Raw genomic sequence first — 113,406 nt, forward strand, 5'->3', positions numbered from 1 at the left:
AAACTCTCGTGGAGACACTGGGCAATCTGCTGCTGCAGGTTCCTCGGCAGAGCTGCTTTGTTTCTTGCCCCATTAATGGTAACTTCTCCGTGCCACTTTGCTGTGATGGGTGGGGGGACCATTGCTGTACACAGGCTAGCTGCATAGGGGCCAGGGCGGAAGCCACAGACTTGGAGAGGACCCTCCCTTGATTCCCTGCTCACCCTCAGCAGCAAGATATCTTGCATAATGATCACCTCGTGTGGAAAGTGTGGGGACAGGAATGATTATCAGGCCCACCCCACAGTGCTGGCTCTCCCCAAGTGTCCAAGAGCCATGTGCCCAGTGTACAGCAGGGTTCGGGAACAGTGATTTACCCTGCCCCTGCAGCTACTCACCATTTGGGGGTCTTGTGGCTCATGTATGCTTGCCTGGGGTCAGCCAGTTAGTGATAGGTGTGTGAGTACTGGCTGTGTTTTAAAGCACTGAAACAGTGTTGTCTGTTGCGAACAATACTGCGTCTGTAAAATGTTGCATTTAAACTTCACAGAGATGACCTTGGGAGGCCAGCCTCCCTTCTCGGCGGCCGAACAGCTGTGCAGAATTAGAAAGCATCCAAGAAGAACTAAGGAGGACTTTATGCATGAGGCTATGATGCACTCCACCACTGAGAAAAAAGAACTGAAGGAGTGGCGGGACAGCAAGAAGAGGGACTGAAAGGAGAACGCGGCACACCAGAAAGAAGCCACGGAGCGGCTCCTAACAGTTATGGAGAGCCAAGGAGACACGCTCCAGGCGATACTAGCTCTTCAAACCGAGCAGTTCTGCGCCCGCCCTTCCCTGCAGCCTCTGTCGCAAAACTCTTTCCCATGCCCCTCCCCCCCCAACACACTGTTATCAACCTCCTGGCTCCACTCTCTACCTGCAGCATTCCACTCCTCCCTCCTCAAAGTCCAGCAGTGTGGACGCCCACTACCCACTGCACTCAACACTAGGGTGACCAGACAGCAAGTGTGAAAAATTGGGATGGGGCTGGGGGGTAATAGGTATCTATATAAGACAAAGCCCCAAATATCTGGACTGTCCCTATAAAATCGGGACATCCGGTCACCCTATTCAACACCCGTCCCTCTGCAGTTTGGCCCTGCTGAAGTCCAGCACCTGCAGCATCGTACTCCAAAGGAGAAAGTTGGGTACGATCCCTGGACATACACAAATCTGTAGCCGTCCCGGGACCCCTCCTCCCCTTGAGACCTTCCCTTCCCCCATCCCCCATCCCCCTCCCTGCTGATGATTTTTTTCGTTTGACTCTCTCCTCTGGTTGTTGTCTTTCAATAAAAGAATTGTGTTTCTTTGGAAGCAATCTTTATTCTAAAAAGAGCACTGCAAAGCAACATACAATTATATTAAGGTCCCTTCTTGCATCATGTGCACCAATCACCTCCTAGCATTAACAAGCACTGCAATCCTGAGCATAGCAACAAATATTAGTGGCTTTCAGATTCAAATTGCTGCCTCAAAGCATCCCTGATCCTTATGGCCCTGTGCTGTGCCCCTCTAATAGCCCTGGTCTCTGGCTGTTCAGATTCAGTCTCCAGGCACTGAGCCTCTGTGGTCCAGCTCGGAATGAAGCTTTCACCCTTCCCGTCACAAATATTATGGAGCGTACAGCACACGGCTATAAGCATAAGAATATTGTCATCGGCCATGTCCAGCTTCCCATATAGACATCGCCAGCAGGCTTTTAAACGGCCAAATGCACACTCCACAGTCATTCTGCACTTGCTCAGCCTGTTGTTGAACCGCTCCTTGCTGCTGTCAAGTTGCCCCGTGTATGGCTTCATGAGCCACGGACTTAAGGGGTAGGCAGGGTCTCCCAGGATCACAATGGTCATTTCAACTTCCCCTACGGTGATCTTTGGCTCTGGGAAGAAAGTCCCTGCTTGCCGCTTCTTGAACAGGCCAGTGTTCCGAAAGATGCGTGCTTCATGCACCTTTTCGGACCAGCCTGTGTTAATGTCTGTGAAAAGCCCACGGTGATCCACAAGCACCTGGAGAACCATTGAGAAATACCTCTTGCAATCAATGTACTCGGTGGCTAGGTGGCCTGGTGCCAGAATTGGAATGTGTGTGTCATTGATCGCCCCTCAGCAGTTAGGGAAGCTCATTTGTGGAAAGCATCCGCAATGTCATGCACGTTGCCCAGAGTCACAGTCTTTCGGAGCAGGATGCCATTAATGGCCCTGAACACTAGCATCAACACGACTCCAGCGGTCGACTTTCCCACTCCAAACTGGTTAGTGACTGATAGGTAGCAGTCTGGAGTAGCCAGCTTCCACAGTGCAATCGCCACACGCGTCTCCAACAGCAGGGCAGCTCTCATTCTCATGTCCTTGTGCCGCAGGGCTGAGGCGAGCTCATCACACCGTCCCATGAATGTGGCTTTCCTCATGCGAAAGTTCTGCAGCCACTGCTCGTCATCCCAGATGTGCAACATGATGTGATCCCACCACTCAGTGCTTGTTTCCCGAGCCCAAAAGCAGCGTTCCACTGTGGTCAGCACTCTGTGAATGTCACAGTCAATCTCGTGTTGTAGCTACTACACGTGGCGAGATCAACGTCGCACTACTCTTGACTTCGTAGTTTAAGGAATAACTCCACTGCCACTTGTGATGTGTTGGTCAGTGCGAGCAGCATACTGGTCAACAGCTTGGGATCTATTCCTGCAGCCTGAAGAGGCAGGGCAGGACGCGCAGTACACAAAGCATTGAAAGATAGTGCCAAATGCAGATGGGAGCACAGGGATTGCTGGAATGCGAAGCAATGCATCACGGGGCATGGGGACTGGACCCAGGATGCCCTGCAACCCCTTCCGCCTTCCCACAAGTCTTAGCGGCAGAAGAGGAAGAGATGCTCTGTGGGATAGCTGCCCAGAGTGAACTGCTCCGAATAGCACCACAAGTGTGAACACGCTATTGCACAGCCAGCTGTCAGTGTGAACACAACAGCAGTTTTCCTTGGGTGCTCTCTGAGCGGCGCTGTACCTGCCGGCACTGTAACTTTGCCAGTGTAGATGTGCCCTTAGTCTATCATAGGGTTTTATATTGCCACCCATCACTGCTTTAACAGAGATATGGTGACTTACGTCACCTGAGGATATGGCCCTTTCTGCACAGGTGTAAGTGACCAGGCAAGTTCGGGGAGAATTAGGCCTTCTGTTATATTTTTACAGTAAATAACCAATAGCTAGGGCCCTTTGTTTTCAGTTTTTATTTTATTTATTTTTTCCGGGGAATTTATCAGTGTTTATTACCACAACAACATAAACAGGTGAAAATCAGTGTAAAAGTATTAATAATTTTTCTGGGTAAATATCAGGGTATGTTTTGGTGGATGGAAAGACGGGGGAAAGTATTGACTAGATTAATGCTTTGAATTCCATTCATTTTTGTGATTTGCTGCAGAACTAAAACAGAACTCAAAACACAATGCCACCTCTGTTTTGTTTAAGAAACATTAAGAAAACATTTAAGAAAACAATATATCCCTAATCCCCAAATAAAACTTTTAATTTGAATGACCAGTTTACTGTTGTAGACTTAGAACTATTAGCCTATAAATATTACATTTAATAATTGGGCCTCACCATTTGCAGCATAAACACTCAACTTCATCCTTTTCTCCTGGTTTTGTTTTTTTAAACTTTTGAATACTTCCTTGTGTTCTGAAATGTAGTCTGAGGCAGATTTTTGTTTTCTTCCCATTTTAGTGTGTCAAAACCGTTATCTGCTAACAGCTTGAAATGTGTACGTGGTGGGCGTGAGATTCATCGGCACGTTCAGATGTGCACACACTTCAGAGCTTGCATGCCTGCCTGTTTGTTTAGTGTGTGTATCTTCTAGAAGACCAAGGGTTCTCAAACTGGGGGTCAGGACCCCTCAGACGGTCAAGAGGTTATTACGTGGGGGGTCGCGAGCTGCCAGCCTCCACCCCAAACCCTGCTTTGCCTCCAACATTTATAATGGTGTTAAATATATAAACAAGTGTTTTTAATTTATAAGGGAGGTCGCACTCAGAGGCTTGCTATGTGAAAGGGGTCACCAGTACAATAGTCTGAGAACCACTGTTATAGACTAATATATAGCCTTACTTCAACAGGCAGCTTTGCATATTCACAGAGACTAATGTATTATTGTAATACCTATAGCTCATGTAATGTATTGTATTTTCCTAACAAAACACGTTATTTTTATATATTTGAATGACACAAAAGTAGGGTGAAAATCAGAAAAAAAAATGAATAATACTTTTTGTAAAACCTGGGAATTTTTGGGTGAAAACAAAGAGGCTTACCAATAGCCTAATATGGTGTGTACTTTATTATTAATGACAGCGTCCAGTTCTGTGGAGGCACCATTTATTCCGAAGGGGGCGATGGGTCCCGTACAGACTGCACAAGCCCTCTGTAGGACACTAGCAGCCCCACAAGCTCTCTTCTGTTTCTAGGTTTGCATTCATCATGTTCCAAAATACTTTCCTTTCTGGCCCCTCGCCACTCCCATCACAAAGTGCTACTGCCAGCAGCTCCCTGTTCAGTTTAGTTACAATGCGTCAAAGTGACAAAGCACCGCCCAGTGGGCTGATGGCAGCTCTCACTATAAGCTGAAGCTCCAGCATGGGTCCCTTCGCTCTTCAGATACTGAACCTTTTCACTACTGCGCCCCCTTGTGGCAACTGCGGTGCTGCCACTGTGGGATGGTTTAGTGGCCCATGTGGCAAGCAGAAAATACCAAACTTTGTTGGCACTATAGAGTCCAATTCCAGCAGGATCAGTTCTGCCTTTCATCCCTCTTGGACAGATGAATTGAATTCCAAGCACTTCATTATGTCTGGACCTTTGGAATGGGTCCTTAAAAAAAAAAGCCATGGAGTCCTGTCTGCTTGGCCTGGATGTTAAAGATCCCATGTCACCTGAAAGAGTCAAGGATTACACAGGGGTTCGTGGTCAAAATTATCCTCATTCCACTGCTCTGTACCTGTGTGACACTGGCAGACCTCAGGCTAAGGGCCAGGGCCTCACTGAACACTGACAAAGGCATAGCTGGAACCAGTCTGGCTCACCTGTGGGTTAGTACAGTTACAATAGATAATTAGCATTATAAGCATGTGTTTAGACTTTATGGACTGCTTGTAGGATGCTGCATGTATTAATCCTACTTACAATATCTGTATCCCGTGGTATAAAGCAGTGGCTTTCAAATCTTTCCAGACTATTGTACCCCTTTCAGGATTCTGATTTGTCTTTCATTCCCCCAAGTTTCACCTCATTTAAAAACTACTTGCTTACAAAATCAGACATAAAACCACAAAAGTGTCACAGCACACTATTGCTGAAAAATTGCTGCCTTTCTTATTTTTACCATATAATTATAAAATAATTGGAGTATAAATATTGTACTTACATTTCAGTGTATAATATATAGAGCAGTATGCACAAGTCACTGTCCGTATGAAATTTTAGTTTGTACTGAATTCGCTAGTGCTTTTCATGTAAAACTAGGCAAATATTAAGATGAGTTGATGTACCTCCTCGAAGACCTCTGTGTACCCCCAGAGATACATGTACCCCTGGTTGAGAACCACTGGTATAAAGTTATATTGAGTGTTTGCATTGTAAACCTCTGTAATTGTATAACTCACACACATGATGAGCCATTGTGTTAAGGAAAAGTTAGCACATGTGACTCCATTTTGGTTTGGGGCCCACCATTGTCTAAAAGCAAGCACATCATGCACCAGGAGGAGTGTTCCTTAGATACTGCATTCCTGTGAAAATCTTCCTCCTTGTCTCCAGCCTGCCTTGATTCCCGGTATCTGTTCTTTGTCTGTCTCTAACTCCCTATCTCCTGGCCTTCGATGTGAGGCCTCCCATCCTGATAATAAAAGTTACTGATGCATCGCTTGAGGACCATGCTGTGTAATTAACATACTAGTTTAGCACGAGGAATGCACCAAGCAGGGATAGGTGGTAAATAAGAAAAGGGTTTGTTTATTGGCTAAGGTTTCCGATGCATGAGGGCAACATGCTTTGCTAAGAGGTATATAACCTTTGTATAATCTGTATTCGGGGTCCCCTCCTGGCTAGCAGGGGGGCACCACGCTCGAGCGTAATAAACTTGGTGTTTTTTGGGAACGCTGCAGTTGTGGACTTTGTTTATGTGCCTCAGCCTAGATTTGAACTGTGTGTAACCTATCAGGTGTAATTCGTAGCACTTGTGTGCGTGTCCTACCAAGTGTAATTCGTAGCATTTGTGTGCGTGTCCTACCAGGTATAATTCGCAGCAGTTGTGTGCGTGTCCTATCAGGTATAATTCGTAACAATTGAAGGCAAATGAGGTATTGTGTAGCATCAAAGGACAGAGAGACCTTGTTGGTTGCATTCCTAATTCCCTCCAGGAAGGGGAGACCTATGCATAAACTCATCCTATCATCTTGGATTCTGGGTTGACAGGAATAAAAATCCTTGACAATGAGAAACTGGGTCTTTTTATGCTGTCTGGACTCTGAGGGGCAAAGATTCCCGTGTTGCTTGGTGTGGGTCAGCCCTAAAGGACATATAGAGCTGCTTATTACAGAACCTTATATTACCTTTTCAAATCTAAGACTGTAACTCATTTGTGTGTATATGTTTCCTGTTTCAACTTTGTTAATAATTCTCACTCATTTCTTTTTCTTCGTTAATAAACCTTTAGTTAGTTTATTACAGGATTGGCTACAAGTGTTGTTTTGGTTTGAAATCTGAGTACAATTAACCTGGGGTAAGTGACTGGTCCTTTGGGACTGGGAGTAACCTGAATATTGTCATAATTTTTAGTGTAAAGGACCATCTATCACCAAGTCTAGCTTACCTGGATGGCAAGACAGACTGAAATGCTCAAGGGGACTGTATGTGACTCCAAGGTGAGATTTTTATAGTGTGTTAGGAGTTCACCCTTTTGCTGGGGTTGGTGAAATCTAATTCTAGAACATACAACCAGTTTGGGGTGTCTGCCCTGCTTTTTGACAGTCTGCCGTGAGGCTGGCACTCATGGTCGTGAGCCACTTCAGACAGCGTGACACGGCCCGTTTCTTGCCATGCTCCACCCCAGAGATTGCTGCATTTCTCAGTAGGGCTTGTAAACTGCATGAAGATGAAACGCACAATGTTATTCCACTGATGGTGCACAGAAACCCACACCGCTCAGTCCACTGAGACCCCATATCATCTAGTTTCTATGCCCCTGCATGGAACCAGAACTCCCTCTATACTCAATCCTCAGGGCGTTCCTTTCGCCCTTCTAGACCTCTCTAGTGCAAGCACCAGTCTCCCTTGCACTGTCACAGCTTTCAGCTCCCCATTTGCTCTGGCTGAACGTGTTCCAAAGAGCTGGTGCTTCTCCTCGGGGCACTAGCGTTCCCTCTCCAAGTCTAGTGAGATGGAAAAGGAAAACCAAGGAAAGTAATGGATCGGTTTTGTGCCAAAAGTAATTTAATGGTCACTAGATGGCGCTGTTCGCTGTAGTGTGTTCACTGCAGTGCTTAATTTGTAGTGAAAGAGATGCCGGGGCTCAAGCAATTTTTTACTTTCATAACTGATGTGGCAAACCCAGGGGTGCTGGGGCTATGAACTGCCAAGCCTAGAGGTGCCGGGGCTCAGCCCTGGCGAAAATTAACCATTGGTTTGCTGCAAGGTATTGGCTGGTCTTTGAGAGCTCTATGCCTTACATCTGAATCCTGGGCTGCAGGGGTTGAGGGGAAAAGGGATGCTTCCCCCTAAACTGCACTCACCCAGAAACAGAGCAGTGAACTAACCTGCCCTGAGGGCCCCCTATTTGACCAGCCTTTTAGCCATGCGGTAAGAGTGTAACTGTACAATCAACTGGTCGATTCCAGTGTCAAGTAAGCTCCTCTCAGAAGTGTTGCCTTGCTGTGTGGCACCCTATTGCTTGCAGTGATGAGGGGTGTCCCATACTGTTTGTGCCATAAGCAATCTGCCGTGTGCAGATTTCAGGGGCACCACCTCCTGTGCATCACTAGCCCCCATCCTCCTTCTCCAATCCCGCTTCATTAGGACACACTTTCTCCTACACCTCAGACCAGATGCTGGCCCTGACTCCATCCCCTTTGCAGCTCCAGAGCTTCACAAAGAAGATATCTAGGAATTGCTCTGGTGTAGGCACAACCATGTCTATGCTACCCACTCCCCATTTCAGGTGTACGGAGCCTATTGGGGATGATCCCTAGCAGGTGTCAGCATAATTTAGAGCAGCCAGCAAGGCTGCTCTGAATTATGCAGGGACTGCTTTAGCCCCTGAACAGCTGCAGGATCAGGGGAGCAGACAGCTCACTTAGTTTCTCCCTCCCCTGGGTCCTGTGCTGACATCAGCTCAGCCAGACCTGGGGATCTGGCCCTACATGTTTATTACTTACCATTAATATGGCAGTACTGCCTAGAGGCCTCAACCAGCGTGGAGTGCTGTACAAACAACAGTCCCTGCCCCCACAGAGCTTAGAATGTAAAAGACAAGCCAGGGCCGGTGAATGAGACAAAACAAGCAGACAGGGAGAAAGGAGAGAGCAACAAAAGTAACAAGTTGTTTAGCGCTGAATGCAGGGGTAGCAGGAACCCATTGTGCTGGCATGTCGAACTCCAGTTAGCTGGAACAATCACGATCCCCTAGTGGCTGTTTGGTGGCTTATGTTCGCAGTTCGACTTCTAGTGGCGAGGTGTCCCACCACCCACAAACTAGCAGCACAGCCCTCACCTCCAAGGCCATAGGGACTCAACTCCCTTCTCCCAGGTCTGGATGAGGAAGCTCAAAGCACTGCTGCTGCCCTGGCTCTTCTGCAGATTCACAGAAGACTCCAGGCCCCAGGGCAGCCTGGGCACAAGCCTTCTCTAGTTCTTAAATATCTAAAAGTAATGACAATGTTTTAAAAAGGAACTGATTCTTGCTGTTCAGAGCTTGAATTCTCTGGAGACTCCATTTGACTTGTATAATTCAGGGCTCTGGCCCACCAACTCATATTCTATAGAAACTCTTCTAGCTTTTGTTTTGTTTTGTTCTTGGCAAGGTAGACTGGTAAAGAAATTGAAAACAGATTATTGGGGAGAAAACTACTTCAATTTTTAGACAACTGTCTCTTACGCAGCTGGCTCCATTCCTGACCATTCCCCAGCTATGATGCAAGTCTGGGCTATAATAAGCTCTTCCCCAGTGGCAACTGGACGGTTCTGCTTTAAAAAAGGGTAAATATCTGGGAACAATGCTGGGCAAATAATGCAAATATTCATTGGAATCTGTACGTGAATCCACATTCGTCGTGTTCACACTCCCAGGCACATCCAAGGGCGAGAATTTTACTGGCAAACCTCGTCACAGAAGGTGAATTGCAGTCACCCGCATATGGATGCATGGGAACCGGATGCTAAATTTGCCTGGATAATTGACTATGTTTGGGCTGAGAACAGGACTTAAGCCCAGGACCTTAAGAGCTAAAAGCACGAGTCTCTACCACTTAAAATAAGAGTCTGTCTATACTGCATTCAGAGGTGATTGCAGCTCAGGTAGGCATATCTACACTAGCTTTTATCTAGATAGCACAGCTAAAAATTGCAGTGAAGCAGCAGCTGCATGGGCATCGGTGTGGGCTAGCAATGTCGAAGGGTGCCCAGGGGACTGTGCTGACTTGTGCTGATGCGTGTGCCACCAGATCTTCATTGCTATTTCAGCTGTGCTAGCTCAGTTAAAGCTAGCAGGGTGTTCCTACCCACACTGCAGTCACATCTCCGACTGCAGTGCAGACATACCCTAAGTCCTGTACAAGACTCGGACTCCTCTTGCATGCACCAACCACTAGAGGAAGACAGAGGCCCACACACTCTAGTGGTTAGGTGCTCATCCAACCAAGGAACAGGAAACAACCCCAAGTGGTTTAACTGACCAGCCTCAATCTTAGAAGTAGCACTGCCTGAATTTCAGTTGTTCCTTCTCATTGATCAGTCTATAGAGCTAAAAATATGAGAAGATACACATCTGGATAGTTCTCATGATAAATAAAATTGGAGGAAACTGCAATCCACTTAATGTTCCACAAACAGAAAAATTCACCAGAGCAGTTATTTATTGTAGTTTATTCACTTCACTCTACTTTGGCGTACTTTCATTCGACTCTCCTTCCTGGCCCAGCTAGCCTCTTGGAGAAAGGAAGGTTGGAATGGATTATGCTAATTAGGTCTAACACTCTTTCTGAATGGCTATTTTCTCCTTCAGCTGCAGTTTGCGTGAGACATGCAAGAGGCTGGCTTGTGTTTCCCATTCACAAATTCATCAGAAGTGAATGGCTGGGAGACTGGATGTCTTGTGGAGTCAGCAGTGGTCCAGAAATTATAGTATAATCCTTCCTTTGGGGAAGGACCGTAAAAGAGTTCTACTGGGATATTGTGAGGGGTCTGCTATAAACCCCCACGGTCAGACTCAGGTATGGATAGAAATCTCTTTAATACTATTACAGATAAATACTTTTGGAATTGTGTCATAACAGAAGACCAATTCCTGCACACAGAAATGCTCCTAATGCTGATAGGGCCCACTTATTCCTGGATGTGATAGATGACATATATGGCAGTTTTCTTAATCAAACTGTGACCAAACTAACGAGAGGTGATGCAGTGTTACACCTGGTTTTGGTAAGTAATAAGGATGTCTTAGAACAGCTGGTCATAGGAAGTAAGTTTGGACCGAGTGGTCACTGGATTGAGTGATTCAGTTTAAATTGCATGGAAGAACAATCAAAACCAGATAATCAACTATGATTTTTTATTTCAAAAAGGCAGACCTTGAGAAGTTAAGGGAATTAAAGAAGTCAAGTAGACTGAAGAGGTCAAGAATTTAAAATGTGGAGAACATGTGGAATTTCTTTAAATCACCTATACAAAAACTACCTGAAATTTGCATCCCAAGCAAGGGGAAAACTTGTAGAGGACGGCTTCAGACCCAGCAGGCTGAACTACCTCAGAAAGGCTATTAGGAGTAAGCAGAGAGCCTCTAGGAAATGGAAAAGGAAAGCTACATCATGCAAATAAAGCTACATCATGGAGGTTAGAAAATGAAGGAATAAACTGAGAATTGCGAAAAGCCAAGCTGGATTAGCTCTTGCCAAGGAAATTCAAATAAGAGGTTTCTTAGTTATATAAATAAAAAGAGAATAAGGAAGGATGAGGTTGGGCTGCTATGCAGTGTGGATGGGAAGAAGATTAAACATAATCTAGGTATGGCCCCAAACCTAAATAAGTACTTTGCCTCAGTTTTCAATAATATGGAACATGTGAGTGAAGGCAGTGTGGCTGATGGAAATGAGTGTCTAGAAATGGAAATGACCACATCTGAGGTGAAAGAAAAACTGAAAGATCTTAACACACTCAAATCAGGGGGATGGGAGGACCCAATAACTTCCATCCCAGAGTACTGAAAGAACTGGCACATGAGATTGCTAGTCTGGTAGCAAAGATTTTTAATAAATCTGTTTTTTCGGGGGTAGCAGCATATGATTGGAGATGAGCAAAGGTTATAAACTACATTTAAGAAAGAGGGGGAAAAGTGATCCAGGAAATTAGACCTGTTAGTCTGACCTGAGTAGTATACAAGGCTTTAGAACAAATTGTGAAGGAAAGAATCATTAAATTCATGGAGTAAATGGTAAAGGGGCTGCAATGCACCAAAGGTTTACCAAAAGTAGATCATGCCAGACTAACCTGATTTCCTTCTTTGAGAAAATAACCATTTTTTTATATAAGGGAAGTGCAGTACTTGGAGTTCAGTAAAGCAAGTGAGATGTTACCACATGGGAAATTATTAGTTACATTAGAGAAGATGGGGATCAGTACAAGAATTGTAAGATGGATAAGGAACTGGCTAAAATGGAGAAGCAACAGGTTGTGCTGAAAGGTGGATTATTGAACTGGAGGGAAGTTACTAGTAGATTTCCTCAAGGATTGATCTTGGGACCAATCTTATTCAATATTTTTCTTAATGACCTTGACACAAAACAGCAGGGTGCTAGTAACATTTGCTGATGAAACAAAGGTGGGAGGCATTGCCAACACAGAGGAGAATCAGAATATTATACAGGGAGATCTGGATGACCTTGAAGACTGGAGTAAGAGAAATGGGATGAAACTCAATAGTACAGAGTGCAAGGACATGCACTTAGGGTCTAATAATAGGAATTTCTGCTACAGAGGAAATGGGTGTGGGGGGTTGATCAAAGGATGACTATGAGCTACCAACGTAATGTGAAAAAAGGCAAATGCAATCCTAGGATGTATCAAGTGAGGCACTTTCAGTTGAGACAGAGAAGTATTAATGACGTTGTACCAGGCACTGGTAAGAACTCAGTGGGAATACTGTGTACAGTTCTCCTCATTCATGTTCAAGAAAGAGGAATTTAAATCAGAACTGGGGCAAAGAAGAATGAGCAGGGAAATGGAGGGCCTGTCTTATGACAGGATGCGGGAACAGCTTGGCTTGTTTAGTCTAGCACAAAAGCAGCTAAGAGGGAATAGGAGTTGTGGGAGCTGTGATGGAGTTCACACACTGTTGGAGCACTTCCATGCGGCTAGGTCTGGGGATTAGCTTCACTCAGGTCTGATGCCCCCTTTTTGCACTATGGCCTCTCTCTCTCCAGGACTGGGGAGCTCCCTCCTCATGAATCAGCCCTCCAGCCAGGTCACTATAGTCCTCCCCTTATGGGCTATCAAAGTCTCACTGGGTCAGCTGTCCAACTGCTATTCCAGACAATCTTCCAGTCCAGGCCAAGTCCTGTGCCACTTCCCCAGGTAGGAGAACATAGGACTACCCACTACTCCGGGTTCCAGACCAGGGACCCTTTGTCTAGCAACTCTGGTCTGCTTGCTCCCAGACCTGGTCACTAACTCACTGCATTGCTTCCCATTTCCCTGCTCTATCCTCTGCCCCCTGGGTTTACGGGCCCTAATGCCATCCTCCCAAGAAACAGCTGTAGACTACTCCTTTCTTTGGCTTTTTGCCAAACTCTGCAGCCCCAAATACCTCTCCCTTCTCAGAGGGAGTGACTGCAGACTGCTCCCCTGGCAGCCCTCTTCTGTTCTCAGCTCCCTTTATACAGACCCAACCTGTTCCTTCCCCGCTGGGCTCCATCTTCACTTAGTGCTGGTCCTTCAAGCCTAAATCTTCTCCCAGGTGCAGCCTACTAGGTTAGCTGACCTAATTTAACCTGCTCTGCTTGTGGGTATGGACACCCCATGACTGGGGCAAACAACTGAATTGTTTTTAAGAGAGAGATGGACAAATGTATGACTGTGATTGTATGACAGGGCTGCTTGTGATGGTAGGAACAGGGCTTAACAGGCCTGGGGCTCACTTCTGGTTTATGTTTTATGTTCCTAAAAACTCTTGCTTTCAGCATTTCAGCCGGCCTCGTGCAGGGGTCAGAAAGAGACTCCCCTCCACCCCCATCAGTTTTGGATTTTTTTAACTCCTTCCTCTGAAGCATCAGGGATGGCTACAGCTGGAGATGGGACATTGGACAGGGCGGACCAGGGCTCTGAGGCATCAAGTATTCTTTTTCTCAGGTGCTTGGCTGGCTGGTTCTTGTTCACATGCTCAGGGTCTAACTGATCATCATATTTGGGGTCAGGAAGGAATTTTCCTCCAGATCAGACTGGCAGTGACCTTGGGAGTTTTTCACCTTCCTCTGTAGCATGTGGGCACAGGTCACTTGTCAGGATTATCTGGTTATGTCTCATTTAATCATTTCCCTGCCATTTCAGGGGTCTCAGGCACTGGTGCAGCTCGGTTCCTCCTATCCTCTGCCTGTTGCACATAACAGTTTAGTCTCCAGAGGGCTGTAATACTTTGGTCTCATTTCCATTGTTGGATTTAGTGTGCAGGTCCTGGGTGGCGTTGGTGGTGGGGTGTGATACACAGGAGGTCAGACTAGAATAGATCTGGTGACCCCTTGTGGCCTTAAACTCTCTGACCCTGTGAGAGCTTTTCATCTGTAGGTAACTGGTTCCACTTCAGCTGGGGTTAATAGTGACCAAGAGCCACTGCTGTCTGAAAACTAGTGACCTATGGTGGGAAAGGAGTCCAGTCCCCGTGTGATATGGACACTTGTTCAATGTCATTGCAATGCGGGCCAAATGTCTTTGTGGGAGCAGCTCTGCCTTATGCTTAGGTGGGGTCCTTCTAGGTCACTGTGGGGACAGCTTGATCTTCTGCTTTGTGGCTTTAGAGAGAACTTGACTATGCAGCGCTGCCAGCCAGCCCCATTCATCAGTGTGAAAATCACTTTAAAAAGAACTGGGAGGGGAGAGGAATGCAAATCAGGATGGATTGTTCTGCCATACTCTGAATTCCCCAGCATCGGAGCGGTTGAGTCGTGCCTATAACATTACTACAGGACAGGGTTTTGTTTAATGCAATCCATACGTACACACACTTGCGTCTCATCATGTGCCAGGACTTAATCTTTGGAAGTACCCAGAGCCAAGTACATAATAAATCAGGCACCAGCCTCCATCCAAGACACGTTCAGCCGGCATATTCTTCTGAGAAATGAGCATGGAGCTTTTAATCTGTACACCTGCAGTATGCAAGAAAACCACATGGATCAGGGACAGGGTGTTGTCTCGCAAATGAAAGGTATGCTGCTATTTCCACATCATTTCCTTAGGCATTTCTCTGCAGCCCCTCATTAATCTTTCACCTGCTCTGGAGAGTGGGGGAAGAGCAGACTCGTGTGCCCTGTTCTCTCAAGCTCTGTGTATATTTGAGCCCAAATTCACTGGCTAACAAAATACACCCAGGTCCATTGGCATCAGTGTATTTGCACCCATTTCTGTCAGCATTGAATATGGCCCCGCCTCTCCAAATAGCCAGTGTGAGGTCTTTGCTCCCAGTGACCTGCAGAATCTCTTCCCCACACCAGTGCACCAAATGTGGAGAAGAGGGTGGTGATATGTGTTCACGTCTTCCTTTAATGCCCACCATCCCCATGGATATGTGGGCAACAGAGCCTCTCCACTCAGGAAAGACTTCCTTAATCGCAGAGATTACTTGCAGCAGCAGCAGGCCCCTGGTGTTTTGTGAACAGCCCCTCCCCTCAGTGCATGAGTTGGGTCTCTGCACGTGCGTGGCACAGCTCGCCAGGTGCACTGGGGTATTTGCATACAGGCGTGTCAGAAGTGTGCACACCGTTTGGAAATCTGGACTCTGCCTCCACGTGTATGCAACAGTGCAGGATCATTTGCACAAACACAGAGACCACGACGGGACCGTCTCCACTCAGAATGTAAACCCTTCATTTAATCTTCCCATCCCCACCTCGTTCCTACGCTGGCCTGATTGTTATTTCACCTGCACGGAAGCTTGCTTCAGCCAAGGAACATCGTGAACAGCTTGACCCAGAATAAAACCAATTCCATGGTGCATGGTCTTCCAAGTCAGCTGGGTCTGACACTCCAGCCTCTCCCTCCATTCATCCAAAGTACCCACCTGACTCCTGGTCTCAGCTCATGACAAACCCAAGAGAATGGGGCTGAAGCAGAAGGGGGAAAGCAGGATGCTGGGAATGTCCTTGAGAAGCGGTAGGGGAGGATTCGCTGAACTGCCTCTTGTGTTCTGGTGCTGTATCCCAGGGCAGCAACAGGACTGCTTAGCCAATGGGTCTCAGCCCCAACCTAGAGGGAGTTGGGAGTTCTGTCTCCATGATCCATTCTGTTCTTGGCTTCTGCTGAGATTCCCGACAAGGGGGCCCATTCGTGCCAGCTGTGAGGATGGTTTGTGTGACCCAGACACCTGACCATAGGAACTGGACTGAGTGAAATGACCGAACTCATTTCGCACAAGGGAGCACCAAGCAGCCATCAGCTGGAAACGCCTCTGACTATTAACTTGGCCTGGATTTGAACTGACACCCAGTTCCCTGGACCAGCTTGGTCTCCCTGGTCTGGGTATTGTCTACTCTTTGTAACTGCACTTAACACAAAGCAGCTCATGAGATCAGCAGCAGATGAAACAAAACAAACCTTCTCCTTTTAATGTAGAAGCATGGACTGAAAGTGCAGTGCCAGGTGAGCCACCTGGCGGAGCTGGGGTGGGCAGTGGGAATGCAGATGCCCCAAAATTACAAGGCGAAGGCATTGTCCTCCAGGAGGAAGAGGGGTGTGCAGAAAGAACCACCTTTGCTAACACTGACCCTGTTCTTTCATACCTCTGGTAAGTATTCAGCATCTGCCAGGCAGCTGTCCCACATGGCCTAGGAGCTCCTGGCTGGAGCAGTGAGCCAGAAAGGAACCTGTGCCTTCGGCATGAGCAACGGGAATTTGGGGATTTCACGGTTTCAAGCTGGAGCTTCACAACTGATGGTTCAGCTCAGCAGAACTACACTGGAGCAGTCCGTGCTGCCCAGTTAGCTGTGGAGACACACTAGAAAAGGCCAGCACTACTGCCAGGAGCTGATGTGCTGTGCTGCGGGGTCAGGGGAAGCCAGTGCAGTCACCCAGAGACAGGACGTAACATCCACAGACACACACAGGGCCACAAAGACATGCAGAGACAGACATGCAGAGACAGCCGCCAAGACACAAAGTCGTAGAGACATGCAGAGATAGGAAAAGCTAGAGACAGGTAGAGATTTAGGAAATGAAGAATACCTCAAGTAGAGCTTCCGAGAGTGAGACAAGGGAGAAAAGCAGAGACCCCATGAAATCCACTAGGGACTTAGTAATACAGATCTCATTTCCCTGGGAAGCATTTAGATACGAAAGTGATGGATGCAGCAGAAGCCCCTAACGTAGTTAGACAGAGACAGGCACAGAACCATGGAGCGCTAGAAGTACACAGACATAAGGCATGGAGACAGGCAGGGGAGACCCAGGCATGTGCAGCTACAGGCAGAGACACACAGAACAAGGGGGAGGTAATTTTGTAGCTGAGTACTTTCTGTTTTTCACATGTTCCCCCTGCCCCATGAGTCCCCACCCCCAGGTCTCCTCTATGGTACCCCATCCCAGGGCTGCGAGCTGAGGCTGTGTCTAAGCTTTGCCTCCCCCCCCTCGTACCCTCTTTCAGTTGTGCTGCAAATGTGATATAGTTTTCACTAGTGCAAGCCCTCTTGTGCCAAAGTCCTGTTTCAGGAGGTCAGGAATAGGGCCAGGTTTGAATGCAGGGACAGGCAGGAAAGTGTGAGCTTGAAGCAAACAGGAAAAAGGCAGGTTCCCTGGACTGCTATTTTTAACTACTCAAACAGCTTTAGTGTCACAATGTTTAGAAATAAAAACCCAGCGTTTCCTGCCTTCCTGTTCAACACTGTCAGCTATTTCCTGGCAGATGTTGCCAGGGTCCTGTGCTTGGAGGCAGGAGGCGAGACCGTGGGCAAAGGAAGGGAACCTGTGCTTTCTCCTTCTAGACAGGCACGTCCCTGGAAAGGGCATATCTCTCACCAGGGTGTCAAAGAGAACGTGGCCCAAGAGCAGGGGCCTACCAGCCCAGCACTCTGATGATAATGACTATCAGCTGGTGAGGCTCCCCCCTGCGCCAGGCAAAAGCCACACACTGCTGTAGAGAGTCACCCCCTCCTTAGGCATGGTTATATTAACACAAAGGTAGTTCAAACACTCCCCGAATCTCAGCCTAGGCTTGGCTGCTCTGCGGAGGGGCATGTGGGTTGGTTATCTGCCTGTGATCCTAGTTTCCTCTCCTATATTCAAGGTGGGGTCTAATGAGCCACACCTGCCCCAGGGAATCCGTAGTAATGAACCTGCCTCTCCTTCCAGGATTCCAATACCTGTTCATCAGGTGGGGCAACCAGAGGCTCCTATTCCTGACCATAGTCCTATGGCAATACCAAACGTACATGGCCCATTACAGACCCCTGACCCCTGCAGCTTGCAGTCAAACACAGAGAAAACAACAACTGGGGCAACAGCAGGGATTTCCCAAGTCCGTGAAGACAATGCTGCCTAAGCCATCAGTGTCAGGGGATCCACAGCTGCAGTGAGGCAGAGGATGATTGGAGCAGGCAGAGTAGGAGGTTGGTCTAAGCGCGGCAGATAGCATCAAAGAAGGCACAAAGCTGAGCACAGGAGAAGGAGACCGGGGGAGCAGTGTGGCTAGCACCACAGCCTTCATTAGTGATGACAACAAATATGTAGGGCATGGGCTACATTTCATCAGCCTAAATAACATTGTCTATAACTTCCAGCTCCAGATTTTGCTTTTCCTGGTGTTGATAATATGCAGAAATGGAACTGAGAACCCCCAAAATGGAGGTAGGATAGCAACAAATTTGGACTCGAAATGTAAAGATGATGGCTGACAGTTATGTGAATGAGACAAGGTAGGTGAAGATCTTTTATTGGACCAACTTCTGTTGCTGTAAAGTAAAAGCTTTTGAACTACACTGAGCTCTTCTTCAGCTCTAGGTAAGGAAGCAGGGTGTCTGAGCTAAATACAAATTGGGACAGATAGTTAAGCAGAATATGTAAGGCATGGTGGAGGTGGCCTGGATACCTGTGTGGGTGAAATCACACAAAACATGGTGCTCTTGAATGAACTCCCACAGAAAAATGATAAAAGACAAAACCACACTATCACCCATGGGCGAACACTTTTCTCACAGTGATCACTCCATATCTGATCTTTCAATACTTGTCCTCAAAGGAAACCCAGCACAACATCTTCAAAAGCCAAGCCTAGGAACTTAAGTCTGCTAGACACCTAGAACCATGAACTTAACAGGGACACTGGTTTTATGGCTCATTACAACAATTTGTACCACATCACACTTCCTGCTACCCTTAAATGTCCACTTCAAACCTTTTTGTGCATAACAATCTAACCCCCAAATGCCCACTTCATTTCAAGTGACTACCTCCACTTGAGTTGGTCCCGTAAAAGATGTTACCACACCTACTTGTCTCTCTCATATCCTGGGATCAACACAGCTAAAACAGAACTGCAAAAATGTTATAAAAATGATAAATATGGATGTGACCAGATTTTCAGGAATGTTCAATTACACACACAAAAATGTGCTTGCATTTGTGTACCTACCTTTGTGTACCTACATGTAATTACCAAGCTTATGCTTGCAATTGTAGCAATTGTGCAGAGAACTGACCCATTGCACTTCTAACCATCTGCACGTGCAACTACCAAGACTGTGGGGTTTTGCATGCACAATGGTGAAAAATCCCTTCCTCTGCTTATAAGGTTACTTCACAAATATTGATTCCTAGCCCTGAAACATACGAAGGCTCAAGGCTGCGAGCACATGCAGACAGGCTTCATCGACAGGATACAGGCTCAGGACCTTGGGCTCTGACAGCATGTTTTCCTGGACACCAGATCAATGGAGTACTGCATTAACACAGGCCGTAGAAAGAGCTGCTGTATCTCAACTGGACTGGGAGAAGTGAAGAATGCCAGTGGTTTGACTAGGGTCAGCTGATGATTATAGTGGTCACTGGTAACCTGTGCCACTGTTTCTCTTTGCCAGCAGGCCCAGTCCACACCTTCTAAGGCCTGGTCTACACTAGGGGGGATCGATCTAAGATACACAACTTCAGCTATGAGAATAGCGTAGCTGAAGTCAACGTATCTTAGATCGACTTAGAATCACTTATTTCGCATCCTTGCGGCGCGGGATCGATGGCTGGTGCTTGCCCGTCGGCTCCGCTTCTGCCTCTCGCCCTGGTGGAGTTCCAGAGTTGACAGCAGAGCGATCGGGGATTGATTTATCGTGGTCTACACTAGACACGATAAATTGGTCTCCGATAGATCGATCACTACCCACCGATCCAGCGGGTAGTGTAGACGTGGCCTGTCAAGGTTCCTTCCCGACTCTGTACTCTAGGGTACAGATGTGGGGACCTGCATGAAAACCGCCTAAGCTTACTTTTACCAGGTTAGGTTAAAACTTCCCCAAGGTACAAACTATTTTACCCTTTGCCCTTGGACTTCCACTGCCAGCACCAAACGTTTATCTGGGTTTATTTTTATTAGGAAAGCGTTGTTTGAAAACGTCCTTCCCCCCAAAATCTTCCCAAACCTTGCACCCCACTTCCTGGGGAAGGTTTGGTAAAAATCCTCACCAATTTGTATAGGTGACCACAGACCCAAACCCTTGGATTTAAGAGCAATGAAAAAGCATTCAGTTTCTGAAAAGAAGGATTTTAATAGAAGTAAAAAGTCAAAAAGAATCACCTCTGTAAAATCAGGATGGTAAATACCTTACAGGGTAATTAGATTCAAAACATAGAGAATCCCTCTAGGCAAAACCTTAAGTTACAAAAAGACACACAGACAGGAATATCCATTCTATTCAGCACAGCTTAATTTCTCAGTCATTTAAAGAAATCATAATCTAACACATATCTAGCTAGATTACTTACTAAGTTCTAAGACTCCATTCCTGTTCTGTCCCCAGCAAAAGCATCACACAGACAGACTCAGACCCCTTGTTTTTGTCCCTCCTCCCAGCTTTTGAAAGTATCTTATCTCCTCACTGGTCATTTTGGTCAGGTGCCAGCAAGGTTATCCTAGGTTCTTAACCCTTTACAGGTGAAAGGATTTTTCCTCTGGCCAGGAGGGATTTTAAAGATGTTTACCCTTCCCTTTATATTTATGACATGGCCTAAGTGTGGTTTCCAGCAAAGCCATATCATGGGGAAACCATGGTTTACACCTGGCCAGAGCAATTCTGGGTTGCTCCAAAGCGTCGGGCATGTCCCAGGAAATGCTCTAGTGTGGCCAAGGCTGTGAGGTAGGTTTTTACAGCTCTTTCATTTGAATGGATCTTCTTTTCAAACTGTGACTGAGACACACACAGGCAGGAAGAAGAAGAGATTAATACTGCAACTACAAGCACCTTATCTTTTGTGGCATGTGTAACATCAAGCATTGGTCATCAGCAGGGTTTGTACTTAGGACCTTCATATCCACAGCACAGATCTGTATGTAGTAGGCTGTTACCCTTTACTGGGCCAGCCTGTAATGGGGAATGCGATACGTACTTTGCCAGTGTATTGCCTGTGCAAATCCTTTGGGTGCTCAAATCACAATCTGGAGTCTGGGATGTGAGAGGAGCAGCCTTGTGAGAAGACCCTTTGATGCGCTTTCCTAGTGAGAGGGGGGAAAGAAGGGTGCATCCTTCTTCATTTCAAGCAGCTGCTTCACTAGGATAACTTGCACCTTTTAGTACAGCTGGTGATAAGTGCCTCTGCTTATCCCCAGATCAGGTATAGCACAGGTAGCAACAAGGCAAAACTCTCTACAACGCCCTGCTAGTGTGCTTTGTCCCTGATCTGGAAAGCTCACCTCTAGAGGAGTCTAGCGTCCATGCTCCCTTCACCGTCATGCCTCAGTCCTCTCCTCCATTTCCAGGATTGGCATTTCACACTGTTTCTTAAAAGGGGTTGTGGAAGGACAGAATGTAACATCCTCTGAACTGGGTGAGTGCAGGGTGATTTGGATTTGGGCCAGTCCCATAATCTAGCCACTCGCATCTTTTTCTGGCATCACCCGGCAGGCAGAAGCAAATTCCTCAGGGTCTTGCTGCCCCTTCTCCTGAGGGGTAGTGGGGTGAGGGTGCATTCCAATCCCTAAATAAAGCCCAGGCTGTGTTTATGTGATACTAGGGCCAGTGTGCTTAGTGAAGAAGCTACTTGCTGCAGTTCCATTCCATCTCCACTGGGAGCCAAGTTGCTGGTCCTGTTCCCAGGTTTGAAGGAAATTGTTACAGAAGGAAGTGTTGCTCTGTTGATCCCCAGCAGGGGCTCCTGCTATTTTTGCTCTGTGTCACAGGAATCTGGGCTGTCTTCAGTATAATAACAGATTTCACCATACAGGCCAGATTCCCACTCAGAGATGAATGTTAAAGTGGCCCTCAAGGCCTCTTCTCAATCCACAGGCCTGCAGCTCTCCACAGGCCACCTCTCACATTTTAGGCTGGGCAGGAGTCTTTATCTGCTTAAGCTTTTTAAAGGGAGAGTCAAAAGCAACCTCTTTACTGGTGACCAGTTTGCCCAGGTGGTTCGAGTGAAGGAATTCCAGAGTGCAACACTACCAACAGAACAGGCTGAATTAAGCAAGGAGAAATGACAAGCCATAAATTCATGGCATACGGGACACAAATCAGAATTAGCAGGCACTAATTCAGACCACGACACATCTCACTGAGCCAGGCATGGGCTTTTTTTTTTTTTTTGCTTTGTTTTAAATAAATAATTATAAAATGCTTCAGAAATCATCAGCAGAAAATCTAGAAGTCCCAGCAAGTTCTAACAGCTCACAAAGCTGTGTGCTTCTGCAGCAGGGAGTCAGCAGGGCAGGTTTATGCAGTGAAAGGCTTGGGGATTTGGCTGGGCATATTTCCACTTTGTAGCCAATGAGATTCCCTTGAAAGGGAGCAGTACAAGCATGGCGGAAAGCCTACGGGTTTCAATTAAATGAGTGCCGGATGATTTTGCTGACATACCCTGGAAAGCTAAATCAGCATCTACTACACAGCCCCTTTCCTTGCAGTGTGGCAGGGAGAGTGATGGTATTGTGAAAAGAAAAGGAGTATTTGTGGCACCTTTGCTGCAAACACTCATCCCTGTTCCATGCTCAGTCAATATGGGTGGATGGGGATAAATTCCAGCCCAGCAGCCAACCAATCCAGATTTTATATTTCTAGACCTCTCCCATTCTGGGGCTCAGGGGCTCCATCCTGAGAAAAAACCAGGCAGAGGGAGGTGTTCATATTTTGCCTCAATGTTGGGTTTTTCCATTCTCTCTGTTTTATCAGGTTTCTATTAAGCCAGTACAAATATTATTAGCTAACTCGGAGCCAGTCTCTGCCAGCTGATTAACTGAAACACAGAGAAAGGAATAACAGGGGACTCCATCTACACAAACTGAGAAAAAGGTACACCCACTCATTTTCCTGTTCCTCACTGTATCAGGAAAGTTCCTCAGTTTGAGGTTCAGTTCATCCCTGTTGGGATCTCTTCATATTTTATATTTTAAGATCCAGGCCTTGGAAACTTCAGCTGCACAATTCATGAGGAAATCTCCTGCATCCCCAAGGCATTGCCAGGGACTGACCCCATCACAGCCTGCAACACCTGAGGATTTCCCACGGCAGGTTTTTCCTCTGGTCCCACTTCACTGTGATCCCCGGAGATCAGTGATAGGACAATATCTCGAAGGGCTCAATGTTGTCTTGACAGCCCAGGAACAGCGTGCAGTAGAGCTGGGTGAAATTCTTGGACGAAAAATGCAGATTTGGTGACACTGAAACATTATGCAAATTTGTGAGGGCTTTGCCAAATTGTGTCAGCCAGGAAAAAACAATTCTGACATAGTCAAAATATTTGGTTTCCATCATTTTGACTTTTCCAGTCAAAATTACTTTATTTTGTAATTTTCTTCTATTTAATTTTTTTAAAGTGCCAAAACATTAACCCCTCCCTCCCATCAAAACAAAACATTTCATTTGACCCCAAACTTTTTTTTCCCCTTTTTGAATCTCCAAAACGTCAAAAAACAACAACATTGTTTCCGGGTCAACCCAAATCGATTCCTGTTTCTTTTTCGGAACAGTCAGAGAACAGAAAGTTCACACCTGAGCCCCTGAATCAGGCATGTGATTGCAGCAGCTGTCAGAGAGTAAAACTACGGCTCACCCTTCCAGGGCCATGGAGTGTCCATCACCCTGAGCCGGGCTGGCAATGCTGGCCAGCTGGAGGGCCTGCGGGGCCAAGGCACTTTCTTTTCCTGCGCTCTTTGTGGTGGCCAGCATTTCTAGGGGCGCTGATCAGCAGCAGGCCCTGCAAGCTGGGGAACAGACTGCAGTTGTGCCTGGTCTCTACACTGCGGCATGGACGGTGCAGGCTCCCTGAAACCTCCCCGACTTGGTGAGCGAGAGCAGAGTCTGGCCCTGTTGTAGAGGGCACTCTGGTGCCAGCTGAGTTGTGCTGGAATACAAAATAATCCTAGCCAAACAGTCCGTATGCTTTTAATTAGGTCCTAGACCCGAGCAAAGCAGCTGCCTATCCTCATGTGCCTGAAGGCGCTGTGGATTTTCCCTAAGGGATGGGAGGGCAGAGAGCAGTTTTTAGCTCTCAAGCCGCCTCCGTCCCCCCTCCACAAGAGTGGGTCTCCCTGCCCCACAGTTAGCATTACAACTGAGCTAGAACTCCAAGGCAAACACCTTTCACAAATCATTGTGCATAGTTTGCATTCCAGGCCATTTTAAGGGCATTTCAGCTCCTCATATTGATCAGGGCTGGAGCCGAAGTAATTACGTTAATCAGAAATAATTTCCACGGATTAGTCATATTTGAGCGGGTGCCCACCTCCTCCCCTAACGCCCCCTGATACAGGGAGTTCTCTTTGCTCTCCGGTACATATTTTCCAGGCGACATCGTTGCTTTCATAACCGTATGGAGACGGAGAGGTTTGTTTTTCTCAACTGGATCCCACACACACACACACCAAGGTTTCAGTCGCCTCTTTATTGACTTGGCTTGGGATGCTGACAAGAGGAGCAGCTTACGCTGGTTTATATGATCTCTGTGTGTGAGAGAGACGCCTCCAGATGTCTCCAGCACGGAGGGTGGGTGGACAGATGTGGATGGAGCCATGGCTGCAACATCCCCAGCAGCAGGATTCTAATCCTGTAGGTTGCCACTGGAAATTGCTCAGCAGATGGGGAGTTTGTAGAGAAAGCCTGGCTCTGGCTTTGCCAGCAGCTCCGGTGTAAGGAGCTCGTCCCCGCGTTCAGGCAGGAAGCTGAACTCCCACCCGAAGCACTGCAGAGAACTGAGGGCTGTGGCTGTTGAACAGAAGCAGGTGTCACAGCTAAGCTCCTGTTTGGCTGCAGTTTGTTCTCTTTAAATATTGGGTGTGAATCAAGTGCTAGTGAAAGATGCTGAATTGACAACTCTGGAGACTGAAGTCCTGCACTCTCCCCCAGAACAGGCCCTAGGGCTTCCCCACGTAGCCCTGCTAATTTGCCTCATGTCTGACCCAGCAGGGCCCCTCTCTATGGATGAGAAGAGAATTCAGTCTCACCAAACAAGGATGCCAACAAGTGCTAGCTGTAATGGTCTTTATTTGGGACAGGGACACCTTCTGCTGGGAAATGGACTCCTTCTCATCATCATCCAGGCCAATCTCAAAGGGCCGTGGCCTCCGTGCAGATGGAGCACTGGTTAGATTGGTCTCCGTCTAGGTCTTTAAGATGGCATGGCTGGATGTTCTTTGTCTATCGTTGCCAATCTTATCATGACCACTAAACACATGGTCACCAGTGGTGCACTCGCTGCCATGAAACATGCTTTGTGCTTCATTGGTCTTCCATCCGAATAGACTGTCCTTACCGTGATGCTGGTAACCCAAGTGCCAGCTCTGGCAAAGGCCTAGGTGTCAGCTGAGATCTGACAAACTCACGGCTGGAAGCCAGACCAGCTCACTTGTGTGGTAGTATAATTCAAAGTTAAAATGTATAAGAATGTGTTTAGTGTTTAGTAAATTTCATGAAGACTTGGAGGATGTTACATGCATTGTTGCCACTTATCCGTACCCTGTTATAACGGAATAGCAAACATTTGCATTGTGCATACCCCTGTAACTAAGTAACCCATCAAACAAGAAAGAAGCCTCGTAGAATGAAAATGAAAACTCTAACAGGAAAGTGCTAATTCCTGGGCATGGCAAGCAACTGGTCGTTGTGTGTGAGAGCAAACATCAAAGACTTTGTTAAGTGCATTGCCCTCCCCTTCATGAAGAAGGGCCCTACGTGGGAACTCTTGCAGTCAGCTTGGTTTCTGTGAGAAGAAGCTATAAATATGGACACAAGAAAAATTCTTCATCTCTGGACAGTTTGGATTCTAACAGAGCACTGCTGCAGACTCACCTGTAGAATCATAGACTCAGAGACTTTAAGGTCAGAAGGGACCATTATGATCATCTAGTCTGACCTCCTGCACAACTCAGGTCATGGAATCTCACCCACCAACTCCTGTAACAAACCCCTAACTCATGTCTGAGCTACTGAAGTCCTCAACTCGTGGTTTAAAGACTTCAAGGTGCAGAGAATCCTCCAGCAAGTGACCCGTGCCCCACGCTGCAGATGAAGGCGAAAAAACCCCAGGGCCTCTGCCAATCTGCCCTGGGGAAAAATTCCTTCCCGATCCCAAATATGGCAATCAGCTAAACCCTGAGCATGTGGGCAAGACTCACTGACCAGACATCCAGGAAAGAATTCTCTGTAGTAACTCAGATCCCACCCCATCCAACATCCATCACAGGCCACTGGGCATATCTACCGCTAATTGTCAAAGATCAATTAATTGTCAAAATTAGGCTATCCCATCATATCATCTCCTCCATAAACTTATCAAGCTTTGTCTAGAAGCCAGATATGTCATTTGCCCCCACTGCTTCCCTTGGAAGGCTGTTCCAGAACTTCACTCCTCTGATGGTTAGGAACCTTCGTCTAATTTCAAGTCTAAACTTCCTGATGGCCAGTTTATATCCATTTATTCTTGTGTCCACATTGGTACTGAGCTTAAATAATTCTTCTCCCTCCACAATATTTATCCCTCTGATATATTTTTAGAGAGCAATCGTATCTCCTCTCAGCCTTCTTTTGGTTAGGCTAAACAAGCCAAGCTCATTGAGTCTCCTTTCATAAGACAGGTTTTCCATTCCTCGGATCATCCTAGTAGCCCTTCGCTGTACCTGTTCCAGTTTGAATTCATCCTTCTTAAACATGGGAGACCAGAACTGCACACAGTATTCCAGATGAGGTCTCACCAGTGCCTTGTATAACGGTACTAACACCTCCTTATCTCTACTGGAAATACCTCGCCTGATCCATCCCAAGACCGCATTAGCTTTTTTGACAGCCATATCACATTGGCGGCTCATAGTCATCCTGTGATCAACCAATACTCCGAGGTCCTTCTCCTCCTCTGTTACTTCCAACTGATGTGTTCCCAGCTTATAACAAAAATTCTTGTTATTAATCCCTAAATGCATGACCTGCTTTAGCCTCTCAATAACTCTCTTTCCTTTTTCTTAGCTAATAAACCTTTAGTTAGTTTACTTTAGAATTGGCTACCTGCTTTATCTTTGGTCATACTGTGACATCTAGGATGCTAATTGACCTGGGTGAGCGAATGGTCTCTTGGGACTGGGTGTAACCTGAATATTTTGTGATTTTTTGTGTGTGTGTGTGTGCAAGTGACATTTATTACATAGTCCAGCTTGCCTGGGTGGCAAGATAGACTGCAGTGTCTAAGGGGACTGTCTAGGACTTCGTTATGAGACTATTGTAGTACGTTGAGAGTTCACCTGTGGTAGTGGGTTAGTGAAATCTAATTACAGAATGTACCCCCAGTTGGGGTGTCTGCCCTGAGGTAGGCACTCACGGTCATGAGCCACTCCAGACAGCATGACATATACCAAGCAACCTGGTGAAACTAGACCATTGCTGATGAAGGTGGTTGCTGGGTTCAGCTACAAGTACCCCGATGGCTAATCTTGTCCTGGGAAACAGACTAAGGCCATGTCTACACTACAGGCTAAATAGCCACTGCTGCGATCGATGCAGTGGTGTCAATTTAGCAGGTCTGGTGTAGATGCGCTAAGTCAATGGGACAGCGCTCTCCAGTCAACGTCTGTACTCCACCTCCCCAAGAGGCGGAAGCACTCTCCCATTGACATACAGCCGTGTCTACACTGCACTAAGTCATCTTAAGTTATGTCGACTTCAGTTACGTAACTTACATAACTGAACTAGCATAACTTAGATCGACCTACAGCGTTAGTGTAGACCAGCTCTAAGACCCACTAATTCATTTACATGGAAGCCACCAAACAGCCATCAGATAACATAGCTCTCACTCCCTAGGAAGCTAGGTTAGATTTTTGCCACTGCCTCACAGAGGAAGATGCTTCACCTCCTATTCGCTCTCCTTTAGGCCACACAGCCCCCACATAGCTGGGTTCTCCTTTGAAATACAGGTTTGTGGAAAGCCACACTCAGCACAGTGGCTATTTGCTGAAGAAGAGAACAAGCAGCAGAAATACCATGTAGTCCCCATTCTCCTAAGGGTTTTGCAGTAAAATGTCACTCCCCCATCCCGACAAATCCCTTTTCTCTTTGGGGTCTGTCCTGCCTTTGGGGTCTGGTCCCTCTGAGAAAAACAGTAGCACTCAGAGGGACCACTCTGCAATCTTCCCTTCAGGCTTGCACTGGATGGATAAAAAGACAAGTGGGAACTTGCAGCGAGCTCAGGGGGCGGAGAGCAGCCATCGCGTGAGCTTGGAGAGCCTCATTCTCCTGAGCTGGCCCAAGAACAATAAAGCTTCTGCAGCTGGAGCCAAGGACAGGAAAATAAAACCTCTTCTACAAGTGGCTGACTTTCCAACACCACCCCATGCATATCTCTTGTTCTCCTCTTTCCCTTTCCCACCCCTACTCTGAAAAGCCTCCTGTCACAGGGTCCTGCCAGGGAGAGCTGCCTGCGCTCTCTCCAGAATCCACCAATGCCACTGTGCAATCCAGACCTGACTTTACACGTCATTTTCTTTTTAACATCTTCACTAGGCGGCGTACCACACCAGAAGCTAGGACCGCAAACTGCAAGGAGGTAACTGGATTGATTCACCTTTGTCAACTAAGACCTCTTTGATTACTTGTTTGTGTTCCAGGCCCTGCTGATGGAGGCTAAACAAGCCCTATGTGCTGGTTTAGCTCTGAATTACGTACATTGAGAATGTTAGGCTAGTCCTGAACATAAGGCAAACAGCCCAAAAAAAGAGAGAAAAAAATCTTACGTTAATAGACATACGCCATGTATCTACCTCTCACCCCAAAGCTCTTTACCATGTAGTCATCTGGAGTGCACCTACCTCTGGGATGGGACACTGCAGCTGTCCACAGTAACGCAACATGCTAGATTATGACAGGAAGTGAAGAAAAATACCCTACGTAGTTGAAACTGTAGGGAGAATCACAGCAGGCAGAAGGAACAGCAATTTGATCAGGAGACCTGAGTTAACAATGCAACTCCTGCGAAGGTTACCATGGGCTCTTCTGTCACCACACAAGGCCAGGACCTTCGTTTTACATCTCAGCTGAAAGACAAAACATATATTAAGATTTTTTTAAAGGCACTTATGTTTGATGATGTTTGGTAACAAAAATAAACTCTCAGAAAACTATAGTGTTTGAGATTTGAAGATTCCTGACATTGCTTACCAAACAATAGTGAAAAAGGCTCCTCTGAGTGAAGTCTATGGGCACAAAAGCTTTGTAATACAAATTCCTATTCTTTGGATTATCTGAATATTGAATTTATGGTGACAATTATAAATTATTTTTGTCTGGCTTCGAGCGAAAATCACACAGAATTCCTGCCAGGATGAAATGTCTACTCAAAACATTTTTATTATCCTTTCACAATGGTTGATCTATGGTTGGCTACACTGTAGCAATAATAACAATAACCCCCCCTGGGTTTGAATTATGAAATTTCTCCATGTATTTGGCTAAGCGAACTATTTTTTCAGTTTGCATTATTGAATTTTTTTCCCCGGTACAATCTCTTGGCTTCTTCTCCCTGGACATTTTAGAATTTGACAACAGACAATTGGAGCATGAGTACAGAGAGCCATTTTTAATATTTTTTTAATGGTGTTAGTCTAGTGCCCCTGACAGATGATGAACAGACAGCACTGAGAAGAAAACCCCTCTCCACAGAATAGGGAGATTATGAGCACTGGCAGGGCAAGCTAACCCTCCCACTGTCCCACCTACATGCCTCAAACCTGACTTGCAGGGACCATCTTTGGGTAGGCGGGGATAATTCATTGTCATTGCACACTCACTCCTGGGCCTCTGCTAACATAGAGGGGGTCAATTGGTCCCAGATGAGCTTGTGGTTTTATGATGTGGTCACCTGACCATTAGAAACTGGACTAAGGCCTACATTCTTTTCTCACAAGTCATTTCAACAGTCACCAGATGGTAAATACTTTCAGCCTCTACTAGTTTGGGCCTGGATTGGAACCAGTGAACCAAAGGTAAAAGACTCCACATCCCATTCCCAAGCCCCTGGACTAGCCAGTGCTCCAACCCCAGACTTTATTTTTTAAGTGATGGCGAAAGAACTGGAAGAAGCAGAGTAAAGTTTCCAGCCCTGGATGGAGATTCCTGTTATCATGGCTAGCCTTTGCAATGCAAAATAGAACAGGATGCCCTGTTCGAGCTACAGGACATAACAGCTTTAAACAAATGAAAGGTATTAGGGGAAAATGTGCTATATTAATCACAGATGTATGTGATTTCAGTGGAGTACAATGCACTGAAAATATATGTGATGTTATCAATGATGGTATGTTAAATGGCTTTGACGTGAAGAATAGCTGCATAAAATGTAAATTCATTGTGTCCGTTTCTTTATTTCTATAGCAACAGCAAAACCTGCCAATGTGTTTCAAAGGAGTTTTATTCAGATCTGTGTATCAACTATTTTCTTGCACAACTGACCACAAGAAGAGGCGCCAACTGTTTAATACCACGGAAAGTGCAGAGCATAACATATGGATTTCATTACAAATGATGAAATCACATGCATGGTACAGAACACATATGGGGCACATGCTCCAATGGGGAAATGTTACAAGGACTTTTAAACCAAACCACCAATCTCCTTGTCTTGTGCTGCTGGAGGTCCCTTTGTGTATCAGCGTCTGAGCATGGCCCATGTCATTGTCATGGGGATGAAGATCCCCCTCATTCTCTCTCTTAGACCCTTTACTCAGATGCCGCTGGTGGTCCAAGCTCCAGTTGCAGGCAGCAAAAGAACACCCAGCTTCGCCCAAGGCTACCATGACTGACAGTCTAGGAATCAGACAGCAGAGACCTGAGTGTGTCACTCATGAGAAATGCCAGACATCTCAAGGCTACCCCCAATTGGCAGGCACAGAGTCAGCGTGGACTTTACAGGTACTGGAAGCAGTTCAGCTTGGGGCAGTTTAGCCATCAGCAGAAAATATTTTTACCCATGAAAAACAAATTTTTCCTTCCTAAGTCTGCAGTTGCGTGTCCCACTGGAAGTGAAGGGGGGGGCTGGGCTGGAATGCAGGCTTGTCCCGTTCACACACTAGGATTCCACTTCTGCAACTCAGGACACTCATTTAGTGCTTAGAAAAAACTGATTGCCCTTTGCAGAGCCAGGAACAGTACTATCTTCTAGTCTAGAGGCTGGTGCACCTCCCTGGAGCCGCTAAACAACTAGTCCTAGCCCCATCTCCAACAAGCATTACCAGCCAGTTGGACTTCCTCCTTCCATGCACAGGCCGGTATCAGTCAGTTCAGTTGTAACAAGAGCCCTGCTTGGATCACCTGTAGGGATTGAAGCCAGGACCTCTGAAGCTGTAAGCATACGTCACTGCTGTTTGAGCTAAAGGGCCTAGTCCATTAGCACAGAGGCAGTAGCAAAGTCATAAACCTCTGTAAGTGGTGTAGCCTCTGAAAGACAACAGAAAGCCACCTGGTGTTAGCATGGGTGACGTAGGTATTTTAGCCAAGTTTGCAGCTAACACCCAGATTCATGATGTAGCCTGTTTTCCCTTTGACTGTGCACATTAGGTAGTTGCTCCAGTGTGCTATATAGCATCCAGTAACTGGCCCAGTTGTGTAATATGGTCAGCAGCGATGGGCACATATCTTATTAAAGTGTCTGATCACCTAGCTGCTCACTACCCAAATCTTCTCCTTCCCCAGTACTTAGCTTCCCTGACATCTTTAGCGCAGAAGCAGGTGTGATTCAGTTATTCAGTACCCAGCAACCACTGCAGCCTAAAACAGTGAAATAATCAGACATTAGTGACTCTACGAAGAACCTCAGTCGAACTTCTCTGCCTGCCAATGTTCTCTTGGTGTTTTGAGTTTCTCATTCCATCTTACTCAGGGACAGATGCATATCCCACTGAAGTCAAAGCAAAGACTCTCGACTTCAGTGGGCTTTGGATCAGCTCAAGAGGTTTCTGAGCCAGTGTAGTAAACTAAAAGCTAGACTAATGTAAGTGTGTCTCCAACTGCCTAACTCCCCATCCCATGTGCCAATCGCCTTTCCTTTGCAGGCCTTATTGCTTCAGGCACTTCTCTAGTTGGCAGGACTCTCCATGAGTGGGTGTTGAAGCATGTGGGTAAGATCCCCAGACCCAGATACGGAGGCATACGCCTTTATGGATATTAATAAAATGCTGCCTCCCTTCATTTTTCAGTTTTGTTAGGTAATTCCTGTGTTAATGAGTGGTGCCAGGCTGCTGGTGCTGGACTCTGAGTTAGACGCAGAACAGTTACAACACGCAGCTGAGGGTAATGGCAGTGCAGGCTTTCCCTACCTGCCCAGTGTCTCTCAGCCCAGCCCTGGAGAAGCCTCCTGTGCATGCAGGAGGGGAGTTCAATTTCCATGGATCATTCCTTGCTTGGCCTCTCTGTGAGGCTGCCAGTAGGTGAGCGCCAAAGGTGAAGGGACATTTGTTGCATTGGCACTCTCTCTGTAGAAGATTCTGGATTTTTAAAAATCATTTTCATTTTTGGGAGGAAATGACTCAGCTATGATCAGCTGGACCACTACATTCCTGCCCTTCACACTCCACCCTGATTACAGGGGGATCGCCTCCAAGCGAGGAAACAGGACACCAAGGGCTAATCCTCGGCTACCAGTATATCTCTCCTACTTTTCAGTGCATGTGGCAAGGGGGCACAGTGTTTTGGAGGATCATTCATCATGGCCTCCTAGGTAATCACAGGAGTGGGTGGCTCTCCCGGTGCTATAGCAGGGCTGGAGTTGGTCCGTAGCATGTGCTCCTTGGGAGCCCGTGATGAGGCTCCCAGGCCACGCCATTGTACGCACTGCAGGAATCTCACTGCCTTTCATCTGAGCCTTTCGTTCTCACTGACAATCCGCTCTAATGCTCTTCTGAGCAGGAACCATAGGCATCGACCCCATGGGTGCTCTCGGCCTTGCAGCACCCATGGGAAAAAAATAGTGGGTGCTCAGCACCCACCAGCCACCCACCGATCAGCTGCTCAATGGAAGGCAGGAGGTACTGGAGGAGGGGACAGGTGTGCGAAGAGGCGGGACGGGCCTCGGGGACGGGGCAGAGTGGAAAGAGGTGGAGCAAGGGTTGGGCCTTGGGGGAAGGGGCAGAGCAGGGGGCAGGACCTCGGGGTGGAGCACCCGGAAGAAGAAAGTCAGCACCTGTGGCAGGAACCCACCACAGATCAGGGCCAGACGAGCAGAAACCTGCCACGCCAGTAGATGTGGTGTTTTCTCATCGTCGTCCTCTGGTAGCACAGAACATCTTCTGTGGGGAATGTCGGACAGTCCTGCAAAGCATGGGCAAGTGCGGCCTGTGCCTGTCACTAGGGCGCATGTGGGAGAAAACGCCAGCAGATGCTAAAGGTGGGGCAGGGGGCAGGAGAGAGAATGGCATGCCCAGGGGTTTGCAGAGTTGTCAAAGGGAAAAGTACTGAGGCTACTGATGGGGGATGGCGGCGAGGCCAGGAGTTCATCCAGGTGCTGGGGTGGAGGAGTGGGAAGGTGACAGGAGAGGAGGGTTGAAGCAAACTGGGTCAAAGGGAAAATGGCATCATCGTCGAGGGGGAGATGCAAGGAACTTCAAAGCCAGATGCACCCACCCTGTTATGTGCTGATCTGATCTGACCAGGCCCATAGAGCAGAAGGTGATGGGAGCTGCTTAGTCACATCGCTCTCTCTCAGAGAGACGTGCACCGTTTACACTAACTCCGTCCACTCCACACTCCCACATGGGCCTGAGGAGAGGAAGGCAGGCTGCATGCTCGCTCACCCCTCCTCCCCCTGGCAGAATGGCACCAGGCAGATGGCAGCCTCTGTACCACCTGTGTGCCTGCAGGGTCCCTTCTGCAGAGCTGAGCATGGAGCAGCAAGGCCTCCTCTAGTGGCATTTCACCGGTAACCAATCCAGCACCTTGTCTCCACCAGCTCACCTTCCTCCTCACAGACACCTTGGGTGGAAGTTAACAGCATGTATCCCACTCCTCTGTCAGCTCATAAGCATCCCAGCCAGTGTGGCAGCCTCCTTAAGGACCGGAGCCAGTGGGATTGTGAGTAAGAAGCCCAGTCCCTGGACTGGTTCCCTCCGAGCAGCCAGGAAATCTAATGAGGTTGGAGTGGATCCCTCTGCGGATACTTGTTCAGTAAACAGCCATGATAAAATCCTAAGTATGGGCAGTTGGCTGTGCTCGGATTTGTGGTTTTGGCCTCCTTCATCCCTTGCTATTTTCTTTAACGCTGCAGCTTCCTCTCGCTGCCTGAGCTCAGCTGGGTTCCTAGTGACATCACTTGTTATGGCAATTTCAAACTCTCCCTCCTCCTTGAAGGGCTCTCTTCACAAGTTACTTTGCGAACCAGCTCAGAGAGAAAGCCCAGCCTGCAGGGGAAACTGCCATCCACTGGGCATTATTTCCCTATATCCACCAGCGACAGATGACCCAGGAGCCTCACAAGCAGGGTTTGCAGTTCAGTTCACTGTATATGTCATTAGTCTTGAGAGGGAGATGATCATAAAGAGAACAGAAGCCACTGTGTCTTGGAGTCAGGCATTCACTAGTGAACATGTCCTGATCTTGAGTGCCAGGCATGGTAAGGTGTGGTCACGTGGCTAGAGCAGGGGGCCTGGGAGCCAGGACTCTTATTCCAGGTTCTGCTAGTATCAATGATTTGTATTGCTGTAGCACAGGGGTGGCCAGCCTGAGCTTGAGAAGGAGCCAGAATTTGCGAATTTACATTGCCAAAGAGCCACAATAATACATCAGCAACCCCCTACCAGCTCCCCACCCCCAGCTCCCAGAGCCTCCCGCCCACTGGTATCCCTGCCGATCAGTGCCTCCCCCTTCCTCCCCACACCTCCCGATCAGCTGTTTCGTGGAGTGCAGGAGGCTTGGGAGGGCGGGGGGGAGGGCACGGCAGGCTCAGGGGAGGGGGTGGGAAGGGGTGGAGTGAGGGCAGGGCCTGGGGCAGAGCCAGGGGTTGAGCAGTGAGCACCCCTGGCACATTGGAAAGCTGGCACCTGTAGCTCCAGCCCTGGAGTCACTGCCTATACAAGGAGATGCATATGGCTCCGGAGCCACAGGTTGGCCACCCCTGCTGTAGCACCTACAGCCCTACTGTGCTAAGCGCTATGCACACATGTAGTAGGGAACAGACCTGATCCCCCCAGGCTTACTAGGGAAGCCAGACAAAGAATTGAGAAATTAAGCTTCCGTATCCTCATTTAACTGATGGATACCTGAGATTAAGTGACTTGCCTGCAATAACACCAAGAGTCTGGTGCAGAGCCAGGAACTGAACCTAGCTCTCAGGAGCCCCAGTCCTGTGCCCAAACCACAAGCCCATACCATGTTGCCAGGTCTCCCACTCACTCGGACAAGCCTCCTTGCTTGTCTGTGCCTCCCTTCCCCGCTTTGTAGCAACAACGCCCTACCCCAGGCAGGCAGCAATGATCACTAACGTCCAGCATGTGCTTGGAGGTGCTTGGCTCGCAGGGCTGTATTCCTGGCAGCAGCTCACCTGTGCCCAGTGCAGCTATTTCCTCATTAACAGCAATACACGGAATGTGGGCTGACTTTTATGAGGTGGGACATGCTTGATCCAGGAAAGGATCGTAAATCTACCACAGATAAGGGAAGGCTCCTCCTCATAGCGAGGCTACACTCTATGGCACGGTGAAGATGGGTGGAGGGGGGCTTCACTGGCGCCCCAGCCTTTTCCATGCGCCTCTACTCCAGCATACAGTGGCTGGAGCACTCTTTAGCCCTGTCAGAAACCCAGAGGCCTTGGGCAGATTGCTAATTGATTCATTGTAAGGAGTTGCTCTTGAAGCTGCTAATTGAAGAGAGCAGAGCGCGTACTGCAGAGATCGCATTTCCATGAACGCAGTGCCAGCATAATTTCTACATTGCAGCTGGACATGTTGCCAGTTATCAGCCTCCCCTAACAACGAACAGAGAGACGGGAATAATTAATTAACTCACTGCACCTGAGCCAGGCGCAGACCAACCTTTCGGCAACTCTCAAGGAGTAATTGACGTGGGGTTCGTCTTCTGCTGCCATTTCCAGCGGCCTGCCTGGGGCCTTGTGACGCTCAGTGCAGCGTAGCTTCCAACACAGCATATTGTTTTCCTGGAAGCTTTTGAGGCTTCACCAGAACTGCTCCCTCCAGACAGCTAGAAACAGAAGACAAGGTGGAACGCTCAACTTGGCTAAAGCCTTTTTACTGCAGGTTTCGACTGAAGGGTGCTTGTCGAGCAGCTTCCTTGCTCCACCAAGGAACATGGCTGCTTGTAAGGAGATAAAGAATAACTGGAACAAGTGCAGCCCAAGCCTCTACTGGACCCTACACGGTCTTCAACCCAGCCTGCCCAGTCCACTTGAAAAACGCGTCTCTGAGTGATAACAGATTTGAGAAAGAGACCCTGATTGTCTGACACAGCCTCTCCTGAAGTGGGGAGACTATCGGTTTTGCCCAGAATAATGGGAATTCCTTCCCTCTGTTCTGTACGATTTTACAGCAGCCTTTGGAAGGTGGGGTTATAGCTGCACAGAGGACAAGGTCTCATTAACACATTCCTTACAATTAATGCTTTGCTGAGCTAGAACATTGAACTCCCACAGACAGATGGGTAATAAGGAGGTGGAGAATCAAGTTGGTAACTGAAAATGTCCAAGTATTTTCTTGATCCACTCTTTCCATTTCTGGTCTAAGTTTTAAGAACAGATATGTTCCTGGTAGCGTATTCTTTGTAGCATCTGCTTTCTTTCTTTCTTTGCGTATTCTTTGTAGCATCTGCTTTCAAGTACCAAGCAATGCAGAAGGCTTATACAGCAAAAAGACAGGAGCAGAGATCTAAGACTGATGTTACAGTGACAAAAGTTTCTTTTATTTTTTTCTTCCCTTTCAGGCAATCTCAGTGACACGAGGGCTTTGACAGTTTGCACCCAGGAAAAAAGAGAAAAATGTCTTTTCCTGCTAATTGTCATTTTAGCCCTTTACTTCACTTTAGAGTAAACACTGATACAAAGACATACAAATAAAGGTTCCAGTGGTTTCCATCAGGCACAGAGCTAGGGGAAATCTCACCAGCTCCATACCATGACTGGCATACAGGTCATCGCTAGAAGTAGTTAACACATGCAGTCCACATTGGAATTAGAGTCACAGATCTTGAGGCCAGAAGGGACGACCAGATCATCCAGTATTACAGGACCCCAACACCACCCAGCACCTGCCCACTAAACCCAACAACCAAAATTAGACCAAAATATCACAGACCTCAGAAGAATAGGAGGGACCAAGGTGCACTAGTGTCCAATGCCTGTGCAATGGCAGGGAATTTATTAGATCAAATGCACCCAGATAATTCTGGCAATTGACCCGCACCCCATACTGCAGAAGAAACTGAAACCCCTCCAAGCTCACTGCCAGTCTGACCTGGGTGGAAAATTCCTTCCCTGCCCCACATACGGTAGTCAGTTAGACTCTGAGCACGTGAGCAAGAACCAGCCAGCCAGCACCTGAGAGAGAGAATTCTCTGTACCACTTCAGAGCACCGGCCAACCCCATCCAGTGTCTCATCTCCAGCTGTGGCCATCTGTGGTGCTTCAGAGGAAGGAGATAACAAAACAAAACCCCAGAATACAACGGGGGAGAATCCTTTCTTGACCCCTGCTGTACCAGTGTTCCTCAAAGGTAGGATACAGACCTTAGGAGATGTCCCCTACCAGCAGTAGTACCAGACTGAGGGCAATATGTGACCCCTGGATGGTCCTCAGTGGGGTCAATGGGGCGGGAGTGGAACCATGGGGTTAGAGCTACAAGGGACTCAGTGTCATGGTATATCTATTGCAGATTGCCTTAATCCAGCCGTGGTACCGTGCCCTCCCCTTTGGATTGTGGAGATCATGCCCATCCCTCTATGCAAGGTCCTGTTAGAAGTGGCAAATGGCAACATCGTCCCCCCGCCCCAGTGTTACCAACTCTCATGATTTTATCCCAAGTCTCGAGATAGTTGGTATTTTTCTTAAAGCCCCACCTCCTGCACTCATGAATTTCTGCTTTCTTTTCTTTTCTTTTCTTTTCTTTTCTTTTCTTTTCTTTTCTTTTTTTTAAAGTAAGTTTCTAGCTGTTTTGGTTTTGGAGAAAACCTGGAGACTGTGACCCCCACCGCCCAAATGGTTTAACACCAGAAGGCAAATAAAAAGCACCCAAAATTTTGGCTTAAAAATCTCATGATTTTTTAGGGCCTGCCTCATCATTTTTCAACACTAGGGATTGGCAACTGTGCTCTAAGGGCCAGATTTTAGGCCCTCAGATGCCCCTTGTACCTGCCCTTTGCAGACACCAACACCCCTGCATGTAGTAAAAACTGAACACACCCTTTAAATAATCGCTCTCAGCAACAGAAGCTCTGTGCAACAGGCTGGTGAGCCACTGCAACAAATCAGAAAAGGAGTACTTGTGGCACCTTAGAGACTAACCAATTTATCTGAGCATGAGCTTTCGTGAGCTACAGCTCACTTCATCAGATGTATACCGTGGAAACTGCAGCAGACTTTATATATACACAGAGAATATGAAACAATACCTCCTCCCACCCCACTGTCCTGCTGGTAATAGCTTATTTAAAGTGATCATCAGGTGGGCCATTTCCAGCATAAATCCAGGTTTTCTCACCCTCCACCCCCCCACACAAATTCACTCTCCTGCTGGTGCTAGCCCATCCAAAGTGACAACTCTTTACATAATCAAGTCGGGCTATTTCCTGCACAAATCCAGGTTTTCTCACATCCCCCCCACCCCCATACACACACAAACTCACTCTCCTGCTTGTAATAGCTCATGTAAACTGACCACTCTCCAAGTTTAAATCCAAGTTAAACCAGAACATCGGGGTGGGGGGTAGGAAAAAACAAGAGGAAACAGGCTACCTTGCATAATGACTTAGCCACTCCCAGTCTCTATTTAAGCCTAAATTAATAGTATCCAATTTGCAAATGAATTCCAATTCAGCAGTTTCTCGCTGGAGTCTGGATTTGAAGTTTTTTTGTTTTAAGATAGCGACGTTCATGTCTGTGATTGCGTGATTGTTAATGTAACACCTCGACTTAGAGGAGATAAACCTGAAATTAGTGAGAGAAGCTCACCTTGCAAACTTCGTGTCCTCAGTTTCTGGGAGCCTAAAGCAACTCACTGAACTTCCATAGTGAGTGAGGTACATAACCCTGAGATAGCCACACTGCCTGAGTAACAACACAGCATCCTGACCCTCTCCACTTTCAAAGTCCTATCCCAGCATGTGGGCTCAGTGTAAAACCTAGGATGGATTCCCTGGGGCAGGCTTCTCTCTGGTTGTTCCAACGTCCTGGTCACGAGTTTGGGGGGATGCCAGATTATCTGTGTATGTTGATTTTCCACTGGCAGGAAATGTGAAAATGGGGCAGATATTCCAGAAAAAGGTTTATAAAAAGTGAAATCACTTTAACGTACAAATCCAGGGATGAATAGGTCCTGCAGGCTAGAAATTCAAAATCAGCAAGGAAATAGTTCAGTAAACAAATAGGTTCTATTCATTTTGAATTTGAAACAGCAGGAAACGGTAACTAAGCATGGAGCTTTCATACCAACCTCAGCTATGGCCAGTTTGCCATTCCCTACTGCAGTCTCTCTGTGCTGTGCACACTTTCCTGCATTCTAGTACAGCCCATTCTCCCCTCTTCTGCTGCTTCTCCTGCTCCTTCAAGCCCATGGGAGACTCTCCCTTCTTTTTGCTTTCTCAGTGGGCTGCACATTCTCACCTTGAAGTGAGTGGAAATGTCAGCTGGAATGTGGGTTTGGGGGGAAAAAAAGAATCTTGATGCTTGTCCAAACCTACTCATGTTTATATTGGAGCCTGTGAGTGACATCAGAGCAGGGAAGAGTATAAACACCAGCAGGACCTTACTCCGAGACTTTTAAAACTGCAAACACATTGCTGCCTCCAAAGTGCCTGGGGACTGATGTGCTGAAGTGCCAGAGAGTAAGGCAGCATGAGAAGCCAACTGGAAAAGCAGCTTCTCTTCTTCTCTCTTCTCTGCGTCCTTTCCAAGGTAAGGAAGCTGGGGGCTTTATTCTTAGTCAAGGAAGCTTTTGGTTCTTACTTACAAAGCAACCTGTAACCAATAGAAACTAGCTTTGTAACTGCAACAATTCAAAGATCTTACCAAGTTTATTAGTATGCATGCTGCAGAATGCATCATATTCATGCAACCCCTTGAAGGTAGAGGCAGAGAGTTCATGACTATCAGGAAAATGTTGAATTAAGTAGCAATGATTTAAAATTAATGAGCCACGTGTATCTCTAGTGCAATTCCACTAAAGACAGAGGAATGACAACAAAGGTAAGTTTGGACCTATATGCATGACCCATCTCCATTATTAATTGTGTCCAAGGCTCCAGCATGCATACCTGCTACCTGCAGACAATTGTATGTAATGGTTTATAGACCTACTTCTCCAGATTCATTGTCCTGCACTGAAGCCTCTGGGGACACAGAGCCAAGTAACCCACACTGCTTTTTCAGGATTACTCAGTCATTATCCAGTTTTCACTCCCAAGATGTAGTGAAGCACATGTACGGATGATGCCTCCTACAGGATTTTGGTTGCTCTAAAACCAAATTTTTTCCTGAATCTGAAGTGCTGTGAGAAACAATTCCCTTTGCAAAGAGCAGGAAAATTTAAAACTTTTGAATTTTTCAGTTGCAAATTTCTTGAAATGCTGCTTGAATTCCTCAAGTTGCACACACCACAAGCATTGAGATCATTGCAATGTGATGCCTGTTTGAATGTTAACCCGCATACTTTTGGCCTTTAATCATTAGGACAAATTGTCATCTAAGGACAAGCTAACTACAAAGGAACAGAGGAAAACAGGATTAATGGAACCAGATCAGATCAATCATCTGGATAATCTTTCCCCAATAGTGGCCTATAATAGATATTTCATAGGAAAATGAAAACCCATTATAAAGATACATCTGGACAAAGCTGTACATGAAGAAAAATTTCTTCCTGACCCTTATAGCTCTCAACTTATTTCCTGAAGAATGATGATTGTTAGCTCTTGTTATTTCATCCTAGTCAGTGTAACTGTAGCTGTTGTACCTATTGTTATTTCTGTAAATCTCACTACGCTTTTTGTCTCAGTAAAACCATAATTAAATAATAGAAGTGTATTAAAGAGGGGACTGTGCTAGCTATCTTGGATACATTTGACTCTCGCGCCTGCCACTGAAGTTACTACAGGGAGATAAAGGGTCATCATGTGAGTGGCACTGCTGCTGATGAGGAAAATAAACAGCAGCACCAAGATCCACTCTGTCCAGGTGTAGGCTGCAGAATGGGAGGGTGTTGCTATGAAACATGCTGCTAATGAAAGAGGGAAAGGAAGATGGTAATTAATATGAACATTCCAGTGGAATCCACGGATTGCTTCCCTCGTTGTCAGTCACAGCAGAGAAGCCAAGGTCTGAATCAGCATGGAGACTGAACTCTGCTCTGGCTTCATTTAGTAGGCAGGAATGCATGGCACATTGGTAGGGGTAGTGTGCGTTCTCAAGAAATTTACTCTGCTGCTGTTCATGTTGTACACAAGGGGGCTATCAATCCAGCATTTTTCACCAGCAATGAATTCACTTGAAAAATACAAATGAATAGCTCCTGATATTTTTTCTGTGATAACATATTAATGTTCACAGCCAGATTTGCAAACAGGGACCTTCCTGTGTCTGTGAAATATATTTGCACACAGGTAATTGTGCATGCAGAATGGATACTGGATATTTATATCTATCTACCTACCTAAACTCCAGCAGGTCACTGCACTGCAAATCAGCTGACTGTCCATGCAAACAGGCATTTGTGCAAAAACTTTCCTAAGCAATTATCCATTCTATCTGAGAGCTATATTTTCCAAGCACAACTAAGTTTCCGTTGTTTGAAAATTTCAGCCAAGTGTGCCACTTGCACAACTGGCCAAATTGGTGCAGAGGCTGCAGCAGCTGGGGCTCAGAACATCACTAAGGACACACTAGGGGCCAAAGCAAGAAGTAGTGACACTCGTTTAGTTTCACTCATTTGATTAAGCAAGCCTAATTTTGGGTACCCATAGAAGATGGTAAGATGTCCCACTGGTCTGATACGATGTAATGCCTGCAGGGAAGCTGTTCCAATGTACTACTGTATGTCAATAACTCACATTTTAACCGCTCCACAACAGTACAGACCGGCACAGCTTATACAATGTAACACACTTAGGAGCTGTTGTCTAACACCTGCATCTTTTTTGCACAGCCACACTGTGTTGGTGTGTAGAGTTGTTGTTGGGCCAAGTCCTGAGGCTGTGACTCAGTTTCTATTCAGTCCTTACTGCCTGTTCTCAGGCTAAACTCCCATTAAAGTACCAAAATGGTAACAATACTTAATGCTTACCTAGTACTTTACATTTTCAAAGTACTGTGTAAAAAATAATTAACTCAAACCCCTGTTCCAGGGCAGGTCAGTATTATCAACCTCATTTTACCAATGGGGAAACTGAGGCACAAAGCCATTATGTGACATTCCCAAGGCCTCACTGCAAAACATGGTCATTAAGGTTAGGGGGAAAGAGAGGGAGACTCAGGTACTGGAGGAAATAAAGAGACAATGCAGTAAGACCAATTCTCATTGGTTTGTTAAATCAAAACTGGACCAGTACATAGGACGCCCCCTGCAATTCATTCTGAGTAATTTCTAATCTGGGGCTTAATGCTGTGCAGTGCTGAGCATCCTTGAATCTCATTGGTTTCTGTGGGGGCTGAAGATGCTCAGAATCTTGTGGTATCAAGCCCTATAGGAACAGTTGTTTTCAGATCTATCTTGAAGCCTCTCTGTGGAATGCAGAGTCTCCTGAGTCATGCTGGGAACAAAACCCTGACCCCCATGAAATTAAACCCCTAGCAAGCCTGAGGTGAACTCAGTGGGATTCACTGTAAGGTTGCAGCATCAAGCTAAGGAAAAACCCTTTGTGAACACTTATGGTTTTGCTTCCGCAGGTCTGTACTCAGCTGTGCCGGACACCATGTTACTGCCCCTGGATCCCGCCCCGCTGCCCTCCCGGCTCCCCTCTGGTTCTGGACGGATGCGGCTGCTGCAGGATATGCGCGCGACGGCTGGGAGAGCCCTGCAATCACCTCAATGTGTGTGATCGGAGCCAGGGCCTCATCTGTGATTACAGTGATGCCCGCCTGGAGAGAGGAGGAACCTGCAACTGTGAGCACATTCCTCTCACTCTTTTCATTAAAGCCTGGCTGACACCGGGGGAACATCTCCCCCAAATCCCAGCCTGTTCAGCTAACCCCATCCTAAAACGGTTGGGAGCTGCAGCCAGACCAGGTAGCCTGACCCGCTGTCAGGGGAGTGGTTAATAAAAAGTGGTTCTGGACCCCTGGTGTCTGCTCTGCGCTGTAGCTCAAACCAGTTTGCAAGATGGTTTTGCTGACCTGGTTTCAAAGCCAGTTAGAATTTTGAGGGAAATGTCCCCAGTATCAACCAACCCACAGAGCTAGCAAAGGAAACAACTGTCCCAGGGTAGAGAGGGCTGAAATTTATCTGGAACATGCTTATATGGAACCCCAGATCCGACATTTAACCCCCAAAACATGCCTGTTAAACAAAGGCTCTGACCTCAGCGCAGGGAACAGACACAGTTTTATGCCACATCATCAACTTCTGTTCTATCTGGAGTTCTCACAGGAGCGTAAACAAACTCAACAAACACTCCTTGAGTTCCTGTCCTCCTCCGAGAGCTCAAGTCAGCTGACAGGGATGTGAGCTGAGCAAACATCAAACCTTCCCCGGTTACAAGAGCTAATGGGCAACGGAATCACTTCCTTTGGGGGGTTCCCAAGAAATGGCAGTTGCTGCTAGTTTGGAGGACTTACCTGTCTTTTTTAGGTATTTCTGGGATGCTCAATACCATAGTACCTAAGCTCCCATACCACTGGGCTTTGTGCTGTGCTAGGGGGCAGTAGGGCTGTCACAGTCCTAAAACTTTGCAGACATGAAGGACATTTGCAAAGTAAAGTGTTCATGGTTCTCTCGTAGGCTGATGAACCTCTTCTCTGAGCAATTCACAAGGAAGCAGGCGAGAAGGTTGGGAAGGAGGATGGGACCCCTTTGGAGGAGAAGCAATAGACTCTATTGAGAAGCTCTTCTCTCTCTCTCTTTCTGTCTGTTGCTCTCACACACACACACAGACACACACTCTTCAATCACTCTCTCAGTGGCCTGACACTCTTCAGTCCAATTCAATCTTAGTTTATCCCTTCAGGACCCTCTCAGGCAAGAACACAGCTTCCTACAATCCCACATAGGGTACATCTCTGCCAGGGTACATTTCTCCTGCTGATGACACATTTCTCCTGCCGATGACACAGGCAATGAGAATAGGGTCCTGTCCTACACCTGCTCCCCTTCTATCTTCTCAAATGAGACCTTCAAAGCACATGGGCCATGGGACCATGTGGCTGCTGCTCCTCAAAAGTACTTTCCATCCAGGGGAAGCTGGCACAGCCTGTACCACTTTTAAGGCTTAGTTTACACTACACTACAGAGTTAGGTCGATGTAAGGCAGCTTATATCAACCTAACTCTGTAAGTGTCTACACTAAAATGTCTCTCCCACTGATGTAACTCGCCCATGACACCAACTCACTAACTCCACCCCTGCAAGAGGAGTAGCACTTAGGTCAATGAAGTTAGGTTGACACGGTGTCAGTGTAACACTGTGTTCCTTACATCAACTGTTGTGGCCTTCACAAGCCATCCCACAATTCCCCACACTGACAGTTAAATGGGCACAAACGCTCCTGGTTAGGGGACATACTGCCAACACAAGGAGTGAAGTTTGTTCAATATCTTCATAAATGATCTGGAGGATGGTGTGAATTGCACTCTCAGCAAATTTGCGGATGATACTAAACTGGGAGGAGTGGTAGATACGCTGGAGGGCAGGGATAGGATACAGAGGGACCTAGACAAATTGGAGGATTGGGCCAAAAGAAATCCGATGAGATTCAATAAGGATAAGTGCAGGGTCCTGCACTTAGGACGGAAGAACCCAAGGCACAGCTACAGACTAGGGACCGAATGGCTAGGCAGCAGTTCTGCGGAAAAGGACCTAGGGGTGACAGTGGACGAGAAGCTGGATATGAGTCAGCAGTGTGCCTTGTTGCCAAGAAGGCCAATGGCATTTTGGGATGTATAAGTAGGGGCATAGCAAGTAGATCGAGGGACGTGATCGTCCCCCTCTATTCAACATTGGTGAGGCCTCATCTGGAGTACTGTGTCCAGTTTTGGGCCCCACACTACAAGAAGGATGTGGATAAATTGGGGAGAGTCTAGCGAAGGGCAACAAAAATGATTAGGGGGCTGGGGCACATGACTTATGATGAGAGGCTGAGGGAACTGGTATTGTTTAGTCTGCAGAAGAGAAGAATGAGGGGGGATTTGATAGCTGCTTTCAACTACCTGAGAGGTGGTTCCAGAGAGGACGGTTCTAGACTATTCTCAGTGGTAGAAGTGGACAGGACAAGGAGTAATGGTCTCAAGTTGCAGTGGGGGCGGTTTAGGTTGGATATTAGGAAAAACTTTTTCACTAGGAGGGTGGTGAAACACTGGAATGTGTTACCTAGGGAGGTGGTAGAATCTCCTTCCTTAGAAGTTTTTAAGGTCAGGCTTGACAAAGCCCTGGCTGGGATGATTTAATTGGGGATTGGTCCTGCTTTGAGCAGGGGGTTGGACTAGATGACCTCCTGATGTCCCTTCCAACCCTGATATTCTATGATTCTATGACATGTAAAAGCGATTCAATTACTGCAGTTGGTTGCACATCAATGTAACTTAGGTTGACTTAATTTTGTACTGCAGACTTGCCCCAAGAGGAAGTCTTTGGGGTTCTGACTCCACCCAGAACAGGGAGGCAGCAGCCTGAGAGCTTTACATTCAGTGTGTCAATCATATTGTGAGCGACTCCCTCTCAAGAGAAACGCAGCAAAACTCCAGTTGTCTTGTTCCTTGCTCCAGTGAGGAATCCCCTACAAGAGCTGCTGCCTGTGGCCAGTGACGGTCCAGGTTCCAGGCTCAGCTGAGGAAATGGGCTGGATGCACACAGAATGAGCTCAGCCTCTGATGAGGGATTCTGGTGAGCTGCCCCAGTGGCTGGCTGCTACCACCTGGCAGCAGAGAATACTAAGAAGTCTGGACTTTGAGTGTCCCTGCAGAACGTGCTACACACTGATGGTTATTATTTATTTATTAGTTAGTGCTGGTCCAATGATTCATCGTGAATAAATTATCCGACGCATTTTGGCATTTGTCTCAGAACTAAGCACACATCATTGTTTTCATTCTCTCACCAGCTCCGCAGAGGGACAAAAGTTATTCTTTAAAGAATTAATCCAAGAGTTCTTTGCACTAAAAGGTTTATTTAAAAATAAATTACATCACTATTAGACCAGCTCTATTCTTATTTAATATTTATATCCGGTACCACAAGCATGCATGGTGGTCAACAGAGAAAATTCAGCTACTTCTCTTTGTCCAGGCACTTACATTGTGATCACCACCCCCTGAGCCAGGAGAAATACGCAATACCTGGCATGAGGAGCTCACCAGATAGACACTGTAGTTTATCACAGCCCCAGCAAAGCCAACCACCTGGCTAATCTGGTCGGTTACCTCCTTCACCTAGCCATTCTGGGCCAGATGCAAAGCCCTTTGGAATTAATGGAAAGACACTCTGATTTCAGTGGGCTTTGGATCAGACCCTAAGCTGAGCCCACAAATAACGGAGTCCCCTTTGTAATTATTGTATGTTTGCCCTCAGTGGAACCTGAGTCCTTCTCTCTGTGTTTGATTGGTCGCTTTGTTACGATTGGGTTACTCTGGGTGTTGGTTGCAGTTGAGGAGGGAGACGACAGCTGCGAGGTGAATGGAAAGGTCTATCAAGACGGTGAGGTGTTCCAGCCCAGCTGTAAGATCCAGTGCCGCTGCTCAGACGGAGGTTTTACCTGCGTTCCCCTCTGCAGTGAGGATGTCCGCCTGCCCACTCCGGACTGTCCCCATCCGAGGCGTGTGGCGGTCCCAGGGAAGTGCTGTCAGGAATGGATCTGTGAGAAGCAAAACAGTCACTTCCTTCAGGATGCCAAGCCAGGTAAAGTCCTGAGTGCCCTTATAGGTAAAGTAACATCCCTGGAAGGTACATTCACCACTGAAAGGGTTAAACCAAATGAAACCTGTTCTTGCAATTGGGTTCCTTACATTGTGTAACCTGCAACAGTGAGCAACTAAGCAACAGTACCTAAAAATGCCTTATCTTTGTTCTGGAGGGAGCCCTCTAAGGGTGGGATGACAGATCAATCTATATCAGTGGTTCTCAAACTTTTGTACTGGTGACCCCTTTCACACAGCAAGTCTCTGAGTGCGACCCCCCCTAATAAATTAAAAACACTTTTTAATATATTTACCACCATTATAAATGCTGGAGGCAAAGCGGGGTTTGGGTGGAGGCTGACAGCTCGCGACCCCTGAGATAATAACCTCACGACCCCCAGTTTGAGAACCCCTGGTCTACATGGCCCATTCACTCATCAACCTCGGACAGCAAAAGGAGAAACCCCACCCCCAACTCCTTTCACAGACTGCAGGTGCTCCTTGGTCACTACCAGCCTGAGCTGGATTCGTACCACTGACCCAGAGCAAAGTACATTTGTGTGTGGCTTAAAAGTCTCTTTCCATGTCCAGCGCTTAGGCCGCCTGGGACAGCATCAGCAAGCTTTTCCTACCTCTGTGAAGCATGGAGCACAGAGTGGAGTGCCTGCTCTGCAACCTGTGGCATGGGGATTTCTACACGGGTGTCAAACCAGAATCGGTACTGCAGGCTCGAAACTCACCAACGTTTGTGCATGCTTAGACCCTGCCAGGCTCTCCCAGGAACATCTAATACAGTAAGTGCTGGGCTTCAGCCAGTAAAACACTGCTAGCAGGTCTGTAGTTGGCAACAGATTTTATAGAAAAAGGAAATCCCAACCACCACTCTGGCATAAGAACCACTGTAACCCTCTTAGCCGCCTGTGCACACACATGCACCAGTCACAAGCTAGCTGTGTGCCAGGGTAAGCTTCTCAGAAAGGCTGTCTCCTTTTTGCAAGCACAAACTGCAGCTAGAAAATCCAAACCTGAAACTAAACTGAGTGGTGCAAACCTGAGTTTTTGCCCACGAACTATGTGACTCCAAGAGCAGTGAAGGGTCCAACATTACCCAGAGACTGCTAATGGAATTGGCAAAGCCTGGACATACCCTCTGACAGAAGGTGCATTCACAACTCCCCTGATCCCCTGATGTTTTCTCCTTATTATCAGTGTCATCTACATCAAATCGGGACTGAGCTGAAGCCAGTTTGATCCCAGGAATAATAGAGCTTTTTATTAAGCTATGAACCCCTCAAAAGAATGTCTGTGACATTCACTTGGAAGTTTGAAGTGGCAAACTAATGTGCCATTGTGGGCCTTCCCTCCTTTATCGGCTACCTTTTAATACCTCCTGTGAGTAGCGTTAGCTGTCACCATCCTACAGGGTAAGTTATGCTCACACTAAGGACTGGCCTACCCAATGACTTTTGTACTGGTCTAACTAAGTCAGTTGGGGGTGTGATTTTTCTTAAATCAATATACAGTATACTGCTGTTTATCCAAAATCATATTATCCAAACCTCTGCATTATTTGAATTCCTTCCTTATCCCCCAGCATGACATACATCAGTGGCTCTCAACCTTTCCAGAGTACTGTACCCCTTTCAGGAGTCTGATTTGTCTCACGTATCCCCAAGTTTCACCTCATTTAAAAACTACTTGCTTACAAAATCAGACGTAAAAATACAAATGTGTCACAGCACACTATTACTGAAAAATTGCTGACTTTCTCATTTTTACCATATAATTATAAAATAAATCAATTGGAATATAAATATTGTACTTACATTTCAGTGTATGGTATATAGAGCAGTATAAACAAGTCATTGTATGAAATTTTAGTTTGTTTGTACTTTGCTAGTGCTTTTTATGTATGTTGTAAAACTAGGCAAATATCTAGATACGCTGATGTGCCCCCTGGAAGACCTCTGTGTACCCCCAGTGGTACATGTACCCCAGGTTGAGAACCACTGGCATACATGACATACATGCCCTCTGCTTGGTGTGGAACCAGGAAGGGATTTGGATAATGCAGAGGTTTAGATAATACACCAGAGACAACCCTGGCCAGGACTGTGATGAGGAAGAGGAGAACAATCTTATTTAATCTTTTTATTACTGACGTTGGCACAAAAAGTGGGAATGTGCTAATGAAGTTTGTGGATGACACAAAGCTGGGAGGTGTTGCCAATACAGAGAAGAACCGGGATATCATACAAGAAGATCTGGATGACCTTGTAACTGGAGTAATAGTAATAGTATGAAATTTAATAGTGAAAAGTGCAAGGTCATACATTTAGGGATTAATAACAAGAATTTTTGTTATAAGCTGGGAATGCATCAGTTGGAAGTAACAGAGGAGGAGAAGGACCTCGGAGTATTGGTTGATCACAGGATGACTATGAGCCGCCAATGTGATATGGCTGTCAAAAAAGCTAATGCAGTCTTGAGATGCATCAGAAGAGGTATTTCCAGTCGAGATAAGGAGGTGTTAGTACCATTATACAAGGCACTGGTGAGACCTCACCTGGAACACTGTGTGCAGTTCTGGTCTCCCACGTTTAAGAAGGATGAATTCAAACTGGAACAGGTACAGAGAAGGGCTACTAGGATGATCCGAGGAATGGAAAACCTGTCTTTTGAAAGGAGACTCAAAGAGCTTGGCTTGTTTAGCCTAACCAAAAGAAGGTTGAGGGGAGATATGATTGCTCTCTAAAAATATGTCAGAGGGATAAATTCCAGGGAGGGAGAGGAATTATTTAAGCTCAGTACCAATGTGGACACAAGAATAAATGGATATAAACTGGCCTTCAGGAAGTTTAGACTTGAAATTAGATGAAGGTTTCTAACCATCAGAGGAGTGAAGTTCTGGAACTGCCTTCCAAGGGAAGCAGTGGGGGCAAATGACATATCTGGCTTCTAGACAAAGCTTGATAAGTTTATGGAGGAGATGATATGATGGGTAGCCTAATTTTGGCAATGAATTGATCTTTGACTATTAGCGGTAAATAAGCCAAATGGCCTGTGATGGGATGTTAGATGGGGTGGGATCTGAGTTACTACAGAGAATTCTTTCCTGGGTGTCTGGTCGGTGAGTCTTGCCCACATGCTCAGGGTTTAGCTGATCGCCATATTTGGGGTCAGGAAGGATTTTTCCTCCACGGCAGATTGGCAGAGGCCCTGGGAGTTTTTCGCCTTCCTCTGCAGCGTGGGGCACGGGTCACTTGCTAGAGGATTCTTTGCACCTTCAAGTCTTTAAACCATGATTTGAGGACTTCAATAGCTCAGACATAGGTTAGGGGTTTGTTACAGGAGTGGGTGGGTGAGATTCTGTGGCCTACGATGTGCAGGAGGTCAGACTAGATGATCATAGTCGTCCCTTCTGCCCTTAAACTCTATGATTTTATGATTCTATGTGGCACCAATCTTACGCCTGCAAAATGAATTGCAGGCACAAGTCTGAGCATTTGCCCCTCTAACTACTTGATTTGTGTCTGCAATGCAATTGCAGACATAGAAGTGGGGGGTGCAAATTCCTCCCATAAAGGGAGAAAGTCCTTTTGGAAATCTGGCCCACAGAATGTAAAGAGAAGTCAACAGGAGGTAGAGTTACACATCATTGTCTGTGTAAGGGCTCTTCTAAACACAAAAGTTGTACTGAATATAAATACATATTTGGTGGGTACAGAAAGAGAAGGCAGGCAGCAGCCTGGAGAAAATGTTGGTCTACCTGCTTGTGTTAAATGGAGTTAGTTCTGGCACACATGTGGTGGGGATGGTGAAGCATGACTCTAGACATAATTACTAAGCAGTATCAATGGGCCAGAGGGCAGATGCTATCCCAGACATCATCTGCCTTTGAAGAAAATAGTATTCCGACTCCCAGGATGATTGCAGGATAATAAATTCAGGTGATCTGTGATGTCCCTGAAGTTAAAGCACAGCAGTGACATCCGGTTAGGAGGCCATGAGAGATTCCTCTCCAATGAACAGGTCATTCTCACTCAGGTTTAAGAGACATGTCACTGATAGAGACAGTAGAGAAACAATTCTAAGATGCTTTAGTCTCCGGGTTGTCTGTACATTGTCAGTGGGTAAGAGAAAAGTTACACTGTCTGCTCTGTCTTTCCAGAGGGCAAGAGGAGGTGGTTTGTAGCCCCGCCCACACAGTTCAGATTTTGGTGTCAAGACTTCATCTCAGACTGACCCAAGCCCAGGTTGCTACGGTTGCAGCAGAAATGGGTGTTCTACCCCCAATGAAGCTAGGGAAGAACTGACTGACTTCAGCTGCAAAGGAGGATGAAGAATCTGGAACAAGATCCCTGGCCTCTTGCTCGTGCCCATTATGGTTTCTCTAGACAATGTGGGGAAATCCTGCGAGGTGTATTTTAAACCGTGCAGTGGCAACGTAAGCTTATTGCCAGCTTGTGACCGCTGTTGTAGTATGTCCCTTGGAAATGATGCTGTGTGGGTACAGTCACTCATGGGATCATGCATGATCCCCTCTGTGGGAGAGTAATTATAATGCCCCAGCAGGCCAGGCTGTCACTGCTTTTCCAAGTAGGTTTTTATCATTCAGAATTAAGCAATGGGGTTAGTCTGGAGTTAGCTTTGTATGTGGAGTCTGGAGCTGTCACTCTCAGGCAGGTTCTGGCTACCCGCGTGAAGGGATCTCTTAGGAGTGCCGGGATCCCCCAGGAAATGCTCAAATGGAGCAGTCACTGCAGTAGGGGAGGCAAGGAGGGTACAGTAAAGCTGGATCTTCAGACACAAATGTGCTCGGCGTTCCGGGATGGCTCCAAGGCTCACTGAAGTCGATGGACAGACTCCCATTGATGTCAGTGGGCTTTGGCTCAGGCCCTGAGAGTGCTGAAGAGCGCAATTCCCTGTACATGGATTTTAAAGCATTATTAAAGGTTAGCAGATCTCTGCCTCTCCTCTGTCTGTATTAGGGTCCCATATGGAATGCTCGGCTATCAGCACTGCCTATGGGAACGTCTGGCTCGGACTATCCCAATGCGTGCTCTAAAGCAGTGAATGCCTTCCCAAGCTCTGGGGCAGTATCCACAGCATCACGGGTGCTTCAGCGCATAAGCACCAACTCCCTGGGTGCTCTGGGGCTGGAGCACCCATGGGGAAAAATTGGTGGGTGTTCTGCACCCACCGGCAGTCAAGCTCCCCACCCCGCCCCAGCTCACCTCATCTCCACCTCTGTCTCCTCCCCTGAGCGTGCCGGGTCCCCGCTTCTCCTCCCAGTGCTTGCCGCTGCGAAACAGCTTGTTTCGCAGCATAACAAGCTCTAGGAGGGAGGGGGAGGAGCGGGAATGCGGCGCGCTCAGGGGAAGAGGTGGGCCTGGGGCGGGGATTTGGGGAAGGGGTTGGAATAGGGACAGGGAGGGGTCAGAGTTGGGCTGGTGACTTTGGGGAAGGGGTTGGAATGGGGGTGGGACGGGTGGAGTCGGGGCAGGGGGGTGTCGAGCACCCACCAGCACCAGAGAAGTCGGAGCCTATGCTTCAGCGGCCTTTGCAATTGGTACTCTAGGATCCCCTCTCTATCTTGGGATGAGTCTCTATGCTGGGCCTACTTTCCATTTGATTGTGCGCCTTCCATAGAGCTTCGGCTGCTCACCACTGTGAGACAGGAGCATGAAGCAGGCCAAGCGCCACAGGGTAGATACTGTCAAATGGAAGCAATCATTACCTGCTGGTAGAACATGACTCAGAGTCCATTAACTTGGCACAGTTGCCCAGAAAAAGTTTGGGAACTTCTATATTGAAGTATGAATAAAAAACCAAAACGTTTAGAACAAGAAATAGGTATGGCCACCCCAAATCCTTCTACTTCTCCAGATGTAGCCTGCAAGGAGGGGAATGCTTCTTTCCAAGGTCTGGGGATGATTTCTTGATATATTTCTTACTGGCCAGATTTTCAAAGGCCCAACATGCCTGCAGCCAACTCCTGATACACGTATACATTAGGGTTTGTGCACACACAAGTGAGGGGTGCATCAACCATGCTGCTCCTTCACCCAAATGTCACACATACTGCTCTGCTTTGTTTTAATTTGCCAGCTAATGCCAAGACATTGATTGTCTCAAACATTAGAAAAAACACCGTAGGGAACAATTCTGTACGGACCTTCAGGGAAAGGACTAGATGGCACCTAATACCATAAGTTCTTATCTCTGATTTGTACAGTTCTATGATTCACATACAATCAGCTCATTATATCCAGCTACTAACACAAATAAATAGCACATATTCAAATTGTCATCAGAACAGGAGTCTTCCTTATGATAGTTTTAATTCACCTTTCTTCTCTGAAAATACTTCCCTCTGAAAGTAACAATGAGGTTCCTATCCAGCAGAAAACATTCTCTTTAGCATCGCTGCATTCCGTCTACAATACCAGTGGCTTGGCATGTCTTTCAACCAGGCAAACAAGGAATTCACACACTGGTGATCCCATTCCGAAGCTCCGGACATGCCACCTAATATCCAAGCACAAAAACCTAAAGTCCATGGCCAAAAGAAAGGCAGCAAAACAGCAAACGAACCACAAAGCTGGGAAAGGGCCATCTTCAAACACGGAGGGGCTGTTCCAGCAGGAGCAGCTGAGGAGAGTTATTCTGCAGGCAGCCTGAGCTTTATTTTCTCAGAGTGATAATCTTTTAGGGTTATTCAAAACTGAAGTTTAAATGCCCTCTAATGGCCTTGATTTAAATCTGCAGAGGCAACACACTTCTCATCCCATGGACAAATGTGAATTGCAACTAGAACAGAGCTGTGTTTAAGACTATGAATCCAGACAAGATCTGGCAATTTCAGTTTTGTTTTTGTGAATCTGAAAATAAAAATGTGCTCACCTAGCTGCATAGATTGTATTAGTGCATCTCTTAAAGAGAGTGGGCCCTGTTCTGATCTCACACTAGTTTTACGCTGGTGAATCTTCACTAACATCAGTGGCGTTATACCTGATTTACACTAGTGTAAATGAGATCAGAATCAGGCCCAAACAGCTTGGATATGTCTGCAATTCAGGAAGCTTAAATTTTGATAAGAGAAACGCAGGCAAAATAAAAACATTTAAAATTTCATAACATTTTGTCAGCTGTTTGCTGCCTCTCAATGTTTCTTAAACACTGTTAAATCTTTCCATTACATTGGTTTCTATTTTAATTTGCTATATTTCTGTATACATACATCTGTACCAGCTGGGGTGTACATGGATGAATAGTATTATTATTATTTGTATTACTGTGTCACTTAGGAGTCCCAGCCATGGACCAGACGCCATTGAGTTAGGCACTGGACAAACAGAAAAAAAAGATGATGATGTGTGCATGTATCTGTATGTGTTGTACCTGTTGGACTGTGGCTATATCTTTAGGCAGGCACACAAATGATTGAGTTGTGTGTATATGCATTAGTTTGTGCCTCTGTACATGGACCAATATTTTTCCACATTTTGGGCTGCCTAAATGTCATCATCAGAGTTGATCCCCCTCCTACCACACACACACACACACACGTGAACACAGCACCAAAATATACACCTGGGAGTGCAGAAACAAAAGTCTGAACAACAGATGGTACTTGTCTCTCCTGCAGACAGAGCACAGCTGCCAAAGGTGAAACTGACCTGTGGTTGGCTGAGAAGTGTGCAATGCTCACTGAAAAATATGCGTAACTCTAGTCATACTCTTTGTTAACCAGCAGAGTACAGTGCATTTCAAGCCATGGAGTAAATCTCTTTGGAATGCTTTCTTTAAACACATTATGTCTCTATGAAATGTGGGTACTCTTTGTTCATTAAGGTGACCCCTTTTGATAAAATATGTTGACAATTTTGATCCATGTCCCTGTATATAGATAACTGGTGAAAAACATGTCTGATGTTTTTCAGTCAGCTGTACAGAAAAATGGAGCATAGCTTATTGCACATGCAATAAGAACTTATAATTAATTCTCTTTGGTACCTTTATTAAATACTTTTCAAATGTTGCTCAAATTCATCTCTTACACTGATAAAAAAATCCACGGCTCACAGTTTTTGAAAGGAAACCTGAAATTCTTATCTCAACTACTACTGACTCAATATACCTCTTTGCTATCCTTTATTTTTTCAGCAAGATGCCATTTCTCACTGATTAGCTAAGCAGGAAATATCTATATAATAAATGAATACATGCAAATGAACTGGAAAGATTGTTCTTTCCATAGAATGCAGTGTAACCAACTCTTGTAATTTAATTGTGAGGTTCACAATATTTGGTGTTTTTAAGAAGACCCCCTTGCTCACTGCACACGTGATTAGGTGAGAACCTCAGGTCTCATTTTTTAAAGAAGAGTAAGTTTCTCGTCCTCATAGTTGTGGAGAAAAGCTTGAAAAGGTCACCCTTAATGCTCAAAGCCAGAAGGCAAATCAAAACTCTAATGTATTGTTTTTAAAAATTTCCTGATTTTTGTGCAAGTCTCAGAATAGGGCCTGGTTTCTGATTTTTGAATGGTTGGGGTTGTTCACAGAATCCTAGAAGGGGGAAGCCAAACCAAACTAACAAAAAGTCCCCTTTAAGAATGCATCCAAACCAACCCAGCTACCAGAATGCCTAGTTCTTTTATTGTTTTGGGACTGAGATAGGCTTTCTCCCTTTCCTTTGGGTGCTGGGTCAAAGAAGGAACCACTTAACCCTCTTCATAAGACCCTTAGCTCAAAGCCACCAAACTTACAGTCAGAGAAACAAAGCATCTAGGAGCCAGGCTTATGATCTGACTGTCTACACCTTGTAATAACAACCATACCCCCTCTCTCACTCAGCTTCCTTTTCCTGTTTATATAGCCCAGCCCCCAGGGTGTGGCAGGGTGCTCCTTGAGTGCACTCACGCTATGTTGGCTGTAAGCTTCAGACAGTTTCTTAAAGAGGTAGCACACCCTGCCACGGTTTGGCAGGACTGGGAATGGGCTGGCACTGACATGCTCATTACAGCTGAGTATTTGCAGTCACCTTCCTTAATACCTTGAGCTGGTAAGTAAATGGCCTTGAATCTATTACCTGAATAGTCTGGGATTGCACCAAATTTGCTAACATTAGTAATAAACATATTATTCATCAAAGCAATGAGATGAGGATGGTGATAATCCTGATATAACCCCTTTCTACCTGTCAACTGTAACTGTAAGGTACCCTAAGGCAGTGATTTTCAAACTTTTTTTCTGGTGACCCAGTTGAAGAATATTGTTAACACCTGCAACCCAGTGGAGCCAGACCTGCTGCTGGCCACTTCCGGGGCACAGGGTGGTGTCAGAGCAGGTAGGAACTAGCCTGCCTTGGCCAGGCAGCACCACTGATGGGACTTTTTGCAGAGCAGTCGGCAGTGCTGACCAGAGGCGCCGCAACTCAGTGCCTTCCATTCCGCGACCCAGTACTGAGTCGCAACCCGCGGTTTGAAAACCACTGCCCTAAGGATCACTACCCGAAACTCCTTGTGGTGAAGGAAGGCAGGAGAGACTGTGTAGGACAGAAGGTTGTTTTCCTGGTTAATATCTCCTGTCTGCACTGTTCCAGGATTCTTGTGCCAAAGTCCCAGCCATCTGTACCTCTACTATCAGGCAAACTTTGGCCCACAATAATGGAAAGAATAAATTTTATTTATATGGTAACCACTTCACATTCCCTCCTATCAAAGGTAAGCCATAGAAACTTAGTTGGGGGTTGCTCCTAGTAACTTGACTTTACCACATAGTCATTTAATAATCCATATCCTCCTGCAGAACAATTTCAGCTCTGTGAAGAATCTGTTGTCTCTCTGAATCCAAGATAGATACCTATAATTAGTACCACTTTGGCAAACCCTCTTATCTAGGGGAGTCCAACTTCTGCCAGTACTTAGGTGACATTTCCCAAACTTACGCAAATTGCTAGTACATGTGTCGCAGGGAACCAGCCGGCTTATCTTCTCTATCTCTAATTTCTACATGTCACAGACCTGGTAAAGTTACCTCCACTTCTTCTTAGGACACTCACCAGGCTACTGTGTTTGGGTCCCAGCATGTTGGACCTGTGTGCTCTTAAGTGTCCCTCTGTTTGGGTAGGCTCAGCATTGACTCTTTCTCTGGTCTCTCTGGCATGCTTCCTGGGCACAGAATCTGATGTTCACCCCTTCATGGAAGTGGGAACCTCACAGACCAGTGTAGCTGGACGTGGCCCCATCCATGGCTTGGCCTTTGCCAGGCAGGAGCAGCTTCTGCTCCATGGGGAGGAAGAGCTGCCCATGCCCCCCCCCCCCGGCCTTTCAAGCTGTCTATGTGTCTCTGTAAGCTTCCTGTACCTTGCAGTTTGCACAGTTCTTGTCTGAACCACAAGCTGCAACAGAAGTCCTCGCTGATGTGACAGGCTTGCTTAAATCTATATTACCAATTCTACGCGTATGAATATGTAATCAATCAATACGTAAGAAGTGAGTGAGACAGTGTGAGTGTAAGAAACCAGTTGCAAGGCTTGAATCGAAATATTACCGTGTAAGGATAATCAAGGTGTATATGGGACTGCATATAAACCTAAGGCAGTAGTGGCTGGGGGGGATGTAACCTACGACAGCAGAAACTCAGGACCGGACCAGAAGCAGTGGAGCCCTTCCGAGACCCGGAGGGGCTTCGGGGACTCTCGTCGCCTAGTGGTTCGATCTCTGGGAAGCTGAAACCTGGCCAGAAGCGCAAGCAGAGTCGACAGGAGAGCGCCAGCTGTCAACTTACTGCAGTGAAGACACCGCGGTAAGTAGATCTAAGAACTGAAGTTGTGTAACTTAGATCAACCCCGCGGTAGTGTAGACAAACAATGACAAGAGTACTCCTTTTATGAAGTTGCAGTCCCTTTTGTCAGGTGACCCAAAATCAGCCTCATCAGGTGATCAAAGTCCCCACGAGGAAATCCATAGATTAGTTACCAGCCTATCTGGGTGGACGGGTTTTCTTGGTATGCTGCCTTCTTTGTTTAAGGAGGCTTCCATTTGAATAGAATACTACCAAGGTTTAACGACCCTTCATTTCTAGCTCATTGTTAGCATTGTGTCACTATGCTGTGGATTTTTCACCCTTAGATGGAGGTAGGAAGACAGCAGAGAGGCAGGCAAGCCTGACAATCAAAATGGAGTTTGCAGTGTGATAAAGATACATGCAGAGAGTTCATATCCCAAACTGGGAGGATGCTGTGAGATGTGGCATGACCACTACCAGTGTGTTCTGCTGGGCTCTGAAGCCCTGTCTGTTTTTCACTATGTCCTTCCTTACTCTGGCCTTCATTTGGTAACTAAATTGGATTTGCTGAGATCCCTTCTCCCTGCCCTACCAATGTGTAACTGTTACGGACCCTGGACTTCAGAAAAGCAGACTTAGACTCCCTTAGGGAACTGGTGGACAGGATCCCCTGGGAGGCGAATATGAGGGGGCAAGGAGTCCAGGAGAGCTGGCTGTATTTTAAAGAAGCCTTATTGAGGGTGCAGGAACAAACCATCCCAATGTGCAGAAAGAATAGCAAATATGGCAGGCAACCAGCTTGGCTTAACAGTGAAATCTTTGGTGATCTTAAACTCAAAAAGGAAGCTTACAAGAAGTGGAAATTTGGACAGATGACTAGTGAGGAGTATAAAAATATTTCTAGAGCATGCAGGGGTGTAATCAGGAAGGCCAAGGCACAATTGGAGTTGCAGCTAGCAAGGGATATGAAGGGTAACAAGAAGGTTTCTACAGGTATGTTAGCAATAAGAAGAAGGTCAGGGAAAGTGTGGGACCCTTACTGATTAGGGGAGGCAACATAGTGACAGATGATGTGGAAGAAGCTGAAATACTCAATGCTTTTTTTGCCTCGGTCTTCACAGACAAGGTCAGCTCCCAGACTGCTGCACTGGGCAGCACAGTATGGGGAGGAGGTGAGCAGCCCTCAGTGGTGAAAGAATAGGTTAAGGACTATTTAGAAAAGCTGGACATGCATAAGTCCATGGGTCCAGATCTAATGCATCCAAGGGCGCTGAGGGAGTTGGCTGATGTGATTGCAGAGCCATTGGCCATTATCTCAGAAAATTCATGTCAATCAGGGAAGGTCCTGGATGATTGGAAAAAGGCAAATATAATGCCCATATTTTAAAAAGGGAAGAAAGAGAACCTGAGGAACTACAGACCAGTCAGCCTCACTTCAGTCCCCGGCAAAATCATAGAGCAGATCCTCAAGGAATCCATTTTGAAGCACTTGGAGGAGAGGAAGGTGATCAGGAACAGTCAACATGGATTCACCAAGGGTAAGTCATGCCTGACCAACCTGATTGCCTTCTATGATGAGATAACTGGCTCTGTAGATACGGGGAAAATGGTGGATGTGATATATCTTGACTTTAGCAAAGTTTTTGATACGGTCTCCCACACTATTCTTGCCAGCAAGTTAAAAAAGTATGGATTGGATGAATGGACTACACGGTGGATAGAAAGCTGGCTAGATTGTCAGGCTCAACGGGTAGTGATCAACGGCTCGATGTCTAGTTGGCAGGCGGTATCAAGCAGAGTGCCCCAGGGGTTGGTCCTGGGGCTGGTTTTGTTCAACATCTTTATTAATGATCTGGATGATGGGATTAGTTGCAGATGACACTAAGAAAGGGGGAGAGGTAGATATGCTGGAGGGTCCAGGGTGACCTAGGGTCCAGAGTGACCTAGACAAATTGGAGGTTTGGGCCAAAAGAAATCTGATGAGGTTCAACAAGGACAGGTGCAAAGTCCTGCACGTATGTAGGAAGAATCCCATACATCACTATAGGCTGGGGACCGACTGGCTAAGCAGCAGTTCTGCAGAAAAGGACCTGGGGATTACAGTAGATGAGAAGCTGGATATGATTCAGCAGTGTGCCCTTGTTGCCAACAAGGCCAATGGCATATTAGGCTGTATTAGTAGGAGCATTGCCAGCAGATTGAGGGAAGTGATTATTCCCCTCTATTCGGCACTGGTGAGGCCACACCTGGAGTATTGTGTCCAGTTTTGGTCCCCCCACTACAGAAGGGATGTGGAAAAATTGGAGAGAGTCCAGGGAAGGGCAACAAAAATGATTAGGGGGCTGGAGCACATGACTTACGAGGAGAGGCTGAGGGAACTGGGCTTATTTAGTCTGCAGAAGAGAAGAGTGAGGGGGGATTTGATAGAAGCCTTCAACTACCTGAAGGGGGTTCAAAGAGGATGGAGCTAGGCTGTTCTCAGTGTTGGAAAATGACAGAACAAGAAGCAATGGTCTCAAGTTGCAGGGGGGGGGGGAGAGTCTAGGTTGGATATTAGGAAACACTATTTCACTAGGAGGGTGGTGAAGAACTGGAATGGGTTACTTAGAGAGGTGGTGGAATCTCCATCCTTAGAGGTTTTTAAGGCCCGGCTTGACAAAGCCTTGGCTGGGATGATTTAGTTGGTGTTGGTCCTGCTTTGAGCAGGTGGTTGGACTAGATGACCTCCTGAGGTCTCTTCCAATCCTGATATTCTATGATTCTATGATACAGAAATTACATATTGATGACAATGGGTGTGCAGCTCTGGCCAGCCGGCCAGCCTCTCTCTCTCATATTTATACTGCTGCCCATCACCCTAGTATTTCAGCACCTTCCATGTAAAATCATTAGTGATAGTGAAGTCCCTAGGGGACTGTATGTAGTTTCTGGCATTTCTCCCTTTCTGGGGTCAAAAACTGTTGGGGTAGGGTGGGTTTTTTGGGTTGTTTATGGTTTAGGGTAGGAGTTTGGAGATAAAGGGGTTGTCATTCTTGTCATCCATTGTCACCAATAGTGTCAACAGGTGCAGCTAAACTGGTTCTAAACATGGTTTGTCCTTGTATATACCTGAAGCTAAACTGTGTTCAACACTTGTTCCACTGCACCTGTCATTGACACCCACTATTGGCAATAGGTAATTATTGTAGTGTAGCCAGGGTTGTGGGGAATAGCAGTTTGAGGGGTAACTGATCTTTTGTCTTCCCCGCCACCTGTCCCTGGTCAGTACTCCAGAAAGCTTTAAACATTCCTGGCCTATGTCACACTACGATAGTGCAGTCTCGGCATTGTTTTGAGACAAGGACACTTGAGGCTGAACAATGGGAAACATTCCCTGATGGGGAAATCTTACTGGCTGGTGGCATAGACTACCAGGCGACGTGGTGACTCAAGTCATTTAAAACTGGACTGGACAAAACAATGGGGAATAGACTGTAGGGAACAACCCTGGCCCATAGAGGGGATGGACTGGTTGGGACCTAATGAGGCATCTCCATCTCTAAGGTGTCTGGTTATATGAGATGCTGATATGAGGGTCTAATTTAGAATAACTCTTTTGTCAGACTCCAACTCCTGCCCCCTCCGCGCTGCCAGGTGAGCGTTCACACCAGAAATAGCCACATGCTGTATAGCTCCCCAGGGCTCTGATCAAAAATATTTCAGTGGGGTGGAGGCGGGGGCTGGTGCTGCATAACAGAGACAATTTATATTCAGTTACTGTGAGCTCCCTCCGCCTCCTTGAATTAATTCAAACCCAAAAATGAACTGGAGCTGCTTAGCATCCCCCAAACCCGTCCCACGCTGGGCAATCCTTGGGTGCCATGGTTGCCAGTGGGCAGCATTTAGCGGGCTATGACCCACCCCCACCACAAGCAGCGTAGCTCAAATGGAGACTGCGGCCTGCACGTCACTAGTATTGATCATTTTTGGTGCCAATCACTGCTCAGAACAGAGCAGACGCTAGCCATAAGCAGACTAAGCCATTGTTTAGGGCCCTGGGCAGCTGGGGATGGGGGCAGTATTCACTTTTTTAGTATTCGGGAGAGGGCAAAATATTTCTTGTTACAACCCCCAATGGGCTAGCACCGCCTCTGGCAAGAGTCCGAGCGAGAGAAGAGCAGGACTCGGGGGTGGAAGGAAATGGGCAGGGGGAGAGGAGTAACACCTCTCTGCAGCTTGCAAAGCTCTTTGGGATGGCGGGGTGCAGGGGGGGGGGCTCTTTGGGATGGCGGGGTGCAGGGGGGGCGGGGTGCAGCAGTTCTGGCTCCTGCCCCTGGCTAACGGGTTGGGGGGGCGGGTTCATCCTGGGTTAGCCCCTATCTGCCAGTGCCCGGTGCAGCGCCCCACTCCCGTCCCTCCTGGACTGCTCCCACTTCCAGGTCCCCCCTGCAGCACCGACCCCTCTCCCGGTTCCCATTGCGGGCCCCACCCCGCCGGCTGCCCCTGGCGGAGCCCGCGCCTCGCTCCACTCGCCGGCACTGCGGAGCTGCGCGGCAGCTTCGGGCTGAGTCTCCCGGCACCGACACGCGGCGGTGGCCGAGTTTCTGCGCCTGAGGCTGGATAAAGTCTGCGGGGAGCCGAGGGAGATCGGGGGGAGGGGGATCCCCCCAGGGACCCGGAGTTTCCCCCGTAGGGTAGGGACCGAGGTACTCGCTCCTGCCCTTCCCCGTAGGGTTCTGGGGAGCCTCTCCTTCCCTGCCTCCCTTAAGGACCTGGCATCCCAACCTCCCCCTCCACCATAGGAGTCTGTGGATCCCTCCCACAGCCCCAATTGCAAGAGGATATTTCCCTCTTAAGGACTCAAGGATTCCCTTCTGCACCACCCTTAGGACGTGGGAGATTCCACCTTGCACCGACCCCTCATGCATTTTCCCTAAGGACTCACTTGTTCCCTTGCTGCAACAACCCCCCATCTGCTTCCTGTAGAACCCTCTGCAGTAAATGGCACCCGTGGAGGAAGTCGTTTCGATTTCTGACATCATCAACTTCACCTTCAGTCCTGTATCCGGTGAACCAGATTTTCACCCATCACTTCCTGCTGGCTGTGTACCTCATCGTGTCCCTGCTGGGGCTGCTGGGGAATGGACTGGGCCTGTGGAATATGTGTGCCGGGTCCCAGAGGAGCAGCTGGAGCACCCTCAGTGTGCTGGTGTGCAAACTAGGGGTGGCAGACCTACTCTATATGATCACGTTGCCCTTCCTGGTGACCTACTATCTCCAGGGGGGCATGTGGCTCTTTGGGAAAGGCTGCTGCAGGTTGACGCGGGCCATCTTCCACCTCAGTCTCTATGCCAGCATTGGCTTCCTGACCTGCATCAGCATCCACCGCTACCTGGGCATCGTGTACCCACTGAAGATGCTGGGTAGGTGCCAGACCCTGGGCCCCCCCTTCTTCATCAGTGCGTTGGTCTGGGCATGGGTCATCATCTAGGTGTCTCCTGATTTTGGCTTCAGCAAAATGGATAGCAATGGTACACGGTGTCATGATACAACAGGACATGAGAACCTGGGCACCTATCTGCCCTACGTCCTGGCTGTAACTATGACTGGCTTTGTCGTCCCCTTCCTCCTAATCATTGGCTGCTACTGCCATGTGGTGGTGGTCCTCTGGAGGAATAAAAATGTGGACCCAAACCTCAAGAGAAGGAGCATCAAACTGGTGGTGTTACTGATGGTCCTGTTCTCTGTCTGTTTCCTCCCATATCACGTCTTCAGGAATCTTAACTTGCTATCCCAAAGCTGGCAACTCTAGGGGTCCTGCACCCAGACTTCAAAAAACATCTATGTCTCCTATCAGGTGACCTGGGGCCTGGCCAGCTTCAACAGTGCCCTGAACCCCTGCTGTACCTAATGATTAGTGAGGACTGCGTGTCACGTATGAGGACCATCAGTCAAAGGGCTGGCCAGTCTCTGGGGTCTTTCTGGGAGAGGAGAACCCAGTGCCAGACTGATTGTGGCTTGTAAAGGGTTTTGAGGATGACAAGGTCTATAGGAGCTCTGAGCAGTACAGTTATATCTTTTATTAAGTAATACAACAGCTCCCGGGTTCGTTGGTGATGGCTATATGGGTGGCAGCATGCTGCAGGCTCAGTCACAGAAGATTATGTATCTTACTGGGCAGACATGCCTTAGGTCTTTTCCATCTCCTCCAAGACCATGCAGCTGCTGACAGCAAACTTGCCTTTTAAAGTTTTAGGAGGCTGGTGCTCTATTAGGATAATGGCTGCAGAATTCTGAATGATGCCTGGGATGATGCAGAAGCTGATTATAGTGGGGAATCCTACAGAGAATTTTTCACAACCTGTAGGCATGCAATTGCATTTTACAGTTACTCTTGTGCACCTAGACCTAAATTTTCAAAAAAGTAGGTGTGCAATTGCATGCCTAATTTGAGTGTGCATGTGATGTGACTGCATTCAACGTCCTAGTAATTGTACATGAAAACGATCCATTATGTGTGCAAGTGGTAATTTACAATAGCAATTTCCACACTAGCACGTTCAATCATGGTGCTTGCACACAGAAATTTTCTGGAAATTTTGGCCCTCAAAGATTTGAAAATGTGGAAGAGATTAAAAAAAAACGTAGACATATAAATACACATGCAAAATAAGCACACAGTTACATGCCCAATATGTGTGCACAATCTTAATAACTGTGTGTTTGCAAATTAGCCATACATTTTGTTGGTACTGTCACATGCTCAAACTTGATGAAGACCTGTCCCAATATTGCATGAAATAGGTGGGCATTAAATGTTACATGCCGATGATGCTAATATTTAGGAAGAGAAGACTTAAGCCCACTGCAGTGAAATGCAAGCAGGAAAAGGCCAAAGAGCTGATAGCAAAGATCATATTTTCATTGTTTCCAAAGTAGATAGATTGTTATTGCTGGCAGCAGTTGTCCTCTGCATAGTGCAGAAGCAATAGCCACAAACTGGTATTTTACCTTCTTCTCCTCTCTGTCTTTTCCAGTTCAGATGGCTTGAATTTTTCAGCAATTGTTAGAACATTAAATGACATTCAGCAGTAGGTTTTTGCAATTCTGAAGAGAGCTTTAAACAATAAGAATGATCCAGATTTGTGGAGCTGCCAAAGGGTGAGAAACTTTGCTATTTGGAAAAATGCCTGATATTTATCACATTCAGCTGCTGCAGTGTCCAGGTCCTCCTTTGATATACACCAAAGAAACCATGGGTAGTTTATACTGAGTTAATATATCACGTTAAAGAGCAAATAAATACTTAACTCATCACTGGAAGCACTGTCTGGTTTCTTTAAAACTTACAAGAACACAAGCCAGATGGCCTGAGGGATAGAGTTGGAGGCCTGCCTTGCACAGGAGAAGTGACAGGTTTTGGCTGTGGGATTGGCATTGATGCAGGAGCTGCTGCTTACCCAGCTACCTGGCAAGATCAAGAGTGGCAAGACTCCACTTGGGGAGCAATGATACTCTTGCTGGTGGATGGACTAGAGGCATGATCCCACAAGATGCTTAGCACTCTGTCCCTAATCCAGCAAAGCATTTAGGCATGTGCTATATTTTAAAATAAGTAGTCCCATTGAAGGCAAAAGTCATATTAGATCATCCCGATTTGTGAGCCTTGGATGACCTAATATGTCTTTTCCACCTCTAATGTCAGTGAAGTGGGAAGGCCCAGGGGATTGCTGGCCCTGCCCTGGCCTTTTGTCAGCTGCAGAGTCCTCAGAGGTGCATATCTTCATGGCATTACACTGTTTCCCTCTAATGCTGATTTCACAGAGTAAGTACCCAACAGTGCCCTGGCCTGTGAGAGTTCTCAGTTGGCATAACTCTCCAGCACAGGTTTCAGATCCTAGATTCAAAGGCAATCCAGTTGGTAGGGATCCTCTGGGTCAACTTGTCCAACCACTTGTCAGCCAAACAGGTCCCAGTGCTACCCTTTCCATGCACATATTTCATCTCAGCTTGCAGCTGCACTTCAGAATAATGCTTGGTTTTTGTACAGCTGTGTCACCCCCAACCGCACTCTTGTTTAAAAAAAATAATTATGTTGTTACTTCCACATCCCAGCTGACTCCCTGCTTGCAGTTCTGCTTGGTAATAGGTTGATTTTGCTTTGTACATTCTTGGTAGATGAATCGTGTTCTTCTGAGACAGGGAGACTTGCATAGGAAGTAACAGTGAAACTCAGCCTCCATCCCTTTGAAAAGCCTTTCTCGACACCACTCCACAACCTACCCTTTTCCAATACAGCCCAGTGATAACGCCTCAGTCATTTTTAATGAATAATTAACTGACCTGAGTCCAAAGTTAGTTTATAGCACGTTTTCCTCAGCTATGGAGACAAGAAACCCACTAGATCTCTACCACTGCTTGTTATTGGGTAACTGGAAGAATGGCAAAGGTATTTACATACGCATCCGATGAAGTGAGCTGTAGCTCACGAAAGCTTATGCTCAAATAAATTGGTTAGTCTCTAAGGTGCCACAAGTACTCCTTTTCTTTTTACATACGTATAGTGCATCTGTCGCTAGACCTGCATCATAAGCAAAAGTTTTAGTGAACTAAGCATCCAAACTTTCTCTTGTGGTTTGGCAGGCCGTGCTCATGAGATTTGCATAGTGTTAACGTATTGCTCTGAAACTGGATTATATTTGCAGGGCCATAAAGAGACTTCTATATCCCACGGATGAAATTCATTCCAGTGTGGATGATCCACACAAAGTCTCATGCACCACTTAAGTACATGTAAGCCCCATGTTAAGAACTTGAGGCCTCTCAGGGTATGTCTACACTGCAATAAAAGACCCTGAGCAGTGAGTCTCAGAGCCCAGGTCAATTTACTCAGGCTCTGGCACTCAGGCTGTGGGGCTAAAAATAGCTGTGTAGACAGTCCCACTTGGGCTGGAGCCCAGGGTCTGAAACCATGCAATGGGGGAGGGTCTCAAAGTCCAGGCTGTGCCTGAATGTCTACATTGCTATCTTTAGCTATGCAGCTTGAGCCCCATGAGCCCGAGTCAATTGATCTGGGCTCTGAGACTTGGAGCTGTGGGTTTTTCTTTGCAGTGTAGACATACCCAAAGACTCCCGGAGACTTCAATGGCTTTTGGATCAAGTCCTTAAAAAGGGTTTAAGTGATGCATTGGGCATAATGCTGGCCTTGATCATGGGTGAATTTCACTCCGAAGTGTGTGATTTTGGAGCTGCTTGTGTATATTCATGCAATGGAAATTCACCACTGTGCAGAAGGCCCACACAGGCCTATGGACATAAGTGGTGCACAGACCTTGTGCTGCACAGGAACAATTTCATCCTGGGTGCAAAATGCATTCTTACTAGCCACTGTATATTTAAAGCCCATACAAACAATGGAGAGCAAAATAAAACAGAAGTAATAGAAAAAGAATCTGAGAATAAAATGAGGATTTTGTAAGAAACCAGCAAAAATTCAGGAAATTCAAAACGACTGCATTTGCTGAGCCCGACTCCTACTGTTTCAACCCTTTTAAAGAGGATTAAGGCTATGAGTGTGTCAGGTTTAATGCTGCATTTCTTGACATTTATCACTTTGTGCGATTCTTGAGTTAATCCTCAGTGAGTTTGTTTCCTCTGAACTGCATAAGAAAGTCCCCTCCATGCATATAGCCAAACACTCTCTGTTGACTATACACATGCCTTTGTTGCTAACGTTCATTGCTGAGTAAACAAGCAGTAAAACCTATTGTAAAGCCTGCACCACTTTCTCCAGAACTTATTATAAAGAGAAAAGGCAAAAGTGCAGGATAATCCTTTGTAAGTGCAATAGTTGTTGCATTGTTTGCTCTTTCCTGAATAGCTCAACAGCCATTGCAGTTAATCTTTAATATGTTGTGTCTTCCATGCAGTCTTTATCCCCAGAATGCCCTAAAGATCTAGGGCCAGTTTCTTTAGGCAGGTTGCAACAGAAGGGGTCAGCTCCCTGGTTTCCTACCAGTCCTAGTCCTGAGTGCAGGTTAGAATGGGCTTTGACTTCAGTGGTGTTTGGATGGGGCCCTAAATTCAGAATGAATCCACTTTGACCCAAGTCCCTTCCTTTCTGCTGAAGGTGCCTTGTAATTCTTGGTTTCCCTTTACATAACCTCACCATTTGGCATGATGTGAAATTGCTTTGTGGGGAGCAACTAAGGGTCTGCTGTGCAGAAGTGCTGAGAACCCACAACGCCAGTGAAAGCTAATGGGAGTGAGGGACACTCAGACTTTCTGGAAATCAGGCACTGATTGTGGCTTTTGATTGACTTGTCTATGAAGGGGTTTTAATCCACAGTGAGTTGACGTGCATTAGTTAATGCACAACATGCCAGCCCTACTAATGGCATACACACAGGACAGCTGTGCACTCTTTCAGTTCACATTGTTGTGTATACAGGCTGGGATCCTGTGATCCTTGCAGAGAGTATTCTGGGATGTCTCTCGCTGCCCATTATGGGGTGCTTAGTGGAGCCAGAGAGAAGCCTGTGGAATTCTGGGATACAGGGTCAAATTCCAAAAAACTCCATGATTTCACTGTCTCTGTCCTATGCTTCCTCTCTTTCTGGGTGGGCTAGTGCCATTTTCAAATTGCTGTCAGCCGCCATGGACCCAACAATGCTCCGTGCCACTGTGCTGGCAACTGTGCATACACAGAGGCTGCTTGAGCTGTATTTCCGCTCTTGAAGCCAGGTGGCCTCAGGTTTGGACTTCACCAGCCACATCGCCGAGCCGATGACGTGGCTGCAGGAGTAGTTCTTCCAGCAGCAGCGGTGGTAGCGGAGGAAGGAGGGCTAGGAAGAGGAGGGTGACACTGAGGAACTGCTACTACAGGAGCTATTCACGGAGTAGCTTCACACAGGGCTGGTCTACACTGAAAAGTTACACTGGCATAGCTACAACTCCCCTGGGTGTGACAAACCCACACCCCTGAGAGATGTAGCTAAGCTGACCAAGCCCCTGCTGGAGACAGTGCTAGGGCGATGGAAGAATTCTTACCGCCTCTCAGGGAGGTGGATTAACTTTCCTTCCCATTGCTGTAGAATTTCAAGATGACAAAGGTGACCTTTTTTGAGATCTGCGCTGAACTCACCCCAGAGATTCAGTGGCAGCTTACCAACATCTGGTGCCCCATATCTGTTGAGAAGCACTCGTCATTTCCATCGGAAAGTTGGCCACTCCCAAAGGTTACCAATCCATAACCAACCAGATTGGTATAGGGAGATTGACTCTGTTGGTCATGCAGAGGTGTGCCACCATGCATAAGGTATTGTTGCCTCAGATTATAAAGCCTGGTAACAATCAGGAGATTACTGATGGCTTTGTATGCATGAGGTTCCCAAACGGTATTGGGGCAATTGGTGGGACCTATGTGCCTATCATTTGCCTCCTGCACCAGGGCTCAGGGTTTATAACCAGAAAAGGGGTGTTTCTCAATGATGCTCAAAGGGCTGTTTGACCACCATGGCAGGTTTACAAACATAAATGCAGGGTAGTCTGGGAAGGTCCACGATGCTAGGGCAATTGCGTTGGTTCGCCCAGGAGAACCTAAACTTGTCTGGTTAATGAAGTCAGTCACAGGCCACTCGGACAGAAGGGAGGAACTGTTTAACTGTCACTTCTGTAGTTGCAGAATGACAGTGGAGTGTGCGCTCTGAAAGGAAGGTGGTGCTGCTTTTGGAATAGGTTAGAGCAGGGGTGGGCAAACTTTTTGGCCCAAGGGCCACATCGGGGTTGCGCAACTGTATGGAGGGCCGGGAATGGAAGGCTGTGCCTCCCCAACCAGTCTGGCCCCTGCCCCCTATCCGGCCCCTCCCACTTCCCACCCCCTGACTGCCCCCCTCAGAATACGCGACCCATCCAACCCTCCCTACTCCTTGTCCACTGACCGCCCCTCCCGGGACCCCCTGCCCCTAACCAACTCCCCCTGCTCCCTGTCCCCTGACTGCCTCCCTCGCCCCCTATCCACACCCTCACCCCCTGACAGGCCCCCCCAGGACTCCCACAGCTATCCAACCCCCCCCGCTCCCTGTCCCCTGACCGCCTCCAAACCTCCGCCCCATCCAACCGCCCCCTGCCCCCTGACTGCCCCCCAGGACCTTCTGCCCCTTATCCAACCCCCCCACTTCCTGCCCCCTTACCATGCCGCTCAGAGCGGCAGGAGCTCACAGCCTGCCGCCTGGCCGGAGCCAGCCACACTGCCTGCACGGCTAAGGTAGCCCTGGCCCTCCAACCCTGCAAGTGATGCATGGTGGGGAGGAAGGCTCTAAAAGGAGGAAGCTGCAATCAGTGTGGGGGATTCCCTGAGAGGGAGTGGCTCCTGCAGCAGCAGAAGGAACCCCCACGCCTCAGACCCCTCAGCTCCGTAAAGAGTCCAGCGAACCCCAAGAGCAAGCTGGACAGGGAGAGACTGATTTGGCTACCCGGGCATCCCTGCAGGAAGGTGATGCCACTGACCTTTTATCTTTTGGCTGATCCTGTGCGGGGCTTATTCTCTGCTGAGTTTGAACTTTTACTTTTCCCCATGCGTAAACGAAGTAAGAAGGCACCCAGAGACTGGGCCCACGGCAAGGACTAAGAGGCGGGGGCCTGGACAGGGCTGTCCCTGTGGTGGTAACTGGGCATGGCAAGGGGCCCTGCCCCTGCTAGAGAGGTATCCCGGAAAGACTCTTTTACAAGTATCCAAGCTTCTTTCCACATACCCAGTGTCTCAATGAAGTGCGACATTTTGCCCAGTTGAATGTTGCTGTTGTTCAGGAATGCTGTGGGGGGCAGCAGTGTCGTCAGGGAAAAACAGAATTTACCCATTTCTCATTCGGGGAACATGGAGGTTAGTTTAGATTAGTTTCCCCACTTCTTTTATTACCACTTTACCACTGGCAGGAGGGGAGGCAAAATGGAGACTGCAGACGCCATTTTGAGCTAGCAAAGAGGATTGATGGGGATGGGGGCATTCACTGGGCAAGACAGAGGCGGGGAGGGGAAAGGAAAATAGGTAGCTGGGAATGTGCCCTCAGGGACATGGGCTGGAAACAGACAATGGTCAGGGCTTGAGCAGGAGACAGAAGCCAGTTGCCTGGCCAGAGCAGACACTATTTTGAAAACGGACAGTATGGGCCACGGAAGGAAGGCAGGGCTGGAGACTCACACAGGCTAATAGTTCACATCCCCCCCAAAATGGCTGTGGGGCACTTGGAACAGAAGCTAGAATAATAATAAATTGTAAAGAAAGATGCTTACATGTCCAGCTTCCTTCCATAGGATTTGCCTCCTCAGTCCTGGCCTGGGTTTCTGGCTGGGAATCGGGCTTGCTTCCTTCATGGCTAGAATTGGGGTCCTGAGTCCCAAAGAGATCCTGGCTTTCTGGGGAAAGCTCTTCACTGGCCTCCTTGTGTTCTGCCACCGATCACTCATGTGAGAGGGATGGGTGTCGGTAACAATGTCAAAAATCCTATGCAGCTCCTCCAAAAATGGACAGATTATAGGTGCATGAACTGGACTGTTTCCTGGCATCTTTGGTTTTAATGTAAGTCCTTCTGAGCTGTCTGCTCTTTATCTGGAACTGGTCGACATTGCGGTTCTAGCCCCTCGCACGCAGACAGCTGCTTATCAACGCCCACAAAAAGATCTTTAGTGCGGTGCCTGGCCCCAAGAGCTTGCTGCACTGATGCTTCTCTGCAGATGGTGAGGAGATCTGGGGTCTCTGCATGGCTCCGGCAGCTGCTCAAAACATGTTGTAAGGCTTCTAGAGTAATATCGCAGCAGTGCTGATATATTCTAACCGAGGAGCAAATGGACAAACTCTGACCCCATGCCAGTTTTTAAATGGGGGAGGGGACATCTGGTCAACTTGATCCTAGAGCAGAGGGAACACAGGTAGACAAGTCAGTAACAGACACCTGCAAAGCAATGTAGGATAGTGTTGCCAGCACCCAGTGCCAAGAGACTAAACAACAGCTGAAGTTGGTTCGTTACCCGGTGTGCTACACCCAATAATCACAACAGTGTGGAGAAGCAGAAAAGTTTATTTGAAGCTTCAAATAGGTACAGGGAGATTTGAATCTCAAATCCTGTACACAGAGCAGGAAGTTACACAGGCTTTTATACATCCTTTTTCCCAGCATACTTATCCAATAGCAAGCTGCCCCAAGTATCCATATAGCCAGCCAATCCAGTTCCCAGCTAGTTCCCTGGTTCTCTGTATCATTTATTAAACTATACATAAAACTGCTTTATTCAGCATTGTTCTTCCATATCTGCCCTGTGTGGCCTTGCTTAGTTTCAGGCAGTCTGACTCTGCAATATATTGCTGCAGATTCTCAGCATAACTGCTGTGTGTGCCTCCACGCGGGGGGGCCAAGGACACTTGGGCCTAGTATGCAGAGCTGCTGCGAGTGCCTCCAGGCGGGAGGGGGGGCCAAGGACACCTGGGCCTAGTGCGAGGGGGCTTCATCGACACTCGTGGTCTTCCATCCCCTCGAGTTACCTAGTGGCCATGCCCCAGTGTCCCCAACAATAGCATTGGGAGAACTGCCAAAGTAACGCAGCAGCATTGCACGCACACAAACTCAGTACATCACACTAACTCAATTTGCAGCAAACTTAGTACACTTTGAAAGTGGACTCCAGAGTTTGCAGTAAATGTGGAGTTACTGTGATCTAATGAATTGTGTCATGTGTACACAGGCATCTTCATATGGGACTATCGCAAATTAATGTGGATTAACCCCCCTGTATAGATGAGCCCTAAATTACATGTGAAGGGACCAAACCATGTTTCAGTGAAGTCAATGAGAGTTTTATTGGAAGCAAGAGCAGGCCTGGAATTTTGTGGCATTACTTTCCTGGCTCATTTAAATAAACATCTCTCAATCAACGATTTGTTGCAAGTGTAATTAAAACTCATTGCATCTGATCAGAAATTCTAAACTGACAGGCTAGTAAAGCCAGTCCTAAAAAATTAATGTGGATGCACACAGATGCATGCACTCACACGCACAGTTTGTTCTCCTTGAAATGAAAACTGGCTTTAAAAGAAAGCACCCCCCCCCAAAACCCCAGCGTTTTGGTTGGCATGCAAAACAACCTACAACAATCAACTATCACTAATTCCAGAATATTAGCAACAGGCTAAATACACACAACTCAAACAAATTCTGTGGGTTTTTTTGTACAAACAGCACAAATTTATAAAAACAGACAGCAGGGTGGCTATGGAAACACTAAGTCCTTTAAAGCATGACACGTTTAGATGTCAAAACAAGACACTGTGATTACCACAGAGGGTCAAAAAATGCAAACACTGAATGAAAGGGTGGAACAGTAAATGCAGCATGAACTACCGAGACTCCTCGCCTTTCAACTGAACTCTCACCAAAGTGCATTTAATAGTTGTTAGCTACATAGATGGGAGTCTATTGAACAGTGGGAGTAGGAAAGATCTGGACCCAAAAGGCAGACAGAGTCCATGGCATAGAACACATGGTCTTCAGCTGAAATCTAATGCTGACAACGTTCCCCACCCCACTTCAGAAAGTTTGGCTACAAAATGTGTCCAGTAAATCCTCATTCGTTAAACAAAAGCGGGCTGGCTGCCGTGGACTGTACTAGCAGGCCTTATAAATGTCTCCATATCAGAGACTTCCAGTGCTCTGGGAGAGAGTTGGATGTGGTTTTTAAACAAGTGCTCGTGCTGATGGAGACATTCCTGTAGGACTTAAATGGTGCTAAGGGTCAAAATATCCCATCTAGCCAAAGATTCCCTGTGTGAGTGTAATGGTAGATAGACTCCCTTACATGGTAAAATAATGTCTTCCACTTTAGTCAGTCACCCACTATAGAGAGCTGTCATTTAGATAAGAGGAGGCCCAAATTCTGACTAAGATAGAAGAAGACAGAGTCGAAGGAAAATCCATGTGGTAAAGGAAGATGACTACAAGTAGAAAATTACATGATTCACCTATTGTTACTGACTGTTAACTGCCGTCATGTGATATGTGAGCTGTGGTCCATATTGTGGGGGTGACGAGGGATGTAAAAATCACCTACGTGTTCTGAGGTAAAAGCAGATGAACACAATATGAGGATGGCACCACACAGATACAGTCTGGGGGGAAGTGACGGCTGAGATAGGAAATGAGGCTGTTCTGAGGGGGAGGAATTACTCCGCGGCTTGGAGGTTGTGAGAGCAGGAGCACAAGCCAGAAAGGGAAGCTTCAAGCTGATTATCAGGCAACGATTCTGAGCGGTGAGGTCAGTGTGGCAGCTGCAGAACCCCCTCATGAAATGGGAAGTCATAGAGCCTCCATCACTAAAGGTGTTAGGATCTGGATATGACCCCAGAGCAGTCAGCCTTTGGCCCAACCCTAGGACATTTTTACATGGAGGTGTAAGGGCCAAAAGCAGTTTAAGAGCTGCACACTGGGATGAGAGCAGAGGAGATGCCATGCAGAGGGGCTGTGCACTTCGTCTGCGCCATGGAGAGGAGCTCCACACCGGGTCTTCTCCGTTCGCCATGTCCATGACAATGGGTTGGCCAGTGGTTCCACATGGGCACAACTATACTGCAGTGCCCATTGCTGCCTACGCACAGCTGGGCTGCACCCTGCTGACCAGATGCCTTGGACTTTGCCGTCAGTTTGGGGGTTGAGGAGTCCTGTTCTGTTAGGTTTACCACAAGATTTACCACAAGGAAAGCCCTTGTCCTCGGGCTTTGTCTGAGGAATTACTGTTGGGTCTCTTGTGCAGGCAGAGGCATTAGATCACCCAAGTGTGGCCCCCCCCACCCCTGCAAAAAAAAGGCCAAATTTGAAAGGAACAGATGAATCTACAAAAACTCCTGGGTACCCACAGAGAGCCGTGTTTACTGACACAATGTCTGTGTGTGTAGTTTTGCAAAAGCATCTGTTGCACCCACTGGTCTGGAAAGCCTGGAGAGTAAACCCTTGTTCAGGGGTGGCGAGTTATATAGGCCCGTGGTGCCCGTGCTCCAGGAATATTCAGGGTCAGAGGCCCAGCTCCACCAATGTTCAGGGCTGGGTTTCTCCCCCGGCCCTGTCTGCCGCGCCCGGCATGCCTCCCCCAGAGCATCCCTTGACCCCGCCTGCCACCCCCGGGTAATTTAAAAGGGCCTAGGGGTCCCGGCTGTTGCTGCCACTGCCAGCAGCACAGTGGGGCTAAGGCGGCTTCCTGCCCACCCTCGCTCCGCCCCACTCCCGTAAGCGGCCGGCACGTCCCTGCGGCTCTGGGATGTGTCTCTCTTCTCACGCTGCCCTTGCCCCAAGTGCCAACTCCACAGCTCCCATTGACCAGGAACTGTGGCCAATAGGAGCTGCGGGGGTGGTGCCTGTGGACAGCGGCATGGAGAGACCCCCTGGACCCCCCACCTAGGAGCCACTGCCAGAGGGGTGTGCAGGTCACTTTCGGGAGCCACCTGAGCCACCGCACCCCTCACCCTCTCCTGCACCCCAACCTCCTGCCCTAGCTCAAAGCCCACACCCCGCACCCAGACTCCCTCCCAGAGCCCTCACCCCTCCTGCACCCAAACTCTCTCCCAGAGCCTGCACCCTCTCCTGCACCCCAACCCCCTGCCCCAGCCCAAAGCCCGCACCCAGCACCCAAACTCCCTCCTAGAGCCCGCACTTCTCCGGTGCCCAAACTCTCTCCCAGAGCCTTAGGCAGGTGGGGGGAGGGAGGGACTTGGACCCTTTCTGGGCAACACCAAAAATTATACAAACCTGCCGCCCCTGCCCTTGTTGGTGTAAAGGTGCAGAGGCCGTCTCTCTATAGAGTAAACCAACACCTGGAGAAATGAAGACTAGCGAGTGTATTGTTAACGCTGCATCCAGCTAACTCTTCACCTGGAGTTGTCCAGGTGCCTGTTTCTCAGATTCTGGGAAAGAAGGGAGGCAGTTGAGCAATATCCTCTCTTATGTGATTCTCTGGTCTCTCTTCCAAACCTCGCAAGGTTCTTTGACATTCTGAGGCTAAGTGTCATTGACATGCACCTACCAGTGATCTTATCACAATGGTGTCAGACCCTGGCAGGCAGAACATGGGACCAAGCTGCTGAGATTCCTGCAGATGTCAGCTCACAGCTATACAAGACTCAAGAGAGTTTGGTTTTATGTTGTGTCTTTCCTAACATGCCATTTGAGAGATTGCATTAAAAAACATGATTAATATATGTCATGAATATAAAGGGAAGGGTAAACACCTTTAAAATCCCTCCTGGCCAGAGGAAAAACCCTTTCACCTGTAAAGGGTTAAGAAGCTAGGATAACCTCGCTGGCACCTGACCAAAATGACCAATGAGGAGAAAAGATACTTTCAAAGCTGGAGTGGGGGAGAAACAAAGGTTTTCTCTGTCCGTGTGATGCTTTTGCTGGGAACAAAAAAGGAATGGCGTCTTAGAACTTAGAAAGCAATCTAGTTAGATATGCGTTAGATTCTGTTTTGTTTAAATGGCTGATAAAATAAGCTGTGCTGAATGGGATGTATATTCCTGTTTTTGTGTCTTTTTGTAACTTAAGGTTTTGCCTAGAGGGATTCTCTATGTTTTGAATCTGATTACCCTGTAAGGTATTTACCATCCTGATTTTACAGAGGTGATTCCTTTAGTTTTTTCTTCAATTAAAATTCTTCTTTTAAGAATCTGATTGCTTCTCACTGTTCTTAAGATCCAAGGGTTTGGGTCTGTGTTCACCTATGCAAATTGGTGAGGATTTTTATCAAGCCTTCCCCAGGAAAGGGGGTGTAGGGTTAGGGGAGGATTTTGGGGGGAAAGACGTTTCCAAGCGGGCTCTTTCCCTGTTATATATTTGTTAGAAGCTCGGTGGTGGCAGCAATAAAGTCCAAGGGCAAAAGGTAAAATAGTTTGTACCTTGGGGAAGTTTTAACCTAAGCTGGTAAAAATAAGCTTAGGGGGTTTTCATGCAGGTCCCCACATCTGTACCCTAGAGTTTAGAGTGGGGAAGGAACCTTGACAGTATATGATCCACTCCAGTCAGTAATTAAAGATCACAACATCCTATCACTTAAATTAGAGAGGCATTTATTTTTTCATCACTATTATTTCATCCTTCAAAGTACCTTTGACATATGTACATGGCAGGATAGAGCCAACAGGCTGTTACCTTATTTATAAAAATGTAGGCCAGTTTGTTATAAAATATTTGGTGCATAAGCAATTACAACAATTTGCATGGGCAAATGTAGTTAATATACATGGAGAGTGGGCAGCATAGGTGAATATTTTAGGTCTAAAGTTTTTGAAAATCTGTCTCTTTGTTTACGTGATGCCAAATGCCTAGGCATCTAGGAACTCAACAAGTTTGCTAAAAAAAAACAGCCAATCATTTAAGGCAAGTCAAATCTCATTTAACTCAGATCCAGGACACCCCATCCCCACCCATTGTGCTTTTATTATTATTCGCATCTATAAGCCACTGAGCTGTACATATGTGATAGAGTATAATGGAGTGTGTAGGAGTGAGTGAGTGAGGTGGCCCTTTGCTGAACTCATGGAGATAGTACAAACAGCGAGATTTACACTGTAATTATGCCTGTTGTTTGCAAATATGGATTCACTACAACAAGGCCCTAATCCCAAGAGCACAAACTTTTCATCATAATACAGAGCAAAGGAAGAATGGGGCATAACCCACAGAGCCAGGATGCTCCCTGGAATAGATGGGGCTTGAGGAGTTTATGGAAGGAGGCTTCCAAGCTAACCAATAGCTGAAAATGAAACAGGCTCTTTGAGGACCCATTAAGAACAAAACCACTTCACGCTGTCTCCTGAAGGCTGCTGGACTCTCACTCTGGTGGATCTTCAAAGGGAGCAATGTTGCACAGACTGCGTCCCAAATGGCCAGATATTGGGAGCTGACAGCAAAAGCACATCGGGGAATCTGAATTGTTACAGCGGGCATGTTATTTATGACATGGGAAATGAAATACCAAGGTCAGGTTTTCCAAGGTGGTTGCAAAGAAGTGCATGTCTCCATTGATACTGCAAGAAAATTGCATACCCACCGTGGGTAATGCATGCGCCGGAGAGTGCAAGTACCCATTTCTCATGCACAAAGGAATCTACAGATGCAGTGTCTGGGTGTTAGGCTCTCCTTCTGTGTAAGACTTTGGGCCTGTTCCTATAAATGTCTCAATTCATTCTTTTGTCAAAGCAGATGTGCTAGCATGGAAAATACAGGAATGACAAATAATTCCTGATACTTTAGAGCAGGTTTCCATGCAAAATTCTTTACTGGCTTTTCTGAAGCCAGTGAGAAAAGTGTGCCTTGCACCCCTACCCAGGAAATGGCTGAGTCATTTCCAGCACTAGAAAGGGAACTTCGTGTGAAACACCGCAGGCCAGAGACCTCCTTGTTCATTTTCTGCTCTTGATACAATGTGGAATTCTTTGGGTGGGTATTGGCAGAGATCAAACCCTAATTGTGAAGCTCGGGCAGAAGACTACATGTGATGCAAGGAGTGCATTGCTGAAAAGCTGCAGCACGCGCTAGGCACAGCTTCCTCTAACTATAGCGCTGTTGTGGAGCCAGGAGCTGGATGCAGATTAACGCTGCCACTGCTGAGCTTCCGATGTATCCGCTATGCCTCTGTGTGCTGTAATCAATGGAATGTTGGCACCTGCCTGGTAAATCCAACACCACGGCAGCTGCATTCTTTCAGGACATGCCTCGAACAGCCAGCAGCAGCTGCATTCCCCCTAGCTATACCTGCACCTTCAGCAGATCAGATGCCTTCTGCTTGGATGTACATGGAATGATAAGCACCATAGCAGATGTGTTGAGCCTGGACATTGATATCTGTCGCCTCATTGAGGGCCCTGCTCCTGCACCACTGAAGTCAGGAGGGCCCAGATCCTCGAAGATATTTAGGGGCCTTGCTCCTATTGATTTCAAATACCTCAGTACCTTTAAGGATCCGGGTCAAGGAGCTTTGCCACTGATTTCAGTTAGCACAGATTGGGTCCCTATAGCAGGTTTGTTGTTGGTGCTCAAAAGAATTAGGCAAACTTACTTTAATAAATAACTGATGAGCATGATTAAGAGACCCAACTGGCAATATCTCTCTACTGGTGTAATGTGATATTGCATCAAGCAAAATGTGTGCGCAAGTGTAATGCTTCTGCAAACAGACTAGATAAGAAAAGGGGACAGACCCACTACAAATTAGCACAACAGGTGCATCCTACTGGGATGTTCCTGGAACATTCACCTGCAAAGCTGGTGCCTTCAGCTTTTGTGTAGTGGGGCCAAGAGCATTCATAAGCACAGCAGCATGTTTCACTGGAATATACCTGGAGTATCAAATACCTATTCATCTTTTGGAAACTCCTGGGTTAGTACATCATTACTCACACAAAGCAGGAATGTCAATTACATCACTACAGATTATTACAATAATGCGATGCCGTAGGAGTAAAAAAAACCACAGGGCAGATAAATTCAAAAGTATCATGCAGAATAGAGTCACTGGGATCCACAGCATCAGGCATGAAGTAAAGGAAAATGTTTTAGGGGGCAAAAGTATTTCTTGTGGGGAAACCTATGTTTAAAGCAGCTAGAATAGGTGGTGGGGAAGCTCAAACCATAGGTAGCAAGTATGTATTCCATTGTTATTACATTAATTATAGGAGCCAATATCGTGGTATTTCGATACCTCAGCGGTGCATTATTACCACAGACATGCCTTAATTTAATGATTAGTAATCAAGCATCATCACTTTTACCTCTTCACAGCATCCTTCCTCCTGAAGAACCCAAACTAACTTTACAGAATGTACACAACCCAAAATGCAGCCAACTCTGGGGTGGCTTGTGAAATCAGGAGATATTCTTTTTTGGTCTCTGTTATATGATACAGGTGAGGGTTACAAATGTTTAATACCCTGGTCACATGGCAGGCATCAGCCCTCACTGTCTCCAGCGGCTAGTGTTACAGAGGTTGGAAACTAATGGGGGAGGGGGCAAAGCAAACTACATACCAACAGGGAGAATGGAAACTGTGGCCAGGGATCCCAAAACAACAGGTTTTTTAAAAGTGCCCTTTGGAATAATTAATGTTCAAGCGGCATAGAAAGGACCTCAACACATCCATCCAAGAGACTCACACATTGTAACCTGAGCAGTACTTCTTTTACTTACAGCTAAACGTAAAACGGTTTTAACACCCTCCCCACTCCACGCCAAAATAAAGCCTTTTCACAGGTTTCTGAGCAGGTTACACACATCCGAGCACTCCCTGGAGTACAGACAAGGCTTCCTGACGAATGCGTCTAATTCCAGAAAAGTACGTTTGCTTAATTCTTGGCAGCACCAACAGATGGGTTGAATCACTGACAACACCAACATCAAGGGTGAAGTCTTGGCAAGGCAATCCTAACCACTGTATGGTCAGGGCAGTGCCCTGAGATTGCAGGCTTGGTAGGACTTTAATAGTGAACATATGGTTGTTTACTGATGAGCATGAATCATGGAGTCAACAGGATAATATGGAAAAATGTCCTCCTACTGGTGAAATGTGGTATTGCAATAAGCAAAGTTTGCAGTGACAGTACACTTTTGCTCAAATTTACTAGCTAAGAAAAGGGGTTAGGTCAGACCAATGAGAACTAGTATAGACAGGGCAGGCACTGTACAAAGTGAAAGCAGAAATTATGCTGGAGGCATTAAAATCTAATTTATTTAGCACACGCCTTTTAGAATACGAGTGAAGATCAAGAAGATTCAGTCTTCTATGAAACCAACGAGGAGTCCGGTGACACCTTAAAGATGAACAGATTTATTTGGGCATAAGCTTTCATGGGTAAAAAACCACTTCTTCAGATGCATGGAGTGAAAATTACAGATACAAGCATAAATATACTGGCACATGAAGAGAAGGGAGTTACCTTACAAGTAGAGAACAAGGCCAATTCAGTCAGGGTGGATGTGGTCCACTCCCAGTAATTGATGAGGAGGTGTCAATACCAAGAGAGGAAAAATTGCTTTTGTAGTGAGCCAGCCACTCCCAGTCCCTGTTCAAGTCCAAATTAATGGTATTAAGTTTGCAAATGAATTGTAGCTCTGCAGTTTCTCTTTGAAGTCTGTTTTTGGAGTTTTTTTGTTGCAGGATGGCTACTTTTAAATCTGTTATTAAAAGTCCACGGAAATTGAACTCTTCTACTGGCTTTTGTATATTACCACTCCTGATGTCTGATTTGTGTCCATTTATTCTTTTACATAGAGACTGCCTGGTTTGGCCAATGTACATGGCAGAGGGGCATTGCTGGCACATGATGGCATATATCACGTTAGTAGATGTGCAGGTGAATGAGCCCCTGATGGTGTCCTTCTATGTTATGCTGGACAAAGGGCCAGCAACTGTCATTACCTGTTGTTTCTGGCCCAGAAGTTTGATACACTATCCTGAAGAAGAGCTCTGTGTATCTCAAAAGTGTGTTTCTTTCCCCAATAGAAGTTGACCAAATAAAAGATATTACCTCACCCACCTTGTCTCTATAATAGAGCTAAGTCACTATAATTATTATTCTATTAATTCTAATTTTTAAAGGTGCAATATGACCAAATATTGGCACAAGGTTTTTAAAAAATAAAGTTCTTAATGAAACCAAATTATTTTCACCTAATGATACATGAGAATTATGTTGCAGAGGCTTGTATATCCCTGCCCTCTAAGGCCTGATCCAAACCCCTTGAAGTCTCCCATTGACCAGTGTGCTTTGGGTGGAGGCTGGATCTGCACATGCCTAACAGTTCTCGCTTTTAGCTGAGCGAGTGGAAATGCCCCTTTAGGCGAGTGCTTCTGAAGCCAAAGGAGTCCGTTTGCAGAGTGATACTGTAGTGAGTCTTAGTGACGGGCCAGCCTCCAAAGAATCAGACATACAGCGATGGCTTGCAGGGAACCTTGTACTCCCTCTGTGCCCCTCTTTCTGTGAGACTTCTGCCCCTCCAAAACTATTCAATTCTTAGCTACTACTGCTGCCAACAAGACAGCAAATTGGTGCACAGCCTAATTAGTATTTTCTGCACAGGCTGGTTGGTTTAGAAAACTTAAATCCTTAAAATTAATTGCATTTCCCCAACATACGCTTTGAATGGTGGCTGTATTTATTGCTGATGCTGAGCACTCAAAAATTTAGTATATAAAAGGCAGAGCTAAATAAACACAAAAGCCAGTACAACACTACTGCCATCTGTTATTAGGTAAAAATAGTTTGCTTTAGTTACGAATGTTATTTAGAAGAAAAAGGAAAAAAAACATCATTCTGGGTTTGCGCGTTTGTTTCATTAGCACCATGTCAGGGGCAGGGATAATCTTTTTGTTCCATGTTTGTACAACATCGAATACAATGGTTTCTTGGTCCATAACTGGGGCTTGTAGGTGCTATTACAATACAAAAGAGAGCAATTATTAATTATTAAGACTTCTACTGAAGGGGAAACACTCAAAGGTTCAGAGGGAGGCATCAAAAAGGTTTCAATTCATATCAGAATCTTCTCTGAATCTCATGGGTCTGCAGAATCAGCCTGGTAATCTTACAAAAATAGGTTCTGTCATGAGATTCCCTGCATTCCTGCTGGAGTTGCCCAAAAGAGCATCCTCTCTTCACTTACTGCCATTTCCTTTTTACTGCAGGAGGGACAGAACCTCATGGAAATGAAAAATCATGGAGAAAATTGAAGTTAACTAAGTGTTCACAAACCTCAAATTAGCTTCAGGCTTCAGTTCTTATTTGGCTGAGCTGCTTTGCCTGTCCCTAATTAGGCCTCAACTTGTTTTATCCCCTAAGATTGATTCAGCTGCAGCCTGGGCTGACATTTGCTGTTCCAGAGGAACACTGCTGAAAGGAAAGGATCAGGACTGGAATGTGGCATAGTCATACGTGTACAACAGCACAAAGGATCTGGCCTATAAAAATATGAACACTCCTTTAAACACCTTTAATTTACAAAGCAGAGAGGCTGTGTCTGATTCCTCTCAATTCATCTTTCAGGAGAAGAGCCTACAGTGAAAGAGTTGGGAAAATATTTTCATGCAAAACAAGACCAAAAGATTTTGCTATATTATGGGAGGGAAAGTGCATGGGTGGGGAGCTGCTTTTACCAATAGGTAGAAAAAGTTGCATATGGTTTTGCTAATTTGTTCTTATTCTCTTTTATCCTAAGCAAAAACCACATTCTTACCATGCACAGCGCTAACGGGAGAGTATTCCTGTGGGTAAGTTTTATAGCTGAAACTTATCTAGGAAATTAAATTGTGATCAGAGGAACTTCGTATGTGACGTTGGAAACTGAATATTCAGATTGGGCTTCACAGCATCAATAATGGAAGCAGAGGAGAAAAACAGGTATTATCAAAGGGGAACTGGTCCCTACTTAGGGCTCCTTGCTGCTATGTTGGTAATAATACTAGAAGACAGTCAACACTGAAATAAGAAAACTGAAGAGATTCCATGAGGGATCTGCCAGAGTAAAAGTAGTTACCTCCTTAATGTGACAATATTTATATGCCTTAGTCTGCGGCTTCAGATAGCATCAGAGAACAGACGAGTAGCAAGGCTCTGCTGATACCCCATTAGATGTTCTTGAGGTGATTTCCTTTGTATCTAGCTATTTTCAGCCCCAACGGTGTCCGACACTGAAAACGGTGAGCTTTGGAAACCAAAGCTATGCACACAAGAATGTCTCTATTGGGTGCCCAGGGAATTATACCCATTAAATCACCAGCAGCACACAGAACTATATGCAATATTCAGCCTCAACCCAGAAACCATGACTGAGTTTTTACTGACCTTGCACACCATATTATACGGAGGGAATGTGAAGCTGCTGTTGACCCGAGGCAGAAACCAGTTATTCCATTGTGTCCGCACTTCAGAGAGATCACAATGGCTGAAATCCTGATACCACTGTGTTCCCGGAGAGTAAGTGGAAAGCTAATTGATGACACTGGCTTTCTGCTTCACTGAGCTTCCAGTTCCATTCCATTAACTCAGGGGTGGGACGGGAGTTAATTTCATAGTTTCATCACTTCTAATTCTACTAACAAGGGCCATATATCAATATCTGGTGAGGAAATGTCAGAAAAAAGCTGAGTAAGAGCTTCTTTGCCTCCCAAGTTGCTAACAGGCCATTCTGACAAAGGCAGTGAGGGTGTACGGTCATTACAAGAGGGAAGAGAGCCTTTTCCAATGATGCTACACCAAATGAAGAGAGCAGCAATTAAAATAACACCAGCATTAAGCTGCCAAAGAAAACCTTCCCCCTCTCCTCATCACTGTAAAAGAAAACAAATCATCTCTAGAATGTTTGTGCCATTAGTGAAGGAAACAGTGTTGCTCCAATGCAGCTAAAATATGGTACAAGGAGAAGAGAAATATGGGCACGTTCTCTGCTGGTATAAATAGGCGTAGATCCTTTGATTTCATTATTGCAAAAATATTATTATTTGTATTACAGTTGCACCCATGATTGGAGTCCCATTGTGCTAGGCCCTGGACGGACACATAGTGAGAGGGGGTCTCTTCCCTGAAGAGCATATAGTCTAAGTAGACAAAATGGACAGTGAGTGGGAGGGGAAACAGAAGCACAGAAAGGTGAAGTGACTTGCCCAAGGGCACACAGCAGGATAATGGCAGGATTAGAAGGCAGGCCTCTTGACTCTCAATCCCTTATCCACTAGATCACACTGCCAGAGCTCAAACCATTTACACCGGCAGAGAACTGGTCTGATTGTAGGCTGTGTGACCCTCTGAGACAACGCACTCATGCCTAGAAGACTGTGTGTTAAAGTTTCAGTGAGAAGGAAAGCATAACAAAAAGAGTCAAGACCTGGCGAGCTGTACTGTAGCTGAGCAGAAAGCCGTAATGACTTCAAACGATTCTCGTGGCTCGAAGGAAAAGGTGGGTTGGTGTGCACACCAGCTCCTCTGGAGTGAAGAAAGTTACTCTACAATCTTCATTCAAAACAAATATGTATAAAACAAAATATAACTGGTTTTTCATTTGCATGAATGGAGTGATTCTTTCCCTAACTGGACTCATTATTATGGGATAACGTGTTTACTACAGGACAGCTATAAGAGAAGATGTCAGCTGAAGAATGCATAGCCCTTGGCACTCTAACATTTCATACCTGTGTACTGCAGGAGGACACTATAAATTAATGATTAAAGACCAGATTTTCAAAATATCCAGACACCCAATTGCCTATGCAAAATGAAAGTGCAGCTGCACACCCAATGTGTACGCGCAATCACCGTGAATATATATTCAAGTCAGTAACTGTGTAGTCAGTCTAATGTGCCTAACTAGCTATTCATGTGTGCATCAGAGGCACAAACTAAGCATTCAACTGGATACCCATGTTTTTGAAAACAATCCGGCTTTAATATAAGGACTCCAAATAAGGAGTGGGATCATAGTAGGAATGTAAAGAGATGAGTCTACTTAGAATATGGCAAACTTCCCCCCCCATTCCATGATTTGTTTATTCTTTATTACAATGAGTGTCAAGGGAAGCAGCTGCAATCTAAACAGCAGAAAGGCTACACAGACATAAGCACATATTTATACTGTATGAGATGCTCTTTGTTCTGCACAAAACAAAAATTAATCCAAGTGAAATCATAAAAACTCAAATCCCTTCTTCAGCTATTTAGCCTATTATAACCCACAAGGAGAATGTTAGTAAGTGGCCTAGCCTGGCTCAAGAATGTAAATTGCTTACATATGCCAATACTATTAGTCTAAAAATGTTTTCAGAGCAGGATGCAATATACACATACACAGGAAGCCCTGGGAACCACAGAACACTGCGGCAGTGAGTGGAATCAATAACTATCCAGGATGCAATGTGATCATGACAACATTTTCTGGTTACTTTGTGGGTGATATTGATCCGGTACTGACCAGGCTGCGGTGGCAGGGCAATCAATATCCTGAGGGATAAATGGTACCATAGCTCATTTCTGCTTGAATTGTTATCAATACCACAGCTGGAGGTTCTGGATCTGTTAGGAGAACTTTGAGCCATGACCTGTGGTTTGAACACTTGTCCCTCCTGACTGGTGAAGGCCAGTTACAGGCCTTTGCTGGGAGACACTGTCAACACCTCCCTTGAGGTGTGACCAGGGTGCTGATTGCTTTAGAAGAAGGCTGTGTTTTGCCTCTGCTCAGAAAACCATCTCTTGATGCTAACACCATATCCAGATGGGAACTGATTCTACTTTCACAGAACCAGCATGTAATCCTCCATTCTCCGCTCAGATTATGGAAAAGCTTGAAGCAGGACAATTCTTTGAGCATCTGGAAGCCTCCATCTTGACCTTGGGTCATTAGGATGTCAGTTTTGGTATGGCCCAGAGTCTGTACCTGTTGCATTAGTTAATGATTTTCTCCTGGCTATGGAATTCAGAAGCTGAAGCTGGTGAAGAAGGTGGTGGCCTGCTTGTTGCATGGGATAACCTGCTGGAAGCTCATGCCCTGGGATCTGCCTGGTGACTTCCAGGTGGAGTTTAAAGTGTCACTTCTGACCGACAAAGCCCTAAGTGCCTTGAGACTTTTCCACTTGAAAGATGCCTCTGTCCCCATTCTGTACTGCTGCAGCTGAGATCACTCAATGTGCTCAGGTTGGAACTCCCTTACTATACAGGAGAGGGACCTGCTGCAACTCTCAGAGTGACCTCTCATATTTGGAATTCATTCCTACCTCTTTCTGTCTGAAATAATCCAAAGCCCCTGGACCTTTTCAGGCAGCCCTTCAGTCTGAAGTCAACACTTCCCACTGGCTGGAGAGTGAGTTAAAACATCACAAAGTGATGAGTGATGGAGTGCACCATGCTGACCAGAATGGGAATTGAGGGCACTCAGCAACTTGCTGGTTTGGGCTGCCACTCTGCGCTTGTACAGGAGTTTGACACGTACCATATTTCTAAGGTGAATCTGATGTCACAGTTCAGGATGGAGTTTCCACAGGATTGCTGTCTATTTTCTACATTGTAAATTCCTTGGGGCAGAGATTGCCATTTATTATATGTTCGTACAGCACCTGGCACAATGGGGCTCAGTCTTCCATTGTTCACAATGGCCTTCCGTTGTTTCTCACAACACAAACAACAACAATAGGGACAATGAAGTGAGAAAATATTGTTCTGGATTTGTTTTCAGGCACGAATCGGAAAGCCTGAGGTTCTCAGCATGTTTCCAAATATAAATAAATACGTAAATATTTAAAAGATGCTCAAACAAAAAAATTAATTAAAGTCACTCAGATGTGAAACTTGGTAAAGCAGATCAATAATTATTCCAACTTGGTTAGGAATGCAACCCATCCAGTTTACTGCAGGCACTTTGAATCTGGCTGATGTCAAACTGACAAGCTTCCAGATCCAGAGCATATAAAAAAAACTGTATTAAGCTGAAAATAGAATTTGTCAGCATTAAATGCCAAGAACAGGCAAAGACAAAGACGTGCTGTCAGCATTTCCAGTCCAAGTCTCCTTCACATATCACCACCACAGATTCATGGAACATGGGATTTCCCTACACCCCCCCTGAATTTCCCCAACACTCCCCCCCGCCCACCCTGGTTTTGTGAACTAGTTACATGCAGTGTTGCCAATTTAGTGATTATTTGGACATTTGAATTGAAATTGAAACATTACTACACACTTTAAAAGCATATACAGTGTATGATAAAATACATGTATCTGAAAAAGTATAATAGAGTTGAAAAGTTGAACATAGACTAGCTTCCTTATACAGCTGTTGTTTTTTAGGACAATGTCAGTGCATTCATTTCAGTGATGCTGGCCAACCTAATAATTTCAAATTATGATTTGTAAGCAAAGTCTAAATGAGCTCTCCCTGACAGCTAGTGATGAGCAAAGGGCTGGGGGGAAAGCTTCAGGACCAGATTGTATTTACATTCACTCGTAATCTACCTAGGTATCCAGCAAACAGAGCTGCATTGCCAAAGTGATAGATTTTGGCTGGGGTTGGGTTACAAATCACTTGAATGCATGGGGGAGGGGGGGTAATGAAATGTTGTTATTCTTATTGTATGAGTAAAGGGCAGTAGAACTGTACTTAGCCCGTGCTGATTGAGGGCATCAAGAGAGAGGGTGGGGACAGGTGTTTTGCTTGATGGTCTGCCTGAGTCAGAAGTACTATTTGACTTGCCCGTCTCCACTGTTTAAAGACAGAGCTGATTAGGCTCCATAGATAGTCTTTTGTTTTGTTAAGTGACCACTACAGCTGAAATCACTGATAATCAGGTCTAAGTGCTTAGACCTGCTGTGGGACAGTGTTTCTGTGGAAGACATGGCTCAGTCTGCACTAGCAGCAAGGTTCCCCCACTGAGAGCTAGTGGAATCTCAAGAGACCAACTCGCACAGGTCACAGTGGCAGAAGGTGATGGCGCAGGGCCATTGGCAACAGAGCGATGGAGTGAACGGTGGCATAATGAACAACAGTGGCCAGAGTGAACAGTGAGCAGCTGGAGGAGCCTTCTTGCCACACATGTGGGAGGTGAACTCATGTGAAAGCACCTCTGAACTCTGAGTCTCCACTGACTAAAGACAACACCTGTCAGTGTTAATGAGGCTGTTACGAATGCTGGAGACACAACACAGTTCATGCGAACAAACATGGCTGTGGCATCATACTTTCTGTTTAAGCAAGAGATACCGCACAGTACAAACTGGAGGCCAATATTAAGTGCATTGTCACTTGTTCATCCTGAAGTTGAACACTGGTTCCAAACGAGACTAGTAAATGCTCGCTGTCTTTCTGCAAGAAACTCAACTTACTTGCTAGAAGCATGCGGTGCAACAGTGAAAAAGTTCAGCAGTTGAAAAAGTGAAGGACTTTCTCACCACATTAAAAAAATTTGCATACATGGCTGATGAATGCACCGATGCAAATGGGCAAAGTATTAAGTCATTGTGTACGTTATCTTGATGTCAGTGGTAGGCCAGTAGATGCATTTCTAGATGTTCAAGTTATAGAAGACACATCGGCTGCATCTAAGATGTGGGTTGTCACAGAAGAGTTAAATGCTTGTCAGCTGGACCCCAAACAGATGGCTGCTTGTGCATTTGATGGAGCTGCAAACTTCTCTGGAAGACATGGTGGAGTATAAGCTTTGCTCAGAGAAAAGTGTACCCCTAATCTCTCCTACACACTGCAGAGGCCATCTACTCCAACTAGTGCTAGTACGAGCTGCAGACTCTTCAAAAGACATTTTAAAAGCTATCAATTTAATGTCCTCATTATATTCTTTTTTCAGCAAGAGTCCAAAAAGACCGAATATCTTGGAAAATATAGAAGATACACTGGGACTCAAGTTCAAATTAGTCCAACCTAGGAAAACCCTCTGGTTTTCTCATGAGCGATCCTTGGCTGTTGTCTTAAAATTACTCCAGGCGTTATTACTGGCTTTGGAAAGGATCTACCAAGATGGGATGGATCTAAGTAGTGAGGCTGGTGGATTACTTTTGCTACTACGTTCAGAGAAAACTATTGCAGTTCTCTCTCTTGTAAGTCTACTGTTGAAACCATTGGGTCATTAAACAATGCCATCCAGGCATCTGCTACAACAGGAGTAGATCTTTGTCCAGCAACAGAAGCTACATTTGGATCAATCAGAGAGCTATCCATTGAAAAAGTACTGGAAGAAGCAAAGACTTCAGTCCAGAAGTTGAAGGCATTTATATTAAATGAAGGCATTTATATTGAATCCTTATGTGAAGAGGACAAGAAGTGTTTGTTAAGACAACTGAAAAAGTACACAGACTTGATTCTTAAAAAATCTACAACAGCGACTTCTAGATTCTACTCAACCTCTACGTAGCTTTTACAGATCCCTGTCCTACAAAACACTGACACTTGAGTGGAGTGAGGCACTACAAGCAATGGGGCTGCCATGGGATCAGGACAGAATAGAGAATTTTAACACAGAGTGGAATATCATACAACAAATGAATGAAGATTTGTCTTCAACTTCTTTTTTATCTTCCCTAGTGGCTCGACCCGATCTTTGTGGTTTCCTAGGATGAAAGAAGTAGGAATTCATCTCTTGCTACTCCCAGTCAGTTGAGTGTTCTTTTGCCTCTTTGACTAGAATTGGGTGTTCTGAAAGAAGTCACCTTCTGCCTGATCATGTGAATGAACTAATGAGCATATCAATTGAAGGAATGGAAGTAGCGGACACACGAGAGGCCACCAAAGATGAACACACTGCATTCAGTAAGTTCATTAACAGAGTTGTGCAAAATTATAACAAGAAACCTAGAAGGATGTAGGTATAGTGCTTCATAGAAGGCTTGAGTAGCCAACTTTAATTTGTGTGATGGTTTTAAAACATGAGTTAAATCTAATAAAATGGTCATGAAACATTTTTTCAGTTTTTACTATGGTGCCATACAGCCCACCTTCACCCTCACGGTCTCATTTCTCATTGGCCTTGACACCCCCCCCCCCCCGTAAATTTGAACATCCCCCCCCTAATTTCAATTCCTGGGGAAAACACTGCAACCAACATACGGGATGCAGCTGCATTGAAAGGGTTGTGTGACAACTTGCAGTACTTATTTTCAGTCAATAAGGGAAATGTTACAAGGCAGACAACTCAAAACCAGTCAAACCAACACAGACAGAGATCAGGTATGCTCATTGGTAGGTGCCTGGAGAGGAAACCAAATAGGGCTGCTCCTGCTGTCTCAGCATGAGGGCTGGTCATGGGATTAAGGAGTCTTTACACACAGACTGAAAAGAGAAGATAAAGTTAGCCATGGCATGTGGCCAGTAAAGCCTGGGATGAAACCCCATATTCTAGATGACCCTAAACCTCCAACTGCCAGAAGCTGAGAGTGGACGAAAAGGGATAGATCACTTGAAATTGCCCAGTTCTGTTCATTCCCTCTGAAACATCTGGCATTTGTCCCTGTCTGAAGACAGGATACTGGGCTAGATGGACCATTGGTCTGACCCAGTATAGCCGTTCTGATGTTGAGGGAAGGGCTGGGAAGAACATAACTTTTTTGCCTCCACACAGTGTGCTGCTCCAGTCTAACCAGACTGTAACTGGTCAGCTGTCAGGAGATAAACTCGTCCCATTCCCTCTCCAGTGATGACACAGGGATTTCAGATACATGGATCAAATCTCAACCTGCTCTGGAATTTCTAAGTTTAAAGTAACCGCTAGTGGAGGAGTGTTTAAGGGTTTTGTTGTCATGACTCAGAGACACCCCCCTCACGAGTTACTCCCCTTCTGCTTTTCTCTCTACTTACTTCCACCCTCCCACCTCGCTGTTTCTACCTCCCCTTCCCCGTTTCTGCTTCTTTTTCCCCTCCTCCTAACCACTGAGAATCATAAAATACTAACACTCCTGTTACTGCAACTCTTGCGGTGCTGCTGAGAGCTGTGGACAAGTCACAACTAACATCCCCAAGGTAATTGGAAAAGACCATCTAAACCCCTTGTTTGGATCTTAGTCATCTTAAGGAAACCAAAGAAGGAGATGCGATTGAGATGGGCACCAAAGGTCTGCCAAGTTTGGTCTATATGGAGCCTTGTGAAAGCACTGAGGATGACATCAACAGGAAGAAAAGGAAGCTGGGTGAATTCATAATATGTGGAGATGAGGTTGTGTTTTATGCCTGGAAGCAATTTCCAGGTTGATAATTCTACTGTAATCTGCATTCATAGTATGTTTATACACAGCACCCTCTTTATTAACTAGTTGGTCTTTCCGAATACTACGCTGAGCAAAATGCCTGCCCCTATCTGGACAAAAGCTCATGAAGAGACAGCAGGAAAAACCCAGAGGTGACAGTAAGTTAAGAGGTCCCTTGAGGAGGAGGCCACTGCAGTGGCTTGGATGCCAAGAAAAACTCTATGAGTTATTGCAGAAGCAAGTGCATCTCTGCACTAGTTGAAGACCAGTATAGTGGGAGCCTCAAGTGACCTGGAACATGGCCCCTAGGGCAGACTGTGAGCCACACCCAGTCTGAGCCGCGAATAGACATGTAAGCCTAGGACAAATGGGAAGTTGGGATGTCAGATTCCTGATCTAAAGACAAGAACTGCTAGGCAGGATCAAACCATTGATCCATCTAGTCTGGTGTCCTACCTCTACAAGTGGCCTATCTAGTCCAGTACCCTGTGTCTGGCTGCTTCAGAAGAAGGTGAAAACCCAGTATAGTACACAATACACTTCAGTATGCAATACTACCCACTGGGGGGGAAGCAGGAATTACATCCTGTGCCCCCGGCTAGTGATCATCTCATGTCATGTTGCACAAGGACTGACAGCTCTTGGAATTTGATTGGAGACAGTGTAACTGCAGATGCAATTGTTATTCATATGACGGTCTAATCCTTTTTTGAAATTTACTAACCCTTTGCTTTAATAATATCCTCCGGCATTGTGAGTATAGAATCTCGGTATTTAATTCGGAACTGCTGGTACTTTTGCTAAAATTAAAAAAAGCAGGCATTTGTGCACAAAAATCAAACCATACTGAGACAGGTCTTTAGCTTGCTTTAGAAAGACATTCAGGAGTAGACTTTCATGGAACTCAATGGAGCTATGCTAACTTACTCCAGATGAGGATCTAGTCTTCATAGTATAATTCAAATATCAGTGCCTGGTCTTCAGCCCATTGTAACCTCTCCCATTGACTTCAAATGGAGTTGCAGACACTCAGCCCTTCTGAAAATTAAGCCCTAGGTGTTTCATGTTAGACATCCAAAAACAGAGGCAGCCAAAATTAGAGGTCACTTTAGAAAATTTGGCCCTGTGTGATTTGACTAGGGCTGCATAATGTGTTAGTGGCAGAATGAATTGGGACTAAAATTCAGGACTCCAGCATGCCAGTCCTGCACTGCACCACGACATCTAGCTCTACCTCAGCTACCCATCTCCATGGGACATTAATCCACGGCATTTAAATCAAGGGGGAGGGGTTTCTGTAACGCAAACCACCTACCGGTTTCATTATGCGGCGTACAGAAGTGAAGGAGAAGGAGGTGCAGGAGTAACACTGATTCAGAGTTCATCTTTTATTCTATAGCTACCTATTAGTCAATATGAAGATGTGCCTTGTAAATAGATACAGCTCTCCATGGAGTACTAGTGCTGTTTATGCTCTGAACCTTCTAACAGTCCAAAGGGGTGATATCCCTCACTGGCAATTGCCAGGGACTAAATTTAAACAGATGCAATTCTGGCCTATATTTAGAATGCATCAAATTAGCATCTTTCAACAGTGAAGGTTAAGCAGCTTTGTTTATTCTAATCCATTAGAACCAGGAACGCTTTTTAATAAACTCGCTGCCAGAATAGACTTATTAGACACATTAATTAGATGCTGGTTTTAAAACAGATGAGGTTTGACTTTGCCTTTCATCTCCCCCTTGGTAACTAACAGGTTTTTCAAAATTCATCTTACAATGAATGGAAAAACAAACTAATTGTGTTCACTAAAACCTGTCTCATTACAACAAAAATACATCATTTATTCTTTTGTCCTACTCTCAGAGCTCGCTCTCTCCCTCTCTGTGTAATAAAAAAATAACAGACATTTAACCTCAGAATGAAACAACTTGCTGGAAACCAATGATAACATGCTTTACCTTGCAGGGCCTGATTCCACCAAGTGTGTATGAGCCTGATCCAAATTCCATTGAAGTCAAGTTGACTTAAGTGGGCATTGTATCAGGGTCTGAGTGTGAAACTTCCATTGAAACCAATGGGTATTGCAGCATCAAACCCACAAAAGCAATGTGGTGCAGAAAGCAATTTAAGCTAGGTAATGCTGCTATGCTCCCCTCATGGAGAAAACGTAAATGCACTGCACTCAGGTACTATTCTTGTATCACAAAGGTTTCAGAGCTTGCAATCTTCCATATTATTTTCAAAACAAACGATACAAGTGAGAGTGACGTTGATACAGTTCAAAAGACACTACCAACATGTGTTACACCTTTTAAAAACCCTTGTTTCTTCTCCCTCCCTGGCATGCATTACCCGACTTGTTATGGAATGGTAGCTCATGGGAACAGGTATGTGTGGGTTGTTCTTATAGTGGTTTGCTTGTTATGGGCCTGATTCTGCCACTCTGGTGCTGAGTAGTACCTTACTTCACAAGCAGTCCCACTGATTTCACTGAAGCTCTATATGGACTGAGCTAATGCAAACAGGACACTGACTGAAGGAAAAAACCAAGCTGCCCCCTCACCACTGTCAAAATGGCTGGACTGTGTATCATGGTGTTGTTTACAGAATGGTCCTGATATTATCTTCCAAGATTACATTACATCACTGGCCTCTGTTTTTAGCAACTAGAAGAATAGCTGGCCAGGTCTCTTCAATTATTAACACAACAAGAAAGGGCCACAAAGACAGCTGGAGATGTAGGCAGGGCTTATGTAGCACAAGACATTGTAAAAACTGGGATTTATTTAGCGTGGTCAGGAGAAGACTTAGAGAGGAAATGATTGAGAAAATCTAAATTATACAGGACCGAACTGATCAGAACTGGGTAAATATAGATGCTAGCCCACCAGACACACCCCAGTGGTTTTAGCCATAAGCATTCCATAAGGAGAGGAGAGGGGATCGCTAGGCTTTGAAAAGGCCATACTTCAATATCATATCATCACTAGCCAATCAATGTTGGCTATTGTGGCAACAGACTTCTGGACACATAGAACACAGATCTTTAAGCAGTGATGTTACCGAACCAGCAGCACTTTTGGGGCTCAGAGGGAGGGTGGGTGGGCAAAATCCCTCACAGAGCTATGGTAAAGAAACCCTCTTCAAAATACTGACGCTTTCTCAGGAAAGCAGAACAAATGGTAAGGGCTCAGATTAGCCCAAGGCAACCTTGGATGTGACACTACTATTAAGGCAACAAGAAAGAAAGGTAACTTTCTTCATCGGGGAGGTGCGGTGTATGTGTATGTCTCATAACACTTTAACAACGTGAATTAATGAGGCTTTGCAGCACCGAAGGAGGGAGGTAAGAAATGTGCTGAAGGCAGACAGCTCTGGGGTGGAATTCAGCAGCTAGTTAATAGCACGCAACAATACTAAATAGCTAGATTTTCCCCCCCACAGCCCCATACACTGCACTCTCACTTTTATTTGGTGTTCCTCACTTCTTGCCCATAATTGCTATCTCCAACAGCATGAGATTGAGAATTATCTTTCTATTTTTAAAAGTGAAACATAAGGAATACAGGAAGGCTCAGGAAATGGAGCCCTTTTCCTCTTGCTCTTTGATTCACAGCTGAGCCAGTTCAGAGTGGTTGGAATTCATTCCCATCTTACATCTGTCCTGAGGCTTATGTGAAATGAACTGGGGGCTTCAGTCAAGTTGCCAGCAGGCAAATGTCCACACAACCTAAATCAACTTTGTCACAACTAGCACTTTGTTGGCAGTCTCAGCCTAAGGCCAAAGCCAGAGGCTGACCTTCTCTCTGACCCTCTAGAGGTGGGGTGTCATTGTGCCTCAGTGGGTCACAACTGAGGATGCCAAATGCAGGACAAACCATAGGTGCCGACTTCTCCCTCTGCCTGGTGGGTGCTCAACCCCCATTTGCCCCACCCCCATTCCACCCCTTCCCCAAAGTCCCCTTCCTGCCCCCATTCCACCTCCTTCCCCCAAGGCGCTGCCCCTGCCCTGCCTCTTCTCCACCTTCTCCCCGCTCCTCCCCCTCCCTTCTGGAAAGTCCTAAGCGCTGCCAAACAGCTGTTAGGTAGTGGGCGGGCTGGAAGGGAGGAAGGGGGAGGAGTGGGGATGCGGCATGCTCGGGGGGGGGGGGGAGGGAGGAGGGAGGAGCTTGGCTGTCGGTGGGTGTGGAATACCCACTAATATTTCCCAGTGGGTGCTCCAGCCCCGGAGCACCCACAGAGTCGGCACCTATGGGACAAACTGCTGAGAAACAGGGCAGACGCACCCCAAACTGGTGGTTATTTTATCTTTACTTTATACCAAGTCAGGAACAAAAGTAAACTTCTGTCTTGGCAAACTGGTTAACAAAAAGTCAAAAGTTCAGTATCCTTAGGCATTCCAGCTCTTGGCTCACCCCAGACACCGGATTCTATGATGAATGGTTACTGAAAACCAATTTCATCAAATATATGGTCTTCTAATCCCAAGATATGAGCCACTTAGCCAGGTCAACATATAACTCAGATCTTACCCAATAATCATGCTGATGCCAATCCTTTAGTAACTAAAAACTAAAGAAATAATAATAATAAAAGAAAAGAAGAGAGTTAATAAATCATATGCAAACAAATACTTGCAAAGTCCTTATCTCAGGCTTGTAGCAGTGATGGAATAAACTGCTAGCTTGTAAAGCCTCTCTGGTATCTTCCAAAAGATTGGAAGGCCTTCAGTCCATAGTTCAAAATGCTCCTTTTTGTTGTAAGTCCAGAGAATCATGGTAGGAAAGAGACAAAATGGAGATATCTCAGGGGCCTTTTATATCCTTTGCCCTGTGCATGGAATTTTACTGTCTCAAGCACAGCTCACAGCCTCTGTTTGTGGAAAGTTTTACTGGCCCAAGATGGAACCCAGGGTTACCCGGGCATATCACATGTCCTTACATGCTTTGATGATTCACAGGGACAGCCATTGCCCATATTCTTGTTGAGGCATCCACAGGAAGAGCTATCTGGGCCCATTGTTAGATTGAAGTGTCCTCAGTGGACCATCAACACATAGCTGTCTGGCTCTATATAACTTTTATTGGGTGGGTGCTGCTCAGGAATGCAACACATATGTAAGTGTAGCAGGGTGGTCACCCGCTCTTGTCCTGAAGAGCTGAAAAGCCAGGCCTTAGAGAGGGCTGGGGGTCTGTGGGCTAGAAGCTGGGCTGAGTGGGGAAGTAGCTGCAGCTGGGCCACACCCCAATCAGGGCCCAGCTGGCCCTTATAAAGGCTGGAGAGAGACAGGCTAGCTGTGGGGGAAATTTACCCAGGGGATTTAGAGTGAGGTAGGGATGGGGAAAGGCCCCAGGAGCTGGGAAGCTCTAGGCCAGCAACTCCCCAAGCTCAAATAGGTATTGGGGTTGCAGAGGGGTAGCCTGAGGTTGGGTAAAGGCAGCCAGTCCAAACCCCTTGTTGTCTGTGATGATTGGCTTTTACACTGCAGTCTGCCCCAGGGTGTGGGGCTAGATGGTGACTGGCAGTAGCCATGACTGTGGGGATAGTGGGTGAGGGTTCCTGGGAGTGGGGGTACTGTCAGGGAGGCAGCACCCAAGGTGAGGGACTGGGGACCAGTAGTACGGTGGATCACTGGCCTGTGGAGGGTACTCTGGGCTGGAAATTGAGCTAATTCCCAAGGATGCCCAGCAGGAGCTGCTGTTAGGTGAGTCTGCATGCTTACAGTAAAATACAAATCCACTGCCAATATTCATAACTTTAGATACAAAGATGATATATGAATATAAACAGGATAATTTTATTTAGCAAATCAGAACTTTTCCATGGACACCTTACACGATATACTTTGTACAAGGTAAAAAGAAAAGGAGTACTTGTGGCACCTTAGAGACTAACAAATTTATTTGAGCGTAAACTCACAAAAGCTTATGCTCAAATAAATTTGTTAGTCTCTAAGGTGCCACAAGTCCTCCTGTTCTCTTTGTGGCTACAGACTAACACGGCCACTACTTCATACAAGGTGTGTTGCAATTGTATAATGGTGGCAATATCAGCTATATAAATAGTCAGATTTAATCATACAGCATCAGAAACATAAATCAGCACTGTTACAACTAGCACTTGTTGGCAGTCTCAACCTAAGGCCAAAGGCAGAGACTGAACTCCTCTCTGACCCTCTAGAGGTGGGGTCCCTCCAAGTTAGGGTTGATGTGTACTGGTGATGAAGGCATGCAGGGGGAGCTAGCATTGCAGTATCTTAGTCAAAGCAGACTTTAGGTATATTTGATCTGGGATGGAAACATGTAACCTTAGCTATTTGGTTTTCTCCTTCTGTTCCCTCCGCTTCAAATAATACAGCAGCAGTTATGATAATCTGATATCTAGGACTGGTGAGAAAATCAGAAAAAAACATGTTTTGGGTTTTGTTTTTTTAATTGTGGTTGATTCCATATTGTCGCTAATTGTAAAGCACTACCTCCCTGGTGAGTCCTACCAAGCAGCACCCCTTTCGCTTCCCACATCCAGCACTGCTACCCTAAAGAGTGTTTTAGCTGCAACATGCTTTCTCCATGGCTGCATACCCAGCCTGGGTGAATCCTATTCCACTTCAAAGCTACCTGGATCCTGAAGCAAAACAGGGCAGCTTGGCTGCTCGCACTCACATCAGCATCCAAAACACTCCTTCAACCTGGGAACACTGCCAGAAAGGTATGATCTTGGGCAAAGTTCCTGCTTTATATAATATTTCCAATAAATGACCCAGAGCCAGGCCAGCCTTGATGAAGTTAGAGGGTAGGTGAGAGTGACCCAAGGTAGAAAGGCTCCATGAGGAGTCCTACTTCCGAGTTCTGGCTTAGTAACACCAAATGGAGAAAGGTCACCTCTTCCAGTACTCAGCAATGAGCCTCAGGGTAGGTCAGAGAAAAACTGATTTTGACCTACACAGCCCTAAATGGTTTGAGTCCTAGCTGCATGGTGCAGCAGCAGTGTGACCAGCTGAAGGCCGTGCAATAATAATCCTCAGGTGTGAATGGGATGGGACTGGTGACAAGTTCCTCTTCACAGGGGCAGGCCCTCTGCTTTGGAACCACTTTGGCTATGCTCAGGCAGGGGCTGAGAGCGGAAGCAGCTATTATTTAAGCCTAGGGCAGGCTCAGTGTAGCAGGGCCGAGGGGGATGTGGGTTGCCATGACACATTTGTGAGGTGATGCCACAGTGGGGGCTGCCTGGGGGCGTAGGGGACCTGCTCCCTGGTTGGGCAGAGCAGTGGAAGGTGCTGAGGCAGCAGGTGCCCCTGAGCAGGGGGGCTGGAACAATTCCTATCGTGGGGGTGCTGAGAGCCATGAAGTGAGCTGTAGCCCACGAAAGCTCATGCTCAAATAAATTGGTTAGTCTCTACGGTGCCACAAGTACTCCTTTTCTTTTTGCGAACACAGACTAACAGGGCTGCTACTCTGAAAATTGACCCAAACTGTAATCCCTGGATAGGCTGGAAATCACTTCAAGCCAGGAGGTGCAGCAGCAGCCCCCGCACCTCTAGTTCTACCAGCACCTATGCGGCCAGGAAAGCCTGAGGATGCGGGAAGAGAAAGGGCTGTGGTTCTGGAGGGGGCGGTCCGGTCCGGTCCACCCAGCCGGCCCGGAAACAGCCGCAAGCTCCTCCCACCCCCCCCCCCCCTCGTGCCGCTCCCCGCTGGGAGAAGCGCATCCAACTGCGTGCCTGGGGAGGGGGGAGCACGTAGCGGGAGGAGCAGCCGCAGGCGGAGCGGCTCCGGGACCGGCCCCCCAGCCCTCCCCTGGTGCGGGAGGAGGGGACGCCGGGGGCCCTGCAGCCGGCGCGTGGGCACCGCTACCTTCCAGCCCCTGCAGCAGCACCGCGCAGCGGGGGCTGGGGACCGGCACCTGAGGGTGCTGCAGGCGGCGCGGGAGCCGCTGCCCGGGCTGTGTGCGTGCAGCCGGTGCAGGGGGGGAGCCGACACCCGCCGGCCGGTGCATGCCCGCTGCAGGCACGCGCCGATAACCCGGGCCCAGCGCAGTGGGGAGCTGGCGGCCGGTGCATGCGGCAGGCGATGCCCGCCGGCCGGGGGCTGAGCAAGCCGGCGCTGGTCCCCGGCGCGGTGCCCCGGCCGAGCGCCCCCCAGGCCGCCCCGCGCCATGAAGCGGCAGAACCTGCGCACGGTCTCGCTGATCCTCTGCATCTTCTCCTACCTGCTGGTGGGCGCCGCCGTCTTCGACGCGCTGGAGTCGGAGGGCGAGAGCGGCCGCAGGCGGCTGCTGGAGCAGAAGCGGGGCGAGCTCCGCAGGAAGTACCGCTTCTCGGCCGACGACTACCGCGAGCTGGAGCGGCTGGTGCTGCAGGCCGAGCCGCACCGCGCCGGCGGGCAGTGGAAGTTCGCCGGCTCCTTCTACTTCGCCATCACGGTCATCACCACCATCGGTGAGTGCGGGGTCGGGCCGGGCACCGGGCCGCCCCCCCCCCCCCCGCCTGTCCCCGCTCCTCCCCGGGCACCGGGCCGCCCCCCCCCCGCCTGTCCCCGCTCCTCCCCGGGCACCGGGCCGCCCCCCCCCCCCCGCCTGTCCCCGCTCCTCCCCGGGCACCGGGCCGCCCCCCCCCCCCCCGCCTGCCCCCGCTCCTCCCCGGGCACCGGGCCGCCCCCCCCCCCCCCGCCTGCCCCCGCTCCTCCCCGGGCACCGGGCCGCCCCCCCCCGCCTGCCCCCGCTCCTCCCCGGGCACCGGGCCGCCCCCCCCCGCCTGCCCCCGCTCCTCCCCGGGCACCGGGCCGCCCCCCCAAGGGCACCGAGCCCCTCCCCCGCCTGCCCCCAGCCCTCCCCGGGCACCTGGCCGCCTGCCTGCCCCCATCCCTCTGCCCTCATGTGCGCCGAGCCGCTTCCCACTCTTTCTGCCCCCACCTCTCCATGGGCACCGAGCCGCTCCCTGTCCCCCCCATGGCACCGAGCCGCCCCCTGCCTGCCCCCATCCCCCTGCCCTCTTGAGCACTGAGCTGTCCCCCGCCTGTCTCCACCCCTCCATGGGCACTGAGTCACCCCCTGCCCCCCCCCGCTTTCCCATGTGTTCTCCCCCAGCCCCAGGGTCACTGCACCACTAACAGCTCACTTCTGCGTCTCCTCCTGGGAGCCATCAGCAGCCCCCCTGAATCCCGTGAGCTTGCAGGGGACAGCGCTAAACTCTGGAATTTAAGGCTATTTTCATCTTGGTATCAGAGTGCATCCATGTCAGGCTCTGTGCACCTTCCACCCACTCCCTGGCTCCAGCATCAGGCTCCTTCCCTCCCTGCAAAAAGACTCTTCTGCTTTGCTCCTTCTTGCCCTGGTGTAAGGAAGCCCCCTCACATGCAGTCATGGGAACAAGGTTTTGAACAGCTAGGAGTTCTTATCCCCACTGCCTGCCCATGATGTCCTTATCTCTGCTTTCAGATATTATGCTAACAAGACTCAGAAGCCACCTTTCCCCTGGTGTGCAGTGTGTGATGTTACCTCGTTCTCATGTGCAATAAACCCAATTGCCTGCACCAACCTCTGCGTGGGCACTGAGCACACCCCTGCTGCCTGCACCCCCACCTCTCCATGTGCACTGAGTTCACCCACACTGTCTGCACCCACCCACCCCCTCCTCGGGCAACGAGACCTCATTTGTGGAAATGGGCAGCCTTTGAATTGTTGCAGGGAGCTAAGAGGAACTTTAATGTTGGAAATTGGCCAAAGAATTTAAGTGTCTTCACCTTTTCAGAGAGGTGTGTAAAATCAGGTTTACCAATTCCAAAGCGGAGGAGCAACAGGGACTGGGAGGCAGCATCCATGGATTCCACTCCCTGCTGTATTGCTGACTCAATGTGACCTCAGTTTCCCCATCTGCAAAATGGGAATAATAATAATTGCAAAGTAATATCTAACTCTCTGGTACTTTCGCCAGTGCTCTGTGATGATTACAAAGCTACCTGAGATCCTATGATAGGCGGGGCTATGAAAATGCAAAATATTATCAAAACATTTATGCAAAATGTGAGTATTCTCACAGTCACGTGACAGTATACTGTCATGGCTAAGCACAGGCCGATGGACTTCATTGCAAGCAGTAGCAAAAGGGCTGCAGGGAACAATGGGAACCCTGATAGGAAAAAGCCTATTCCTCTCTATGGGAATGTACAAATGTGAACATTTTAAAAGGTGCTCCATTGAGAGAGTTCTCCAGGAACAGCCTGAAGGCCCTCAGTACAATGCATGAAACCCTGACCCCAGGCAAAATTCCTAGTGGGGCCTAGATTCCAGCCATATCTTCTCTTCAAAGCCCTGATGTTTGATTGTAGAAGACCTACTTTCGGGAGCCTTGCCAGCCACCACACCTTTGAGTCTCACTATAAAGTTCCAATGCCCCTTTGCACTGGCTGAGCTGAAATTATTACTTGCAAGTGTAGCCTTAAGCCGGGAATCTTGAGATCTAATCCCAGCCATTCACCGTCGCACAGTCACCTTGGCTAATTGCTTAATCCTTACAGAGGGTAAATTTTAGTGGAAAGATGTAAAGCCCTTTCACAATTGAAAATCAGAATGTAAGTGGTAAGTATTTTACTTAGTTGATTGCACACATTCCCTGTGCACAGTGATGGATTTAGGGTGCTTTATTTTAGGGTATGTTTACACTGCCACTGGGAGCAAGCTTCCCAGCCCAGGTAGACAGACTTGTGCTAGTGGGCCTCAGGTAGTGCACTAAAAATAGCATCATGGACGTTGTGACTGGGGTGGCAGGTCTGGCAGTCAAGCCCACCCATCCCCTGAGTCTGAGTTTGGGTGGCAAGCCCGAGTCTCTGCCGAAGTTGCAACATCCACACTGCTATTTTTAGTATGCTAGCTCGAGCCCCACTAGTGTGCGTCTGACGCACCGGGAGGCTTGCTCCCAGCTGCGGTGTAGGCGTACCTGTAGAGTCTTGTTGACAACGTTCAAATGGATGGAAGTGTCCGTGACTCTTCAGTGCCGTTCCCTGTGGTCTCAGGGCAGAGCAGAGAGCACTCTTTACTCAGCAAAACGTTTCATCCACATTTATGTCACTGGAAGAGCTGTGAAAAGTTCTGAGAGGGAAAAATTCTTGTCAAGTCAAATCCTAACCAAAATGTTTGAAGTTTTGGATGAACTGAAAGGCAGAAATATTTTTGCGGTTGAACAAAATGTTTCATTTGACCCAAAAGAGAACATTTCTGTCGATTTCGAGCAGTCGGCGTATCAGTGTTTACTCTCTCATTTCCTTTGTCGATTTGAAAGCATCAGTCATATCCTCTTTTAAGAGTATTGGGGGGAACAACAGCTATTTCTCCACCTCATTGCTGCTTTAGATCATTATTTACCGCTTCGTGTTCCCACAGCGTTCTCATGTATCCTAGTACCTGGTGATTGCTGCAAAAGGTCTAGTAGCTTTCTATGTCACTCAAGTCCTGATTCCGCTCTGTGTTCTGCAACAGGTGCTTGTTTGATTGTATCAGAGTAAATGACGAGGTAATTTTAACTCATTTGATCTTAATGTGTGTTTACACAAACAGTGGGAAGCGAACTCTCTCTTAGAATATTGCAGTCATGAGTTTACCACAGTCAATTATGTAATACCTGGTCTTGCAACCCCATCCAGTTTCCTGGAGTGGAAGGTGCAGCTGAGAATCTACCAGAGACAGCTGTATGTAAATCATCTCCTGATCAATCCATCATTGTGATCGGACAGTTTCCCTAAAAGCTCTGCCCTGTGCAACCGTACGTGAAGCCCACTCATGGTATTGAATGAGAACAAGAAAGAAAAAGAATGTCTCCTGATGAATATTTTTTCCATATTCTTCAACTTGTTTAAGTAACTGGAAAAAGTGAAATTTTAAAATAATTGTTTTCAAAAATCCATGCAGCAGTGCAGGGAAACAAACTGGCTCTGACCCTGCTTAAATTAACTGTTGTTCTAGGATGTAAACATGTCCACAAAAGAAGCTTCCATACCTATTGCCTTCTCAATACAGTTTGTTTTTTTTAATGAGGCCTCCTGCCCCCATAGTGGTTACTGCAGGATACAGTGTAATTCTCTTTTGTGTTGAGTTTTACTTCTCCATCTGGGGCAGAGATCACAAATTTCAATTAAGCTTATACAGCTAAGATCAGGACTTCAGTGAGTACCTTGTTCTTATCCTACTATTATCATGCGCCTCCTTGCTTAGTACAGCAGTTCCAAACCTCCAAACAAGACAAGGAAATTAAATCTTAATCTGTGTTGGTGAGGATCGAAAATACGGCACTTCATCCTTCTCTGAGCTCTGTAGGGATGGGGTCAGCTCATGGTGCTTCAGTGAAATAAACACTTTGTATTTAAAGCAATAGAGTGAAAATGAAAGTGCCTTTGGTCTGATTCTCCTCTCAGTTCCCCTGGCATAAATCAGAAGAAAATACATAGAAGTCAGTAGACTTAAACCAGCCTGGGAGGAGAAGAAGGCCCTGTCGGTCTAATCCTGCCCATAGATACTCCAGAGCAAGCCCACAGGCTATCATGGGGTGCAAGTGGGGTAACTTTAGCCCTTTAAAGACTAAATGAAACTCCATCCTTTAGTGTACTCTGTTGTGATTCAGAGATCAGCATCGGTGACCCGTAGGGGAGCATAGTCCCAAATCTCAGTAAGCACAAACCTGTCTGCAAATATTGCTCCTCCCCCCGCAGAAACTCATCTGTCAGCGATGGAATTTGGCCTGCAACACTGACATGGGATGCCATTGCTCCTGTGTGTTTAAGTAATGCCTGCCTTTCTCTCTTTCTGGTGCAGGTTATGGACATGCTGCCCCAGGCACAGATGCTGGCAAAGTTTTCTGCATGTTCTATGCAATCCTTGGCATCCCCCTCACACTGGTTATGTTCCAAAGTCTTGGGGAACGCATGAACACCGTAGTCCGGTTACTGCTGAAGAAAATAAAGAAGTGTCTGGGCATGAAGAAGACTAACGTCTCTATGGAAAACATGGTCTTAGTAGGCTTCCTGTCTTGCATGGGGACACTGTGTGTTGGAGCAGCTGCCTTCTCTTATTTTGAGGGCTGGACCTTCTTCCATGCTTACTATTACTGCTTCATAACGCTGACCACTATTGGGTTTGGGGACTTTGTAGCTCTGCAGAAAAACGAAGCTTTGCAGAAGAAGCCACCATATGTGGCTTTCAGCTTCATGTACATCTTGGTCGGTTTGACTGTGATTGGTGCTTTCCTAAACTTAGTAGTTCTTAGGTTTTTGACTATGAACTCAGAAGATGAGAGGCGGGATGCAGAAGAGAGGGCATCCCTGAGGAGAGTCAGGAACAACATCCATCTGAAAGCTAAGGAAGACAGTAAGAACAAAGATGCTATTTTTCTACCCACAGAAGACAGGACAAGTCAAATGAACCTCATCCCACTGATGCAGGAAGATGCTGATAGACCAAGACGCCATTCTTCAAACTCCACTGCCAGAGTCCCTTCCTTCTGCACGTGTTTGTGCTACAGACCGCGGCTGTGTGGGAGCCCTGCCCCCTCCCATCCAGAGACCCTCAGCTGCCACACCAATCCCGTTTACTATAATTCCATTTCTTACAAAATCGATGAGGTCTCCCTGAGCACGAGGGATCCCACTGGTTTCTCCTCCCCTGGGAGCACTTTATCGTCCAACAGCCCCAGCTGCAGGGAACACCTCCGCCTGCGAAGGAAATCCATCTAAATGTGCATGCTCGTTGGGAATTTTTACTCTGAACTGTATTCGACTACTGAAGTCATATTTTGATGATAAATTATTAACTGAGGTCATTGTTATTACTCTAATTTCTTCTCCTCTCGCCTGCTCCCTATTAGAATGGCTTCAACTCCAGCAGCTGCCAGCTACATAATATGCTGCCCAGCAATTTGTTTTAAATTCCACTGATGAATAATTGTCTCTTTTAGCAGGAGATGTCAGACCATGTTACACTTTTTTTTTTTTTTTTTTGGCAGTATATTCAGGTAGCAGGGATATATAATAGCTCCCGACAAAGCACAGAATCCGATGGCCTGTCTGTAAGACAGAATTGTTCCCTTGGAAATGGCTTACAAAAAACCCCCAGACCCCAGCAGTGCAGTCTGTATTCCAGGCTTGCTCTGGTTAGTACTTAGACTGCTGGATCCTAGTGGTGTATATCAGTAACCAAACAGGCTCAATGGTATGTGCCAAAATTTACTGAAAACAAAATCTGTATTAACAAATCTTCCAGCAATGAAGCTCGTTCCCTAAATTAGGGATCCTCACAAGCTGGGCACATGTTCTTCAATGTAACATTTTAGAGGTTTGCAGGTGATAATTTGCCGTGAGATAATATACAAAATTTACAGAATTTCCTAGCTGGACAGTCGCATAATGTCCGAACAGTGAAGGTAGCAATGTTGTCAGAGATTTGCAAAAGGGGAGATGATAGTGTATCAGCTGTGAAAATCCACAGTGCAACAGCAGAGGCTCCGAGTTCAATGCGGTTACGTTTGTGCTACTCAGGTGTGGGGATGTGAACAATCTTCATCTGTTCAAGTTACTGCCACTTCAATGTCACTCTCACTTCATGTTTGAAACTATCCACAGTGGGGGCTCCAGACATGATGCAGCTGGTCATTATGGCAGATAGATCATCTGCTTTTAAGTGGAGTCTCAGTGCAGGCCCCAACCTGTGAGCAGGTTACTCTGTCTTGACTGCAATGCTCTGGTTTCAAGGGAACACCCGGAGACCTCAGGTAGGGATGAAATATTCAAACTGAAAATATTCATCCCTCTGCCCCTGAACTCCACCTCTCTGATGAGGCGTGGCCATAGGGCAAGGCTCTTCCGGAGACAGGATAGAGAAGGGTTTGCGGGAAGGGGGATTGGATTTTTTTTTTAAGTGTAAGGTTAAAATCGGAGGCGAGCAAGCTTGGGAATAGTGTGCCCGAGCCCCTGTGGGCTCCCACCTTTGAATCTGAGAGCCCACGCTGTCCTCCCTTAGCTCCAGGAGCCCCCATCGACCTCGCTGGTCTAAGGGAGGGCAGAATGTAGTTCTAGCTAGAATTTCTGTTGCCCCACTTTTGGGTCTTTCCACAGCACCCGCAGCTTTCTTTACTTTCTAGTACGGAAGGAATGTGTGGTGTTAGCATTAGCTGCTCCTTCAGGTTCTGCTCAGAGCTATTTGTACTCGTAAGAACAATCAAAACCCAAACTAATGCTGCCACGGAGGCAGAGTCTGCACTCTCAGAAATACTCAGAATTACAAGAACTCAAACAATTCGGGGTATTGGGTGCAACCTGGCACCTTCCCACTGTAGTTTAATCACAAGACATCCCGCTCCATGGAAGGAGTAAGCTTCTTGCTTTGCTAGACTTTGTGTCTCATCTGCTATTTGAAACAGACAAGCTCTTCTGGGCTGTATGGAAATCCATTCTTATATGCTGGGATCCGTTGGCCTGGAAGAGAGATTTCTGGGTAACCATGCCCATCTTGCACTCAGCCACTGCTCTCATAAAGGTTTTTGGCACCCAAAAGGAGCCTGTGAAAGGCCAAGAACTGCTGTCTCTGGCTCCCTGAGAATGATCTCCACTTGTTCCTCTGGGAGACATGGGCCAGCTCCCCACCTGGTGTAAATCAGCGTAGCTCTGTTTATTTCAGTGGAGCTGAGGTTCTAGCCACTAGTCTTCTGGGGCTTAGCAGCATGCTCCCCCTTCCCTCTCCTCGCATGGGAGCTTGTTGAACTGTGATCCTAAGTGGGGACGTGTAGAGTGGCAAGAACAGCTGGACCCTGACCCCCAGGCCCGCTCCCCAGCAGCTGTGGTAAAAGGATCTGCCTCTTACGGAGCCTCAGTCCAGCAGCTGCCTTGGGGGTGAAGAGGATGAGCTTGCAGCCACTTCAAGCTGTTTGCTGGGAGCTTCTTCCCTGGAGAGCGGGAAAAGTGCCCTCCAATGCTCCTGCTTTGATTGGCACCAGCTCTAGCAGGGAATTGCCACAGTCTCCTCCATGTTTGGTCTCAGAACAGCTCCTAGTGGTGCTGGATCGGAAGGCTCTAGCGTGGGCCTCACCAGCCTTCCTTTCTCCTTACTAGGGAGAGGAGAATGAAAAGAGGTAGGACTTGTGGTGGGACCTCTTCTCCTTGCTCTCCTCCTCCAACACTGGTACTGCCCCACCCACCCTGCAACGTCCCATATACTCCCCATCAGCCTCTGGCATGACATTACTTTTCCCCCACAGGGGTCCTGATCAAACCCACACTGTGGAGGTCAACAAACTATTCCTCCCCAAGGCTTACATACAGCCCTGTCAGAGTGCATACCCGCATGGGGCTGTGGGCTGGAGGGGTCTCATGTCCCTGCTCCTCTCCCACCCCATCCCCCAGCTCCTCAGAAGGCCACACCATCTCCTGAGATTTCCACCAACAACCCCCTCAGAGTCCTCTTCCTCGGCTGCCTCCCCCCCACCCCACCCCAGGAGAAGGCGGCAGTGAAAACAAGGGTAGGGGGGAAAACCAAGAAACACCCCATAGGGTGTTTCCCTCCTACTGGGATTCCTCAGGAGCCAGGACATTGATTCTGGCCTGGAAGAGAGGCCTGTTGAAACTGATGATGAGAGTAAACGTCCTAAGCAAGGTCCCCAAAGCTCTGCAGATTGTGGAATCCAACCCGTAAGTGCTCCAGGGCCCTGCAGCAGATCCCCCAACAGCTATAAAGCACAAAGGGGAGCATGTCTTCCCTGGGGGACATCATCAATGTGGAGTGGTCATCTCAGGAGAGAAGGGATTGATGAGTTAACTGCTCTGTCAGTTGTACAGATTCCCAAAGGACCACGTTCTGAGTGCTGTACCATTTCTCAATGTGGATTCCGAAACCTTTTCCCTGACAACAAGACTCATCTGATCCCTGTTCAAAGGGCCATAGCCCCTGCCAATGCTATAGGCAACTACCTGGCATGTTCACTCACAAGGAACTATGGCCTAGATCTCAGTGGTGGCTGATAGCACTGGGAGCAGCTGAAATGGACTGTCAATGGTGACCTTGGTGCTCCCTGATCCTGAGGCCCTCTGGCCACCTCACCTGTCCTGGGTGTAAAGGACCACCAGCACCCATTCTGGCATCCTGGCCATTCCCCTTTGTCCCTGTGGCAGTGGCTGGAGCAAGGGTGGCACGAGCTGATTCTTTCATGCAGGGGGGAATGCTCCAGGGCTGGGAAGGGCACTTAAGGGCCATTTGTGCTTCCAGAGCTGCACACAGTAGACTTAACACAAGGCGTGATTTGGGCTCATGACTCCTCTTTAGCAGCCCTTGTGTTGTCATCTTCAGCACTTTGGTTCGCTGGCTCAAAGACGCTGACGTTGTTTTCTGCAACTAACCCTAGAGGTAGCAGATACATCCAAAGGAAACTCCAGGACCTTCCGAAGGCTCGTCCGTGTACGTGCAGCGCTTCGCATGATACTGCAATGGACACCTTCATTCTCTCTTCTGCTCCCTGCCTGCCAGAGCTGTTTGGAGAAGTGCGAGCTCCTGCTGCGAGGGAAGCACCAGCCTCAGCTATTTGCCCATGTTTCCGGAAAGGGGGAGAAACAGAAGCACTCCAGCTCTTCTCGTCCTCAGCCTGGCCCCCTCAGGCAGACTCCACGCCCTTCCAGATGACACCCCCTGAGCTGGAGGGGAATAGTGAAGAACCTTAGCAAAAGGAGGCCTCTGGCAGAAGTTCCAGCAGTGCAAATAGCCAGGGCTGCTTATCTAACATGTTGGGGGGCCCACATGGTGACCCACAAATGCCCTACTAATGGACCAAGAATATTAACTGGCTGGAATTGAGGGCAACGAGAAGTCAGGTTCCCTTTGCCACATTACAGAGGGAGACTTGCGCTCCAGCGGGATATATGTGATGGAGACCCAGAACACACAGTTCTGCATTGGGTGCCCTTTCAACCACATCCATCCTGGGGAAATTAAGTTACATGCACAGCAACCGGTAAATCCTTCAGTCATTCCGTGCTCTGCCTGCTGTTTTAGCTATCAACAGCAGCTGCACAGTGGGCCTGATTTCTAACCAAGGATTAATAAATCCCTGCATGTTTGATCCCATGTGTTTCATCAGTATTTCATTTATTTCTTTGTGCCAGTTTTCTCAGCAGGAGACAGAACACAAGCACAAAGGGGGCACGTGGCAGGCACAGCGAGAGGCTGTACAGTGGCCATGTGCTAGGCCGACCCCCACTGAATTATCTGTAAAAGCTGGTATGCAACGTTTGTCCCAGTCAGCCAGTCATTTCCATTATTCAGACTGTGCTGGTTTATTGTTTGGATGATGGCAGTGTCTCTACTGAGTTATTATTTGTTCAGGTTTTGGCATTGCTCCTGCCCCTGGGGAGCTCCCAAACGCAGCCTGTACTTTGGAAATCCTATTAGAATTCAGCCAGCTATAGGTGGATGCTCAAAGCAAGGGAGTGCTCACTTTACGTGGGCAGCTGTGCATCTGACTTGTTCAAAACCCCCATGCCTCACTACTTGTGAAAACAAGAGATCAGATATGGGTTCTTGGAAGTTAGAAAGTTGCAGTTTAGCTCCTGCTGTTTGGAGGCAAAGAGCCCCCAGCCCATACTGCCGTGTAAAGCCGTTGCACCGAGCTCTAGCTGGGAAGAGAAGTAGGAGTCAGTCCTGCTGCACATGCCGTAGGGCCAATATGCAGCTGCTTGTCCCCGTGGATGAGAAGCCTGACGTGTTGGGAAAGGGCTGCTGCAGACAGAGATGGTCGCCTCCAGTCCTGCTTGTTGCCCTGAGTGGTGGCAGGTAGCAAGTGTCTGGGGCCTCTAGTGCTCTGCATAGCAGAGAGGAAGGATGGTTTGTGGCTCAGGGCATTGGCCTGGAACTCAGGAGAGGTGAGCTCAGTGCCTGACTCTGCCACAGGCTGCCTGTGTGACGCTGGCCAAGTCACTTCCTCTCTCTGTGCCTCAGGTCCCCTGGGGAATAATTTCTTCTTTGTCCCACCTTTTGTCTGTCTTAGACTATACACTCTTTGGGGCAGGAACTGTCTTGCGAAGCGTATGGACAGCACCTTGCACAACTGATCCCAGCTGGGGCCTCCAGGTGCTACTACAATGCAAGTAGTACTATAGGAAGTGCCAGCTCTGGAGTTCCAGCTCACCCCTGCCAGTGCCAGGCACATCACCGTTGGGCTCCTGGGCACGCCCTCCACCAGCTCAGCTGGCAGTACAGCCCCAGTGTAGCAGTCTGCGACTGCCTGGCCGTTCTGTCAAGCTTCCACCAGGATGCTCAAATAAATTGGTTAGTCTCTAAGGTGCCACAAGTACTCCTTTTCTTTTTGCGAATACAGACTAACACGGCTGTTACTCTGACACCAGGATACTGGCTCCTTGGACGCACCCTGCTGTTTGTCGTGACTCTGGCTTGCAGTCTGGAGTAATCTTCCCCCAGTGCTGCACTTAGCATCCAGTCCTCCGCCTGTTAACGACCCAAATCCTGAGTTTCTTGGTAACAAAGGCTAGGCCCATACTGTGCACCCCAAGAGCCTGGCCGGACTGTGGCATAGCAGGCCAGAAGCTGTGGCATTCCTGCTTTGCCCCCTTGTCACGCAGTGGTGCCCTGAGCATCTTTTCCAGTCTCAGTAACTGACCACCCCGCTGCAAGTGTTCACCTCCGTGCTTCATTATATCCCTTCCGCAGGCCACAGCCTGGAGGGTTATTTATGTGCTATTTATAGCCAGCTTCCCCCACCTGCTTCTGCAGAATTAGCACAGCCAGGCCTACCTACTCCGGCCTTCCTGCCTGCTTAGATAGTCCCAGCTGCTGCAGGTTACTTCCACCCAGTTACCCCCTCTACTCAGGTAACTGGTACCTATTGTCTTTCAGTCAGGGCCCAGTTAATGTGTCCTGGTGAGAAGGTGAGGGCCAGAGTGCTGGTCAGCTCCTGGCTCAGCACGCCCTGTTACACCCCGGCGGAGGCAAATGCACAGGGAGCTGCCCTGGGACTGCACCGGTGTGAACTGAGCAGAGGCGGACCTGCTCCATGCTGCCCAGGTGTGTTCGGATGCTGTTGCCCCCTCCCAGCTGCCATGGCTGTGCAAGCAGGTATCGCACTGGATGCATAGCATGGGAGGAGAACGATGCACCTGAAGCTGGATAGCAGAGGAATTTAGGTCAGTAAGTGCAGTAGGTGGGGAGCAGTGAGCTAAACAGTGTGGTCAAATTCAGCCCTAGGGCAAGTGGGCATAACCCTCGCTGGATCTGCAGACATTTGCTTCAGGGGTAGGTTTGGCCCTTTGTGTTATGTCTGCTTTTCTGCTAAATGTTCTTTGTTTTATTGTGGCTTCATCATCCCAGCTTCACACTCCTCCTCCCTCATTTGTGCTGTTCACCAGTTGCATTCTGTCTGGCACCCGGGCAAAATCCTGGCCTCAGGGATGTAAATGGGAGTCTTGTCATTGACTCCAGTAGGGCCAAGGTTTCACCCTATGGGTGCAAGCTCCCCGAGGCTGGGACTGTCTTCTCTGTATAATGGCCCGGCCAATGGGGCTGCGATCCTCAGTTGAGGTGCCGAGCCATGGCTGTTTTATAAAATGATGGGCCTGTGTCATGCGGCCTTCGATGGAAGTTACGATGAGCAAAAATCAAAGGGGCAGCAATTTAGGTTGGGGTCACCAATGGAGAGATGGGTAAGGGTGCTGTGTTGCCTAGGGGGTACGCTATGGGTCCCATGGCAAACAACTCTTCACTCCTTGCTGGTGCGGGGAGGTTTCTCACTTGGAGGTTTTATTGTTTTGATCGTGTGGGGCTTATTGTTTAATATCAGGTCATCTATTCTGTGTGTGATTGGAATCAGCCTGTCCCTCCCTCTGCCAGGGAAGGATCTGAGCTAGGGAAGAATCGAGAATTCCCGCATATTCTCAGTTGTGAACTGACAGCTATGAATTAGAGAGGCAGCATGGCCTAGTGCCACTGGGGGACAGGGCTCCTACATTCCAGTCCTGGCTCTGCCACAGACTCAGTGTGTGGCCTTGGGTAAGTCTCTTAACCACTAGGGCTAACATTTTTAAAGCTGGGTTTCTAAATGTAGGTTCCTAAATCCATATTTAGGCACCTAAATAAAAGGCCTGTCTGAGCACTTGCAGCAGCCAGTGACCTCAGTGGGAGCTGTGGGTCCTCATCACTGCTGAACATAAGGTTGAATTTGGGTGCATAAAGTCCGAATGTGGGATGCAATGTGTGACAAAGCCCTAAAATGAGGGGGACACATTTATTCAGGAAAGTCAGCACCTACGTGATTCCTTCCTCTAATGATAGATCGATCTCCAAGTGCTTTACAAGTATCATTATCCCATTTTACAGATGCGGAAACGGCAGTACAGAGATAGGCCAATAGAGCTGGGAATAGAACCCAGATATCCTGAATCCTAGTCCAGTGTTCTAGCCACTAGGCACACTGCTATAACCTCCATGCGAGGATT

At 47.1% G+C, this 113,406-nt stretch overlaps 3 protein-coding genes and 2 long non-coding RNA genes across 5 annotated transcripts in view; 4 read left to right on the forward strand and 1 right to left on the reverse strand.

Annotated features, from left to right (window-relative positions):
- LOC142068729 (uncharacterized) overlaps positions 1-1,338 on the forward strand; it is a 1,547-nt gene extending 209 nt beyond the window's left edge. The window contains exon 2 of the long non-coding RNA XR_012664633.1: positions 530-1,338. This is a non-coding gene — a long non-coding RNA (uncharacterized LOC142068729). The remainder of the gene's footprint in view (positions 1-529) is intronic.
- Positions 1,339-39,827: 38,489 nt separating this feature from the next.
- On the forward strand, positions 39,828-52,374 carry CCN5 (cellular communication network factor 5). The gene is made up of 5 exons (XM_048819641.2): positions 39,828-40,261; positions 43,247-43,463; positions 47,154-47,405; positions 47,996-48,198; positions 51,576-52,374. Exons 1-5 carry the CDS (start codon positions 40,202-40,204, stop codon positions 51,597-51,599), a joined length of 756 nt encoding a protein of 251 aa, XP_048675598.1. The 5' UTR covers positions 39,828-40,201; the 3' UTR covers positions 51,600-52,374.
- On the reverse strand, positions 47,267-100,270 carry LOC142068822 (uncharacterized). The gene is made up of 3 exons (XR_012664718.1): positions 100,145-100,270; positions 71,467-72,082; positions 47,267-47,361 (listed from the first exon to the last, which is right to left on the reverse strand). It is a non-coding gene; the product is annotated as an uncharacterized LOC142068822 (long non-coding RNA).
- Positions 58,007-66,050, forward strand: LOC142068821 (P2Y purinoceptor 1-like; the record flags this gene model as incomplete). Its single annotated transcript, XM_075118791.1, has 3 exons — positions 58,007-58,215; positions 59,589-59,735; positions 63,163-66,050. Coding segments are annotated over 3 exons (861 nt in total), but the record flags the coding sequence as incomplete, so codon positions are not given.
- Positions 99,682-110,026, forward strand: KCNK15 (potassium two pore domain channel subfamily K member 15). The gene is made up of 2 exons (XM_048819638.2): positions 99,682-100,373; positions 104,738-110,026. Exons 1-2 carry the CDS (start codon positions 100,091-100,093, stop codon positions 105,652-105,654), a joined length of 1,200 nt encoding a protein of 399 aa, XP_048675595.1. The 5' UTR covers positions 99,682-100,090; the 3' UTR covers positions 105,655-110,026.
- The last annotated feature ends 3,380 nt before the right edge of the window (positions 110,027-113,406 follow it).

Source organism: Caretta caretta, chromosome 13 (genome assembly GCF_965140235.1).
Source record: "Caretta caretta isolate rCarCar2 chromosome 13, rCarCar1.hap1, whole genome shotgun sequence".
Taxonomy (NCBI): Eukaryota; Metazoa; Chordata; order Testudines; family Cheloniidae; genus Caretta; species Caretta caretta.

Bases quoted from the DNA above. Each gene is read 5' to 3' on its own strand.
- CCN5 (XM_048819641.2), top strand. From the start codon at position 40,202: ATGAGAAGCCAACTGGAAAAGCAGCTTCTCTTCTTCTCTCTTCTCTGC. The intron at 43,464-47,153 runs GTGAGCACATTC...TGTTGGTTGCAG, and splicing joins GAGAGGAGGAACCTGCAACT to TTGAGGAGGGAGACGACAGC. The intron at 48,199-51,575 runs GTAAGTGCTGGG...CTGTCTTTCCAG, and splicing joins TCCCAGGAACATCTAATACA to AGGGCAAGAGGAGGTGGTTT.
- KCNK15 (XM_048819638.2), top strand. From the start codon at position 100,091: ATGAAGCGGCAGAACCTGCGCACGGTCTCGCTGATCCTCTGCATCTTC. The intron at 100,374-104,737 runs GTGAGTGCGGGG...TTTCTGGTGCAG, and splicing joins CACGGTCATCACCACCATCG to GTTATGGACATGCTGCCCCA.